The following is a 144,179-nucleotide window of genomic DNA, read 5'->3' as shown; positions in this document are numbered from 1 at the left end:
TGACAAAAACCCCCTCCTCCTTCACTGCCAACACAGGGACTCTCTCTCCCTCTTTTTTTTTTTTTTTCTCCATAATGTCTTTCCCTATCTTATTTTTCTCATTGGCACTTATTATCCGACATGCTATGTTATTCATCTAACACACTTTGTTATTCATTCAATCATTCTGTTTACTGTTAATATCTGCCCAACAGATAACAGTGCCCAGGAAGAGAAGGATCCTTGTCTAGTTTGTTTATCAATGTATCCTCAGCACCTACAGCAGTGTTGGCACATGGTAGACCATAAATATCTGTTGAATGAATGAATGTTAATAAAGAGTTTACATCGACATGGTAAATGGTATACGCTGGGCATTTCTATTCAACTTGTCCTTTCAGTAGAAAGTAATTTGCCCAGAAATGCCAACTTAGTGAAATCAAGTAAGGCTGTTGTACATACACTGCACTGAACAAACTAGAGGTGGAACCCGATCCAAGAGGGGCTCATGAGCCAGCTAAGGAGTGAAAGACAACTGATCTCTCTCTTATTCAATAACGGTAATGGTAAACAATTATGCCAAATTAAACTGGCTTCTTCTGGAGCTTCTTCTAGAAGCTACAGCAAGGATGAGCCAGATGATGAAGGAAAGAGAGAAGATTTACAGAAGGAAGGAGAGAGTCCATAAAGCAGTCGAGAGGGAGAGAGAAAAGCAGACCGGAGCTACCTCCCCCTCCAACAGTTCTCAGTTCCTAATCCAGGTCAGCGCTGCCATTCAAGAATACACAGCCTCCTGTGGTTTTTTTCGTTGGTTGGTTTATTTCCCTTAAGTGAACTAAAATAGTTTGTCTTTATAATCCAAAGATCTAAGGTAGCAACTGAAAACTGGTTAACTAGAGTAAGCAATATACAAATTATGCACTGAGGTAAATCACTATTATTTTTTTAACATGTTCACCAAAACAAGACTAAAAGGAAATGTTCATTATGTCATGTCACAAATGTTTTCTTCTGATAGTGGGATTAAATTATTAAATTATTAAATTATTTTTGTTTTATAATATATTTATATATTATATTAAATATTATTATTAAATATATTAAAATATATTATGAATTATATATTTATATAATATATTTAGATACCATTTATTTAATATTTAATATAATATTTATATTATATATTTATATATTTTATATATTATACATATTATATTATATATTTATTATATATTTATAATATATTTTAATATTTACCTTCCAAATTTGCTATAAACAGTATGCTAAGAGCAAACATTTTAGGTACTTAAATACCACTATTAGTAAATATTCAATATTTATATCATTTTTCCATTTATTCATCAAGAAAACTCAAATGAAGTACCTATTATTTGCCACCTATCTCTATGGAATAGTAAGTAGGATAATGTCATTGGTTAAGTTTCAAATGTTATTTTAAATCATTGGCCAGAATATCCCTGCAAATTAATATTATAGTTTAAAACTATTTGAATTCTAATAACACTTTCTTATGTGGAAATTAATTGCTTTTGAGAACGACAGCAATTCGTCGTAGAAAAGCCTTTTCTCAGCTACACTTTCAGGGATGATGCTCAGATTTTGATGTTTTTACCTGTGGAAGAAGATGAAGGTCAAAGTGTTAATTCCACTATCATTAATATTATGATTCTAATTATTATCATTATACGTTTTTATAGCACCTTTCATCTTAGAGATTTGCAGTAACTAACTGCTTTGTCTATGAGATGATTAACTCTTCACTGTGTCTGATGAAAATTTCTAGATGAAAAATAAAGTAGATCGTCATAATGGGGTTCAGATATCTCCCCATGAAGTAGAATGAAACTACTGTGGTTGGTTTCACCTTCTTTTAAATCTTATATAATTTGAGTTGAACAGAGACTAACTGAAAAGTCCTGAAATTATCTTCCCCAGAATGTGAGGAGTGACAGTATCTGATCCGGCGGTTCCAGCAAGCGCATCCAATTTTGAGAGGCCAGTTTGATAAAAGAATATTGGCACAACTCTCCAGATATCTGTTCCCCCAATTAACAATGTAATTTTCTGTTTTTTTTTTTTTTTTTTTTAATGGAGTCTGGGAAATTTGTCTTGGCAATACCAGTCTCTGCCTGGAACTTATACTTGTCACAGATGATGACTGCTCCAATTCCACAGCAGGTGTAGGTGATGGAAGGTGATGGAGAAAATGAGAATAATAATATATAAACTCCAGAGCCATACTACCCCTTCATGCCCTCTTGTAGCCAGGTTTCTACGTTACAGAAACCCATATTTTTGCAAGAAGACAGACCCCTGTCTAGACACCCTAATAGAAGTTAGCTACATGGGTTTGACTTTGCATGGCACAATGAATGGACATCTGAGGAAACAAAGAGATAATGGATCAAAAACAAACTGTTTCTATTGAGGAATTTTAGATTTGGGACAGACTTCAGCAATCCTGTTGCTCACTTCACTGTGGTGGATCACAGATGTGTTCAGATACTTGGCAAATTTTGAACTTAACATTTGTTTATCCGTGTGTGGTACAGGAAATATATGGATATATGTGCTGCACACTTACACGTGTAAAGAATTTAGGACGGCATATCCGCCCTACTCTTTTTCCCAACCAACTTATTTATAACCATGGGTAGGAATGAGTTCCTAGTGTGGAAGATATTTGAGAAATACCTCAAGAAAAAAAAAAATGAAAACAAGGGAAGGTCATTCCTGCAGGTGATACCTTAATATTAAATCCCAATTATCTGCTTTCTTGTTTCACCAATCAATAGTTCAGACATGTGCCTACCTCAAAGCTTACCAGCCATTTGAATTCTAGCCAAGAGTCTACTTTTCCATTCCCTCTTTTCCTAGTATTTATTGGAGGAATGATTGTATTTTGCACCTAGACTGATCTACGAGTACATGGCCAGCGGCCATTTTTGGTGACACAGGTTTTCTATTCTGTAGTAAGCCTTGAACAAAGCAACTGTTGCGAGGGCCCATTGCCAGAAACTCTGGCACCAATTTGCATGTACCCATCGGACACCAGCCACTGAGCCTACTTGTGGCTCTTCCAAGAAGGTCAAATACAGAGCCATCGATACCTGGCAAGACTGACAAAGAGACAGAGCTATCAAACAAGGACTCAGGAGAACTAGTCACAGAAAAGAGCTTATCTCTGCTCAACACATGCAGTATTTCTCTTGTAAAATATGCCTTTTGAGTGAAAAGTAACCATGTCCACTTGTTTAATTGATGGAGGGTCCATGTATTCAAACTTTATCTGGACAAACATAAAAAAAAAGGAAAATACATGGTCTGTATGTTTGTATGGCAACGAGGATGGGGGTAAATATGTCTAATATCAAACTGAACAAACTTTTAGAAGCTGGACAAAAGTAAATTGAGGAGGCACTTAATGACTTGCACAGAAATACTCAGAACAGTTTTATCCACAACAGCTAAGAAGTGGGAGCAGCCCAAATGCTCATCAAGAGGAGTATGGCATATTCATTCATACACGAATACACATTGTATGAATTACTTATTGATTCGTACATTGTATGAATGGTATATTCCTACAGCAGGATATATTTGGAGTCTATTAATACAGAATAAGACACTGTTCTGCAATTTAGGAAGTAGCAAACCATCAATGTAACAGCAACACAGATGAATCTCAAAAATTTTATTTTGAGAAAAAAAGTCAGAACCGAAGGAGTACAGACTGTATTTACACTGAGCTCCAAGAATAGGCAAAACTAAGGCAAGAAAATTGTGAGTAGTGATTTTACTTGGGGCACACAGCGGTGCCCCCTCATTCTACACATGACGAAAACCGAAGCTGCCAGAGCAGATTGGCAAGGTTATGAGAATAATTAGCAACAAAACTGAGATATAAATTCCCAGACATAGGCTGTCTCCTCTTGGCTCATATTTATTCAGTCAACACATGCTTATGCACCCTACCTTTTGTTCCAGGTGCTAGGCTAGGCATGAAAATCAAATGATAAAAATAAACTTGGTCTATGCCCTAAGTGGCAATAAAGCATAGAGGATAGGAATGCGTTTATTGCAAACCGAATATTTTGGATTCATAGTGCATAGAAGAAAACTTCTTAATAGAATATAGGTTGTTCATCTCACACTTCCAAGCTCTCATCCTTACCCTACCTGGGAAGAGAGGAATCTGCTAAGCAACAACGTCAGTCCTTGGGTCCCAATTTTCTCTAAGGAGGATACAGAGGCTGCAGCTCTGTTCTTAAATGCAGCCATGTGAAAGGATCCTGCCATTTTCTGCCACATTTCCAAATACTTCCTCTATTCCTCGAAGTAAAGGCCCCTCTCCTTTACTACTATACTAAAGCTATAGCTATTTTAGATCTACTTGCTTCCTTCACAATGTTGTGAATTCCTTAAAAGTACAATATTATTACATTCATCTCAATATCCACTGAGCATACACCCCCATAGGCCAATTGTCTGCCTAGCAGTCTGGACCCTTTCCATCATCCACTGCCCTATTCCTACTCCAGGGACTGTGGGTCTATCTAATATATAGGTTGTACGGCCCCATGTCACCTATGCTCTGGAAGGAAAATGGCTCCACCAAAGGCCTTTAAGCTCTAACGTAGGACATGTATATATCGATCTTGAATTAGAACAGAATCCCCAAACTTCGGATGTTTTCCCATGACCTCAGCATCATTCATTCTAGCTTATCATCAGCCCCACCTCATCCAACCAAAAGGTCCAGTCAAGCCTCGGGCTTTGAAATAAGGAGGCAGGGCACCCCAGGTGGCTTAGGGGTTAGTGCCTGCCTTCAGCCCAGGGCATGATCCTGGAGACCCGGGATTGAGCCCCACGTTGGGTTCCCTGTGTGGAGCCTGCTTCTCCCTCTGCCTGTGTCTCTGCCTCTCTCTCTCTCTCTCTGTCTCTCATGAATAAATAAATTAATTAAATTTAAAAAAATAAATAAAATAACATAAAAGTAAGGGCAGCCCGGGTGGCTCAGTGGTTTAGCACCTGCCTTCAGCCCAGGCCCTGATCCTGGAGACCTGGGATCAAGTCTCAGGTTGGACTCCCTGTGTGGAGTCTGCTTCTCCCTCTGCCTGTGTCTCTGCCTCTCTCTCTGTGTGTCTCTCATTTTAAATAAATCGAATTTTAAAAACAAACAAAAAAATGAAATGAGGTAACACGGGAAGGATAAAACTTTATCCGATTCAGCACATTGCCCTTGGCCTCCTGGAACCCCAAACCTGAACAAACAAGGAAGTGAGTACCTGTCAGGGCTAAATTCTAAAGTTCTCATGTGAAACAGCAAAATAAAAATGGAAGATAATTCTTAGAGCATAGAACTTGGAAGATAATTCTCATACAAGATGCCAAGCACTGAATACACAACGACAAAATACCCAATGGAGAAATAGACAACTCAAACTGGCTGCTATCAGAAAGACAAAGAAAAGCCTCATACTTATTTTTTTTTTTCTGTTCAACAATGTTGAATGTGTAAATATTAGTTCAGATAGAAAGAAGAGAAAGAGCGTATCTACCTACCTAGCACCACCAACTTCATTTGATGGGAAAGAATATCTGACAAGTTGACCCAAGCCCTGCCTGGCTAGAGACCCTCCTCCCATCTACATCCCCGCTTCTATGATTATTTAACCAAAACTTTGGATGCCACATAGACAACCTACATTGGAGCCTCAAGCATGATAAAAATAAATAAGGTTTTGGGACACGTGGGTGCCTCAGTGGTTGAGCGTCTGCCTTGGGCTCAGGGCGTGATCCCTGGGTCGGGGGATCGAGTCCCACATCGGGCTCCCTGCATGGAGCCTGCTTCTCCCTCTGCCTGTGTCTCTGCCTCTCTCACTGTGTCTCTCATGAATAAATAAATAAAATCTTTAAAAAAAATAAAAGCAAAAAATAAATAAGCTTTTAATATCTTCTTCTTATTTATTTTTTGTTTGTAATTTCTTCAAAAGCATATCATTGAGAGTCTATATGGGTTCCAGCATAACAGTTGAGACAAACTTTTAAACCAAAATGTATTATTGCTCTTTTGCCATGAGCACGTATTCAGTTTAAGAATATTTATTCAGGACCCAAGAAATAGCTCTAGGCTTTTCTTTTTTTCAAGTTCAGTCACGAGTTACAAAGAGCCTTCATTATGAAAATTTAATTGAGCCACGTGGTTTTGTGTCAATGCGCACTGTGAAATATTTTGCTTCTGCCGGTGGGAAAGATATTATTCTTAGTTAGGTTTGTAAAATCCTACAGCTTTAATTCTTCTCTACCATTCTGAAATAGATCTGGTTTCTGGCAAATTGAGTCAGTAAGTAGAATTTATTTTTTTTCCTTATAATTGCTTTATTTTCCTAAAAAAAAAATATGTGCAACATGAAAAATGAAGCAGGACCGGAATAAATGGCTGTCAACTCAACAAACCTTAAGTAAATTTTATGCCTGGTGCTGCCATTGGTATTCAATATCACTAGATATTTTACCTTGAATAATCACTGATGGACATTGATTTTGTCTTTGCTCTTCACAGCACAGCAAAATTAATGTGAAAGTCAGACTCAAATGAGTCCCAATGGTGTCCTCCGATCTCTGCTGAGAAGCACATTTCAAATACAGAAGAAATGGCAACCAGCTGAGACCCGGCGTATCTTGTATTGTAACAATTAATGGATATGAATAGCCCTCACGGGAGAGCTCGGGTTACCTTTATATCAACTTTGGAGGTGAGCGTCTGAAACAGTTCATCGAGGTTAATATGTAGTGGTTTTATGATTTGATTAATCCTCACCAATTAAAATGATGATGTTTCTCTTTTTTTTTTCACATTATAGTTTTGTAATTATTCTTTGGGGCATGTGGATAGAATAGTGAAATGCCAACAAGGGGGTAATAATTTCATAGGGGTTTAGAGTCAGGGAAAAAATGCTTTCCTGAATGTAGGGGTTTTTTGTTTTGTTTTGTTTTGTTTTAAGAGAAGAAGAGAAAGATAAGAGCGTAACATAGTAGTGTTAAGTGGGAAAGTAGCTATGAACATAGGGCGTAGAGTATAGGTCTCTACCCGTGATTCAAGGTGTGTGGTGATCTGTCGATGGTGCCGAACCCTCCACCCTCCCATTTGTCTGCCCCAGACTAATTCGGATTACGTGATAGAAGACTGAAGGAAACACAAGCAGCTGCCTTCGGTGAGCTTGGGTCTATAAAGATGGTGAATCCTCATAAATAGAGGATGCTTGTTCCTTGCTTTTACATCTCTCAGCACCTAACTCGGTTCACAGGGCAGAGAAGGTAAGCAGGTGCTTAGAAAATGTCGAAGTGTAACAAATAAAAGACCGCCTGATAGTCTCTTTGTGTAGCAGCTACACCTGGCGCTCCATTCCTCAATGCTTGGCTCTCACTGCTGAGCTTGTACTCACCGACCGCATTTTATGGCAAAAACAGTCAACTCTCTGCCTAAAGATTGTTCTCATTAGCCAAGCATTCGCAGCCCACGAAGGGCAAGCCCTTGGGGCGAGGTATTAAGCAGCACTAGAAACAGCCCTCCAGGAACAAGAGCAGGAGCTGGGGACACATCATCTTCAGATCTTGGGTAGAACAACCCAGGGATATTCCTCAATGTCTCCCAGAGTTCCTTAGTGGGATTGACTCCAGGGCTCACAGAAGTCATTGTCTGATTCATGCACCCTATATTTTCTGCCTTTCCTTCCCCATCTTGCTTTTGCCACACACACCCCCTTCTAGCACTTCTTTAAATCACTTTCCAGGTGCTCCATCTTGCCATAAGTCTACTTCTAGGGAAATTCAAATCAAGACACTTTGTTTGGCAACATTCCTCAGCATGTTAAAAAAAAAAATAGATGATAGCACATGGCATCCTTTGCCACAAAGTGTTTTAAAAGGCAATGCAAAGAGGCAGCTGTCAAGCTCAATTCCAGTAGCTGCAACTTAACACCTTTTCGTTACACTGACACGCTTCAAGCATGTATGTTAACTGCACAGCGTTTGTAGGTGTCGGCATTATACCTCGAGCACCTACTCTGATATTAAGGCAGTGATCACAGAAGCAAAAACATTCTACACAGTTAATCAGATCCCTTCGTGGACAAGAAAAAAAATCCAATCATTTCTCTTCAGTGCTTTTCTAGTTCAACGTTACCCTTGCAGCTGTCTGTGCAACATACACTGAAGAGAAGATTTGGCAATTATTTGGTATAATTTAATCAAAATAGACAGCAAATCAGATAATGCAAGGCAGAGTTACCTGGGGACTAGATTTCATCTGTGTTGATGATACAACTGCCAAATTACCATTTTAATCTCTCCTGAATCTTTACCTCCCTTAATGGAACCAGTTGTAATATCATTGGATTTTCGTTTTACCATTTTCACATTCAACAGTTTTGATCAATTGGATTGATTTTCTCGTTCTCAGTCTATCTCAACATTTTGAAATATTTTACGTCAAATATTAAGACTAGATTATCTCTATGTTCAAAGTGAGTGTTCCCCTTGATAACCAAGCACAGGAGATAGTAAAGAATCCTCAAAGCTATATACTGCTAATTAAATTTATTATCAATTATGTGACCTTGAACAAAGTTCTTGATCCCTCTAGGCCATTTATCATTTATATGATAAGAATAACAATGCCTAATTTTCAGGGACTTTATGAAAATTAACAATAACATATTTGATGCTGCTAGCACAATGCAAGTGCTCAGAGCTATCATTTTTGTTTTGGTATTGCTCAATTTTTTCCAGGCTAATTTCTTGTCCAATTGTATTAATTGCCTCTGAAATTGATTATGCTTCTTTGGAAAGCTCTGCATTTCATGTTTCCCACAATTCACATAGGACCAGTTTTAGCCAAGGCTTTCATATGCTTACAATTTCAATCAAGTCAACAAATAAAACTTTGCATGGACAGCTCATGAGCTAGAATTAGAAGTGCCTGTTTAGATAGTTTCCATGGAAAGGAAATACAATTTTAAGATAAGCCTAACAATGTAATTAAGTGTAATGTGTCCCTAAGCTAGGAAGAAAAGTAAATTTGAAATTATTACTTTGGAGTTAACGTTTTAGAATTTAGCCTGCTGAATTGCCAGCTATAACAAATAGCAATTACAGGATGGCAAAGATTAAATGAGATAACGTAATCAGATCACCTAGCACAGTAGTCGGCACAAAAGGTTAACAAAAGAAAAACGTGAAACTGCATTACCCTTCTTGCTATATCATGGTCCAAGATCATGTGGTTTGGGATATACTACTTTATCTTAATGTCAGACATCAGAGATGTTAAATATGTAACATTTCCTTATGCATTTAAGACCCAGAGACATCATTTATAATGAAGCAGAATTTTAAATGACTTCTTCACTTTTTTGCCCATAAACTGCACTTCCTTTCTGTCTTGAAACTAAACAGCTGGGAAATATTCCCAAACACTCATTTGCAGTGATTTAAATTTAAGATTTTTGGTTTTAGGAAGAATAAAATATGCCGGTCTTGGGCTTGTTTCTTCCTCTGAACTCAGATTGTTAGGATATGATGCATCCTATGGCACAGGGCCCAATTTGTAAAAATGATCCAGGTTTACAAAAAAAAGTTTATGTCTAGAAAGCATTCTTAAACTTTCCATTTGGGATCTGTATTCTCAAGAGGGATGTAATCCGACTAAGGTAAGAGATTCATTCTATCCTATGAAATATCCAAAAGATCATGATATTTTAGATGTATGCCACAACAATGCAATGCACACGCCAGGTGGATAGCCAGCACTTTCGTTAATATGCCTTTCATTTCATTTTAATTTTCAAGCTTTCTACCAAACAACCAATTAGAAAGTTAGTTCTATGTACAAAGAACCTTTTCTTTCTTTCTTTTTTAAAGTAAAACATATGCATCTTTCTTTGGATCTTTTCATGCACACTCTTGAACTGCTTCTGCAAAACAACAGAAAATTGGGTGCAGTGTGATGGCACCACTAAAGTCTCTTTAGTTTCTGTAAGCATACATTGCTCACGAAGCGAACCAATTAAATCAGGTAAGTTCTGCCGCAATTTTGTAAAGAGAGGTCTATAAGCTATGAAAAATTTTCACTATGTTGAGCCTGACAACTAACGAGGAAAAGCAGAGCTTGCATAAGAGTTTCCTGAATATCTATGTATTTGCATGGTTTGTTTAAAACTTTACCCACATGGTTATTTTTCAAAACATAATTTTCTCTTCTTCAGGCCTCCCCCTTTTCAGTTTTAGTGTAACTGGACATTTATGCATATTACAATAGTGATGCTGTCCTAATACACACTGTTGATAACAGTCGAGAACCTTTACATGGAGAACTTTTTATTTTCAGTAAGGCAGGCCCATTAAATAAATGAATGTGAAGGTCTGAGTCCTCCCCACCTTCAAATTAGCAGATATGTTAACTAAATTTGGATGGTAAGCCATTGAATAATTCATAAGAAAATAAATATGACATAAAAGATCATTGCAAATTTGTACTGTTTGCTTTCCTCTTAATTATAACTGAAGAAGAGAGCTGGCCCTGTGGGCTGCTAATTGGGGTGGAAATGGGAGTGGGGAGCTCATTTTCTGGAAGCATAATTCCCAGACTTGGTCAGCTTGAACTTCAACACTGGAAATAATCCCAACAATCATGATCCTAAAATGCTCCATCCTGGAACCGGGGTAACAGTCAGGACTCCTTTCCTATTACAGTAATAACCTATTGCCTGGCACAAACCAATAGGCACCAAAGCCAAGTTCTTTGCAAGAAAATGTATATTAGCTCTCACTGCTTGAATAATAATTAAATTTGGACAGTTAACTACACTAGATATGACAGTCTGTTAGGGAATGTTCCATTAGAGAACTAGAGTATTTGGATATATTACAGTCACAATGGATTTGAAAGCCCTTTCTATATGAAAAAGCAGAAACAATCTCAGAATTATCTTTGCAAAGACAGGCTTCATGGACATGCCTAAAGGTCCAAAGTGCCTGCAAATAAAATGGATTTTGTGATCCCAAATAATTGTATCAATGGTCCAACTTTTCAGAGAAAAATGTTTAGCAAACATGTACCTATCTATTGGATTGCCATGAAATTCCCTACAAATTATCACCATTCTAGGGATGAGGAAACTGAGACTCAAAATGCATCAGCACTTTAATCAAAGTCATAGGGTATGGCATATTGCATTTTCTAAAGATAGTCACAACAACGCCTCCATATGTTTTTCTACAATGAAACCTTGAGGTGGAGTGAGTCTATGTTTCCTCCTCTTTTTTTCTGAGAAATCTTTTACCAGCTCTACCCAACAGAGGATGACAGAAGTGATGCTATTGGACTTACAATGGTAGGTTCCATGCACCTTCTGACTTGCTCTCTTGCGACACTAACCTTGGGGATACAATGTAAGAGTTCCAACCTCGCCAGGACTGCCACACTGGAGAGGTCACACATAGGTGCTCCTTGGATATGCTGAGCTGAGCTTCCAGCCAGCAGCCAACATCCACTGTCAGTCATGCGAGTGCACCATCCAGAACATCCAGCCCAGCTGAGCCTTCAGATGACCATGGCCCCCAACAACATCCAACTGCAACTGCATGAGGGATCCCAGGTGAGAACCTCTCAGCCAGACCCTACTTAAATTTCTGATCCACAGAATCAAGAGCAAAATGAAATAGTGGTTTTAAGCCACTAAGGTTTGGGGCAATAATAACTGATACATGCATCATCAAGCTAGGCTTTGAAGCTGAATGTATCTGATCCAGGGGCACTATTTTTCCCAATTATATATTCTCAGGGGTATATAATTCCCATTATTTTTCATAATAAGGGTGTAGGGTTTCAGTGAAGAGAACATAGGGCTTTCAGATCTACCTTTAATGAATTGAGTGGTCAGATAGGTAGATTCAATAAAGACTGAGTTACAACAAAGATAAAAGAAAATATGAGGTAGGATGCTGACATTCATTAAGCCATTAAGCTAAACCAAAAGCATAAAAGTCTCTAAGGCACTGGAATCTAGCTCAGTTCTTGTGGTTTAGTGGTTAGTTAGGAGACAAAAAAAATGTACCAGAATAAAGGTCTCTATCTTATCCCCACCCTCAAAAACATCCTCTGTTCTATCTCTCAGAAATCAAATACAGCAACTATTAAGAGTTTAGCTTCAACACAACTCACAGAAGGGAAGGGACAGCTAATGGATGCAGAATTCCAGTGGAGGCAAGCATCTTTCATAAAGGTGAAGCGGAGCAATTGAATTTGTTCTTGTCAATCACCATCAAACAAGATATATTGAGTATCTGCGCAGTGCAAAGAATCCTGAGATAGAAAAAAAAAAAAAAAGGAACAGAACATAATTTCCATCCCCAGAGAGCTTCGGCAAGCTCCCTAGGGATAAGACAAGCATATGTGAAATGATGGCACAATTTACTTACTTTTTGCTTAAACACATGTAATACTTTCACAAAGGCCCTGAGGGCATTATGGAAACAAGAAGAGAAGAATTCTGATAAAAGAGAAGTAACCTAACATTTGAGGGTCTGAAGTGAAACTGTAAGATAATTCATATTTTTCTCATTTGGAAATAAAAGGATAGGATTAGAGGAGGTAGGTGATTTGCCCAAAGTCATCCAACAGAGTCAAGTTTATTTTTGGAGCCTGTTAATTTAGAAGCCTGCTTTCTGCTCATTGTGCAATGAAGGTGAAGGGTAGAGTACAAACAGAATGCTAGGCTCAGGACAGCTCTCAAAATGCGCAATTAAAGAGAATAATAAACAAACAAAAACATGCATCCGTGTTAGTCCATCTCCTTATTTCCTGCATCACTTGATTTGCTGCATTCTTTAGTTTTTTTCTTGCCTTTGTGTTGGGTTGAAACCAGAATCTCAGCAACTCGCCTCCTGATTCCTGGAAGCATTGTTATACATGCTACCCTTTTGGTCTCTAACTTGCCTCCAACACCCACGTATAACCAAATCAACTGCATTTTTGAAAACTTCTTGCAACTGTTTGTCTTAACTCCTTGATGACAGCCAAGCCCTCTATTTCATATTTGCATTTGTTTATGCTTCACAGCAGCTTCCCCCGTTAAATGGAGACATGCAGGCCTAAAATGGAGTCAGTGGTGCTAAACCCAGAGTCAACAAACCAAGACTGAATGCCGACCTGAACTGCGGTTTCTACCCCTAGGAATATTTTAACCAGTCAACATGGAATCACCTGGTCAGCACTAGTGAAGATATCCCACCCAAAAGACCCCCCTATTGCCCTTAGGAAGGGGATCTTGCCCAAAACAATGCATTCCTTGCTGATAATTTCCCTCTTTTTCATACTCTTTGGATCCCTTTCTGCAACTCGGAAGAGCTCATGAATCATTTAGTAAAACCAATTTGATCTTTTCTTTTTTTTTTAAGATTTTATTTATTTATTCATGAGAGACACAGAGAGAGAGAGAGGCAGAGACACAGGCAGAGGGAGAAGCAGGCTCCATGCAGGGAGCCTGATGTGGGACTCGATCCCAAGTCTCCAGGATCAGGCCCTGGGCTGAAGGCAGGTGCTAAGCCACTGAGCCACCCAGGCTGCCCGAAACCAATTTGATCTTCAAATTTACTCGGATAAATTATGTTTTTTAGCACTCCCCATTAGACTTGCTCATCTGGTTGTTAAGAAATCTAGACAATCATACAAAAAGAGTTCAAAGAAGAAACTGTACCTGGACCTGAGCTTGTTGGGGATGTTTTCCTTGACTAAGCCAGTTTTAAGCGTGACATATAAAATGATGGAGTGATAAATATGCAATAAATATGAAGACGCTGGTGCAAAGTAAAGGTATGGGATGGTGGGGAAAGGAAATTAAGTCATACTACAATAAAATTTATTTCTAGTTTTTTTAAAATAATGGAATAACTTACATTGGCAGGGAAGATGGGAAGAACATAATTTTGGAAATGGATTTAAATACAACTATTATAAAATGTGATGGCTTTGTCTTTCACTAAAATGTTATTTTTATCTAGAATTTGCCTAAAATAAAAATATAAGATAAACTTATATCAAGCACCTAATCCACCCCAGGCATTCTGCTGTGTATGTGTATGTGATTCACATTGATAAATATTAAGGTTTGCACAGAAATAAAAGATGGAGACTCCATTGTGGGCTAAATCCCATCTTTGCAGTTTGGAGGCTTTTTTCATCACAGGCAGATGATGTCACCAGTACAGATGAAGCAAGAAGACAATTGTGTATTGAAAACCTTTTCTCAGATGCAAATTGACGTCTGGGCATTTACCTTAATGGCCTCCTCAATTCTCACAGGGTAGTTAGTGTTTTCTGGAGAGGTTTTCTACCCTTTTAAAAATAACATTATTGGGATTTTATTTTAACTGTCTTTCAGAGGCACTGAAGAAAGAGCCTAGATGTTTATGGCTCTTTCGTTTTTTTAAAGCCAAGTACTCTCTAGCCATCTTGATTATAAGGGCTTTTTTCTTCTTTCAATTCTCTATTCAGTTACCCTTTGGTATCAAATTGATGACGGTCAACATTAGTTAAGCAAAAAGCTGTCCTATTTTCCCCCTTATTTGCCTTTTCAGCAAATCTCACTACCTGAAACTCATTTACATAGAATAAGAGCATAAAAGCATGGCTCTGGAACCAAACTGCCTGAGTTAAATTCTCAACTGTCACTCACTGCAACACAAAAGGATCTTGGACACAATGCCTGGTCTCTTTGTGCTTCGGTTTCTCTATTTGTAAAAACGGGGATAACAATATAATCTCCTTCATAATGAGGTGACTTTTTTGATTGGATATATTTGACATGCAGTTTTTCTTGGGTAAATTTGTAATATTGTGTATATGTAAGGTATATCTCCTGTTTCTTGATACATTTATATATTGTAATATGGTTATTCTTGTAATGATATTAAAAACACATACTTAAAGTACAATATTTTTGTCTATGTTCAATAAACTGTACTTTAAATATTTATGGCTATTTTAGTATTTGTTACAGGTTTGTGCTCTTAAACTCAATCTTATCCCCCATTCCTATCCCCTGACATTTTACTCCAGTGTTTTATTAATGTTTCTTTTTTTTTTTTTTAGATTCCATACATAAGTGGTATCATAAATGAAGTGATATCTATAAAGAGCTCTGGGAAATTCCTGGCAGGTGAGATAAGCCCTTTATACATGTTAGCTCCGGTAAGTACTGGATGTAAGATCCAAGAGGGCAGGAGTTTTTGTCTATATTGTTCACCATTGTATCTTGGGTAAACTACCTAGTGTCTCCTACATAATAGATGAATTATATGAATAAGTACATAATTTCATTCATTTATTTTATTTTCATAATAATAAGGGAGACACTGCTAGAATTTTATTATTCCAGACAAATATAAATACAAAATTTAACAAAAAGAAAACATTAAATCCTGCTGCTAACCAAAAAATTAGACTCAAACGTAATGAATTTTACCATAGAAGAGCCTCTAATCGATCAAAAGTGTGAACAAATAGTCCAGAGAATTTCAAGATGAGTTGCAATAATAGATGTTGAGTTGCAGGTATTTATTAAGCATTTACTATAAGCCAGGCATTTGACACATATAATCATTGTATTGCATGCTAGCATAGCCTTATGCTTATAAAATGGTGATTTTTATCCTGATTTTACAGATGAGGCCCTTGAAGCTCAGAAAAGCTAAATAACTTGCCGAGGTTACTAACTAGTAGCTGACATGTAATGGAGTCAGGTATAGAACCCGAGGATTTCAGACTCCAGAGAACATTTAAATACTACACTAAGTGCTAACATATTCATTTAATAATGCATTGAGAGTCTAAAATATGTCAGGCTCTATGTCGAGTATCCTGCACATGAAACTGTGCTAGAAGATGGGACGCCTGGGTGGCTCAGCGGTTGAGCACCTGCCTTCAGTTCAGGGTGTGACCCGGGATCCTGGTCCTGGGATCGAGTCCCACATGGGGCTCCCTGCGTGGAGCCTGCTTCTCCCTCTGCCTGTGTCTCTGCCTCTCTCTCTGTCTGTGTGTCTCTCATGAATAAATAAATAACATCTTTAAAACAAAAATTAAAGAAAATGTGTTAGAGGAAGAGTTGGAATAAAAAAAAAAAGAGTTGCAACAGGAAAGTTAAAGAGAAGATGAGTATCTGAGGTACTGACTAATATAAAGGGATACACGTGCTAAACAGCATGAGGAATATTGAGATTGTTCTGCAAAAGCTGGACTATCAAACCAGTGATTGGAGAGAAGGGGAGAAAGTCAGTCATAGGTCTGGTGAACAAACAAAAAGTGGTCCTGAGTGAATCCTGTGGTTTGTCTTTGGCTTATTCCTTACTCTCTGACTTGCTAGAGATGAAAGGAAGACACAACTCCACAACGACACTAGACTGCCCTGGAGCCTGAGCACACTGTGTCTTCCCCTGCATGTGCTGTGGTCCCTCACGGTGATGCATTGTTCTAGCTTGTTTACCTGTTGCTCTCTCCCACTGAATATCAACTCTTCCTGGACAAGGACCATGTCCCGGCTGATTTTAGTATCTCAGCTTCCTTAGTTAGCACAGTTTACATAGTAAACGTACAAAACTCAACTCAATGAAACAAAACTTGCTTATTACAAGTCTGGTGAACTCTAGAACGTGGGACCGATCAACCCAAGATGAGGGATATGGTCTGGGGTTGAGGTGGTGTCCTGGCAAAGGAAAGCAATCTTGAAAATCCTTCAACTGTTGAAAAAGCTCATGTGGGCACTGGACAACCAGACAAATGGGTCAAGGCAAATGGCAGCTGAGGGAAGAACATGTTTGTGAACTTTTAAGGATATTTTCCATGAAGTGATTGAGCATTCCTTATCTGAGCATCCACATATTGTACTCCTCTCAGAGTGTAGGCCAAGCAACATAAACTCTTTGATCTCATCAGATGGCAGAGGTATGACTCCCTTGTCACACTGTCTTCCAAGAAGCTCAAACTACAATTACAAGTCTTAGCCTCAGCTGCAATATCTATGTTTATCTTGAATTTCTGTCATATTGAATTTCTCTTATCTTTTATTCTCCAGTGTCCATTAGTTATTTATCTCTTTACTCTTTATTACTCTAGTGAGGAAAATGTATTTTTTTTATGTTTGTTTAAAATTAGCATCTCCCTCTATATATATTAGAAATATAATAAAATACTGTTGTTGGATGGGCACAGGTGCTATGAAAAAAGAAAACTCCCTAATTGTATCCAAGATCACATGAAAATTAATGCTTTTAGTTTTTGATCTATGTGGGAAAGTTTGACTTCTTTAACTCTATTAAAGCATGAAAGTACATACCACAACATAGATGAACTGTAAAAACATGCTAGGTAAAAGAAACCAAACACAAAAGGCCTTATATTGTATAATTCCATATATAAATTCCATATATGAATAATCTTAAGTAAGCAAATTCACAGAGACAGCAAACTGATGGTCCCCATGGGCTGGGGGTGGGAGAGAGAATGGGGAATGACTGCTTAATAGGTATTGCAGTTTCTTTTTTAGGAACATGAAAATTTTCTGAAAGTAGGTGGTAATGGCGGTTTTACAACATTGTAAATATTGTATTTACAATACAATATTTTTAATTGTATTTAAATTAAATTATTTAATTTAATTTATTATAATTCATTGGCTTTATTAAAAGCCAATGAATTATATACTTTACAGCGGTTAGAATCATGGATTTTATGTTATGTGAATTCTACCTCAATTTAAAAAAAAAACACAGAAAAAATCAAGATCTTTTGTCCACAAGAATATTTTTTTATCTTCAATTCCAAAGCTTCAGGATATTCATCTGAAATCAAACACACTCTGAAAGTTGACAACATTTACTCTTACAGAGATTGAGAAATTGAAAGACTGAATGGTTTGCTTCTAAAATAAGAAGTTAACCTCTTCCCAAAAAATAATCACAATAAAGAAACAAATCCTAAGCCACTTTTCCCCCCAAATCACTCCCAGCAGAGCTACCCAGTCATACAGTATGTCTTCACTTCCATAATAAAATCTTTTTTTTCATGTTCATAATAAAATCTTTAAAAGTGCTCTAGGAAAAATAATTTCAGATGGCACAACAATATTGAGTTATTATCAAACCCCTAAAAGAACCAATATTTATTTAAACAATATTTATTTATTTACAGCAAGTAAAAAAAGCAAAGAAATTTGTTACTTAAGATATTTTGGTTCTCTTTATCCTTCTTTAGTCATTAAATAGTTCAATCTTCCCCCTACTGCTAAATAAATCAAGCTCTTGCCAGTTTTCTCACACCCCACTGACGTTCTTCAATCCAACATATCATACAACACTTTACTTAGCAATGTCCTCCTCCTGCTCCAAGTATTCTTGTCCTCCTTCCCCATTTTCATGTAAGACAATGAAGTAAGACACCAAACAAAGGAAGAAAAAGTGAAGCTCACAGAAAAAAGAGAGACAAGAGGTAACATGAAGGAGATCGTGAAGCTAAGAGATTAGATCTTGCTGCCTAAGGAGGACTAGTCGCACAGCCTTGCTAGTTATGGTGATACAAGGGTCACCATTCCATAGCGGCATCACAACACGGGTTAAGGTGATAGGCTTGGGGTCAGACACCCCTGGGTATGATTCCAACTCTTTACAAGTGTAGTCAAGTTTTTATCTACTCTGAGCCTCAGTTAACTCATATGTAAAGTGGGATCAATAATACCTATTTCATGAAATCATGATGGGTAAATAAGGTTATGTTAGCACAACACAGAGTTCCTACTGTACTTTGAGTGCTACTGAGGTGCCTGGGTGGCTCAGTTGGTTAAGCATCTGCCTTCAGCTCAGGTCCTGATACCTGGGTCCTGGGATCCAGCCCTATGTTGGGCTCACTGCTCAGCAGGGAGTCTGCTTCTCCCTCTCCCTCTGCCCCTCCCCCTTGCTCATGTGCTCTCTCTCCCACTCCATCTCTTTCAATAAATAAATAAATAAATAATCTTTTAGAAAATAAATAAATAAACTTTAAGCATTACCAACAGGAAAATGAACATCTTATCACTACTATCAACCTTATGGCCTTCCTTATCTATAAACATGGTCCAAAGATATGTTAAATTGTTTGGTTTTATATTAATATATTTTTTTAGCATTCCAGCAAGTATGATGATGGCTTATTTTTCCCATTTATAAATTTTATTTCCCCATCCTAATTATTTATTATTTACTTATTTGAAGGACTTTTACATTTTTTCCCTGTTCATCTTGTATAGTATCCTTGACCCTTGACCCTTTTGGGACCTTCCAATATCCTACCCTTTGCTGTGAGTAGTCTATTTTCAGCTTCTCTTGGTTGCCACCCTGCAATTCCAAATCACTACTGAGACAAACACTAGTCAATTGAATAACTGAAGAGGACAGTCCTTCCACTTGCATTTGCCTTTTAGGAAAGACTAATAAGTTGATTCACAGTCTACAGCTCAGGGATGAATCTGGAGAGTCAGTTCCCGGCAGGCAGGGCATATGCCTTCTGTGTAACAGCTGTCTCTTTGTGCTGCAACTTCAAACACAGTATTGTGCTAAAACAGCAAGTAATGTAATAAAAAGTGGGACGATTCAGCTTCCCCTCTACATGCTGGGGCATGTGAATAGGAAAAATAAAGAAAAAAAAATCTGACGTTTCATTAGCGAAATGGAGGAACTGCCCAAAAAACAGCTGGGATAGAGAAAAGGGCTGGGAGATGATCTTTCCACATCTTCTTTGCTAAAGAGAAACCCCAGTTATTCTCTGGCTCACCTCTAATGTCTTGCCAGTAGCATCGGATTCACTGAAATGAAGGCAAAGAGATGCCGACATCTGTGCCCAGCATGAAAACCACCAAACTGAAGCAGATCTGATAGCCTGTCGCGTGGCATCAAGCCAGAGGAAGATATCAATGATGTACTTAATAAAATCCAAAAACAACTTGCAGGTATCAGAGTATTTAAGAGAAATAGAAGAAAGAGCATTTGGAAGCACCATGGACTCTACAGTATATTTCTTTTCTGAAAATATAAGAATCATAGGATTTCCATGAATGTGCTAGGTGAATGAATGCAGTAAAAGAGCCTATCATGATGCATAGTATCAGAGGAAATTCAAGGGAAAAAAATAGTATCTTTTAAGTAATCATAGTGCCATACTATTTCACATGTATCATTCAAATGATCTTCATGCTAACCTTTTGAATTAGGGAGAACTTTTTTAGTTGATAGAAACCAATTTCAAACTAGCTTACACAATGAAGAGAATTTATTAGCTAGTCTGGATTCATGAATATCACATACCTTGGAGGATACTCCTGTCAAACTTATATTATGTTGTCCTTGGACAGAACTCCTCCTCTTAGAAAGTGGAGTTGATTAAAAGAGAAGGAAAGTTTTGAGCTTTCTCTGTAGTCAATGCTCTCCATTTGTGAGCAAGCAATCACTATTTCTTCCATATGTCCTCAAGATTTCCTACCTCCACACTGCTAAACGAGTATCAAAGATCTTGCAGAGAGGGAAGGAGAGAAGAACAATGGAAGAGAAGAAAGAAGAAATGATGGAAATGCTATAGAAAAAGGGGGAGACTATCAATGGAATATGAAAATAAATTAATGTTCCAGTGTGTTCCATTTTCTCTCGAAACATAATAATAAATTAGGACCTCATTAATCAACAAGGATATGCTAAATATGTCCTGTCCAATATGGTCGTCACCAGCCACATGGAGTTACTTCCATTTAAATTAATTAAAATTAAACAAAGTTAAAAATCTGGTTCTTCGGTTGCATGAGCCACATTTCAAGGGCTCAACAGTCACACGTGGTTAGTGGCTACCATATTGGACAGCGTGAATATTAGAACATTTCCACCACTGCAGAAAGTTCTATTGGGCAGCACTGATCTATACAAAAGAGAAGCCAACGTAAGCTTTTTTAAGGCTTAATTTGGTGGACAAAATAATGAGAAACACAATTCATACTGGGAGAAACATAGAATTGAAAAACAAAAGAAGATAAACTTTCTGGTGGGGGCAGGACAGATCAGCCTATAGTGGGTAAATCTCAATCAGCCTATAGTGGGTAAATCTCAATCAGCCTATAGTGGGTAAATCTCAATCAAAGATAAGGTTTGAGCTGGGAAGTAAGAAAATGGGATCTGTAATATGGGGCCCAAGGACAAAATATAGAATGAGATTTCACCTCAAACTTGTGGATCAGAGATATGCTACTCAAGGGGAGGGATTTACATCTGACTAAAATAGGTAGTTTATTTTTTTTCTTTCAATGGAGCTGCAATAAAATATACTGTAAATTGGCTAACTGATCAGGTTGCTCCAGCAGTTTCATTTCTTAGGGTAAATGCCAGAGCTTGTAAGTTTTATTATGAATTAAATACAGAATAGTGCATTCTTTCTTAGCTTTCTTAGGTGAGAATTATACTCAAATGGTGATATTTAAGTAAACAGATCACAGATACAAATAGCCATGATCTTAAAATGGAAATGATAAAGTATTTCTTAAACCCTAGGTTTAGCATGAAGTGTGACACCAGATGTCACTAAGTGTACATAACCTGAAATTTTTGTAAATCTAAACCTCTGTAATCTGAGGCAGTTTGTTCTTTCTCTAACCTTCCAGATAGATTAGTACATTGACCCTGGTATCAAAAAGTCCTATGATTCTTGATATACCAACTGAAAATGAAGATGAAAGTCAATATTTTCTCTTTTTTTGCAAGTATGGAGTGACCTATAAATGAAAGTAGGGGATTTTCAACTTAAAAAAGATAAAAAACATATTTCCAATGTCCTTGATGGGTATTTTTTAAATGTCAATTTTTAAAAATATATTTATCATTTCTATAATAACATACTCATTATAACAGAAAATATAGAAAAAATGGAATAAAGATAGTCAAACATATTCGCACAACTTAAATACAATCCATATTGACATTTTTTTAATTTAATTTAATTTATTTATTTATTTGCTATATGTAGCTTAAAAAAAAGGTTTTTATCCTACATTTACATTTAGGATTATTTTTAAAGCTGCCAATATACAAACTTTGTTTATATAATTTTACATAAACATAATTTACTTAACCATTCTATTTATTTATTTTTTGACTTTTGGATCACCATAAATACAATGGTAACACATATTTTAGGAGATAAAATGCTGTACAACATCCAATGATTTTGGTGTTCAAACACTGACAGTAGTTAGATCCCCAAGGTTGAAGACCTGATTCTTTATTTCCTATCTGTGGGATACTGGACAGCTGCCAAAACTCTGTGCCTCAATGTCCTCATTTGTAATATTGAATTAATAGGGTTATTTTAAGAATTAAAAGATTCCAAAAAATAAAAAATAAAAAATAAATAATAATAAAATAAAATAAAAATAAAAATAAAAAAAGATTCCAGCACCAGGTAGCCCATTCTCTTCACAAACAAAATATCTGCATAGGGTAGATTCCCAGAACTGAAATTACTAGATCAAAGCTATAAAAGCTTTAAGTCTCTGGAGAATGTTCACCAAGTTTGCTTTTTAAAGATTCATGTCCAAGGTTCTGCCACCAGTTGTTTTTGGGCATGACTTTACATTATCCAGGCACCAGTCCTGTTTCCAATGGCTTTCTAACTTTTAGCAAGTAATCATGTAAACAACAGCCTTTTTCAGCCAAAATATAAAATAAACTAAAATTCCACACACACACACACACACACACACACACACACACACAAAATCAAAGCATCTTACTCTAAAACACCTGGAAGGAAATAATCTAGACATTTATTTTAAAATATTTACCACATCTTTCTCAGGAGACCTTTATTCCTTTATTTACATTCTCAGTGGGGAACACAATGTCCTACCAGCAAATGGAATATCACTGTTTATAAGTAAAAGCAACAGTATTCAAGGAATTTAGAAAGGATGAATGGAAATGATAAACATCCAAATGATAATAAGAGTTTCATCATTTTCCCTTTTTGCAGCTAAATAAAGCTTTACAGTAGATCCCAGTTGAGGGAATCTACTGGCAGATTTTGACTACCCAGATTTTCTATCGCATTTCCCAAGGTTAAATGTGTTGCCTTGAGGCAGCTGCTCGAAATGATAAAGGGGACACTGTAGGACAGTGGTGCTCTTTGTAATGTTAATAATCCTGATATCTGATGCAACTCTGGGGAAATCTGCCAGTTCTGGACTTGAAAATCTAACTCAGTTAAATGCACATTATTGCAAAAAAAATATAATAATAATAATAATACGATTTTTTTTAATTTGGCAGAAGCAGGAAGATAATTTGAGCATTCCTCATACTTAGATACTTTATTTCTGTCACTGAATTGAATTTGCAAAGGATAACATGTTGTGATATAAAATTAATGTGTTTTTTTCCTACAAAAGCAGATGGTATTTTATTTCAGAATTCACATATATTTATACGCTTATTGGATTCATTTTATGGTATAAACTAACCAGGATAGTGATCTTTTATCATACTTTTTACTCGTTTATTTATTTAAGATTTATGCCCCATCTGGCTTCAAAGGGGCATGAGAATTCTGTAGATGAAAGCATAGGTAAAATGAGACATAAACCTGTGGTAAGTTAATAAAAAAAAAAAAAAAAAACACAGAAGGAATGAACACATTCAGAACCAGAATTAATACAGGTACTGCTTTGGGTTAAAAAAAATATACATATCCTCTATATTTTCTAATTGCTAATTCAAAAAAAAAAAGAAAAAGAAAAAAACACAAATATTTTGACTCATCATATAAATCTCTACCCACTACCTTTTTTTTTTTTTTTTGATAGGAAATATCCAATAAATCTATCTAAAGAAGAAATGATTGGGATGAAGATATGGAGCATTACAGGAGCCAAGAACAAAGAAGGAAAAGAAAAGGGAAAAGATAGTAGAGGGGATGATTCTAGAAGGAAAGGAAAAGGGCCTTCATGGATATGACATGATCTTGGGTTGGTTCAAGGAAGGCAATAATGAATACAATGAGGTTACTATCACAGGACAAGGTTTGGCAAATAGCAATTGCTCAGTAAATGTTGAAAGCAAATGAAAGTAGGCACTTTCACATGTTCTTTTTTCTTTGGACTTCCTTTTGAAGACATCAAGTCAACCAAGAAATAACATACTTAATTGCAGTTTTATGAAAGGCATTTTCACATTATTCAATTCATTATCACCTTAACTCTCAGTAAATGTTGAGGACGAAAGGAGCAATATAGTTTGTATTCTGATGGTCTGACTTTTAGGAATCTGGAAAAAGCTGGAGAAATTGATATAAATTGGAAAAAGAAATAACAATATTGACCTTCTCATACATATATCCTCAGTCATCACTGTCTCCTAGCTATCAACTCCCCACTTGTGTGAATTTAGAGTTTAATTTTTATTTGCAAACTCTAGACATTATGGGTATGTTAGCTGAGCTTTCAGTAGTCAAATAAAATGACATCAGAATATTTCAAGCATAAATAGCTACTGAGGCAGAAAAAAAAGATGTCAAGACTAGAATACCTATTATCCAGCAAGAACAAAATTACAGGGCATATTTTAAAAAATAAGTCATAGCTGGTAGAAACCATAAATTTAACTTGGTTGCATTTATCCCTCTTCCAGAGATTACTGGACAGGGAGAATGATTGGCTGAAAGTCATAAAACAAGAAACGAGAAATGCTGGATTTACAATTGGGTTAGGCGTTATATCTGCCCGCAATCTTGACCTTTGTGATTTGCCTTTCTTCAATTCTAGAATTCTTTGGGGTCTAAAATAAGGGATCCAATGGATAAACACTGGGATCTGCAGCTAGGCAGTCTTCCCTTTCAGAGTATGACAGAGACAGAAACAGTTGCCTCTGAGGCACCTTATCATGATACTTGAAAGATGCCCCATAAATTTCTGCTCCTAATGTTCCAAGAATTCTCCCGGCTGTTGACCTTCCAGAGATAAAAATTTTAGCATTGTGGCACCCTATCTCTTTTCTATAAATTCCCTTTGGACTTCAGAGAGCCAGAGTTGCTTTTCCATCTTGCAAACAAAAAACATTAGATAAGCCTAAATTTGCCAATTCCTGATTATCTTTCTCACAAAATGCCAGGATACTGAACATGAGGTAGGTCAAGCAAATCCACTACAGTATTTTGATTGAATCTAAGGACTCCTTTCTTAGCTTCCACGTAGGGTTTGGGAAAGGAGCTTGTGTACAAGTGGCTTATCTGGGAGGTGATCTTGGGAAGCAGGAGCCAGGACTAGAAGAGAATAAAATAAAAGAGGGAAGGAAACCAAGGAAAAAAGTACCTTATCCAGTTGGCCATAACAGTCCCACTGGAACTTTAAAGACTATATAGAATTATTTCCTGGAGGCATGAAAGGAAAAGATAACCCATAACCCCGTTCCTCTCTTGTTGAGGGTTGCCTATGGGCATTTACTACTTTTTCTACAATTCCATGTCTTCCCAACAGACTCTTGCAGGTATCCTCTGCTAAGGGAAAGCAATGAGAGGAAATAATGGCTAAGGCAAGAACTAAAAAATAAAAGAAATTGATTAAGTGCAATGGCTGTAGGGTAGATAAATATAGCAAAATATTATAGATCTACATATTATCTTACTTAATACTGAGATGTATATTATTTCCATTTACTGATGAAATAATTCACATTCTGAAAAATTTAAATGATTCTCTCATAACCACAAGGTCAGTAACCAATGAAGCAATCACTTTATTATTAACTTTGGAAAGTCAATCTGTTTCCTCACTGGCTCTTGAAAAATACTTTAAATATCTTAAATATATACTCTCCACCTTTGCCTCTGATCTTATTGAAGGTATGTGTGTTATGTTTTTTCTCCAATATCTTCAGGGAGGTGTTTTGTTTTATCTAACATGGCTTATTTCACTGTATTAGCTGGGAAATAAGGGGGCAAATAATAATAAATGAAAAATATTAATTAAGCTTTTATTAGATCTAGGCAATGCTCTAGTTTAAGTTGTTTACATGCATTTGCTAATTTAATTTTCACTGCAACTCCATACCATAGCTCTATCATGATATTTATTTATTTTCTTTGAAAGGTTTGTTTTATTAAGACTTTTTTTATTAAATCACATAATAGGCATTTTGTGCAGTCTTATTCATTATTAGTTTATCATGATATTTACTTCATATATTAGAAAAAATGAGGCAGAGAGTAGTTAAGTGATCTGCCCAAGATTACCCAAGAAATCCCATTCTAAAGTGGTGCCTCGCCCACTGTCATACACGGCCTAATATCTTGCATGTGTCTGTGCCATTCAAAGCAATCTAATCATGAGAAGTTCAGTTAGAGACTGGGGGAAAGCTCGGGTATCTTCTGAGTTCGTTTGCAAAGTTATTTAATTTTTGACCTCTGCATGATTATTAATATTAAAAATTCATACTAGAAATAGAAAGTTTCAACACTATTTTTTTGATCTCTCGTTATGTGCTAAATGCTTTACGTAGTGACTTATTTCATCTTCTCTGTAGTCTTAGGAGGTAGGATTTAGGGGATGAAGACCGAGTCTCAGAGACATTCAATAACTTACCAAAGGTCACTCAGTTGCAATGATAGACATAATTAAATTAGCATTCTGGCTGAGACTTCAAAGCCCTGCTCTGTAATCTAAATGTGTAAGGATATTTATGGGAAGGATGGTTCTATTCAAACATCAAATGTGGAGTTGAACTCTATAAAGTACAATGGCTTACAATTTTTTTTTTTTTTGGTCTTTCCAATCATATCTAGTACTAGTACTTTTTAAATTTTTTTTAACAGTGACAGCTTTTGAGCAAAAGCTACCTATATATTAAATCATTATGTTGTATATCTACTAATACAATATCATATGTAAGTTATATATCAATTTTGTAAAAGCTACCTGTATAAATATCTGCATTGGTATTTAAATAATTTTATTTAATTTTAATAAATTGAAACACTACCTCCACTCTCTTAAAAGGTGTTTTAATTTGTTTCTTGGCCAATCTACATCAACAAGATCTTCCTAGTGGCTCACTGAAGCCTGAGGAAGGCAATTATCCAGGGACTAAGAAGAGAGTTTCTAGGAAAGACAGACAGAAATTCACTTGATACTGAAAAGAATAAGAGCTAAATGGAGTAGTGCTAAGGTGTGGGAGAGGATAACAAAATAGGAAGTTTGTGGAACCTTATATGAAAAATGGCCTTAGCAATATGTCATACATTCACTGTAAAAAATTAAATAAGATAAGCCACATACTTAGCTCAGCATATGCTTTATAAATTTTAAGTTTTCTAACCTTTCGTCATCACCACCACCAGTATTGTCATCATTATCATGATCACCATCCCCTTTATCATAATTAGGCCCCTGTCTACTTCCCAATATCTGCTCCATTGCCTTCAAATTTTCCATAGCCTTATATGCAACATCATTCCTATTATGAGCAGAAATTGATACAAATATCATGGACTTTGTAGATCTTAGTAAAATTGCATAGATTCTAATAAGGAAGTTATTATTTCTTATCAAAATGTTAAAAGGGAAAATTTACATAGTACTTGAATTGGCTGACACATAATAAATGTTCAATAAACAACTGCTTAACATGGACATAGTACTATAAGGTAATATGGAGTATACGTAAAGTAGAAAGTGGTAATATGGAGTATATGTAAAGTAGAAAGTCTATATCAAGCAGAAAATATGACACTTTGAGGAGACTTTAGTAAGGAGGCTATTTTAAAATGTGAGAATGAGAATATAGAACCCATGAAAGATATTACAGTGCCCTGGAGCTCTATTTCGACCCCTAGTACTGACTGGGTAAGAAGAGAAGAAGTTTTGTTAAAAAATGGACAGGACTGTGCAGAGAGCCATTGTGTGCCAGCTGAGAACATTGGTTGAAAGAGGGAATAAGCCTGCAGTGAGTCACGGAAAGGATCCAGGAGATTAAATATCTCAAACACTCTCTACTCTCCTTTCCATGGGTATAATCTATACAGGTCAGTGTCTTATGGCACAAAACAGAGAGGTAAAGGGTAGAAAGTGGATCTGAAAAGGCAAGCAGACAATGGTTCACCAAAGGTCTATTTAAATAATTAGCTTCTGGGGTGCCCAGGTGGCTCAGTCAGTTGAGCATCCCTTGATTTCAGCTCAGGTCATGATCTCACCATTGTGAGATCAAGCCCTGCAGCAAGCTCCACATTGAGCATGGAGTCTGCTTAAGGTTCTCTCTCACTCTCCCTTTCTCCCTCCCCTGCTCATACTCTCATAAATAAGTAAGTAAGTAAGTAAATAAATAAATAAATAAATAAGCAAGCAAGCAAGCTTCTGCACATATGTATAAAACATATAAACACATATATATACATACTCACCAGGGAATGAGGCATAAAGTTTTCTTCTATTACGTCAAATGTCATGATAACAGGTTTTCTTTAGCTTAACAGTCAAGTAAGAGTTCATTTATTTGTTTTTCTTGTTATTTCCTTAATGGCAAAGATTTATTCCCTTTTGTATCTCAGTTTTCACTGCCAGTCACTATATACTTAGGTCAGTGTAGTTACTCAATAAATTGGTTATTGTATGGACTTGAATCAAATATCTGTTGGAAGCCACCCTTCCCTTAAATGAGGAATCTCATATTGGACTTCAACTTTACATTGGAAAATAACCTTATTGAAAAAGTTAAAGGTTTTAATCAAAGTCACAGAACTGATGATCCATAATACTGGATCAAAGCCAGGGTCCCAATTTTTAATCCCGTTCTTTTCCAATATGCCATTCTTCTCTACATACAAATTCTCCTTCCTGTGAGCTTGGCAACTACATCCACTCAGGACCCAGGACAGTGCTCAGGATATAGAAATAGAGTTTTTTTTGTATGTGTGCTTTATTTTCCCTTTCATAGTCATACTCTCTGATCCTAGAACAGTCCTGGGAACCAGGTGGGCGCTCCATAATGATTTGCTGAAGAACTAAAAGAGTTGATTACTAGATAGAAAGAGAGAAAGGAAGAAAGAATAAATTTTGTTCTGAGAGAACAGCACATTAATTCTTCCTATTTATGAGTCTTTTCCCCTAGGTACTTTGTTGGGGTACCTTGCACATTTGTGCAAATCAAACACGTTACATCAGCAGCTGTGTGCCTGAGAACTAGGAATTGTTAGGGATATTCTCCATCAGCTGATTTCATGGATAGAAAACCAAAGGACAACCAAAGTAGAATTTTATGTAAAGAGAGCAGTCATTTTTCTATGTTCTCTTTCACAGCCATTAAAATGCTATTCCTTATTTAAATACCAAAAAAAAGTATTTTATGTGCAGAGCTCACTCTAGACTAATCTCTCAATCTATGGGTGGAATGACTGAAATCTGGCTTTTCTCTCAATGAAAAATTATTAACGGAAGAGCTTTCGAAATCATTTCCTTGTGAAATATAAATCTGTCTTGTTGAATAAAGCATTCTGACAGGCAGACCAGAAAGTATTAATACAAGGTAACAATCTATCTATACTACTGAACTTTATTTGACTGTGAGAAAAACAGTATAAAATTCTATTATGGCACATCAGGAAGGTCTGGCTTTACCCAGGCCTTTGTATTTCTTTTACAGAAATCCTCATAAATCATTTAAGATCATTGACCATATCTTATACCTCCCTTTCAGCCATAGTTCAGATGGAAGCTCTGTCGTACTCTAAATGGCTTTGCTTCTCAAATGTAAAACAGAATTTATGTTTACTATTCTTCTTCAGACGCCCACACTTTCCTTCTGCAAGATAAACCTTATAACTGCTTTAAATCATCCATTTTCTTCATGTGATTACGGACAGACTGGCAGATTTACAGGCCTAAGACCATCTGTGCCAAGAAAGAGGATGATTTTTTTTTCTTAATCAAAAAGATGGCATTGTTTTATTGTCACTTTTACAATCTTGCTTATCTTCACACAAGAATCCTCCATGTTTGACCTGTAGGTATTCACTTTGCTGACAGTCCTCTCTGCTCTCCTACTCTCCCATATGAAACCGATGAAATATAGCCAGCTTTATGCTAAAGCAGGGTTTCCCACCCTCAACACTATTGACATTTAGGTAATGAACAATTTGATAATTCTCTGTTGTGTGGGGGAACATCCTGTGCATTTTAGGGTGTCTAGCCATGTCCCTGGCTTTTACCCACTAGGTGCAGTAGAACACCCATCCCCTAGTTGTGAAAACAAAAATGCCAGATGTCATCTTGCAAAAAAGTCTCCCAGGAGACAAAATCACCCCTGGTTTGAGAACCACTATAAAAGTATTTCACACCTGTTTAGTAAATTGTGGGGAAAAAATTAAAAGTAAGATGTATCTACTAAGAGTCTAAAAGAACTCTTCACATCCATTCATACACCTATTCATTCATTTGCCAAATTCTTTCTTTCATTGACTCTTTCTTTCCTGGACACTTGGGGGCTACAGAGATGTCATCCCCAAGAAAATACCATTCTCTTGGAGAATGGGTTTTACAGTTATTTGAAGGCTATAAATATGCAGACAGCTCTGGAAAGGACTTGGTTGGCAGGTCCAGGAGAGAATAAAACTGAATAAATGTGAAGCCTGACTTAAAACTCACGAGCTCTGGCAATAGCAGTCATAGCACTCTCACACACCGAGATTCTACTTTGTGTATTGGAGTCAGAAGAAGACATAATACAAGGTGCTAATGCTCCTTAATATACGTAATGCTTCATGTGCTCCATCTCCTAAGAAAACACTACGTTTTAGTAAACATTTAAGAGACAAACTTCAAAATATTTCTTAAGAAACTTGGAGTGAATTATGCAATGAATATAAAACAAAACTTGGATTACAGATTTTTTTCATTTGTTTGATACTTGTCTAGAATTTGAAGTTTTTTTTTTTACAATGAGTGTGCATTTCTTTTATAATTAGAAAAAAATCAATAAACTTTATAAATGAAAATTCAACAAAAATTCTGGCTTCTATACGTTTGAAGTTAAGCTCAGTGCAGTGAACACCTTACAGTGATTTTTAGTCTCAGAGGGGATTATTTATGGGCAACCACTGAGTACCCCTAGAGAGCAAGGAAATAAAGTTGACACGACGGCATTTTCCAAATTGCTTCTGAACGTACAAAACAGCAGCAGGCCTTTGAAGGCCAGGCTGCCCAGGGAACAATGGTCCATGTAACAAAGTCATCTCTCTCCAGTCCTCCTCACTTCTCCCCCCAAGTGATTTCTGCTATGGCAGCTAAAGCTCCAACACCCCCACACCCAGGGCTCTGGAAGGTCACATTTGCATTGGCTAGAAGGACGGTCCAGGTGGTGCTGCTCGTGGATACTGTCTGCTATTGCTCGTTTGCTTAATTACAGATTCTTCCCTTGCCAGCCTTTCCTTCCTGATCACCTCCTGCTGTGTGTTGTTTGGACATTTAGCTGGAGATAGGAGGAAAGGAAGCATAAAGCTGGGGATCGAGCTATGAATCTGTGAGAAAGACAATCTGCAAGTTGCATGCAGGTACAAATGGGGGAAAAATCCACTTGATGAGAAAGGATTCCCTTGAGGACAAGAATAAAATCTTTGCCGAGGTCGTTGGAAACACTGGCTTGAATGCCAGGCACACCTGGTTTCAATCCCTGCTCTTTCAGTTATTAGCAACGGGAACTCTGTTAAGCTCCTCGAATCTACTTTTCTTCTCCTGAAAAATAGACTTAATAATACCTGTCACAGTCTGAAAATTAAATAACTACTATAAGCTGTCTTTACTTTTACGAGTCACTCGTAAATTCATTGAAGTAGTTGGGTACAGAGTACGTATCAGAAACTACTACATACTAAGACATAGTCAAAAAAGGAAACACAGTCAGCCTCTCTGCTCAGAGAGCATCTTGTCTAATTAGGAATCCACATATCCAGGAAACAGACACGTAAGTAAGTATATGATTCTAACGGTGATGTATTCCACAAGGCAGAAGTTTGCGGGGCCAGTGGAGGGTCTGGAAGGCTTTGTTGAGGATTATCAATATACAAGATAGAGAATTTACCAGATAAAGGAAAGAAAAGTATTCGATATTGGCCGGACAGTATGGAAAAGTATCTTACGATATTATGGAATCTAGGAGGCTCAAATAACAACTCCTTTGTACACTCTGTACATGACACAGTACTTAGCACATAGAGGCCAATAAATATATATTGAACGAATAAATAAGATTTCTAAGAAGTATTTTGTGAATGTTGACTCAGTTGCTAGAAGTACAATTGTTGTCAAATCATTTACTACTCTAAGCCTTAGTTTCCTTCTTTGTTGGACCACGATTCATATAAATACACTATCTCTAGATTATTTTTAGGATCACATGAAAGAGTGAACAGGAAAGGACCCGCTTGGTAAAGTACTGCACAAACTTCACTTAAATCTCCCACGAATTAGGATTTTTGTCCAGAAATATCACTAGATGGCAACCCCCTTGAACCAGGAGCCAAATCTACTTTGTTTATCCCTGTATTCGTGGCATCAGTCAGGGTATCTGGACTGAAGCAGATACTCACTAAATATCTGTTACTAAAATATCCATTGGTAATAATTACGGTTTTATTTTTCAATATGTCTACAACTATGTGTACACATATATCACTTTATTATTAGGATCCTACATTGCTTCTGTCTAAGGCATCAAAACCAAGATGGCAATAGCATATCAAACCAACTATAGGGATCCCTGGGTGGCGCAGCGGTTTGGCGCCTGCCTTTGGCCCAGGGCGCGATCCTGGAGACCCAGGATCGAGTCCCACGTCGGGCTCCCGGTGCATGGAGCCTGCTTCTCCGGTGCATGGAGCCTGCTTCTCCCTCTGCCTGTGTCTCTGCCTCTCTCTCTCTCTCTCTGTGACTATCATAAAAAAAAAAAAAAAAAAAAAAAAAAAAAAAACAACCAACTATGATTCCATGATCTCTCTCTTGTGCTTCTTGCACTATTCACCAAGTCTGTGCCTATTAACCAGCCTGGATAGGCCCTGAAATATTTCTAAGGAGAAGCAACAAGCAACCTGGGGCAATGAGGTAATGTCTCTTCCCGCTACTCCCTACCCCCAACAAAAGCAAACTTGCAGGGAGCCTGGGCTGGGCTCCCTGCTCAGCAGAGAGCCAGGTTCTCTCTCTCCCTCTGCCACTATTCCTACTAGTGCTCTCTCATTCTCTCTTTCTACCAAATAAATAAATAAAATCTTTTTAAAAAATGCAAACTGGCTTCCACTTACTATGAAAGTGGTAAATCCCATAATCTAGAGTATCTGTCCTATAATGCACTCCTTGGAATTGGCAAGAGGGGAACCAACACAAACAAACATAAAGCTCTGGTTACTGCTTTTACTGTGAGTAATAACATCCTTTGTCTCTGAGCCAGGAGTCTCATGTCTTCACCCGGTATCCATAATACAGTAGCAGACTAACCTGTTGCCTTGTAAGTGGAGTAAAATCACAAACTTTTCACCTTCTGGACATCGAATAATAATTTTGGCATTAAGAACTGATATATCTGGGTCTACCTTTCCATTTAACTTTTTTGAGCTCTAGTTTTATCTGCTGAGCCTAAGATTGGGACCCCAACCACAAGTATTGAGCCGGAATTATATTCTTTCACTTGCAACCAAATAGGTCTAACTACAGCATTGTAGTAATAACAAAACCATACAAAATAAAATAGCCATAAACTTATTTGAAATATGCGGAGGAATTTCTAGAGTCTTAGAAATAGTTAAATAATCAGGTTATAAGAAAATCACAAATAGTTCTGGGTATCTCAGACATGGGAACTCATGGCCATCTCTAGGGTAATTCTTTTTTTTTTTTTTTTTTTTTTTTTTTATTGGTGTTCAATTTACTAACATACAGAATAACACCCAGTGCCCGTCACCCATTCACTCCCACCCCCCGCCCTCCTCCCCTTCTACCACCCCTAGTTCGTTTCCCAGAGTTAGCAGTCTTTACGTTCTGTCTCCCTTTCTGATATTTCCCACACATTTCTTCTCCCTTCCCTTATTTTCTCTAGGGTAATTCTTAATGACACAACTCCAATTACCTTCTATTTTTATGTTCAAGATTCAAATGCTTAGAAGAGAAATATTGATTATTTGAGCTTGGGCCAAGTATTTTCCTTGTGGCCAACATAGTTTGAAAGAGAACGAAGAGAGAAAGGCATCTTACTAAATATTTGGACTGACTAGAGTAGCAAATACCCAATGAAAAAAGCAAAAACCACAGATATGCTTCAAATATCACTCAGACATATGTCAATGCTCAGTACATGTTGTGTTTTTATCTTATTTTTTAATATTGCTGTTGTCACCATTATTAATAATAAAAATCATGTTACAAAGCTGTCAGTTACTGATGACATAAGCTCATTAAAAAAAAATGTCTTCTACTGTTAGAAAATTCATTCTCTACAGAGAAGGTCATAGATGCAAATTTAAGAAATACCAAAATTTTTTCAATGTTAAGTTTACACTGGTCTGGCAACCAGTGGGTGTGAAAGCCTAAACTAGCAAATTGTCTTTAAGTTGATAAGAAAATGAATTCTATAACTGTTGATGTCAATTCTAGGGGTGCCTGAGTGGCTCAGTTGCTTGAGCATCTGACTCTTTATCTTGGCTCAGGTTTTTTTTTTTTTTTTTCAAGGATTTTATTTATTTCTTCATGAGAGACACAGAGAGAGGCATAGACACAGGCAGAGGGAGAAGCAGCCTCCACGGAGAAAGCCCAATGTGGGACTCGATCCTGGGACCCCGGGGTCATGCCCTGTTGGCTCAAGTTTGGATCTCAGGATCATGAGTTCAAACCCCTTGCCTGGCTCCATACTTGGTATCAAACTTAAAAAAAAAAAAAAAAAAGAGTAAACAAATAAATAAATAAATAGATAATAAATAGGAGTGTAGATTCTAGCTGTTTTGAATCTTAGCCTACTCCCTTCCTAATTATTTGATTCTGGGAAATTAAATTAAACTCTCCACATTTCAGTTTTCTCACATTTAATTCATAGAGTTAATTGAAGCAGACAATCCACTTAAAGCATTAACACAGTCCCTGACACTTAGAAAATGCTCAATAAATGTTAACTATAGCTATTATTCAGTGAGCTATAGAAGTCCATGTCTTCACTCTTTCACCTGTCGGCCCGCTCCATATAAATAATAAGTAGATCTGCAAACTCAAGTATGGCCCCTATTGGACATGTTTATAAATGAAAGTAAACAAACAACTGTGACAACTCTGTACATAGATGATAAAGACTTAATCTGACAACATATTTTTCTGATGGAAAATAAAAGACCCAATAAGATTTTTAAATTTACCTGTACAGAAAAAAGTACACTTAAAGAGAGAGTTAATTATTTGGCAATAAAATATTCCTCTTTTACTGTGATATCTGTGAGCAATTTAACCACACTTTTTGATCTTGTGTGATCTACATTTTAACCATTCAACTGTCTTAATTTAGCCATTTGTCTCCTTTGTCTTAGAAGTTGTTTTATTTTTTTGCACTGAACCAAGCTTTCAAAAATTACTGTAAATATTAGTTTTATATAACCACTTTTAAGGAAAAAAAAAGCCCCTTCAGCTCCATTTAACTCTAAAAGGTACAGAAAACACGATATTTTACTCTTTGCATGGTCAGTCTATAGTTGTATAAATTGGACCCCTGAACAACTGAGCTTGCATTCACTAAACACTTTGTCAAAGTAGGACCCAGGAATTATAAAATGTGTTTGCTTCTTGATCTGTGGCATCTTTCCCCCACTTAATCTATGCCTTTTAAAAAATGTGTTAAGTATCTAACTAGGGATTTACCAAAATGTTAGTTACGTAATAACTGTTGATCTCAACTGTTATTGATGACTCCTGAAGAAAAGGGAAAAATCATCATATTTGAATTTCTCACAACTGGGCTCATGCTTTGGAAATATTGACTCTTACTGGACCTTGATCCAGACAAATCTAGGCCCAAAGTCTATTGTTGCCATTTACTCCCTGCCAAACATCACACTTCAGGAAACTGTTCAGCTCTAGTTCATAGGGATCCTGGTCTTTTATATTATTGAGTCTGTGGGAAATATCATAAAATAATTTTTCTGAGTTCGTGTTTGTGATCCCAGTTGTATCAGAGTAGTCCTCTCTCTCAGAAATGACTTTATTTTTACCAATCCCCTTAGCTTTTGTCTTCTTCAACCTTGACACCTATAACCAAAAACTAGGTTTCCATAACAAATTCCTGTCCTGCTTTTCCTCCTGCCTCTTTAATCTTTCTTTGGCCCACCTGCATCTCTTATTTTTCCTCTTACCCCATGCATGAAGAGGCCAATAACACAACTGAATCCTTAGCTATATACATCTTCATTCCTAGAAATAACTTCAAAAAATTCTTATCCCACCAATCAGTACCAGGCATCCTTATTCTTGGAACAATTATACAAGTTAGTTCTAATACTTGTCCCTTACATACTGCTTTTGTTCCTAGCCTTAAAAAATAAACACCTTAAAACCAGATTTGTCTGACTCTAATGACCATACTCTTTCAGGTACACACTGCTTCTTTATTATACCTTTTCCTTGGAGAAGGAAAGTGCACTGGTAGGATTCTTCTGTATCACTCCCATGGGATGAAATTCTTAGTGAATACCACTTTGAGGTAAGAATTTCTATCTTCAGTTACCAGATTGTCTCCTGAAGTAATTGAAACCTTTAAGCCTTAGAGAGAACTTGGTGCCATTAATTAGAGCAATTTCAGTTGGGGCAACAATACTGTTTTCGAAGTGGGAGGGTTAGTTTAGCCTATATAAAATATAGAAATACATATTTATTTAAATATATATATTGTAAAGGATTTGTGTCTGAATGATGCTGCTCCCGAAACTGAGTACATTTAATATATAGTAAGGGAGCCTAACCATTTCTTCCTGATCCTTCCAAAAAAAACCAAAATAATATTCTGTGAGCTTCAGAAGGGAAAGCCCAATGACCCGGTGTCTCTCTGGAGAATCCTAAGACAGAAGAGCCTGAACTTGGTCCATGCTACTGCTGATTCGACAGTTTCTTGCTGGCCACTATTCGAACGGATGAGAAAGTAGCCATTAAATTCCTTCACCTTGTATCTTATTGGGATCTGGAGAATAAAAGTAAAGCTTACTTCTACTTACTTCTACTTTTGCCTCTGAGATCATCAGAAAACTGATTCCTATTCAGAATAGTCCAGAAGAGGAAGTACATGGACAGACAAGAGACCACATGCCTCTTATTAACTTCACTGTCACTTGATGAAGGCATCTGAAGGCATCAGTGTCCAGCAGTCATGTGAAAGTCAAGGGAGATAGTCCTTTCATACAGAGGCACAGTGATGGAGTACAGTGGCATTCCAAAGAAAGACAAGTGAAGAAACATTTGAAATAGAATTGCTTGTGTTTAAATCCTGCCTATACCATATTTACCAGTTATGGGGCCTTCCACAAATGATTTTAACATTTTGAATTCCAATTGGCTCATTTGCACGATGGAGATAATACTTACATTAGACAACTGTTGATAGAACTAAAGATGATATACACAAATAGTGTGGCATTAAATCAATATCCAGTCAATTATGATTGCCTTTTTTATGTTTCCTACCAACTCCATCTCCTCCAATAATACATTTAAAAGCCAAACATTAATGATATAAAAATCAAATAATCAAGAAAGGTAAGTTATTTTCTGATTAAAAATAGAGAAGAGTATAATCCAAGAAGCTGAGAAAATATTTTTTAATCTTGTATTAAAAAATATTCTGAGGTCAAGTTAATACCTATGTAGTTAGAGTATTCTTATTGGTTGACAATATCTACATAACCAAAGGAGGAGATAGTAACTAGTTACACATTATGCAGTTACAGTCTCTGAATTAACATGTTTCAGAAATATATGCAGCATAATATACCAAAAACATAAAATGGGAGAGGAGTGTAAAAATGTAGAGCTTTCATATGCATTTGAAGTCATCAGCTTAAAGTAGACTGTTATAAGATGTATTATGTAAGCCTCATGGTAAACAAAAATCAAAAACCTATAGTATATACAAACTGATAAAGAGAAGTAAATAAAAGTATGCCATTATAGAAAAAAATCATCAAATCACAAAGAAAGAGAGCAAGAGAAGAAGAAAGGAACAAAGCAATTATAAAGTGGCCAGGAAACAATTAACAAAATGGCAATAATAAGTCCATATCTATTGATAATTACTTTAAATGTAAATGGACTAAACTTTCCAATCAAAGTACCTAGAGTGGCTGAATAGATTTTATAGACCCAACTACATGCTACCTACAAGAGACTTATTTCAGATTTTTTAAAAAGATTTTATTTATTTATTCATGAGAGACACACAGAGAGAGGTGGAGACATAGGCAGAGGGAGAAGCAGACTCCCTGCAAAGACCCTGATGTGGGACCCAGTCCCAGGACTCCGGGATCATGCCCTGAGCAGACGGCAAATGCTCAAGCTGAGTCACCCAGGAGTCCCTAGACTTACTTCAGATTTAAGGACACAAATAGGAAGTGAAAAGATGGGAAAAGGTATCATATGCAAATGGAAACAAAAAAAGGGCAAGGAAAGCTATATTTATATCCCATAAAATAAACTTTAAGCCAAAAACTGTTACAAGAGACAAAGGACAAAGAAGGTCATCATATAATAATAAAGAGGTCATTCATCAAGAAGATATAATAGTTCTAAATATTTTTGCACCCAATATAGGAACACCTAAATATATGAAGCAAGATTAACAGATATGAAGGGAGAAATAGACAGCAATACAACTATAAGGGGGGCTTGAATACCCTACTTTCAACAATGGATAATCATCCAGACAGAAAATCAATAAGAACTTAAGTGACATGTTAGACTAGATGAACCTAAAAGACACATACGGAACATTCTATTCAACTGCAGCAGGATATACATATTTTTTTCTGAAGTACATGGAAAATTTTTCAGGATGGATCATATATGTCAGGATACAAAACAAGTCTTAGAAGTTTAAGAACACTGAAATCATATCAAGAATCTTTTTCTCACTTTTTCTACTAATGATATGAAACTAGAAATTAATTATAAGACTAAAACTTCAAAGTTCAAAGTACATGAAAATCAACACAATCTTGAACAATCAATAGATCAAAGGGGAAATCAAAAGTGAAATCAAAAAGTATCTTGAGACTAAAAAAATAGAAACATAAAGTATCAACACTTATAAGAACAGTAAAGCAATTCTAAGGAGGAAATTGAGGACCACATTAACAAAACAGAAAAAGCTCAAATAAACAACCTAGCTTTACATCTAAAGAACAAACTCAGTGCAAAGTTAGTAGAAGAAAGCAGTAAATGAAATAAAGACTAAAAGGCAATAGAAAAGATCAAATGAAACTAAAATTTGGTTCTTTGAAAAGATAAACAAAATTCACAAACCTTTAGCTAGACTCACAAAGAAAAAGAGAGAAGAGTCAAATAAATAAAATAAGAGGAGATGTTACAACTGATACCACAGAAATACAGAGGATAAGAGACTACAATGAACAAATACAGACCAGTAAATTGGACAACCTAGAAAAACATGGTTAAATTTCAAGAGTCATACAACCTTCTAATACTGGATCACGAAGAAAAAGAAATCTGAAAAAAAAAAAAACAAACAAACAATCTCTAGTAGGGAGATTGAATGAGTAACCAAAAGCCTCTCAACAAACAAAATTCCAGGATCAGACAGCATTCCTGGTAAATCCTACCAAACATTCAAAGGAGAATTAATACAGGTCCTTCTCAAACTCTTCCAAAAAAAAAACAAAAAAGAAAAGAAAAGAAAGGAAGATTTCTAAATGTATTTTTAAGGCCAGGATTATCCTCATATCAAAGCCAGACAAGGACACTACAAGAGAAGAAAATTACAGGCCAATACTCCTGATGAATATAGATTAAAATATCCTTAACAAAATACTTGTAAACCAAATTCAACAGAACAGTAAAAGCATCATATGTCAAGACCAAGTGGAATTATTTCTGAAACAAAAGTATATTTAACATTGCAAATCAACAAACAGGCTACATAGCATTAGCATGATGAGGATAAAAAAATATATGATGATCTCAATAGATATAGTATAAGTGTTTGACAAAATTCAACATCCTTTCATGCTAACAACTTTCAATGAACTATGTATAGATGAAATGTACCTCAACATAATAAAAACCATTTATAAGAAGCCCACAGCTAACATCATACTCAATGGTGTAAAGCTAAAAGCTCTTCCTCTAAGATCAGAATAAAACAAGTGTCCACTCATCACTTTTAATTAACATAATACTAAAATTAGGCAAGAAAAATTAAAAAAAAGGCACCCAAATCAGAAAGAAGGAATAAAACTGTCACTAATTTCAGATTACATGATGTGTATATAGAAAACTCTAAAGATGCCACCAAAAAACTCTTAGAACTAATCAACAAATTCAGTTAAGTTTCAGGGTACAAAATCAGAACACAAAAGTCTGTTGCATTTCTGTGTACCAGTAACAAACTATCAAAAGAGACATTAAGAAAATAATCCCACTTACAATTGCATCAATAAAAATAAAATTCCTAGGAATAAATTTAACCAAGGAACTGAAAAATCTATAGAAAGGAAACTGTAAGACATTGATGAAAAAAATTTAAGAAGAGATACAAATAAATGGAAAGATATTCCATGCTCATGGACTGGAGGAATTAATATTGTTAAATGTGCATACCACCCAAAGCAACCTACAAATTCAATGCAATCTCTATAAAAATTCCAAAGACATTTTTCACAAAATAGAACAATTCTAAAATTTGACAGACAACCCTGACCTGCCAAAGCAATGTTAAGAACGAAGAACAGAGATGGAGGCACCGTGCTTCCTGATTGCTTTCTGATTTCAAAGTATATTACAAAGCTACAGTAATCAAAATAGTCTGGTATTGGCATAGAATACAATCAATAGAACAGAATAGAGTCCAGAAATAAACACATGCATCTATGGTCAATTAATTTAAAACAAAGGAGTAAAGAATATACAATGGGGAAATTGTGGTCTCTTCAATAAAATGGTGCTCAAAAAATGGATAGTCACTCGCAAAATAATGAAACTGGACCATTATCTTATACAATACACAAGAGTCAACTCAAAATGGATTAAAGACTTGAATATAATACATGAAACCATAAAACTCCTAGAAAACACATGGGTAAGCTCTTTGGCACTGCCCTTAGCTATGATTTTAACTTGACACAAAAACAACAAAAGTAAAAGAAAACAAGTGAGACTATATCAAACTAAAAAGCTTTTGCACATCAAAGGAAATCATCAACAAAATGAAAAGGCAACCTATACGATGGAGAAAATTTTTGCAAGTCACATATCTGATAAGGAGTTAATATTCAAAATATACCTGAAACTCCTACAACTCCGTAACAAGAAAAACAAATAATCTGATTTAAAAATGGGCAAAGGATCTCAATAGACAGCCAAAGAAGACATAAAAATGACTCAACACCACTAATATCAGAGAAGTGCAAATCTAAACCACAACTGAGATCACCTCATACCTGTTGTGATGACTATCATCAAAATCACAAGAGATAACAAACACTGGCGAGAATGTAGAGAAAAGGGAACCTTTGCGTACTGTTGGTGGAAATGTAAACTGGTGCAGCCACTGTGGAAAACAGTCTGGAGGTTCCTCAAGAGATTAAAAATAGAAATACCACAGGATCCAGCAATCCCACTTCTGGGAATACACCTAAAGGAAAACAAAATGACTACCTCAAAGAGATACTCCAATGTTCATTGCAGTATTATTCATGATAGCCAAGGCATGGAAACAACCTAAATGTGTATCAACAGGTGAATGGATAAAGAAAATGTGAGGTCACACACCCACACCCACACACACCCCCCCCCCACACACACACAGAGGAATACTATTCAGCCTTGAAAAAGAAAGGAAATTGTGCCATTTGCAACAACACGGATGAACCTGGAGGGCATCATACCAAGTGACGTAAGCCAAACAGAGAGAAACAAATATTGTATGGTATCATTTATATATAGAATTTTTTTTTTTTTAAGTAGAACTCACAGAAAGTAGAACGGTAGCTACCAGGGGATGGAGGAAATAGGAAGAGGCTGATGGGGTATAAACATCCAATTATAAAATGAATAAGGTCTGAGGAGCATGGGTGGCTCAGGGAGTTAAGTATCTGAATCTTGATCTCAGCTCAGGTGTTCATCTCAGGGTCATGAGTTCAAGCCCTGCATTGAAAAAAGGGAAAAAAGAGGGATGTTTGGGTGACTCAGTGGTTGAGCATCTGCCTTCCACTCAGGTTGTGATCCCGGGGTCCTGGGATCGAGTCCCACATCAGACTCCTGCAGGGAGCCTGCTTCTCGCTCTGCCTATGTCTCTGCCCCTCCCTCTGTGTCTCTCGTGAATGAATAAGTGAAAAAAAAGAAAAAAGAAAGAAAAAAGAAAATGAATAAAAATGAATAAGTCTAAAATCTAATGTATATAACATGGTAATAATGCTTTGTTGTATAATTGAAATTTGCTAAAAAAAATAGAACTTAACTGTTCTCACCAAAAAAAAAAAGGGGGGAGGTATAAATAAATATAGGAAGTAAGGAATGTGTTAATTCCTTACTTGACATCAGGAATACTGATAGCGGGAATCCTCTAATGTGTTTATTCGTTACTTGATATCAGGATACTTGATAGCAGGAATCCTCTCACAATCTATGTGTATATCAAATAATCAGACTGTAAACTTTATAAATCATAATATGTCAGTCATACCTCATTATAGCTGGGAAAAAAATAAGATAAGAGGAGTAGTGATACCCCTGTCATCAAGAGGTCTATGTCCCCTACTCTGAATCTGGGTGGGGCTGTGCTTTCCAACATCAATTTTCTAAAACAAACTGGATGTCCTATAATTCAATTAAATTTTAACTACCTAGGGTTAGCACAGACTCCACGGGTTGAGGGGATCAGAGCTATGAGACTGTCCCCCTTCACGCTACGGCCACAAGTCCTGAGGGTTGCCACACTTTACCAGATGGACTTGGTGCAAATTCAGAAGTTCCCCTGAACCTCCGCAGGATCAATAATTTAGGACTAGGACAACTCACAGAACTCAGAGAGTGCTATAATGGACGTCACCGTTTTATTATAAAGGATACAACGTACAGCCAGTTGAACAGGCACGTGAAGCAAGGGTCCCACACCCGAGAGTTTCTGTCCCCGTGAAGTCAGAGTACATCACCCTCCTGGTAGCTCAATTTTTCATCAACCAGAAAGCTCACCAGCCCCTCTACCCTCCCCAGAGGTCAGGGGGTAAGACCGAAGATTCCCTTTAACTATATGGTTGGCTTTTCTACCGACCGGCCCCCACGCTGAAGCCAGCTAGAGGCCCCACTGTAATTCACCTCATTGCATAAATTCAGATATGGCTGAGGGGAGTGATTATGGATAACAAAGGACACCCTGATCATTCAGAAGGTCCCAAGGATTTTTGAAGCTGTGCCAGGAACCAGGGATAGAGATCGGATATGTTCTTTATTATACCTCAGCCTGTGATTGCTTCAACAAACAGGAGCTGCCTGAAGTTATTCTGTGGGATTCACAGGGCTTCCACCTTGTGCAGCGAGATACTCGGGCTCAGAGCCCTGAACCGTGCTGTAAGAAGCCCAACCCCATGCGGTCACCGTGCTGCAAACCAACCAAACCAGGCAGGCGCTCTGGTGACTGTCCTAGCTTCCGAGTCAGGCCAATGTAGATGAGCCTTTAGATCACTCTAGTCCCCAGGCCTAGAGCCACTTCAGCCTTTTTTTTTTTAATAAATTTATTTTTTATTGGTGTTCAATTTGCCAACACACAGAATAACACCCAGTGCTCATCCCATCAAGTGCCCCCCTCAGTGCCCGTCACCCAGTCACCCCCACCCCCCGCCCACCTCCCCTTCCACCACCCCTAGTTCATTTCCCAGAGTCAGGAGTCTTCCATGTTCTGTCTCCCTTTCTGATATTTCCCACTCATTTTTCTCCTTTCCCCTTTATTCCCTTCCACTAGTTTTTATATTCCCCAAATGAATGAGACCCTATAATGTTTGTCCTTCTCCAACTGACTTATTTCACTCAACATCATACCCTCCAGTTCCATCCACGTTGAAGCAAATGGTGGGTATTTGTCATTTCTAATGGCTGAGGAATATTCCATTGTATACATAAACCACATCTTCTTTATCCATTCATCTTTCGATGGACACCGAGGTTCCTTGCACAGTTTGGCTACTGTGGACATTGCTGCTAGAAACATCGGGGTGCAGGTGTCCCGGCGTTTCCCTGCATCTGTATCTTTGGGGTAAATCCCCAGCAGTGCAATTGCTGGGTCATAGGGCAGGTCTATTTTTAACTCTTTGAGGAACCTCCACACAGTTTCCCAGAGTGGCTGCACCAGTTCACATTCCCACCAACAGTGTAAGAGGGTTCCCCTTTCTCCACATCCTCTCCAACATTGTGGTTTCCTGTCCTGTTAATTTTCCCCATTCTCACTGGTGTGAGGTGGGATCTCATTGTGGTTTTGCTTTGTATTTCCCCGATGGCAAGCGATGTGAGCATGTTCCCATGTGCTTGTTGGCCATGCCTATGTCTTCCTTCAAGATAAGAAGCTTTTGCACTTCAGCCTTAATTAAGTCTTCCCAACTGAATCCCCAGATGATATGGATCAGAGAAAAGCCATCCTTGCTGGGCCTTATCTGCATTTCTGGCCCATAGAATGTGGAAAAAAAGATACTCTACGTTGCTAAATTACAAGATAACTTGCTGCTGGGACAAGTCAAAGCAAGTACGGCTGGAGAAGTAGACAGGGATCACGTCATGAAGTGTGAAAAGTGTTGGGCTCAATTCAATAGAAAACCAGTCTTTAGAGTGGGGAGGGATGCATCGTAGATTCCTTTTCCAGATAACTCATTCTGGCTGCTATAAGAAGGCTACACTTAAAGCAAGCAAGAGTAGAGAAGGGAGGAAGATGTTGACATTTATTAGGACACTAATGATAGAAATAAAGAAAAGAAGACAGAAATAAATAAATAAATAAAAATAAATAAATGAATGAATGAATGAATGAATGAATAAATAAATAAATAAATAAATAAATAAATAAATGTAAATGGAGAAAAAAAAAACAGCGGACTTAATGGAAAGCCAAATATAGAATTGGAGAACAGGAGGGAAAAGGAAGAATTAATGATACCCCCATGTTTCTGAAATGAATGGCCAGGAAGGTGCTAGAGCTCTTAGTAGACCTAGAAATAAAGACACTAGCAGTGGCTAAGGAAAAGACAATAACCATCAAGTTTTTAATGTATTAAATTGAAATTTCTTTGGATTCTAGGTGGGTATAGCCAGAAAACTCCTCACAAGCCCAAAGTTTGAGAAAGAAGGTAGATGGCTGGTGTATAATTGAGAATCAACAGTCTCTACAGTTAATGAGAATAGATTAGATCATATAAAGAAATGATACAAAATAAGTAAAGTGGAGAGTCCAAGATAAATCCCCACAGAACTCCAGTGTTTAAGACTTTAAGCAGGGGGACGTCTGGGTGGCTCAGGGGTTTAGCACCTGCCTTTGGCCCAGGGCGTGACCCCAGGGTCCCGGGATCGAGTCCTACGTCGGGCTCCCTGCATGGAGCCTGCTTCTCCCTCTGCTGTGTCTCTGCCTCTCTTTCTCTGTCTCTTTCTTTCTGTCTCTCATGAATAAATAAATACAATATTTAATAATAATAAAAAAAAGACTTTAAGCAACTTGAATCCATGAATCAGAACTTTTTTCATACTCAAGACCTGAGGGCCCTTACTTGGGGTTCAGGGGGCTCATCTGCATGATGGGCCTGAAATTCTGCAACTTCTGGGAAAGGCACACAGGCTGAGATGGGTAACTAGCATTAATTTGTGGTTTTTTTTTTTTTTTTTTTTTTTCTAAATCCCACTCAGAGAAGCAAGGGGACTGCCATTCACACCAGTCTGCAGGGGAAGCCAGACCCTTGTCGCTCAGCATCAGTACAACTAATGGGTAAACTGCCTCTCTGCACAGAGGACCTCTCTGCTATTGTTCTGACCCTGCACCATTACGCAGAGTGGAGAGCAATTGAAAGAAGCTTTTATTACTCCTGGAATTGAAATCCAGAAGCCAGGATTGTTTGGGAGCTAAAAGCAATTTATTCTTAAGCTTTCATTTTTATAAAGTTGAGATGATTCTCACATCCTGTCCCCCCGCTCCTCCTGCACTTTCCATCTGCAAGCTCCAGGGCAGGTATGTCACATTTGGGGAGTCGGTTCAACTCCAGACGGTTCTGAGGTTTTCTGCAAGGCCTACACATTTGCAGAACCCCAAGTTTTGTCTTTAGAGAAACAGCAAGCGGTGTATTTTCAGATGTGAAAGAATTTCCTCCATAGTCAAGCACAGAAAACCATGTAAGTATCATGCATACAACCGGCAATTTTAGTAAGAACTTACGTGTCCCTTCAAAGTGCTATGGGGCGTGTGTGTGGGCACACGCGCGTGAGGAAGAAAGAGAGGGGTGAGGTCAAGGATTTCAAGGAGGGAGGGACCGTTTTACCTTCCGGGAAGCATTTGACAATGTCTGGAGAAGCTTTCGGTTGTCCCAGCTTGTAGGTGTTTCTGGGATCCAGTGGCTAGAGGCCGGGGAGGCTGCGCAGCACCCCGCAGTGCACAGGACAGCCCCCACAGCAGGGAATTTTGCAGCCCAAAATGTCAATAGTCACTAGATTGAGAAAACTTGAGAAAGAAGAGAAATTAAGCAGTTTTTCCAGTGTTGTTGTTGTTCTTTTTCTTCAGAAACATCACATCTCGGGGATAGGGGGATGTTCCAGGTATCTTGGAGGCTCATGTGCCATAAAATCCGATGTGAGGAAGGCAAGATTGGTTTGGGCATTATAATTCTATTAGACAGACTTGCTTGGACAAAAGAGAACACATGGACCATAACTGCATGATAAGGCTGCAGAAACGTCACCCTTGTGCTGCGCCCAAAATCAGATATAACCCCCCAAGCTAGCAACAGAAGGAGACTGGCTGCCTGGACAGACAATGAGACAGAAAATATGCTTGATGTTCCGTTTGGATAGAGGCGCCTGCTAGCTGCAGCTCAGAGCCGGTCTTGGAGATTTAGGAACCAGAAGGGAAAATGGCCTTTGACCTCCAGGGGATGCCGGGAGACAGACGCCTGAAGAGCCCGGGGAAGAATTTCTGACCCCAGAACGGGCTTCTTGCATGTGTCAAATGGTGTTTCTTTTTGTGTGAAAATTTGCTGTTTCCTATTAAAATATGAGAAAACATCCAAATTCTCATGCAGCCTCCCCGAGGCTCCAGCTCCTCTGGCTGGCCGCGCTCCCTGCAGGAATCCCTAATTCCCAGACCCTCCCACTGCCCGTTACTCAAGGATTCGCTCTTCTGGGAGATGGCACGGGGCTGCCCCTTGTCTCATGGCGCACTGGGCGCCTCGGTCTGAGCAGAGACTTCCAGGAAGTTACGTGTAAAAACAGGCGCTTGAGGAACAGACGAGACGAGCTTGAGCATGAGTAGCTGAAAGACCATTTGAAGAAAATGGCCTTGAGCTTCTTACTAACCCTGCTGGTGACACAGCGGCAGACACAGGACATACAGCGTGGAGGGAAGGGCGCTAGGAATTTAGATAGAGACAGTTTTCCCAGAAAAGTAAATTCTAGAGTCTGTACATTCAGTCCCTACTCTTCCTGACCTTGACAATAAAGAGGGTGGAATGTGTTTAATTGCAGCAGATGCAGAGAGATGACTCACGAATGTAGAGCCTCTTAAAAGAAAAGTTCTTATGCTCAAGTACACTTAAAACCCAAAGGGCCGCAGTGTGTCCCACCATGCGTCCACCCACCCTGCCACTTAGCAACGACCCCAGCCCAAAGTAAAGTCCAGATCTTCCAGGGACCGTGGAAGGAAATGGATGCACTGCTCTGAAACACGCTGCGTGGAATTTCATGGAGGCAGAGACTTCAAACATGAACTATGGTATTAGGTGTTATGTCCACATGATGACGCTAACTTTTTCAATAGTGAAGCCACTAAAAATACAGAAAATAGTTTTCTTTTAGTCCACGGAGCCACCGGTTCAGTATGAACATCTAAGTACGAAAGCTGGAAGAGCCTCCACCCTCAGGTGTTGCAGAGCCGGAGGAATAAAGGAAACGCCACAGTAGGCCAAGACAGATGTTGGAAGCAATATGCTTGGCCGCGACTCCCGATGTCAGCACCTACTAGCTACGAAAAGTTGGCGAACTAATTGCATTCTTCCGAGTCAACAGTTCTCTTACTTATAGTGACTGTTACCATCCGCCTTATTTATGGGTATTAGGTAGGTAATGCAGATAAAACGTGTGACATGATGATCGCCTTTGCTTTGTTACTAAATTCCCGTTCCATCGTTTCCTAGGAAAGTTGCGTATTGCATCTATGGATCCCTCTTAACTCTATCCGGTCACTTGCTGCCTACTGTCTCTGCTCATTTCCTAAACTGAACCCTTCTTTGCACACTCTCAAGCCAGTAAGAGAAAAGCCGCTTCATTGGACAGATTCCCGGATATGACTACTGCCCTCTAAGACATCGAAGTAAGGCCATCCCAGCCAAGGTCTCATCGACTGTGATAAATCTGCTATGACAATTGCAAAGGCCCCCGACCTTTTCAGAGCACTTTCGATCCTTCATCCAAATGCCCTTCTATGTGTCAGGTTTCTCCAGAAAAACAAAACCAACAGGATGTGTATATACAGAGATTTGTTTTAAGGCATTTTCTCACATGATTATAAAAGCTAGCAAGTTCAAAATCTACAGGGGAGGCAGGCTGGAGACTCAGGAAATAGCTATTACTGCAGGCCAAGTCTGAAGGCCTGTCTATGGCAAAATTCCCTCTTGCTCAGAGGTCAGCCTTTTACCTATTCAGGCCCTCAACTGATTGCATGAGGCCCACCCACAGTATGGAAGGCAGTAAAGTCCGTCAATTAAAATGTAAATCCATTCAAAAGCATCCTCACAGAAAAATCTAAAATAACATTTGATGAAATATCTTGATACCATGGACCAGCCAGGTAACACAAAAATTAACCATCACAACCCTCTCTGAATCCTCTCAAATTCCATACAGATTTTCATTTGCTTCCAGTTCTATTTGTCCAGGTTTTGGCAGAGACCTTTCAGTGCTGTGATGCCGGTCCCTAATTCTCAGGTTAGCATAATGTCCACAGTCGTTTCAAGAACTACGATCATGGAAGATATTTGAAAATCATATATCCAATAAGAAGTTGATATCCAAAATATATAAAGAACTTATGCAACTCAACACTGAAAAAACAAATAATCCAATTTAACAGCACGCAGAGGAAAAATAGACATTTTTCCAAATAAGATATATAGATGGCCAACAGACACATAAAAAGATGCTTAACATCACTAATCATCAGGGAAGTACAAGTAAAACCACAACGGGATATCACTTTACACTTGTCAGAATGGCTAAAATCAGAAACTTAAGAAACAGCAAATGTTGCCAAAGATATGGAGAAAAAGGAACTCTCATGCACTGTTGCACTGTTGGTGGGAATTTAAATTGGTGCAGCCACTGTGGAAAAAAGTATGGAAACTCCTCAAAAAAATCTAAAAATAGAATTACCCTGTGATCCAGTAATTCCTACTGAGGGTTAACCCAAAGAAAAAAATACTAATTGAAAAAGACGTCTGCACTTCTGTTTATTACAGCATTATTGACAATAGCCAAGATATGGAAACGATCCAAGTGACCATCGGTAGATGAATGGATAAAGACGATGTGGCGCACACACACACACACACGGGAATATTATACAACCATGAAAAAGAATGAGATCTCACCATTTGCAACAACATGGATGGACCTAGAGGGTTTAACGCTAAATGAAATAAGTCCATCAGAGAAAGACAAATACCATATGATTTCACTCACATATGAAATTTAAGAAACAAAACAAATGAGCAAAGGGGAAAAAGAGACAAATGAGGAAACAGACTCTTAATTATAGAGAACAAACTGATGGTTATTAGAAAGGATGGGGTGGGGGGTGGGTTAAATCAGTGACGGGGATTAAGAAGTGCACGTGTCATGATGAGCACGGGGTGATGTGAGGAACTCCTGAATCACTGCGTTGTATACTGGAAACTAATATAACACTGTTATACCTGTTAACACTGTTATACCTGTTATACCTCACAGGAATGAAAAACAAAACAATTAAAAACAAGAAACAAAACACATGAACAAACAAGAAAAGAGACAAATGAAAGCACACTCTTAAATACGGAGGACAAACGGGTAGTTGCCAAAGGGGAGGTGGGTGGGTGAAATAAAGGGGATTAAGAGTACACTTACCTGGATGAACACTAAGAAATGTACAGAATTGTTGAATCATTACACTGTACACCTGAAACTAACATTTTGGTAATTATACTTGAATAAGTATAATAATTGAATAAAAATGAATTTTTTAAAAAAGACCTGTAATCACAAAATCATAAACCTTCTACATTTTAGACCGTCCCATAGTACACAGCCATGTCTTCTTCAGACAGTAGTAGAGATCACAAATATTTATTGAAGACATATCAAATTCTAGGCTTTTACCAATCTTAAATATGGCGACAACAAAAAATAGCCCCCTGCTCACACAAAACTTACTTGCTTACATCATACGTTTAGAAATGAGATGTATGAAGCGAAGATGATCCCTTTCACTGCATTTATCACAAGCTGACATCAACAAGGCACTGTGGTCAAGTTTAGATGCGATCATCTGGGAAGGCCTGCCTGAGGATACCATTCGAGCTCAAACTGAAGGATCAAAAAGAGGGGGGCAGGACAAGAGCTGAGAGCCCCTCCAGGCAAGGGAACAGGAAGGGAAAATGGATCTTGAGAATCCAGAACAGCATGCGTAGAGTACAGAAGGTGAAGGGGCAGCTGGAGGGGAAGGGCCGGGATCCCATGGGGTCTGGTAGGCCACAGAAGAATTTGCTCTGAATTTAAAAGGCCCCAAAGAGACATAGAGGCATTTAATGGGAGAATGTGCAACAGACCAACCCTTATTTTTAAGCCTATTCTTTGGGCTTCTTTAGGGAAAATATGAGAAAGTGACGTACAGTAACTGTCCCTAATTTTATCTACCAATTGTCTACAAGATTGGGCCTTCTCATTTATATTTATCCCAATTGGGAGAGTCGGAAGATTTAGGTAAGTGCTTCCACCATCTTACTTGTCTTGATGGCTTAATTTCTGCCCAAATCCTGTTAGCCCAATAATAGAGGCTTAGTCACAGTTTTGAATAATCCCTGATGCTTGTTGGTTTCCACCTTAATCCAGTCTCACCATTATTTCAAGCAACCAGGGGCTGGTATACTTTATTATAGTTAGGAATAGGTTTTGAAAGGGATATAGACAACGAAGACATTACAGTTCTTCAGAATCCCTTTATTAAAATATATGTATACGCTTAATTAAAATATTTAATGAATGTGCACCATGTGTCAGGCAATGTGCTGGTCATTAGGGTTTAGAGTAATGGATACGATGGGCTGTCCCTGCTTGAATAAAAATAAATGACTTAATGAATGAATCTCAGAATATTCAAGTCAAAGATCATACTAACTAATAGAATTTTTCCCCAAAATAAGAATGTGTCTTCATATGGAAATGGGGATGGTAGGATTGTTGTAAAGATCAAATGCTTTAAATTGTCACAGTGAATAGTACATAGCTAAACACATTTTAAAAAGCCATATTTATAGAGCCCTTGACATGAAAAATGGAAGCGCTTAGAATTACAGCACTACTGTGATTTCCTGCCTATATTCAAAGCTTGTTTGAGCTGTGGATGTCAATGGATTTTAGGAAAGGATTTATATGTGATCCGCTATGGATGAGCAATTTCTCAGCAGATTACCTAAACCAGTTGGGTGCATCCTTCAGTTATACTGAACTCTTGTGTATTAATACATGCTTTGTCTGGGGCCCCTGGGTGGCTCAGTGGTTGAGCGTCTGCCTTCGGCCCAGGGCGTGATCCCTGGGTCCTGGGATCGAGTCCCGCATCGGGCTCCCTGCAAAAAGCCTGCTTGTCCTGCTGCCTGTGTCTCTGTGTCTCTCATGAATAAACAAATAAAATCTTTTTTAAAAAATACATGTTTTATCTATCAAAGGGGCCACCAGCTAGACTCTAGAAACAAAATTAGCTTTAAAAAGCTAATTTTTTTTATTGGTGTTCAATTGGCCAACATATAGAATAACACCCAGTGCTCATCCCGTCAAGTGCCCATCTCAGGGACCATAACCCAGTCAACTGAACACCAGTAAAAAAATAAATTTATAAAATGCAAAAAATAAAAATAGAAATAGAAATACCATATGATCCAGTAATTCCACTACTGGATATTCATCCAAAGGAAACAAAACACTAACTCAAAAACCACCGGGGTGGCTCATTTAGTTGAATGACCAGCTCGTGGTTTTGGCTCAGGGATGATCTCAGTACTGTGGGATCAAGCCCCATCCTGGGATCCCTGATCAGCATGGAATCTGCCTGAGATTCCCTCTCCCTCTCTCTCTGCTCCTTTCCCCACTTGTGTGCACATGCACGCTCTCTGTCTCTAAAATTAATTAATTAATTAATTATTTTAAAGAAGCTAATTTTTTTGTATACAAAAATGAGATAGAAATCTGAATCTTATTGATAGCAGAACAATATCTAGGGACCTACAGAGAGACAGCACTGCTTTCTTCCAGATAGGACAGACATGAGGTATTATAAGTATTAGTAGTAACAATCACATCATTTGTATTGTAAAAAAAAATGTGAACTTTATGAACAAATCCCGCTTACTGAACGTACTAATGATAATGCAATGGCATCTGCTGACACTTACTATGTGTCTGTCCTGAGTACTCTGTATCTGAGTTACCCTCTAGCCAATCCAAAGAAGTGATCTGTTATCTCACACATAGTAAAGTCAGGGCTTGGGGAGGTCACGCGAGTTACTGGTGGACTTGAGACATAAGCCACGGCGCGCTGAGTCCAGGGCTGTGCTTGTGCTGCGCACACTGTCTCAGTACGGAGGTGTGATGTGCCCACCCCCGGGTGCGGTTTCACACCCCCTCTCTGGAAGGGCAAAGGCTGCTCAGCAGCTCTCATGCTGGAGACGAGCAGCCTGCAGATGCCAGGCGCAGGGGCGCTTGAACCAAGCCCACTGGTGGTAAAGAGGAGCCTTTTGTAGCAGCAGGCACGGGCTGCCTGGCGTTTGCCAGAGGTGTAGTGGCATCACCCTGCCTGAGAAAGCCACGTTCTCTGTGAAATCTGTGGTTCTGCACACTCCTGTTGTCCTGCATTACTTCCGAGCATGCTAGATTTCAGAGCATTCTCTAAGAGGAAGGGGGAAAAGCAAGCTCAGTAAATCGCAGTATTTTTACTGCCTTTGCCAAATTTGACATCTTTCAAAGTAACTGTGAGAAGCACGCGCAATCTCTGCCAACTGCATGATTTAGCAGCTATAAAATCCCTCTGAATCAAACCCATTTTGAAATAAAAAGGAACCTGCTTGAGAATTTCATCACACTGCTGGATACCTACTCAAAGATCAATCACCTCTCTTCATTCTGTATTCCTGGTATATTTTTAAGTTTAATCTTTTTTTCAGCTTACCCATTTAGTTAAGGGTAGAATTTTAAAAGACTAAAGATCGAGCAAGGAGGAGGAGGACATGAGATCTGAACAAAGAGTTTCTTTGTAATCTGCACAATAGAATTGAAAAAGATGGTCTATTTTCTTTTCAGCTCTTCCCCCAATGGTGCAGTACCTAGAGTCTCAAAACTTGAGTGTCCTTTCCCCTAAGGAAAATAGTATCTCTCTGCAGGCTGTCTAGTAGGATGAAACAGCTGTGTTTCCTACTCCACAGGGAATTTCTTTAGATGAAAGTCTGTTTTTTAGGCTGACTATGATTGGGTGAGGAGAAGACTAAACACGTTGCTTATGGTTTGGCCTCCAATGACAACCGGAAAAAACGTGCTCATAAAATGTATTACAAAAGGAATTAAATTAACTATCTTAAAACTGAAATATACATTGTAAAGAAAACACTCGTATAGAGAACTATAGAGGTGTGAATATCACCAACCCTCAAAAGAATAAAAATAAAATTGTTTGAATTTGGTTTTCTATAAAGGTTTGGTGTGTAAAGAGCAGGAAAGAAATCTTGGCTTACACTTTGAGTCTTCATGCAAATATTTCAATTATGACATATGTACAGATACTTCGCTTCTGTAGATGCATACACACTGTATGTTTAAAGGTGACAGCAACAGAGGAACACTTTTTCACAGTAAATATTCTTTTTCACAATAAGGATGTTTATAAAGGACTAGTACGTGTTGTTCTATAAAACTACTAAGAAAATTCTAAATTCTCCTTCAAGGGAAAAAGTATATGTTAGTATTACCACCTAGCCTCTATCTTCCTCTCTCTCTCGGAACAAGTCCCCCCAAAAATCACACCGAAAAGCCATTCATTAACTATAAATGATTATGAGACCATATTTTTCTTGTTTGGACAACCAATAACATTTTATTAACAGACCAAATTGATTTCAACAGTGACCAACGTCAGGGTGCATCCACTCACATGGAATTGGTGTGGAGCTCATAGGTTTGCAATTGTGTCTGTGCAAGACAGGATTTTTGAATTAGTGTGTGTTCACTTTGCATAAGCCATCAAGTTACCAAACTGCAATTTATATCTTGAATGCAAAGTGCATTAAATTATTTTATCGCGTGGCATCTACAACTTTCTTGTAAAATACACCATAAACTCTGCAGTGTGTGTGTGTGAGAGAGAGAGAGAGAGAGAGAGAGAGAGAGAGATAAGTTGGGCCACAGGAAAATTTAGAACTGGAAATGATAACCTACCACCAAAACATAAATAAAATGTGAGTTATTAGGACAATCACATAATTTATTATCTAAAATGGATAATCGTGGGAGGCCATAAGCTAGGACATATGGCCACACTAGCAAAATATTCTCTTCCTAACCAGAGCATGAAATAACAGCGGCGTAAGGGCAGGGTGGGGTGGGGGCAGCTGTTACTTTATGCTCTTAGGAAGGGGCTAGGCTTACATTTTAATCTAAGCAAAAAAAATAAATAAATAAAAAATAAAACAAAATTTAATCTAAGCTCTGATAGGTATTAGTTGTGTGCATGTGTTTCTATGCATCTCCATTTCTGCGTTTGTAAAGTAACAGGGAGTACGTCTAATTTTGATTTAGGGTTTTTTAATGCAAAAATGTATATATCAAGGCATAAAATATCAAACAACAAAATCATGGTGTCACTATTTTCCCTATTTTATGCATGAAACAATGTATTAAGTGAAGTTAAGTGGTTTGCTCATTGTCATTCGGCAAGTAAGTGGTAGAGCTGAAATAAGAACGCTCGCAGTTGGTTTCAGTATTCATACTCTCACACATTGTGATATCCTGAGGATGATTATACCAACCTTTTAGAGTTTTTGTTAGGGCTAAATGAGATACTGGATGCCAGACACTTATCACAATGCCCCAAAACACAGTAGAATTTAAAAGTTACTAATAATGGAATTTTTAAAAATAGCTGTAGGGCCGCCTGGGTGGCTCGGTCAGTGAAGCATCCAACTCTTGGTGTCAGATCAGGTCATGATCTCAGGGTCCTGGAATCAAGCCCCATGAGGGGCTCTGCCCTCAGCAGGGAATCTGCTTGAAGATTCTCTCTCTCTCTCCCTGCCCCCCACTGCTCCTCCTCCTGCTCTGTCTTTCTCTTTCTATCTCTCAAATAAATAAATAAATCTTTCTGAAAATAGCTGTAAATATTTTTTTTGAGGTCACCCATATGGGACCACTTTAGAAGTGAGAGCCCTTTGATGATTCTGTACCTAAGTCTCTCACTTGATTAGAAACCTCTACTAACGTGATCTATAGTGAATAATAGCTTGTAAATCAGAGAGTGAGAATTAGGGAACAGTGCATTCATTTTATACTCCTTATAATCTGGGACTACAGCCATTATTGATTTTTTTTTTTTTATTCAAGGCACTCAATAATTTTCGTATAAGGAGTATTTCTTCTCAAGAAGTAGGAAGAATCAACCCGGTTGAAAAGCATTTGATAAAATTCAACATGCATTCATAGTAAATAACTATCAGCAAACTAGGAATGGCAGAAACTTCCTTAAACCTGATAAAGGGCATTTAAAAAAAATCTGTCAACTAACATGATACATCATAGTGAAAGGCTGAATGCTTTCCTCCAGCGTGAACAAGAAAAGTTCACTCGTGCCACTGCTATTCCACATTATATTGAAGGTCCTAGCCAATAAAATTAGTTTTTTTAATTGAACAAATATATAAAAGGTGTCTATATTGAAAATTAAGAATTAAAATTATCTCTATTTTCCATTTTAAAATTATAAAATTATCTACATAGAAAATCCTAGGGAGTATACCTCAAAAAGCCACTAGAGCTAATAAGTGAGTTTAGAAAAGTTACAAGATGCAAGCTCAATGAAATGAAAATCATACATATTTTCTCACATAGCAATGAACAATTGGAAAGTGAAATTTTAAAGCTGCCATTTTTTCTCTCTTAGTATGTAGAAAGCTAGAAAGAGTATCACTTTCATCCAACTGTAAAGAAAAGCCAGATAATCAATAAGACTATAACATTTCTCAAAACCTCAGCAAGCAAGTAGCCTGGAATCCAAGGAAAGACAGACAATTCCTGAGGAGAAATACAGACACTACACTGCTTTACCTAAATCAGAGCACTGGACAAAAGACAAAGCCACCATAGAAGTAGGTCAAAATACTTTGGTTAAAATTTTTAACAAACTGCTAAAGCTCAGCTGTGGCCAGTGTGAGAGAAGAGAATCTGTGGGAGCTATAGACACAAGAGGAGTCTACACCCATTTCTAGGCATGGGGTGCTTCTAATGAGTTGAAATTTATATGTTGAAGTCATAATCTCTAGTACCTCAGAATGTGACCTTATTTGAAGATAGGGTCTTTACAGAGATCATCAAGTTTACTTGAGGTCATTAGGTGAATTCTAATCCAATATGGCCGTATTCTCACAAAACGGAGGAATTTGGACAGAGATATACATACAAGGAAAATGATGTGAAGGGACATAGAGAGAAGATGGCTATCTACAAGTCAGGTAGAGGCCCGAAACATACCTTTCTCTCACAGCCATCACAAAGAGCCAGCCCTGTTGACGTCTTGATTTTGGACTTCTGGCCTGCAAGACAATAAATTTTTGTTGTTTAAGGTCCTTTGTTGTGGCAGGCGTAGTGAATTAATACAGTGCTCATGAGAAAAATGGGGTGGAGTGGGAAACTATGAGACAGCCTCCTTCAGTGGTGTTGGCCGGGGCAGAGTGGGGGTGGGTTGGGCCAGGAATAGCTTTTCTCTTCCAGTGACTGTAGGATGGGCACAAAGCCACAGCTGGATCCTTCTCTCCTATCTCCCCCACAGAGAAAAAAATCATAAGCAGCCAGGGCATAGGTAAAGAGTCATTGAGGCAAATGGAAGGAAGCAAAAAATAATCCTCAGACTCTGGAAAAGGGACAATAATCCATCTTGGATCCAGACCATTAGAGGTACCCTAATGCTACCCACGGCGTAAAGGCTGGATCACAGAAATATCGCTCTTCTCAAGATCAAGAGATAGGGCATGCCTACAACCGAGGCCTTAGCAGCACAAGACAGGATGACCCCATGCCACTTATCGTCACCCAGTCATTAACTAGGAACGTGTGACTGTAGTCTAACTCAGGGGAAGAGTTACAAGAGTGAGGGGAAAAGCCTCATTTCTTGGTGTTCATATTGATAAGAAATATATAAATCTGAGGGTAGAACAGAACCATTGAAAGAATATTCCAACTTCTAACCCTACTCTAAGGGTTAGAAGGAATTTCCAAAGGAATTGGAAACCAGTGATCAACTGGGAGGAACCATAGCAATAATAAAAACAACAAAACACAAACCCAACTCACCTCTTGAGTGAATTAAGTGAACTCCACACAGTAACAGTCTAGCAGAAAAAGAGCTCCCTATTTCTACACATAAACCTTAATCTCTGCTATTCTACATAGGGTGTCCATCATTCAACCAAAAGCTGAGACATATATACAAGAAAAAACCCACTGTCAAGACACAAAACAATCAACCAAATTTAGACTCACGATAGTGGGCCCTCAGACAAGAAATTTAAGATTTCTTCAGAAATTCCTTCAGACAAGGGATGAAAAGTAACTTCATCATATATTAAAATATATTTTAAAGATTTTATTTATTTGAGAGAGACTGGCAGACAGGGGAGAGAAAGAAGCAGGCTCCTCACTGAGCAGGGAGTCTGATGTGGGGCTTGAGCTCAGGACCTTGGGATCATGACCCAAGCCAAAGGCAGACGCCTAAATGAGCCACCCAGGTGCCCCTTAGATGGTATATTTAAATAAAAACCAAAGTAACATAAATAAATAATGACTTTGATGAGTTCATCTACACAAATGAGGAAAGAATCAGTGAACTTGAAGTTAGGTCATAGAAACTGTCCAAATTGGAATGCAAAGTAAAAAGAGTTAAAAAATAAATAAAAAGGAATATCCTAGATCTTTAAGGCAATAACAAAGGATCCAGTATACATGTAACTGGACTTCCCAATAAAAAAAAGAGAGATAAAATAGGGCAGAAGAAACATTTGAAAAGATAATGGCATAGACATTCCAGAAATAATTATGTGAAATCAAAGACCAAAGAAACTCAGAGAACACCGAACAGGATTTTAAAATAAATTTTAAAAATAAATAAATAAGTGCCACATGCTGGAAACCAAACATATCAAGAAAATATTGAAGGCAAGTATAGGAAAATAGACATTACATAAAAGGAACAAAGATATTCATTATAAAAGAACTTATCAAAAGCTATATAGGCTAGAACATTTTTTTTAAGATTTTATTTTGTTTATTCATGAGAGACACAGAGAGAGAAAAAGAGAGAGGCAGAGACACAGGCAGAGGGAGAAGCAGGCTCCCTGCAGGGAGCCCGATGCAGGACTCGACCCCGGGACTCCAGGATCAGGTCCTGGGCTGAAGGCAGGCGCTAAACCCCTGAGCCACTGGGACTGCCCATCTAAGGAACATTTTTTAAGGTGCTAAAAGTAAAAGAAAATTCTCAACTCTGCACTCTGCTTTTAGGGAAAACCATATTTTAAATATGAAGAAACTAAAACAACAATGAGATACCACAGCATGTATATTAAAATGACTAAAATCCAAACACTGACATATGAAATGCTGGTCAGGATGCAGCACAACAGAAGCTGATTTCTTGTAGTCCTGAATGCAAAATAGTACAGCCGCTTAGGAGGGTAGTTTGGCAGTTTTTTACAAAGCTAATCAATTGTCTGACCATAAGATCCAGCAGTCGAACTCATTGATATTGACCCAAAGGAACTGAAAACATGTCCACACATAAACCTAGACACTACGTTTATCATTGCTTTGTTCATAATTCCAAAATGTAGGAAGCAACCAAGATGACTTTCAATAGGTAAATGTATCAACTGGTAAACACAAAATTTGTCAGAGACCTAATGTAAACCCTAAAACTACAACATTTCTAGAATGAAATAGAAAATACTTATGATCTTGGGGTTAGGCAAAGATATCTTAGACAATACCAAATTCATGTTGTAATTCACTGACCTATTTAAGAAATTAATAAATTATGAAAATAGATAAATCTAAATTATAGAGTTCTCTGTAAAAGACACAGTTAAGAGAATGAACTGGCAAGTTACAGACCAAGATAAAATATTTGCAGAAAATACATCTGGAAAAATACTTGCATCCAGAATACATATCCAGGATATATAAAGAAATCTCAAACATCAAGAAAGCAAACAACACAACAGAAACATTGCAGAAGAGATGAATAGACGCTTCACCAAGGAAGATATAAGATGGCAAATAAATCTCTGAATGATGCCTGACATTATTAGTTATTATGAGAATGCAAATTAAAAACATAATGAGTTGTCTCACACCTGCCAGAATGGCTTTTATCAAAAAGACAAGAAATATCAGCTGTTGATAAGAATGTGGAGAAAAGAGAACCCTCATGCATTGTTGGGGGAAATGTAAATAGGTGTAGCCACCCTGGAAAACAGTGCAGAGGTTCTTCAAAAAGTAATAAATAGAACCTTCAGAGATGCCAGCAACTCTACTTCTGGGTATTCATTCAAAGGAGATGAAAACACTAAGTCAAAGAGAGACCTACGTCTCCGTGTTCACCGCAGCATTATTTACAACAGCCATGGCAGGAAACTGAATGAATGAAGGAAGGAAAAGGGAGAGGTAAATAAATATATATTTAAAAAATATATATTTAACCACAAAAACGAAAGAAATCTTGCCATTTGCCACAGTATGGATGAATTTTCAGAGCATTACGTTAGGTGAGATAATCCATAGAGAAACACACTCTATGATCTCACTTATATAGAGAATCTCAGAAACAAATAAAACATAAAATCAGAGACACAGAGAACAGACTAATGGCTGCCAAAGGTGGGAGGTAGGGGATGGAAGAAATGGGTAAAGGTGGTTAAAAGGCGTAAACTTCCAGTTACAAAATGAGGAGGTCTGGGAAGGGAACGTGCAGCATGGAAACTTAACTTAGTGATACTGTACCGCATATTTTTGAATTGCTAAGAGAGTAGGTCTTAAAAGTTCTCATCTCAAGAAAACAAATTTGTAACTCTCTATGGCAATGGATGTTAACAACTTACTGTGATAATCATTTTGCAATATATACGCACACGGCATCATTATGTTGTATACCTGAAACTAATATATGTCAATTATATCACAATAAAACACGAAACAAAAAACATAATGAGATAGAATACCCAGTGCTGCCAGATATGCACTTGGAACTCTCACAAATTTCTAACGGAAATGCACAATGTTACAGCCACTTTGGAGAAGTTTGTCAATCTAATAAATTAGGCACACATATTCGATATGACTGTGTAGTCCCATTCTTATGTATTTTCATTTCATGAGAAATGAAAACTTAGGGGCATCTGGCTGCCTCAGTCGGGGGAGCATATGACTCTTTATCTCGAGGTTATAAGTTCAAGAACCCCACAATGGATATAGAGATTACTTAAAAATAAATTCTTAAGAAAAAGAAAACTTAAGTTCTCACAATATATTAGACATAGATGTTTAGTATATTTTTTATCCATAATCACCTATCCTAGATACAACTGAAATACCTACTGATGAATGGATAACCAACCGTGGCGCATCCACACAGTGGAATGTCGCTCATCAATAAAATGGATGAACTACGGATTCACACATCTTGGGTAAATCCTTTTTTAAAAATTTTTTAAAACTTGAATTACAGTGTAGTTAACATACAGTGTTATATTAGTTTCAGATGGACAATATAGTGATTCAACAATTCCATGTGCTCATTATAATAGACTTACTCTTAATCCCCTTCACCTTTTACACCCATTCGCCCATCCATCTCCTCTCTAGTAATCATCTGTTCTCTATAGTTAAAAGTCTGTTTTTTGGTTTGTCTCTCTTTTTTTTTCCTTTGTTTTTTTTTTTGTTATTGTTGTTGTTTTGTGTTTGTTTTTTTTGTTTGTTTGTTTTGTTTTTTTGTTTTTTTGATTCCACATATGAGTGAAATCATATGGTATTTGTCTTTGTCTGACTGGTCTATTTCACTTATTATACTCTCTAGCTCCATCCATGTTGCAAATTGCAAGATTTCATTCTTTTTTATGGCTGAATAGTATTCCATTGTGTGGTAGGTGTGTATGTGTCTGTGTGTGTGTACACACCACATCTTCTTTATCCATTCATCTATCTATGGACACTTGGGCTGCTTCCATAGTTTGACTTTGCAAATAATGCTGTAATAAATGTAGGGGTGTGTCCCTTCAAATTAATAGTTTCATATTGAGTAAATATCCAGTAGTGTGATTAGTGGATCAAAGGGTAGTTCTGTTTTTAATTTTTTGAGGAACTTGCCATCATCAATAAATCTTAAATGCATTTCTTAAGTGAAAGACCCAAAGTTCATGAGGGAAATTTGGAGGATGACAAAGCTGTTCCTTAATTGTAAAAGTAATTGTAGGACTACACATTTTGTCAAAATTCAGAACTCTAAACTAAAATAAGAATTTTACTTTTAAATCTTCTCTATCTAAGTCCCTATCTAGTTAAATTACTGATTTTTCTCTCAGATTCCATCAAATCAAAGCATTTGCATCCTCTACTTGTACTTTTATAGAACTGTAATTAAACATCTGAGAATGATGGATACCACTTGAAGTATTGTGCAAATAGAGAATTGTTAGAAAATTTGTTGGTTCATTCTCTCAAAAAAAAAATCGAAGAAAATCTATTAAAATGATTGATTAACACAGCAATCATGTGACCAAGGAGCCAATAAGTTAATTGAAGTTCATTCATTCTACTAGCTCATCTGATGAGGAAGAAGTTGACTAAATTGAACATAGTCAAAGATTTTTGTATCCAATTTGCCTTCTAAATAAATTTTACATCTATGTATATAGACTTTTTTCATATCCTTATAGAAGATTTAATAACTTGGAAAATGTACCAAAATAACACTTAGGAAGACATTTTAACAAAACTCCCCAATCAGACTTTTTAAATCTTATGAGTGTGATTTAGGATGCTAGCAGTAGATAAAATTATTTTCCATCACCCATTTAGAATATTTGATTACTAATTTACATAGGCAAGGCATCAGAATATAATGAATGTATAAGTCACCTTTGAGAGAGAACCTTTTCAAAATTGAAAGTGAGTACCTTGTTGCCTTCAACCCAAGAATACTAATGATTCAAATACATTCTGTCCTATTGGGTGAAAGCACCCTAAAGCACTAATATGCCCAGATGTAGATATAGCAATCTTTTATTATTTGATTATGAAGTACCACTTTTACCCTTCAACCTGAGTGATTTGATGACAAGATGGTTAAGACCATCTTTGGGGTGTTGACGCCTCAAAGGAACTATTCTGATTTATGACCTTTTCACACAAAATCACGATTGTCTTGTTTAAAGGGGTTCTAGGTTGCAGCCCGTTTGAGTACAGAAAAATAATTTAAAAGTTTACCACAAATAATTCAAAATTTCCATCAAAGTTTGGATTCACAGTTTCTTCCTGTATCTTTCTCTCCTGGCGGCCAGTTGCCTCGCTCTTACACAGTATGTTCTCAGACTACAAAGTGAGAGCGGTAGTTTAGGTCCCGGGATGCTCAGCTTCTAATCCCACTTAGCATGCTCAGCAGACTCCTGTTGCCAAATACAGCCCTTTTTTCTAAGATATCAATCTCTAGCAAATAAAATTGTGGTATTTTAATGAGAAATTTATTAAATGTCATCACTCTATATCTTATGTGTAGGATTGACCAATAGATCGAAACAAACATTTGAATACTTGAGTTATATTAGATTTTGCTAAGAATAAATATCTTTATATTGATGGCTCGATTTTGGTGTGGACTATTAACCAACTAAAACAGGCTTTAAAAAGGAGTTCCAGACCTACATCCTCTGAAGTGTGTGATCTTGAATATGCAGCTCAGGCAAAAATGCCTGGAGAGAAGTGCCAGCTATTTTGGAGCCATGAAACAGGTAATTTGAGTTGATTTTTCTTAAGATCATTGTAGTTTGAGTAGTAGGTGGATATTCTTGCTTACTACAGTTGCGTGGTTTAATTTGGTTCTGCTTTCCCTTTATCTTTTATGAAGTGTTTAGGAAGTCTCATATTATCTCATTTTTGCTCTACAAACCAAGGGATCTTGTCTCATCAGCACTGTGCCTTAAGGGTTGGGCCAGGGTAGCAGGTAATATCCCCCGGTAACTAGTGTGGTGACATCTCCCATCTTTCCCATCTGCCTTCCCCACTCTGAATATTTTTTTTTTCCTGCCAGCACTCCAGGTATTAGTAAAATTAAGGGAGACAAGTTTTCCTTTTCAGAACATCAAACTGAAAAACTTTATTCTAAAATTATTAATTAGTAATTATAAAGAGCTATAGAAAAATGATTTTTGAGAAAACAAAGTAAGATAAAAACAAAATAGTATTTGGTGTGGCAAGTATTCACAAGACCCACAGATGCTTTATGTTACTTGTTACTCTGACCTTGTGTTAATTTAACAAACATTGGCCCATTCCTCCTATGAGCTCAGCCCTAGATCTCAACCTTTTTCCCTCTGCAAGGCAGTTTTACAGTTTAGAATGTATTTATCATTACTACTGGCCCATGTGAATTGGTGACCATTAAAAGGAATATTCTTTTTTTAAATCAAGACAACTTCCCACAGTTGAATAGATAAACTTTAGGGGTCTTTTGGTTTGTTTAATTGTTCTGGGCTTTTTCAGCATTTTTGTTTTCTCTGGATGCACGTACTTTTGCAAGTGGGATATATGAGCCATGTAATTATCATTCCTATTGAGTTTTCTTGGGTCTATAAATAGGAAACTTGCTATCCTTCTCATATTATTCCTCAGTGGGGGAATTCTCTTAGTCTAACACTAGCCCAGAGAAGAACAGTGTATTTCTGAAGGCCTCTCAACTTTTTGGCAGTTTTTTTTCTTTTTTTTAAGAGCTTCACACATACATACCATTCTATAATCCCAAAAGAGCAGAAAAGAGAAAGAAGCTGCTTTATAGGACACATGCTCTCCTGCCAGGGGTAGACTTAAGATCACATTGCTTCTTTCCTCTGATCGACTACTGATGGATGTGCATGAGCTGTTTCTGGCTACTGCACTATATTTTCTCCACAACACAACCGGGTATTTGACACAGTCCAGGCAGGCCTCATGTTACTAATGGGCCTTCACAACAACAAGAGGCCACATGTCTGTACGACATGATATCTCAGCTGGAATTTAACTTCTATTATTTCTATCTTGTTTTGTGACCTTTGGCAAGTCTCTTAACCTTTCTGAGAATCTCTTAACATTTCTTCAGTCCCACGGTTTGAAAAGTGTGGATAACAATAGACATGGTTCTTGCCTTTCTGAGGTAGCATGAGGATTAATTAGCTATATTTGTTAAGAGCTATATAAATGCTAAGTATTATGATTATTCTTTGCTCATGTTAGCATTACAAAATGTCAGTGTGTTGAGTGGGAGAAGATGGGGTTATAGGGCCCTGATGGAGTATGTCTCTCCTAAAAGTTCCCCTCTCCGGTGAAATTACTAGAACTATGTTTAGTTGCCTTGATTAATGGTCTCATGATCACCAGGAGACAGCAATTAGCTCATTTAAAGTGATACATACAACTATGACTCACAGTTTTATACAGACCATAAAACTCAGAGAGGGACCCCTCCAGATAATCGGCAAATCGGTGAGTTATAGTGGGGTATGATTACTCTGTGGGGTCCATAGCTGGCCACTTGGAGATAAGTGTGCTCTCTACAGGACCAAGACAATATCAATTCTCCCAAAGAGAACTGGATTATTATTCTACTAACTAACTGCTTATGTTCAAGGAGTCACCTTGGCTGGTGGCTCTAGGCGCATTAATCACTCATAATGTAACTCTCTTCCTTAAGCCTGAGTGCTGAGCAATGAGCAGATTGTTTTAAACAAACAAATACATAAATAAATACAAAAAGGCAAAGGGGCTTTTGAACCAATAATCCTACAAGGATGCATACCAATAATTGATACTGATAGGTCTTCCATTTCCTCTATGACTCCATATAGTCTTTACTACCTGGATACTTGGAAGTCTGAATAGAGCCAGTGTCTTGCATATATATTTCCAAGGTAGTGAATTCTTAGTTTAAAGGAAAATATTTTATTGTTTCTATTTGGATCAAAGTAATTATTTAATAGATATCACAGGGCCTGCATACAGATTCTAGTGTTAATACACTTCTTTAGAATATGTGTTATATTACTGGCATCCCACCACAAATGGTTTCCCAACCTTGGTAGACTGCTGGAAGCCATGGATATTTTTATTTAATTTATTTGCACTCAATACTCGAGAGTTGAGAATATCAACCTCTCATTCCTTTTTGATAAGTAAATAGTGCTCTCACTACTACCATGACCACCAAAAGAGCAGAAGAAATCTGCAAGGAGGCTTATACAGAGAAGGCAGGTTAAGAAACCTTGTGCATACTCTCATCCATGTTTTCACATACAGGGTCAGTTCCCCATCACATTGAGGAAATTGAGGCAGATTATTAGACATCTTCAACTGTTCATGTGAGAATTATTTAAATGACCATTCAAAGCTGGATGATAGGTAAAAACGAATTTCTGTGGAGACTAAACTCTGATGCTGCGTTATATTCCATAACACTTTTACCCTGACATCAAAATTGTATTACTTTTTATGTAATAGACATTGACTTGTATAAAACCCCAGAGCAATAGCCATTGGTTGGCAGACAGTGGCAGGGAATGCTTTAATAGATGCACATTAACAAGAATCTAGTGTGAGTCTAGCAAGAAAGATGAATCTGCCCCAGACAGAAGGGTAATAGCATTAGCTAAAATTTCACATAACTATTTAGAAGTCAATGACTTACTCTAAGTTTGGACAAATGTTTCTCATACATGCACTTAAATGTCTCCTCCCTCAAAAAAAAAAAAAAAAAAAAAGGTGTTTGTCTCCTTTTCTCCTAGACTGCCAGCTTATTATAAGAGCATTTTGTACAGGTGAGTACAGAAGTACATCAATCGAAATACAATTGTGTCATCATTTCAAGCTCAATAGACACAAAATATGTCTCTTACTTGGCAATTCCCACATTGTTGTCAGGAAATAGACACAAATCAACTGTAAAGGTTATATTTATTCATATCTAAGAAAGGTTTTCTTGTCAATAACTGGGTATAGATTTTTCCCTACTGATTTAAACAAAAGGAAGATCCACAATGTTTTGGTAATTTATTCTTGTCTTCATTTATATCTCTACAGAAGTAGAGTTAATATTATATGATGCCAATATATTTTGAGCAGAGTAATACTCTCAGTGCAGCAATGACCTTTTCCCCTGTAATTAGTTCCAACTGAAATTAGATTCAGTAAAAGCATCGCTCCAATTAGAGCTAAATCAAAACAAAACTCAGGGCTTGATTTCATACAGCAAAATTGTTGAGGAAAAAAAAGGTGGAGGAAGAGGGGATCTTCTTCAAATTTAGTTCAGCAGATTGAACCAGATGGTAAATCCTTTGAACTCTAGAGAAAATGTGCATTTATTTCCAAACAGGCCTATGTTAATATTTTCCATGATTCATAGGGATTTTGTAGTCTCACCTGGATTGACCAGTTTTCCCAAACTCTGCAAACAGCAAATCAAAACTTCACAGTTCTGATCGAGGAAAAAGAACTCTTCCAGCTTCCTTTGGGGATAACATCATAAAACAGAGAGCCAAGATTATGAGGATTACTGAAAAACATTTACTGCTTGTCTCATCCTAAATAACTCTACACAATCTCCAAACATACAAGTCTATGCCATGAGAGAATGTCTTTTTAAGTTGAGTGTTCCTAACTGTAAAAAAAAACATGCAAACAAGCAAGTCAATAAACAAAAAGGGGAGCAAAACCAAGTCCTAATTCATGAGACATATTATAAATGTGAGTTACATTTCTTCCCTTTTCCTTATCAAACTGGTGCTGAGGCACAAAACATCAAAATCCATGGCCTCGCCAGAAGAGAGGCTTCACAACATACAGTAGTGGGAACATTAGGCTTCAGAAAACAAGGTCGGGACTAAATCATTAGATTTAGCTCCAAAGTCTAGGTTAAGAAGTTGTGGTGGCCACAAGGATATGCCTCACAGACTACGGGAAGAGACAGCTATTCCAGATGTGAATTTGCCTTTCATTCACAGAAATATATTCTAACTGCTGTCTGAGTACTTGCAGAATTCCTGGTCGACAAGCATGAAGTTCCACACAGCACAGCATTCAACCAGGGGACCTACTCTACAGCAAAAGAGGTGTAGGAGTGGGCCCATGACTATGAGATTTACTAGTCACATCACAGACGACACCAGTTAGCTTCACAGACCATTGGAACTGCTTCAAAAGGCACAGGTACAATGGCAGCTTGGAAGAAACACTAAAAAAATAGGGTTTCATCCTTCGGGACATAACATACTTATTAAATCAGAGATCAGTGGGCAGCCCAGGTGGCTCAGCAGTTTAGTGCTGCCTTCAGCCCGCAGGTGTGGTCCTGGGGGCCTGAGTCCCATGTCAGACTCCCTGCATGGAATGGAGCCTGCTTCTCCCTCTGTCTGTGTCTGTGCCCTCCCCTTTTCTCTGTGTCTCTCATGAATAAATAGATAAAATCTTTTAAAAAAATCAGAGATCACTATATGATGCTATCTTCCCAACAGGGAAAATACATGGGTAAGTGGGAGCAGAAGTGTCCCCACTTACCATCTCTCCCAATTGAGCCACAGGGGACTTCGTGCTTTCTGTCCTCATAATTCTAGGCTATGAAAAATTGGAGATATTGGACCCAAGATTCATGAGCAGACATCATCATGGTTCTTCTATTGAGCTACCAGATACAGCTGCCTCCAGGGTCCTTTAGACTACTTGTGTCCAGGGGCCAGCAGATGAAAAGAAGAGTCACTGTACTGGTGGGAGTAATGTGCCCTGATCAGCAGGAAAACCTAAGGCTGCTTTTATCCAATAGGGGCCAGGAGAAATATATACATTGAACCGAGGCTCAACCAGGTACGTCCTGGCGCCCTCATATCACAGAATAACTATGAGCACACACATGTAACGGTGCCTCACTGAGGGAGGTGTGATTATCCAATGTTCAGATCATTCAGGTATGAAGTTTTGGTCACACTACCAGATGAGCTACCCAGATCTGCTCATCTGGTGAGCAGTGAGGTGAGAGCTCAGAGTGAAAAGAATTTAGACTGGATATTGGAGGAGGAGAGAGAATATACCAGAAGCAGCTCCAAGGTCAACTGTATTTGTAGCCATAGTTCACCCCTGTAGCCTCCTCTTTATGAAATTCCCCTCAAGAAGAAAGACCCCAGAAACCATGGAGGAGCTGTTTGCTGAATCTGTGTGAAAAGCAGAGGTGTGAGGCACAAGGATGGACAGTGGTAACTAGGAGAATGTTCTGTGTAGACCTCCTATTCCAAGATCTTCTATTACCCTCTCCGAAGGGGGGAGAAACTCCAAGGACCTCAGTTTAGAGGTTGCTAGACCTCCATCTAGAAATCTGCCATTGCCCTGGCTCAGTGCTCACTTCCAGTCTCTGTTTTTCACAATATAAATTGTCAAAGAACATGACTGATTCAACTTGGATTGAGTGTCTAAATCTAGTCCAGTTGTCTTTTCCCAACGAGGAAGGGTTACCTAACACCAAATGGCTGTCGGTTTCAGCGCAAGAGAAGTCTCCCACTGCACAGACCCCATCTGCTAAGAAATCAAAAGCAAAAGTCCAAATTGATATGACAAATATACCCTCTATGATTCCTCTGATGTAAAAGAATCCACTTTCTTCAGAAGCAGCTTTTCCATCTGGGGATGGTTCTAAATATTCTCTCTGTCCCTGGGTATTTTTGGAACTGCATGAGGCCACTGCCTCTTAAGGTAACACAGATGATATCTGCTGCCTCTCAGAATTTCAATAAGTGACCAGAAATCTGTAATCTTTTGAGCTTCTGGAAATTTCATCATTTGATACGATTTCAACCACTTTTTCTCTCCATTCACTCCATGCCCCCGGCTCGCAACTGCAAATGAGGAAAATAGCTTAAAGATTTGTGTTAGTCTCCAATATCTGTTTAGGTTACTCACTTGCAAGTGCTCCAGTGTCAACAGATATTTTGAACAGAGCAAATCTTCGTTTTACTTAAGTCAATGAGGGTTGAGAGTATTTGTCATTTTTTCTGCCCACATTTCCATTTTGTTTTCTAAACCTCAACCTCTCCAGAATGCAATGGTTTATGAGGATCCTGCATCTAAAAGAGTTTTTGATGTTCAAAGCTTTTTATCTTCTGTTTTACAAATGAAATACATCTTCCTACATTGCAAAACACCACTTACAGTGAATCCCTTTGGGAAAGACATTAATGTACCATTTCAGCTTTATCAATAATGGAACTCCATAGGCAGAGACCCAACACAGAGACATCCTTCTCTCTGGCTACTTGAAGAGTATATTCTAAGAAATTCCTTGGAATTGGCCTGCAAAAACTGATAAGAACAGCAAAAAACAACAACAACAACAACAACAAAAACAAACTGATAAGAACAACAACAACAAAAAGCCTAAGTATTGTTGGTGAAAAACTAAGATGTAGGCAAAAGAAAGGGAGGCTTATGGGATTCCTCTGGGGTCTCTAAGGACATTAACTTAGCTGACATTTACAAGGTGTCCAAGAAATGGGATTTTCCCCATTATTTCCAAGTGAGAAACTAAGGCTTAGAAAGGTTAAGCAAATTGCCATAATGGTCACACAGTTCACATATTAAGGAGATGGGACTCAAAAGCACATCTCCCTATAATCAAAGCACATATTTTTCAAAAATATAGCAGTATCTGTTCTCTAGTCCTACATCAACATTAGTCTTCCTCCTCCCTTGTCATTAAATATAAGAAGAAATTTTAAAAGGCAAATTTGACAAGACTTCACAGTAAGTGGTCAGTTGCTGTGCCCTAATAGCATTGCCTGTGGGGGCAATACAAACAAAAAACAAGGGAATAAAAAATTACAGTTTAGGGGTGCCTGGATGACTCAGTCCGTTAAGCAACCGACTTCTGATTTTGGCTCAGGTCATGATCTCAGTGTTGTGAGATTGAGACTCACGCTCGGTGGGGAGTCGACTTGGTATTTCGTCTCTCTCTCCCTCTACTCATCCCCTCCTCTCAAAAAGAAGAGAAAAGAAAATTATAGTTTAAAAGCTAACGAGTATAAAATGTCAGTGGAAATCAAAATTATCTGATGTCCTACCCTTATCCCTATCCCCATGTGTGCTAAAATAAAGTTTATGTCCGAGTGGCAAGGAGAAGTAGAGTTTACTGAACTACATTATGTGCTCTGTGTTTCAGATGCTCTGTCTTGTTTTATCCTAACAGTCCTCTCCTTGAGAGAATACAGTTCTCATTTTACAAATGAATAAACTGAAACCCAAAGAAAGTTTAACAGAATTATTCAGGCTACAGAAAACTTAATAGTGGCTTGGGCAAGCAAAGCATTGTTTCTCAGGTAATAGGAAGTCTGCAGTGGGTAGCAGAGGTTAGAACAAAGGGTCAACACTGTCAAAGTCAGGGTCTCAGGCTCCTTCTGCCTCCCTGACGTGCCATCCCCAGCCTGTGGGTTTTATCCTTATTCTTTCAATGTGGCTGCTGGACATCTGGACATTGTAAACACATTCCAGCTGGGAAGATAAAGAGCAAAGGATGAACACAAAAGGGCCATGCCAGCCAAATCTGTCCCATTTTATTAAAATGACAATAGATTTTCTGGAATCCCCATCCAAAACTTTATCTTCTTCTTCAGAACTCTATCACATAACCACCTATCTCTGCAAGGGAAGCCAGTACATTGAGTATCCTAAACTCAAGTTAGTAAAATCAGTGTTAGTAAAGAGTTAATATTTGCAAAGTGCTTAGAATAAGATCGGACATATAGTAAATGTTATGTATTTAATAAATGAAGAAATGAAGGAATTAAGTAATGATAAGATGAAGGAAGGAGACTGGATACCAAGTAGGCAAATAGAATAATTTAACACGGAGATAAATGACTTGTCTAAATGGCCCGGCTAATGAATGGTAGTGATGTGATTCCATCCCGACGTTTTTGGATTTCAAAGGACCTTTTCAATATTTTCTTTCCCTGTTATTACTTAATAACATCCCCCAACCCACACACAGTTTTAAAATTCCAATGTGACTATGCCCGTGAATGTCATGTGATTTTCATGAGTGCTGCTTCAAATATTAGCATTAAAAGTGAAGAACTCTGTTATGAGAAAATAGGCAGGCCAGTCGAACCAATTTCATTCTCTAATGGGCTCCTTAACTTTTCATATCCCAGGATGGAAAAAGATTTAAAGTAGCACGGCATTCACGGAAGCCCAACCTTGGCTTAAATTTAAGAATCTCAGACCTTTCTTGTATTCCTACCACTTACTTAACCTAATGCCACTGATAAACTGTAGGTGAAACACAGGACTTCCCCAATAAATATTGACAAATGAGCACTTAACTGTAATGTGGGAGCTGCCTTTTATTAGCTAGTTTTCCAGCATTTCTGGTTTTTTTAGCCCTTGCGATGGTGAGTAATCTTAGTGTGTTAGTGTGTCCAACTATTGACAGTACATCCATATATCAACACAGTGGGTAACCTCCTTTGCTTGACCTTAGAAATCCTTAAATGTCACATATCATCCTCCAAATACAGACAGGTCAGGTTGACTTGAGTTTATCCTAGATGACAGAAGGGAGACTCAAAGATCAGCCCTTATAAAAATTCATTACTGATGAATATTGATATTTTACTGGAAAATTAATCAGTATTATTAAACACCAAGAGATTAATGCTGGCTTGTTTTACGGAAGACAGAATCAACCACTACAAAGAGCTATTAAAACAGCTGATATAAAATGTTTACATATAATACGTATAGAATGTGAAAATGACTGACTTTTCTTTCCAAAGGTCAATCAAGGATAGAAAGCAAATGGAAAAGCCAAGAATGAAGGGTTCAGTGGTATAAGAGATTGTCTGTGGTCCTCCTCAACAGTCCTGTCACTCCCAGAGCTCATATTGACTTTAAGTGAAGTACCTCTTTACTACTCAAATAAAGGGAATTTGGCCTCTGCTTTAGCTGATATCCACGGTGGATTCACTACATATGCACTGGCTAGGTGGACCTTAAAAACCCAATCAAATAATGAAATCCCATCCCTTCCCAAAAAGAAATTACTGTTTTCTTTTCATGTGGATTATGACTTGTTTAAACCCCAATGACTATTCAGTTTCTGCTCACAGAAGACAAATATTTGCTAATTAAGGGTAAGAACAGATAGAACCAAAAGGTCAATCTGCTTATTCCTTGTTAGAAATTACACAAGGAATTTTTTTACAAGACATTTAGAAATTCTTGTCTTCCATGCATACTGACACCATTACTGTAATTTAACCTGCCTTCCTTTGTGAGATTATTACTTAGTGTGAATCCCAGAATGAGAACCAAGAATGATTTCTGCTCTAGACACTCTTGAACTATTTCACCCAGAATACTGTGTAATCTCCAGTTCACCTTCTGAAACTGGACTCCCTGTGTTTGAATATGGGTTCTACTACTTACTTCCAGTACGGTCAGGAACATTATTCTTATAATGGATTTAGAGTACATTCACATGTAATATTTTTCCTCAGTCACTCTATCCTTTCAAAAGGTTAATAAACTACTTAGCTATATGAATACGGTCTTAGAACCCCAACATGTCTTAATGCAAAACCCATTCTCCAGCACTCAGTGACTCACCATCTGATTAATAGATTAATTCCTTTCCTTTGTTTCTGGAATAGAGTGATATAGTAAAAGGAATGTAGACCTATCATCTGAGTGGGAAGCATCATATATTCCAAGATGAAAGGTAAGATCTTTAGGGAATGTCAGAGCCCCCTGCTCATAAGCTTCAGTACATAAATGGATATGTATCAAGGTGCCTCTCATTTGCTTTAGTAAAACCTCCCTTTGAGAGACATTAATTAAAATATTTAAGGATCACAGCTGAGTCCACAATTTGAGTAGAAGCCAGATATTGAAAAAAGGTCTCTCTTTCACTGTGTTATTTATTGTTGATAGAAATATTCCAGCTGCTACTCAGAATGCTAAAACAACACTTCAAAGATGTCATGCATTTAATCTCCTCCTGTCCCACGAGGACCAGAGAAATGAGTCATGATGTAAAATGGTTCTCCTGCAGACATTCTGATGCTACAACGGTGGAATGAAAAGAAAGAGGCATTCTGGTCTCAAGCAATAAACCCAAAGTACAAAAGGTCTCTAAGAATACAGTGACAGGCTGGTCCAAAATCCAAATTATTGTGCCAACAGGCCAACAGCTGTGACCTTTCTAAACATCACTATGTCAGATGCATCAATAAATTTTGATGAATAATTTCACTTCCAGGATTATCTTCTAATAAAATGATCATAGTCAACATATCTCTCAAATCTCTATTCTACTCACACTCAAATCTCTCTTTTAAATTTCACATAAAAACTGCCTGTTCTTCAAGAATATCACAGATTTTAAACATATCCCTCCTGAGCCTCCTGGGTACCTCAGTCGGTGAGGCTCTGACTCTTGGTTTTGGCTTAGGTCCTTATCTCATAGTCTTGGGATGAAGCCCCATGTTGGGCTCTGTGCTTGGCATGGAGGCTGTTTCAGGTTCTCTTTCCCTCCTCCTTCCTCCCTCCTCACTCTCTCTCTCTTTCAAATAAATAAAATCTTTAAAAAAAAAAAAGTATCCTCCCTATGCTGGCCTCTGTAAACGCATAGCATCATAACCTCCCCCCATGAACTCCATCCTCGACTGCTTCTTCTTCCTTACTTGCTAAATAAAACCATCATGTCTTGTCACTATTAATTAAAAGGAAAAAAAAGCATCCTTTATCTCCATCCTAATTCCCAGTCTCCTACTATCTTAGGTCCAACTATCATCATCGATGCTTTGCATTAAGGGAATCATTTCCTAACTAGCCTTCTTGTCTACTTTGCTCCCACCAATGCAATCTGCACAAAGTCACCAGTAATCGTTCACAATGCCTTTGTAATTATGTTGTCCCCTCAACCCCCCTGGCTAAAATAGTTTAAAATTTTCCACTGCCATCAGGATAAAGAATACATTCCTTAAAATTTTGTAAAAGTCTTTTCTTGATCTAGCCTCAACCTGTCTTCTCAAGAAATCCATTACCCCTCACACTCAAGGTTTTAGATATACTGAAGTACTTGTAGTTTTTCTAAGTTGTCAGATTTTTTTTTTCTTGCTCATAGGTATTGGAACTTGCTGTTGACTACAGTTAGAACAGTGGCTCCTTCCTCAATATTTTCATTTATCTGGTAAATTCTTATTCACGTCTGAGGTCTGAGTCTAAAGACTGCCTCTTCCAAGTTTTCTCTGACTTCCAGGGCTCCAGGGCAGCACAATTGGTTAAGCATCTGACTCTTGATTTCAGCTAAGACCCTGATATTAGGTTCTTGAGATCAAGCCCCTCCTCAGGCTCTGTGCTGAGGAGTTTGCTAAACACTTTCTCTGCCACTTCCCTCCACATGCTCTTTCTCTTTTTAAAATAAATAAATATTTTTTTAAAAGAAGTATTCTTTGACTTCCAGTTTTCTCCAGTATATATCGCATGCCCCGAGCACTTTTCACACAATAATGCAATTGCCTTTTTTCCCCCTATTCCTCTGTAGACTTCTGTGTTTCCAAGATTATTCAATTCAGCAACCACATTTGATGAATTTTCAATGCGTAAAACAGGGTCTTGCACAAAATAAGTACTCAATGAAGAATTTTAAATAAATACCAAGATATTCATCGAGGTTTGATTACAAAAACAAAGAACTGGTAACTATGCAAAATGCCAAAACATAGAAGTGAGTAAACAAACTTGGGCACATCTCAAAGGTAAAAAAAAAAAAAAAAAAAAAGCGTTTTTCCTTTTCAAAATAAAAAAGTCTTTGAAATTTTTCATAGAAGGGGCCATAGAAATGATAAAATACTAAGTGAAAATCAAACAAAATATGCATTACCAATATGATGTTAATCAAATAGATATATGATAGATGGATAGATAGATGATAGATAGATAGATGATAGATAGATAGATAGATAGATAGATGATAGATCGATATAGATGATAGACTTGAAAATATACAAATTTGATGACAGCGTTTATATTTGGTATATGTATAATTTTTATTTGCTTACTATGCTTTGAAGTATACTTCTGATTTCTTGTGATGAATCAAGTAAAAAATAATAGAAGAACAAAAGGGCTGCAGTGAATTCTGACTCCACCTGGGCCAGTGTCCACAACCAGAGAAGTCACATTTGCAAATGGGGAGCATCGCAGCTGGATTCTCAGAACAGAGCTAATGCTGAGAGTTCGATGGGTGGCATATACTGGGTCTGATACCAGTATCAAAGGCAGGAATGAAAACCAGGGAGCCAAGAGAAGTCCAGAAGGTAGAACTCAATGAATGGCCAGGAGAAATTTTCTCCCAGTATCATAAATTGCACCAATAACGATCTAGTCTGTATCTGGGTGGGCCAGCAATGATCTAAATTGATCTAAACAGATCAATTTCTGGGAGTGGAAAGAAATCTGAGCGGCTAATTAAAACCTGAGGTAGTCTTACATTGCCTAGATTAGATATGTATGGTCAGAATTAGAGTAATTATTTTTAGGGCAAGAGGGTAAATATAAGATACTCAGACCGATTTCAATAAAACTCACACTGGACCCCACTAGCTAATGGAAATTAATTCCTCCATATATCTTCTTCAAAATGTGCACAATGCCTAGACAGGGGTTAGCAGTAGGTGAAGGAATCATTTTATATTTTAGAAGGGTGGGGAAGCCAAAGGCAGAAGTGGGGGGGGCAATTTTATTACTATTCTTTGATAAAGACAATGTTCCAGCATTCTTTAGTAATTTTCAAAATGGAACTAAATAATAAATGTTCTCTTCAAAAAGAACAATTACCTAGTTAAATTAAAGAATGTTTTCCTCATGAGGATTGCAATTAAAAATAGAGGGCAAGAGAAACTTGCCTTAGCATTTGCCATCACCCCAGGGTTTGTTGATCAACTTTATGCTTCATTTATGTCTCCATAAATCATACTGTGGAATTAAAAGTGTGTGGCTGACATGAATATTGCCCACTTTGCAAGGGAAAGACAAAGAGCAAGAAAAACTTTATGCCAAAGCGTGAGGCTATCACACAAAAATTCTTTCCAATTATTATCTCTGCTTCCCCACAAAAGCGAGATTACTCTCTTGGTGGATTTCATAGAATTGAGGCTTTGAAATGGAGATGCCAAGCTGTAAATTACATTTCTGAATCAATTATGCCTCTATCAGAAAGGCTATAAATAACATGCAGAATTACCAGATGTGTAATTTTTTGTTACACTTGAACATTTGGTGCGTTTAGAATGTCTAAGTGAGGGACTTGGGTTAATCTGTGAATTTCACGGATTCATCTGACAAGACAGCAGAAAAATGTGGGTGAGAATTATGATGACCTTGCTTCAAGGAGACTTACCAGAACAAGGTCGACTCAGGAATCTGCCTGCATTTTTCTTAAAAGAGACTTAGACGGGATATGGTCATGGAGCCCTTTGGTGTTCACTGGCTGAATTCTCAAAAGAGTTGGAGCAAAGGACACATTTGGTTTCGGATGGGTTACTTGAGCAACACATAATTCGGTGATGAGTCCTTCCTTTGACAGCTTTACGTGGATTTTATTTTGTCACCCTCTTGAGAAGTCTAAGCAAGAGACTGTTGGCCGGCTGCGTTCTTATGACCAGACTCAGCATCTGAAACTGAAACATCGAACAGTGGGTCCACATGAGGACTAGAGTTTATCAAGTAGCCTCAGCCAGTGACCTTCCCAGGAATCTCACTTACTCCTTGGTCTGTTGCGTCATAGCATTTTGTTCCCTATGGCAAGTCAAGCTTTTATTACTCTTACGTGTAGGTGGTCATTTGTGTTATGAAATTTAAAAGCTGTCATGTAATAGGACTAAAGGAAAAATATTCCTCTCCATTTAGGAGAATGTAATACCCACGTTTCCCTGAAAGATGCTCAGGTCATGTAGGAGCTTCCTTGTTACTGCAGTAGAGGAAATCTGGCTCCCTCTGTGGAGTGAGGCAAATACTATGCAACCAAATAAATTTTTATTGGTTATGGCTAGAGTTAACTACCACGTCTTAAAGCTAGCAAAAGGAATAAGTCTGTGTGTGTGTGCGTGTGTGTGTGTGTGTGTTTCTTAGCACAGCATAATTAAATGAAGAAAGTGTACAAAATCAGCTGGAGCCTGACAGATAAAATATATCTCAGATCATAATGTTGAAACTACCACACTAAGATTCCAATCCAACTCAGTTTTCTTATCCATACAATGGATATAATGACATCTAAACTCCAGCATTAGTTTTTAAATTAAGCTGGATATGCTTACAAAATACTTTGCATAATTCTCTGTCATAGAGGAAGTGGTTCTCACTATCACTTAGAGATCTTTTTCTTCTTCTTTTTCTTCTTCTTCTTCTTCTTCTTCTTCTTCTTCTTCTTCTTCTTCTTCTTCTTCTTCTTCTTCTCCTTCTTCTTCTCTTTCTTCTTCTTCTCCTTCTCCTTCTCCTTCTCCTCCTTCTCCTCCTCCTCCTCCTTCTTCTTTTCCTCCTCCTCCTCCTCCTCCTCCTCCTCCTCCTCCTCCTCCTCCTCCTCCTCCTCCTCCTTCTTCTTCTTCTTCTTCTTCTTCTTCTTCTTCTTCTTCTTCTTCTTCTTCTTCTTCTTCTCCTTCTTTAATTCAACATGCCTCTCCCCACATTTATCTTCTACCTACAATCATCTGCTCCCAGGGAGAAGTGCTGCATGGCACTTAAGAGCTTAAACTCAGTCTGGGTTCCGATCCTAGTTCAGACACTCAACAGCTTCTTGAGCTTTGGCTCAATATATAACCTACCTCTGCCTCTGTTTTCTCATCTGTTAAATTGCGATAACAATAGTAACCACCTCACAGAGATGATACTTTCCTTACCCAGTGAGTGTTTGTTTGCAAGAATAACTGAGATAAAGCAGGAAAAGCATACATAACACTGCCTGCCACATAACAGCACACAGTAAGTGCTGCTTATAATACAAATACTTTTAACATCTGTTAAACCCATTCTTCCTCCACTATTTTGTAGGCTTCAAACTTCCATTTGCATGTAAACTCTATGTGAGAAATGTGTTTACTTCTTCTGGTTAAAATGATCCTCACCAGCTTTTGAGTAAGAGGATACAGAGTGGACTGGTGAGTGGACTTCAGAAGAATATTGGCAGATGTCAAAGCTAATGCACTTACTGAATGAAAAATCAGCCTCAGCTATCATAATGGGATGCACCCAAACCACATAAGGTATGATTATGAAGGCTAGTAGCAAATCCTCCACAAAAGGAAGCAAGAGGAAGAAGGAGATGAAGAGCACCACAGTCACGTGCATGTGTGTAATTATTCTAGAGGGATGTTCTTTAAGTAGCTGGAGTTCACACTTGAAAAAGGCCTCTTTGATCCTGATTTCCAATAATTAGAAAAATTAGCAGCCATGCATTTTTAGAAAGCTACTAAGTATCTGCTTGTGAAGCCCTGAAAGCATTGTGTTTTTTGTTCCGATGGAGCAATGCATCCAAATGCAATGGACATCTCTTCAACAAGTATGAAAGGATCTGTGGCTTTGGCTTTGCAATATCCAAAAGTATAAACCATCTGAATTATTTTTTTTTAAATACTGGAGGAGACATTGTCACATCAGAACTCGTTCACGCACTTGCCCTCATAATGGATCTGTGAAGATGTGTTGAGACTCAACGTTTCAACCAAATCCCAAAGATCCTGCAATATTCTGATGAACACTTTGCATATGGTTACCCTCAGAATAAAGGATACTTTCCCCCATTTAAGGATAATAATAGAGTAATATCAAGCCTCCACACTGAAGTATAATTGTCACATCGCCTCACATTATACCGATAATTTGCACATTAAATATTCTTATTTGTTTAAAACATGCTGTTTTGCTCCTATCTGAACAACAGCTTTTTGGGAACAGAAGGAGAAAATTAAAATCTTAGAGTTTACTCTCTAAAGCATATAGTCATTAAATTCAAGTCACAGGAGGAAAACTGATAGGGTCAAATCTTCTCTTATGTCAACAGCTAAATGTGAGTAAATAAAAAGGAAAATTGAAGGATTCTACTAGTAAAACATATGATACACGTTTAGTATAATTCACACAAATTTAAAGCAAAAGTAGGATAGCACAAGAAAACTAAGTAAATTTGTAATTTAATGCTAAGTGAAATATGGATAAATTGACTATGAAGACAAAAAACAGTTATTCTCACAATGAGAACATATTTCAAGATATGGCCTGGGGAGCATGGATAACTCATGCTAGTCTATACTTTCTGAGTTCGTTTTGCCAAAGGAACAAACTCTTTGCTCTTATTTCTTTTGTAGGATAAATAGTCCTAAATTGATTATAAGCAGAAAATGAAAGGATTGAGACTTCACTGCTAAACTTATGTGCACCTATTTTAAAAATTTATTTTAAAAGATGGAGGGTTTTGGTAGTATGTGAGGATTTTTTGGATAAATGAAAAAAAATTCCATTGCTGAAAAATCTCTGACCAATTAAGGATATTGCATTAAAAAGTTATTTTGATAGTTGACTTTATTCTTAGCACAGTTTCATGCGAGATGGTATATAGAGAGAAAATGGACACATAAATTTGAACATAGGAGCCAGTGACGAAAACATTGCATTTACCCTGGATCAAACTTTGATGAGGACAGAAGTGAGGCAGCCGATGCTGTGGCTCAGGCAGTGTTAGTGGAGAGCTCATTTCCATGGGTTTTCAGATGAATAGATGTTTCTGACAATGGCTTTCTCAATGTAAAAAAAAGAATATTAATTTCCTATATTCTCATTTAGATATGATAATACCTTGTTTGTAACAGTATACCCAATATGTTTTCCCCTAAAATGTAGCTAGATGACAAAACTCCAAATTCTGGCTGGCTGATTTATTCTGAAAAGCCCATATTATATAGTTCAAATTCAAAGAATTAAAACTAGGCTAGTAGCAAGCTACTGGGGTTTTTTTAGAGATTTTATTTCTTTACTTATTTGAGAGAAAGAGAGAGAAAGAAAGAGTACAAGCAGAGGGAGGAGCAGAGGGGAAGGGAGAGAGAGAGAGAATCTCTAGCAGACTTGAGAGCCTAACTCAGGGCTTAATCTCACAACTCAGGGTTGTGAGATTGAGCCCTAAGTGACCTGAGGCAAAATCAAGAGTTGGTCACTTAACCAGCTGAGCCACCCCGGCCCCCCTACAGTTTTTTTCTAATACTTTTATAAGGCACTTTTTTCCTAATCAGCTTTATAAGGCACTTTCACAAATGCCACACTGTAGACTATTTAATATGCACTTGTTCATATATCACATTTCTTGTAGCAAGATCCTTGTGAGATGGGTAAGCTTCTAAATTAGCTCTAGGCTCCTGTGGTCTCAATCCCCTTCCACACATTTCAAAGAAGGATGCTGATCTGGATTGGACAAACTCCAGAATAACATAACACGTCAAGATCGAGAGACTAGGGATGTCAAAGGAGTGAAAAGACCCAGCATACTCACTGAATACATTCTCCTTCTCCGTGTGGCTATTGGAAATGGACCACTGGAGTATTGAGAGGGACCAAGGATATGTAGCCAGGGCCACCATCATGCTGGCTTAGGGTTTGAACTGTCTTCTTTTCCTCAGCCAGGTATGCTCATACTTGGATGGCAAGACAGGAGGGATGTTTTTTGGCCATACCAAGGTGCAGCAGGGTAATGGTCTAGGTAAGAAAGGCCCAAATTTATGGATAGAACCAAACCTGGTAATGTTGTCTTCCTACAGCTTACCTGTACCACCAGGAGGAAGAACCTCTGGAGAAGCCATATTGCCAGTGATTTCTACCACTGTGAGTTTATGCCCAGACAATTATCTGTCTCTGTGAAGACAAAATTCCTAGGGCATTTCCTAGAATTCCTCTTCTGAATGACAAACAGGTTTGTGTTACATTCTTTATCTTCTTTACATTTTATTCACCTCATATTTTGATAGATGGCATTAGAGATTTAAAGCAAGGTTACTACCATTCTGTTCAAGATAAGATTATGTGGACAACGAAAGAGTACACACTTACTTGTATAAAATCATAAAGCACAGACTTCCTCGTCCTTTCTTCATGTGGCTAAATTAGCCACACAAATCAGTTTTCTAAGCATTCAGAGACACCACTCATAATTTCACAGATTTTATGCACACTGTTGGCATAGGAAGGAAAATGTCAAAGATCTTCTACTGAAATAATTTGGGCAAATGACAGAATGCCAACTCATGGCAATAATTCAGACAGGAAATAGATTCAAGTAAACAAACATTTAACAACTTACACAGTGACCAATTGATAATTTTATTCAGCAGCTGATAGAAAATTCTGGATTTGTGAAGGGCTTATTATTCCTTGACAAGCAACTGTTCACTACAGTCCATTTAAATATTTGGAAAGGTTAATTGGGCATATTATCCTCTTAAAGACACAAGTAATTTCTAGTTTTCACTCAAATAAAGAAAATCAGTGCATCCTTTATTCATTTTATTGTTCTTTTCTTTGTTGTTATATTTTGGCAAAGTACTGGGGGATAACTTATTTACGTCAATTAGACCTAAGTTCAATTCCACATGAGCTACTTATTAAATGTTTAATCCCCTTTATCCACATCCTCTGCAACATTTGTGGTTTCCTGCCTTGTTAATTTTCCCCATTCTCACTGGTGTGAGGTGGGATCTCATTGTGGTTTTGATTTGTATTTCCCTGATGGCAAGTGATGCAGAGCATTTTCTCATGTGCATATTGGCCATGTCTATGTCTTCCTCTGTGAGATTTCTGTTCATGTCTTCTGCCCATTTCATGATTGGGTTGTTTGTTTCTTTGCTGTTGAGTTTAAGAAGTTCTTTAAGATCTTGGAAACTAGCCCTTGATCTGGTAGGTCATTTGCAAATATCTTCTCCCATTCTGTAGGTTGTCTTTTAGTTTTGTTGACTGTATCCTTTACTGTGCAAAAGCTTCTTATCTTGATGAAGTCCCAATAGTTCATTTTTGCTTTTGTTTCTTTTGCCTTCATGGATGTATCTTGCAAGAAGTTACTGTGGCTGAGATCAAAAAGGGTGTTGCCTGTGTTCTCCTCTAGGATTTTGATGGAATCTTGTCTCACATTTAGATCTTTCATCCATTTTGAGTTTATCTTTGTGTATGGTGCAAGATAGTGGTCTAGTTTCATTCTTCTGCATGTGGATGTCCAATGTTCCCAGCACCATTTATTGAAGAGACTGTCTTTCTTCCAGTGGATAGTCTTTCCTCCTTTATTGAATATTAGTTGACCATAAAGTTGAGGGTCCACTTCTGGGTTCTCTATTCTGTTCCATTGATCTATGTGTCTGTTTTTGTGCCGGGACCACACTGTCTTGATGACCACAGCTTTGTAGCACAACCTGAAATCTGGCATTGTGATGCCCCCAGCTATGGTTTTCTTTTTTAAAATTCCCCTGGCTCTTCAGGGTCTTTTCTGATTCCACACAAATCTTAAAATAATTTGTTCTAACTCTCTGAAGAAAGTCCATGGTATTTTGATAGGGATTGCATTAAATGTGTAAATTGCCCTGGGTAACATTGACATTTTCACAATATTAATTCTGCCAATCCATGAGCATGGAATATTTTTCCATCTCTTTGTGTCTTCCTCAATTTCTTTCAGAAGTGTTCGATCCTGAAAAAAAAATAAAATAAAATAAAATAAATAAATGTTTGATCCTGAACAAACTGCTTGATTTCTCAAGTTTCCCCATCTATACAATGATGATTCTTACAAATGCTACTTACAAGTAAGTCTGTCAAGAGAAATCAATGAGCAAATATTCATAAAGGTACTCAACAAATACTGGGTCCTCTGTACTTAAGGCATTGTACAGGCATGAAAGAGCTACAAAGATATTTAGGGAACACTTACCACCTTTAAATAAATGAATTTAGTAAGAGGTTATATTTATTTCTTAAGATTCTATTTATTTGAGAGAGAGTGCACATGAGTATGGGGAGGGTGAGAAGGAGAGAATCTCAAGCAGACTCTACACTGAGCATGGATCCCAACATGGGGTTCACCCTCATGACCCTGTGATGATGACCTGAGCTTAAATCAAGAGTCAGGCACTTAGCTGATGGAGCCACCCAGGCATCCCAAAGATTATGTTTAAATAACTAATTTTTATTATTTTCAAATAACATTATTGGGACCATAGTGTGAAGATTGAATTAGGTTGCTCTTCAACCATGTGTGCCCCTTCAGTCATCAGATTCTTCTTTGCCCCACTCATACCCTAGAACAGAGACCATGTTTCTTGACTGACAAACCCATACCACCTTTGGCAATATTCAGCAACCTCATGCATATTCCCTTGAGTGTGTGTTCTCTGTTATTAGGAAACATGGAAATTAAAAGGAACTAAACAGTAATATTTGTGAGAGTAGAGACTATACTTTTGCTAAGTATTTTATTACCAGGAAATTATAAGTATGCAGTCAATTTTGTTTGCATGAATAAATGTCTGCTTTGTTCCTAACACACCCTTAGAAGAAGTTGACTATGTGTCTTGTTGGTCAATCCTCCAAACTACCTTGATAGTGAAATACAAACACTGTTTTACATGGAGAAAATCAAGGTTCAGAGTTGTTTATTGATTTTCCAATATCTTATATATACTAAAAGACTGGGTTGGTATTTATGTCAGATCTATATAACTCCAAGGTTCCTGTGCTATCATCTACTTTAGCATCCTCTCTCCCTGCATGAGGTTATTCATCACAAGACTTTTAAAAAGTATTGATAAATGCATTAGTTAAAAACCTTTATGACTTCTTTCCCAGAAAATAGTAGATGGATTGAGCATCCCCACTTAAGAGATGAAGTAATTATAATAATAACTAACATCCATAATAATAATCATCGATATTTTCCATTTTGTTGTAGTTCCTTAAAATTCTTAATTACTTTACACATATGATTTTTAAATGTTAAGTGACTTGCCCAGTGTCACACGACTTTAAGTGATAGGGCCAGATTTCTCTGTGATTTGAAGCCCCTTCACGAAATCATTCCTTATCCCCTAAAACATGCCAGCAATGTACCTTGCCTGGACATTGCTTGAGAGTCTTCTTACAAATGCAGAAGGGACATTCTCTTCTTTGCCCTTTGTTCCATTCCACTCAAACAGCCCAGTGACATGAGCAGGAAGGCCTCCTTCCATGAGCTGGTAACAAGCAGGTCCAGAAGTAGGTGGATACTGGTAAGGTTTACCTCCTCAACATCTGATTGCACCACCTGCTTCACCAGCAGGTCCATCCTATAATACTCTCTCTTTTGATAACAACAAACATGTCAAAGGAACCATAAGACATTATTTCTGGAAAATGCTTAGAAAACATCTCGAATCTGATCTAGCCACTTTGCAGATGAAGAATCTGAGATGCTGGAACTGATTTTCTCAAGGAAAAGTCAAGATTAATGAGAAAGTCAAGATTAAGAATGTTTCTTTCCTTCCTCCTTCCTTGCTTTTCTTCTGCAACAATTCACTCCTTGTCTGTCATTTGATAATGACAGTGTAGGACTCAAAAGATGCAGATTGTTTTCCTATATATCTCTATGTGTATATCTGTGTTGTGTGTTTTGCACATGTGTGTGCATGCATGTGTGCATTTTTCAAATAGGATTCTTGCCACTGAAGATATAAGCTTCATCTTCCATGAATTCACTGTCTATTATTAGAGAAACAAAATATGCAGTTATACATGTCATGATAGCGATATTGTCAAAATTGAATACCAGTTATACATGTCATGATAGCGATATTGTCAAAATTGAATACCCCTCCTTTGAGAGCCAAATCAGCTTGTTGGTGCCTTCTGTTTCTTAATCTAAACCTTGTTTCTTCCCTCCAGATTGATTTTTATCGCCTTGTCCATTGCAGGCCTCCCAGGAGACCAGAGTGGGTGATATTGTAACCCACAGTGGACCTCAGGGACCAGACCCTGTAGCCAGGACTATGACACTTTCCTTCCATTAACCCTGACTGAGTACTATAAAGATGGAACATTTTGGTTTACAATTCCCTAAACACCTCTTGAGTTCAGTTTGCCTCAAGTAGGACCATACATCAGAATTACATTTTCCCTAGCTTCAGTGCCTTATAGTATGGTTGGTTCCAGGAAATTTAGGTTTCAAGCACCAAACCCTGTTCTTAAAAGTCACTCTTTCAAATATTCAAAATATTCTATTTGTTTGTTTTTTTAAAACTCAGTGGAGGAGATTAAACAGAAATGGCTTCTCATTGAAGAAGCTAGTATAGAAGCTGGATTATAATTAGTACAACCGGTAAGTACAGAACTTCCGTTTGCAGGAAGGCTAATTGCCTACATCATCCAATATTTATAGCCAATTTGGGCCACTGGTATCCATTTTTGCATGTAGTGAATGGTTTAGGGAAGGGGGTTATTTAAAATTTTAACCAATATGTTCTTTCCTCAAAATAACAAACCTATAATACTGTAAAGTGTACAGGGATAAACTTTGGAAAGAGCAGATATACATCAGATTATATATATATATATATATTATATATATAGTATATATACCAGATATATTATTTATATATGTATATATATTTATATATTATATATTTATGTACATATGTATATATGTATATATGTATATATATATATCTATAGGTAGAGAGATAGATCAGATATATTATAGATATATGAGATCCCCAGACCCTGGGATCATGACCTGAGCCAAAGGCTGATGCTCAACCGCTGAGCCTCCCAGATGCCCCTCATTACTGACATTTTTAGTCACACACTAGCTCTGTTTTCCTAAATAATCAACATACTAAAGACTTTTGTTACATCTAATAATAGTCACTTAGACCCAGGAATAGTCTTCTGGTTTAAATCATTAAAAAATCTTCATGTCTGAGAGAAAGAGAAACAAAAAATATGTTGGTTGGCATTTCTAATTCTAATCTGTCTTTGCCATGTACTAATCTTTCCATCACACTCTGGAGCAAGAACAAATTATTGCTGAAGTGGGTAAATATCTTGGAAGAGTTGTGTTAGGTAATACAGCAAAAACACCCTCAATAAATATTTCTTCTGAATCATTTGTACCCCACATATTTTCTAATGACCGCCATGTCCCATTCACCATTCAACTTCTGAGAATGCCATGGGGGAGTAGACTTATCCTCTCTCATGAAGTAATTCAAGCCTCTCTTTTGAGCCGTGCAAACAGATAATTAAATGCCATTGCCAGAACAATTCTTTCTTTCTCTCTCCTCCATCCATCCAAGATGCCAAAAGGAAAGCCTAAGGGGAAGAAAGTAGCCTCAGCCCCTGCTGTTGTGAAGAAGCAGGAAGCCAAGAAGTAGTTTGGGAAAAGATCCAAGAATTCTGGTACCAAACAGAACATCTAGCCCAAAAAGGACTTGACCTGCCTTGTCAAATGGCCCTGCTATAACTGGCTGCAGCTGCAAAGGGCTATTCTCTATGGATGTCTAAAAATGCATGATTAACCCATCATTAACCAGTTCACCTAGACCTTGGACCACCAAATAGCTACTCAACGGGTTAAGCTGGCCCACAAATATAGACTAAAGACAAAGCAAGAGAAGAAGCAGAGATTGTGGGCCCTGGCTGAGAAGAAAGCTCCTGGCAAAGTGGAAGTCCCCACTAAGAGCCCCCCTGTCCTCCCAGCTGGGGTTATTACTGCCACCACATTGGTGAAAAACAAGAAGGCTCAGCTGGTAGTGACTGCACATGATGTGGATTCCACTGAGCTGGTCGTCTTCCTGCTGGCCCTGCGTTGTAAGAAGTAGGCTCCCTACTGCCTTATCAAGGGGAAGGCCAGGGTGGGGCTTCTGCTCCACTGGATGACTTGCACCACTGTCGTCTTCTCACAGATTAACTAGGAAGGCAAAGGAGCTCTGGCTAAGCTGGTGGAAGCTATCAGGACCAATTACAGTGACAGCTATTTTAAGATCCACCGTCACTGGAGAGGCAACCTTCTGCTTCCAAAGTCAGTGGCTAACACCGCCAAGTTGGAAAAGGCAAAAGCTAAAGAACTGGCCACCAAACTAAGCTAAGTGTATGCTGTTGAATTTTCTGTACATAAAAGTAATAAAAAGTTATCTTTCCAAAAAAAAAAAAATCCCATTGCCAGAATAATAGTATAGATGCAAACAAACTAATACAACGTCATAGAAGAAAAACAAATGACTGTTCAGAGGGGAGTCAGGAAAGGTAATAGGAGGCAACAGTTGAGAACTGAAGAGGAGCATTTTAGGTGCATGTGTGGAGAACAAAAAGAGGCAGATAGGAAGCGAGGAGGCTGGAGAATCCTAGTGGGATTAATCACAAGTTGTCTAATCACGAGTGAAAAGGAGAGCAGAGTGGAAGGATGCAACTAAAGCTACTCCTGTTCCTACACACTGGTATACATGCAGCTCTTCAGACCAAAAACAAATATTCTTAAAAATTAAGCTGTTACTGCTTTTGGTAAAGATGACTGGACTCTTCCAAACTGGAAAAGATTCCCGGTTTTTCCTGCTCTCCATTAGAACTCATCCTTCTGCAGCTCCTCTCTCCCCAAAGAAGCCCCCAACAGTAGTTCTTATGCGGAAGGCCGAATGATGAGACGTTCCTCAAGCCGCACCTACCAGCCAACTGTTGCAAGCATCATTGACTGAGGAGATTCGCCTCATTTGCATCACTAAGTCAGTGCAGAAAGACAGTGGTAAATAGCAGCGGAAACAAAGAAATAGATCATTTAAATAAAAGAAAGGCACTGCCACCACCGTCTATCTGTGTCTCCTCCACTGAAATTCACCCTGGAGGGACCAATATAAACTAATATGAAAATATGCTCCCGTTGTATAAAGGAAATCCAATGAAATGGAATTCTAATTCTGCGTTTCTGACAGTCTAACAGGAAAACGAGAGATGCATGCAGCTGCAGTACTTCCAGTTTTTGCTGTACGCCACACTCAAATTCTGGAGATAAGAAGACAAGCCATAGTCATTGCTCTCAAGGATATAACGATTCTTTAAAGGACACAGATAGGTAATTGCAATGCAAGTTGGTCAAGTGTACAAAGAATGATACACAAAATGTCATGGGAGGATCCAAGAGGAAAGAATTATCCTATCCTTAAAGCTGGTTGATATTATGTAGGGAAGGGAGGATAATTAACTATGAAAACTTAAGAGGCTACATTTAAGCCAGAAGGTTAATAAACAGAAATGTTGATAAGGGTTGCAGATGATGTGGAAGATGGAGTGGCCTGTCAGGAAGGGGGGATAATGTACAAAATCTCAAGCATATGAAATAATAGGATCACAGCAATTATTTCTATAACGAGAAGAAAAAGAGATATCAGGGAGACTGGTGGGAAGCAATTAAGTGATGGGAGCAGGGATAGGAGTTTAAGCTAAAAATATTGCAGGGAGCCAGTTTGTAAGGCCTGCTTGCTATATGCCGAGAAAGTTGCATCATATCAGATGCTTGAAATGATCAGATTTGCTTTCCAAGAAAACAAAGTAGGTAGAAGGTGAAACAAAGGGATTTTAGTTAAGAAGATTTAAGAGAAAGTTATTTAATAATTTGGAGTGGCAGATGCTGTAACCCAAATCAGTGTTTATATTGACTGGGATAATTTTTAGAATTCAGTCAAAAAAGCAACAGCCAAAGAATATTTAATAACAATAAAGTGCTAGGCTTTTCTCCCAGCCCAAAATACCTTTTTTTTTTTTTTTTTTTTTTTTTTTTTTTACGAAAAAGCAATAAGGAGCTCCACAGAGATCTTGCTCTCAGAAATCCCAAGAATCCCAATATGGTCTCAAGGTTTTGATTAGTGCTTAACAAAGAGCAGGTGTTTGATAACCACCACAAAGCCGCCTCAGTTAAAATCAAGGCAAATTCTTTTTTTTTTTCTTTTTTTTAGGATTCATTTATTTATTCATGAGAGAGAGAGAGGCAGAGGGAGAAGCAGACTCTTTGCAGGATCCCGAGGTGGGACTCGATTCTGGATTCCAGGATCAAGCCCTGAGCCGAAGGCAGCCACCCAACCGCTGAGCCATCCATCCAGGCGCCCCAAAACCAAGGGGGATCCTGCAGGGCTCCTCAGAGTTAACCTGTTCTTGAACTCTAGGTCAACTAGCCATTGGATGAGGACCACCCACCAGCTAAAGGAAGTTCTCAGAGAGTCAGCTCTACAGTGTCGTCAGCAGCCAAGCAGCCCTGCCTCTGGGGAGTGAATGTCTTGTACTTAACGGGGGCGGGGGGACAAGTTTCCATTGCACACTGCGGTTTTCTAACACCTTCTAATTTATAAAGGAGAAAGCAAAGGATTGGCTTAAACTGAGGGCAGGCAGGAGGCATCAGGAATCAAAACTGCAGTTCTCCTGGTGTAGGTCCCAGGGTAATAGCAAGCACTTGTAAAGCACCCGGTCTACAGCCCTATGCTGACCATACTCCACTTACACGCTTGCCCCACTCTCCCTGGGCACTAGTGCCCTAACCGAGAAATGGGACAGAACAGCAGTGCTCAGCTCACAGCTTTCCTGAGAATAAGATAATGTATTTCATGGGTGTGTGGTGCATAGTAAGCAACCACTGGATAACGAAATGGTATTATCTTGGAAACCCTGAGACTACAAGAGTGATTTTCCTCATTTCTTTCCTGGGTGGTCCCCAACGAATTATGTTGGGGAAGTAAACTTTCCACGTCTCAATTTTCGGAAGTTCAAAGTCTCCTTCTGTTAGGAGCCCTGATTTTCTTCTAAAAGGTCAACTGTCTTCTAGAGGATGAACATGAAGTAAATATAAATTAATGGCTTCAGAGAAAAGGTTCATTCCCCTAACAAGCGTGGCTCTCCCGTGCAAGCATGTCACCGGAGTGGAAAGACAGGAGCACCTGACAGACCTGCGAGTTTAAAGAAGTTGCTTGTACTCCCAGAATCTAAGTTGCTTTACTGATAGTAGGACCCTCTTCAAAAGGTTGAATTGAAGAGTATGTGAAGGAGTATCCACATGTGAAGGGCCAAGCAAACTGGCGGGGAACACGAGCTCCTTAAGGGCTTCAAATTCCAGATAATCACTCCCTTTTTTGTTCTTGGTCGTGGTTAGTTTCCAAGAGAACAGGTCCTAGTTCTAGTGCTTAATTATTCTTCTCACTGAGCTGTGTGGGATTAGACCTCCAGCGATTCAAAATCAAACAAACAAAATAGCCTGAAACCTCTTTACCTTATTAGAAAAAGGAAGTGTTTTTTTTTTTTTAACTCAACAGAAAGGGACATGAAAATTGTATACTTTCTATGAAAGTCGTGATAATATGTGTATTACCTATAGTTGGAATAATGCACCCAATCATGGGTTTCGCCAAGTCGTCAACGTCTCTGAACCCTAACCGTGCACCCGGCTATGTAACTGTACTAATATTAGGACAGCATATGAGGGCAGGGATTATAACATTAAACAATTTGCATTCTTAATCTAGCTCTGGGGATCCCAGGTGGCTCAGCGGTTTAGCACCTGCCTTCGGCCCAGGGCCTGATCCTGGAGACACGGGATCGAGTCTCACATCGGGCTCCCTGCATGGAGCCTGCTTCTCCCTCTGCCTGTGTCTCTGCTTCTCTCTCTCTCTCTCTCTCAATCTGTGTCTCATGAATAAATAAATAAAATCTTTCCAAAAACAAAAAACAAAACCTAGCTCTGCCACGTTACTACCTATGTGATGAATGAAGTTCCCTTAAGCCTCAGTTACCTTTTTTTGCAAAGTGAGCATGAATAGTAGCATCTAATTCATAAGACTGGGTGATGAGTGAACAAGATAATGCATGTAAAGTTGCTTTGTGCCGTACCTAGGACTTAATGACTCTTACCACTGTAAGCAGCCATCATTTTTAAATGCCATATCAGTTAGGGCTGCTATAACAAAATACCACAAATCGGGTGGCTTGAGCAACAAAAAAGTATTTTCTCACAGTTCTGGAGGCTAGAAGTCTAAGATTAAGGTGTCAGCAGGTTTGGTTTCTCCCGAAGATTCCCTCCTTGGTTGGTAGACAGGGGCCTCCTCCTTTGTCTTCACACAGTCTTTCCTGTGTGTGTATACCCCTGGCGTCTCTTCCTCTTCTTATTCGGACACCAGTCATATCAAATTAGGGCCCCAATGTAATGGCCTTATTTTGACTTAATCATACCTTTAAAACCTTATCTTCAAATACTGTGACATTCTAAGGTTCTAGAGGTCGAGGCATCAATACGTGAATTTTGGAGGGGACAAAATTCAGCCCTTAACAACAACCTACTATTTGTTATCTACTACATGTCAGGCATGATGCCAGAAACCACGTTCTTCTGGCCTTGCACCAAGAGTGTTTGCTGTACTTCATAAATCCTTTCACTCTTTAAGTCAGCTTACTTACTCTTATGGTTTTATCAAAATAGAAAGGGTTTCTTCCTAATTATTCTATACACATAACATATCTACATTATAAATACTCGGACATTATAAAAATGTATAAAGATAAAAGGAAACCTACCAATAACCTCACCTAAAGCTATAACCACTGTTTCCAATTTTGCATATGTCCAGAATTTTTTCTTTTACACAAATTTGTTATTTTCCAGCACTAATATTATACTCTTTGTCCGTATTTTTTACTTAAGATATTTTAGACAACGCTTTCCATGTCAAGAAATAAAAATCTGTATCACAACGTTAACATCATGTATTTCATTGTAACTGTTTTCTTTTTTTTTTAATTTTTTTTTTATGATAGTCACACAGAGAGAGAGAGAGAGAGAGAGAGAGAGGCAGAGACACAGGCAGAGGGAGAAGCAGGCTCCTTGCAGGGAGCCCGACATGGGATTCGATCCAGGGTCTCCCGGATCGTGCCCTGGGCCAAAGGCAGGCGCCAAACCGCTGCGCCACCCAGGGATCCCCATGGTAACTGTTTTCCAACATTAACTTGTTTAAAACCTTTTTGCTGGGCAGCCCGGGTGGCTCAGCGGTTTAGCACTGCCTTCAGCCCAGGGCATGATCCTGGGGTCCTGGGATCGAGTCCGGCATCCGGCTCCCTGCATGGAGCCTGCTTCTCCCCCTGCCTGTGCCTCTGCCTCTGTGTGTGTGTGTGTGTGTCATGAATAAATAAATAAAATCTGTAAAAAAAAAATATTTTTGCTATTATAAAACAAAGTTCAGTGAGCATCTTACTTAAAACATCTTTGTCCTGATCACTTCTTTCATATACTTTCTTACATAAAAGCTTAAAAAATCCTTAGATTTGTTTATACATATTTCCAGATTGCACTCTAGAAAGATGTTCCAATTATACTCCTAAGTGCTAACAGGTTAATATAATTGCCAGGAAACATGCTGATTTTGCATCAACCCTTTTCTACCCCCTGCCTCCCCCAACCATAACCATCATTTTGAGAAGCCATATAATATTAATCGAACCAATATAATATGGCCCTTTCTGCTCAGAGTGAAAAGGCTCAAACAGATGATACAATTTGCAAGTAACACATGGAAACATATATCCAAGTGCTAAATTGCATGTAGTACAGATGCTAAGCACCCTGGGAGACTCAACTTGTTTCTTTCTGCTTTTAGTCCCCAGTCAGGGTTGAAATGAAATAGATCCACGAGCTGCAATGTGTCTAATGCATTGTACTAAGGGAACACTTCATCTTCTGACTCAACTTTGGAGAGATTGAAGCAAAAATAGGGATCAACCACCTCTCTACTTTCACCTGGCTCTGTGATTATCCTGACCCACTAAATGCCTGCTGCACTGGTTTTCTTTAAGATTCTCTAGTATCAAGCTCATTGCTAAACAAAAGGCTCTCTACTTCCTCTCTCTCACCCAAGTGTTCTTCTGCTATGTCATCTCTCGATAGTTTCTTCTCACTCTTCAGACATTGGTGCCATTCATCTCACTCAGGACATCCTCAAAACAGCCTTCATTGGTGGCCTAATTAAAGGCACCTTCAATTAACTCCATTGACCTTCTTTATAGTACATACCATAGGCAAGAATTACCTGGCTTATTTTGTACTTGTTTCACTTTAGCCTCTACACGCTAAAATATAAGGTCAACGAGGACAGTAATCTTGACTACATTATCTATAGAACTGTGTATTCCTATTATATATAGCATTTCTTAAACTTCAAGACACATTTTTTCACATTTAAATATCAAGATGTGTTTTATACTTAATGTCATTCAGACAGCAATTGAGATATAATTGGCATTGCTTACACATGGTCAAACTTGGTGATAGCTGCTCATACCGTCATCTCTTCATTGGAATTTGCATACTGTTGAAACTGCATGTGTAGAGTTTAACTGCCATGTAAAATATCTTAGAAAATATAATATTACAATTCAGCCTTTTACTGAAAGACTGAATACACAGAAAGTCATAGAAATAGAGTACCAGTAACAGAACATACATTTGACATTAGTCAAACAAATAATAGTAGCAAAAGAAAGGATCACATTTTCATATTTTCCTTCAAAACAAAAAGAAGTGCATTATGGAGCTTATGAAATAAAAAGATATTCAAGTAGAATAAGATGTGTTACACTTTATTACTAAGATATATGCAAAAGCTCGGTCTATTATCTGCCAAATAGAAGATTTACAAATCACAAACATTTATACATCCAAAAAATGGAGCTTCACAATACATGAAGCAGAGAGAACTTCAAGTAAAAGTAGACAAATCCGAAATTATGATCAAATATAATTTATAGAAAAAGGAGAAAGAGTATAAGAAAAGACATGGAAGATGGGAAAACCACAAACCTGACTTAATTGACTTTTAGAACATTCCTCCCAACAAAAGCATTGTATATAGTCTTCAAGTGCACAATGGAATATTTACAAATACAGAGCATAATCTGAATCATAAAAAATCCAGGTCATACACCATTAGCTTATACTACAAGCACACAAAAAAAATTCAAAATGGATTAAGGGCCTAAATGTAAGACCTGAAACTATAGAAATCCTGGATGAGAGCATAGGCGGTAATTTCTCCAACATTAGATGTGGCAATTTTTTTCTAGATATGTCTCCTGAGACAAGAGAAACAAAAGCAAAACTAAATTATTGGGACTTAATCAAAATAAAAAGCTTCTACACAGCAAAGGAAACAATCAACAAAATGAAAAGACACCTTACTGAATTGGAGAAGATATCTGTAATTGATATCCCTGATCAAGGATTAGTATACAAAATATATAAAGAACTAATACAACTCAACACTCAAAAAGCAAATCTAATTTAAAAATGGGCAGAAGACATGAAAAGATACTTTTCCAGAAAAGAAACATAGTCAACAGACACATTAAAGGATAATCAACACTGCTGATCATCAAAGAAATGAAAGTCAAAACCACAATGAGATATTACCTCACAGCTGTCAAAATGGTTAAAATAAAAAAACACAAGAAACAAAAAATGTTGGAGAGGATGTGGAGAAAGGGGAATCCTCAAAAAAAAATAAAAATAAAAATAAAAATAAAAATAAAAAAAAAAAAAAGAAAGGGGAATCCTCATACACTGTTGATGGGAATCCAAACTGGTGCAGCTTCTGTGAAAAACAGTATGAAAATTCCTCAAAAAGTTAAAAATGGATCTACTCTACAATCCAGTAATTGCACTACTGGATACTTAACCAAAAAATACAAAACACTAATCCAAAGGGATACATGCACCCCTAGGCTTATAGCAGCATTTTTTTTTACAATAGTCAGTCAAATTATGGAAGAAGACCACATATCCATCAATACATGAATGGATAAAGAAGATATACATAATGTAATATTATTCAGCCGTAATAAAGATTGGAATCTTCCCATTTGCAACAATATGGAAGGAGTTAGATAGTATAATGCTAAGTGAAATAAGCCAGTCAGAGAAAGACAAATACCATCCAATTTAATTTATATGTGAAATTTAATAAACAAAACAAATGAGCAAAAGGGGGAAAAAATAAGAGAAACTAAGGCACAGACCCTTAATAAAAGAGAACAAATTGATGGTTACCAGAGGGGAGGCAGGTGGAGGGATGGGTGAAATATTAAAAATAAATTTAAGATAACAATTAAAAAATAAGGATATAGTGGATACAAAAATATCAAGTCATAAAAGTATTTTCTTTGAATACAATGAAATTAAGATAGAAAACAATAACAGAAATATCTCCAGAAATCCCAAAATATTTGGAATGAGATAAAACTCTTACAAATAATTCATAAGTCAAAGAAGAAATTAACAGAGAGATTAGAAAGCTTTTCAACTGAATGAAAGTGAAAACACAACACTTTTGAATAATATCACTGAATACCTATATTTAAGAAAATGAAGAGAAATGAAGAAGAAGGCAAGGAAGAGGAAGAGGAGAAAAATCCCAAACCAATAACCTCAGCATTCATCTTGAAAAATGAAAAAAAGGACAAACTAAACCCAAAATTAAGAAAAGAAAGGAGATTTTAAAATGAAATTCAGTGAAATAAAAAGAACAGAGAAAACCAACAAAACCAAATCTGGTTGTTTGGGCAAACCAGAAATATTGATGAATCTCTACCAAGATTTTTTAGAGAGAGACAGAGAGGAAGCAAGTTACCAATATCAGGTATAAAAGAAGTGAAATTATTTATAGATTCTAAAGATAAGCAAATATTATGAAAAATTTTGCACCAAAAAAAAACAATTTAGATGAAATAGACACATTCTTTGAAATGCATTAAGTACTAAGGCTCACTCAAGAAGTAACCTAAATAACTTATATCTATTACATTAATTGTAATTGGAGTTAAAAGCTCCCCCACAAACAAAAGTCTGTGCCCAAATAGTTTCACTGGTAAAATCTACCAGATACTTAACAGAGAAGTAATAACAACTCTACATAAACTACTGTAGAAATTTAAAAATTAAAGAGTACTTTCCAATCTATTTTTATATGACCAGCATTATCCTAATACAAAAATCAGACAAAGATATTACAAGAAAAGAAAATTATAAGTCAATAACTCTCATGATCATGAATACAAAAGTTCTAATCTTTTAGCAAAACAATTCCAACATTGTACAAAAATGATAATACATCATGACCAAGTTGAGTTTAATCTTAAAAATGCACTATTGGTAAAAAAAAAAAAAAAGGCACTATTGGTTCAACATTCAAAAGTCAATATAATTCCCCATATTAATGATTTTTTTAAAAAACTATTTGATAATCTCAGTAGATACAGAAAATACATTTGACAAAATTTAATGTTAATTCTTGATTTAAAAAAAATTTGCAACAAACTACAAATACAGGAGAACTTTCTCAAACAAATAAAGACTTCTACATAAAGCTTATAGCTACTATCAAAAATAATGGTAAAAGCCCAAATATTTTCCTACTCAGAACAGGAACAAAGATGCCCATTCGCACCAGTTCTGTTCAGCATTGTGCTGGAGACTGGCCAGGGCAATAAGACAAGGAAAAGTAATAAAGGTCCCCCAGTTTGGAAAAAAAGAAGAAAAAATGTTTTTGTTCACAGATGACATGATTATCTATGCCAAAAAAAAAACCCATGATGGAATGTGCAATAAAGCAAGTAGAACTAGTAAGTGAATTTAAAAGGTTGCAGGATATAAGATCGACATACAAAATCAACTATATTTCCATTTACCAGCAACAAACAGGTAGAAGTTGAAATTTTTCAATATGTTATTTATAATAGCAACAAATATATGAAATTATTAGGAAAAAACCTGATAAAATATATGCAAGACCTGAGCACAGAAAATTATAAAATGTTGAAACTGAAGAAGACCTAAGTAAATAAAGAGATAAACCATATTTATGAAACAGAAGACAGAAGTTCTCCCCAAACTGATCTATAAATTCAATAAAACACAATCAAAACCAAGTAGAAATTTTTTGTAGAAATTGACAAACTGATCCTCATACTCAGAGGTAAACACAAAGGACCTAGGATATCCAAAATAACTTTGAAAGTTGAGAACTAATGTAATTATAAAGCTACAGTAATCAAAAAGAGTGAGTTGTTGCCATAAAAATGAATAATTAAGTCCACATAACAGAATAAAGAGTCCAGAAATTAGATCCAGACATACGTGAACAACTGATTTTCAACAACAGTATAAAGACAATTCAGTGGAAAAGAAAAATATTTTAAACATATGGTGATGGAGAGGTACCTGAGTGACCTAGTCAGATGGGCATCCAACTCTTGATTTTGGCTCAGATTATGATCTCAGTGTCATGAGATTGAGCCCTGAGTTGGGCTCCACAATGGGCATGGAACCTGCTTAAGATTCTCGCTCTCTCTCTCCCTCTCCTTCTTCTCTCCTCCCCGTTCACTCACTTGTGTGAGCATTCTCTCTGTCCTCTCTCTCAAAATTAAAATAAACACTAGGGATGGAATAATTGGATATCCATATGCAAAAATAATAATAATGTTGATACATACCATATACCAAAATTTACCCAAAATCAATCACAGACTTAATATAAACTGAAAATTATAAACTTCCAGGAGAAAATATAACAGAAAACTTTTGTGACTTGCATTAGGGAAAATTTTCTTAGATACGACATTAAAATAAAAGTCAATTAAAAAACAAATTGATAAATTGAACTTTATATTAGTATCATCCAGAGAAGCAGAATAAATATCTTATATGTCTTATATGTCTATATCTATATCTATCATCTATCCATCTATCTATATATATATATATATATACATATATATATATATATAGAGAGAGAGAGAGAGATTTATTGTAAGAAATTGGCTCATGCAATTATGGAAGCTAAAAAGTGTCAAGATCTATAGTCAGCAAAGCTGGAGACCCAGTCAATATGTGATTCTAGTCTGAATTCAAAGGCCTAAGAACCAGGAGAGATGAAGGTATAATTCCATCTGATAACAACAAGCTTGAGACTAAAGAAGAGCTAATGTTGCCATTTGAGTCCAAAATCAGGAAAGATCAATGTCCTAGGCTCAAAGCAGTCAAGTAGGAGGAGTTCCCTCTTCCTCACAGGAGGTCACATCAGGGATAATAGCACAATCTGCTTTCCTCAGTATACCGATTCAACTGTTAATCTCATCCAAAAACATCCTCACAGACACACCTAGAATATTGGTCCAAGTATCTCGGAACCCCATGCCCCACTCAAGATAACACATAAAATTAATTACCACAGACTTCAAGATCAATCAAATTCAAGATTACTCCTCCTTAGAAGACTTAATGAAAAGACAAGAAAAGACTGGGAGAAAACATTTGCAAAGCACATCTTGATCAAGGGCTTGTATTCAGAGTATATTAAAAACTCTCAAAACAATAAGAAACCAAATAACCCAGTTTTTTAAATGAACAAAAAAGATTTGAACAGAAACTTCAAAGGGAATAGATGAATGGCAAATAGGCATATGAAACAATGTTCAACATCACTAGTCATTAAGAAAATGCAAATTAAAATCACAACTAGATAACACTATGCATCTATTTAAATGGTTAAAAAAAAATGTAATTACCATACCAAGTGTTGGCAGGAATGTGGAGGAACTGGGATGCTATAAACTGCTAATGGGAAAGTGACATGAGGCATCACTATGGAAACAATTGGGAATTTTCTTTAAAAGTTACATATGCGGGGATCCCTGGGTGGCTCAGCGGTTTAGCACCTGCCTTTGGCCCAGGGCACGACCCTGGGGTCCCGGGATCAAGTCCCACGTCGGGCTTCTGGCATGGAGCCTGCTTCTCCCTCCTTCTGTGTCTCTGCCTCTCTCTCTCTCTCTCTCTCTCTCTCTCTCTCTCTGTGTCTATCATCAATCAATCTTTAAAAAAAAGTTACATATGCATTTACCATATGATCCAACCCTTCCTCTTGTATTTACCTAACAGTATATGTTCATTCAAAGACTTGTGCACAAATATTCATAAAAGATATAATTTTAATAACTAAGACCTGGAAACAACCCAGAAGTTCATCAATGGGTAAATGGATAAATTAGTATATCATACAATGGAATACTACCTAGCAAGAGAAAGAAATGACTTAACTAATATACACTACAAACATGGATGCATCTCAAAACAATTAAGCTGAATGACAGAAGCCAGAGCATGAGGATGTGGAGAAAAAGGAGCTGTTGTGCACTGTTGGTGGGAATGCAAACAGGTGCAGCCACTGTGGAAAACAGTGTGGAGGTTTCTCAAAAAGGTTAAAAATAGAACGACCCTAGGGTGCCTGGGTGGCTCAGCCAGTTAAGTGTCTGACTCTTGACCTTAGCTCAGGTTTTGATAGCTCAGGTCATGCGTTCAAGCCCCACATTGGGCTTCCATGCTGGGCAAGGAAACTACTTAAAAAAAAAAGAATTACCCTAAGATCTAGTAATTCCACTACTGAGTAGTTACCTAAAGAATATGAAAACATTGATTGGAAAAGTTACCTGCATGCCTATGTTTATTGCAGCATTATCTACAATAGACAAATTATGGAAGCAGCCTAAGTGTCCACTGATAGATAAATGGGTAAAGATGTGGTGTATGTACACGTAATGGAATATTGCTCAGCCATAAAGAGAGAGTGAAATCTTGCCAATTGCAACAATATGGATGTATCTAGAGGGTATAATGCTGAATGAAATAAGCCATTCGGAGAAAGACACATACCGCATGATTTCACTCATATGTAGAATCGAAGAAATAAAACGAGTGAACCAAGGGAACAAAAAAATGGACTATGGAGAACAAACTGATGGTTACCAGAGGGAAGGTGGGTGGGTGGGAAGATGGGTGAAATAGTTGAAGGGGATAGTGATAGCAAGCAAATCAATGGCTGCCTAAGAACATGGTAGGAGTAAGGGATACTTTTGTGCAGCTGGGGAGACAGGGATTGCCAAGGGGCTTGTGGAAATTTTGGGGGTGATGGCTTTGTTCACCATCTTGATTGTGGTGATGATTTCATGGGTGTAACATACATTAAAATGTATTATATACTTTAGATGTGCGCAGTTTACTGTATGTTATTTATACCTCCATAAAGCCACTAAAAAGCACGCATCTCTAATGTGACAACTTAAAAAGAGCAAGAACAGATTAGTTCCCATATCATATATAAAAACATGTTATAAGAAGAAAAATATGACAATAAAACACTTACTTATAGAGGTGCAAAGAGTATCTTACATGAAATATTCTATGACACGGCCCTGTGGTATAAATCTTTCTTTGAAATTAAACACCTGGTTCACAGGTTAACAAAAGAGAGTTCTTATTTTCTGAATTTTTAAAATATATATTTTTTAAAGTTATAAGATTAAAATCACAGTGAATATAAATATATTTAATTGATTCTTTAAAAAGTAAAAAAATGTGAAATGATATATAAAGCTACCAAAAATGCTAGAGAATTTTTTCAGATAACTAAGAAAACATATAATCATATATAATTTTTAAAGTATGAATGTGTAAAATATATAAATTTTTTTAAAGATTTTATTTATTTATTCATGATAGAGAGAGAGAGAGAGAGGCAGAGACAGGACGAGGGAGAAGCAGGCTCCATGCCGGGAGCCGGACACGGGACTTGATCCCCGGACTCCAGGATCACACCCTGGGCCAAAGGCAGGTGCTAAACTGATGAGCCACCCAGGGATCCCCAAAATACATAAATTTTAAAAAGCGGAAATATAATAATATATAAATCCATATCCCAGGGCAACTACTCTGTTTAAAAACAAACCAAAAAGACAGATATCAAATGTATTTTGCAAATACCTGAAATCATAATCACTATACAGTTTCGTATTATGATTTTTTCTTAATATTGTATCAAAACATTTCTTCAATTACAACAGAAACTCTACTATCTGACTGTTTGGTTTTAGATGGTTTTAGTAAATCCAAAGTGTGTGGTTATTGTTCTATGACTTCTTTAAAGCTTTGACTGCTCTTAATAAATAACATGCATTGGGAAAAGAGGCATGATCTTATTTCCACACTTTGTATGCCCCTCACCATTCAATAGGACTAGAAAAAGTTTCCAGTATTTTCTCTGCAATTTTAAGTCTTTTTGGGGTTTAGTATAAATAGTTGTAGGTCAACAACTCAACAACTTTCTATAAAATACAAAATAGAATATGTCCAAAATGCTATATTTTTCAGGACTATTAAGTTTCAATGTTATTAAGCTCAAACTTGAACTAGCCCTGCAGGGTGAACTGCGAGAAACACACTCATAAATTCTCTGTGAATTCAGTAGCATTCCGTTGGACAGTCTGCATACTTCTTCAATATTCCCAAGAGGCTCGTTTCTGCTTTGGATTCTTCCCCTAATATACATACACTTATTTATAAATTTTGTAATATGAAAATCTATCTATACATAAGAAATACAAGGAAAAAAAGATCTTCCTAAATATGAAACAAAAATGAAAGGAGTCATATTTTAAGAATAGTTATTTAAGGTATTATTAGAATAAGTAACCTCATTATTGTCATTAAAAACATAGCACTATGGTTCAAAGGACTGGCTCATAGGTCAACTTATTTCGAAATCGTGTTTTAGCAAAGCTAAACTAGCTAAACTCCCACAACACAGAAATAAAAATGAAAGGGAAAAAAAAAAAACATCAGCTTGCTAGAGAAGTCATAATACTCATTTATCAAACACATAGGGTTTGCTTCATGTTGTGGATGCATCGTTTTTAAATATCGTACTAAGGATGATGATTTCATACAAGCTTTAGTTAATATCTCAATTCTCAATTCCAATTCCAGAATGTGCTATGTTAATAATCATGTCTGTAATGTATATATCAAGTAGTTTCCTAGAATTTTTTTTTTATTTTTTCAGTCTTCTTGTTTGACTCGACCACAGTCGTTTGCAGCCTCACTGTGCCTGCCAACAGCACTGTAGGGGAGTAAACAAAGTGCGGCTCTGTCGTTCTCCAGTGTTTGCTTTTCTGCTTGCCTTATTGATAGAATTTGAAATTCATGATTCTTTGCAGTAATCATTTTTAACAATTTTATTGAAATATAATTGACATACAATAAATTGCACATATTTAAAGCATACAATTTGATTAGTTTCAACATATGCATATTCTCAGGAAGCCATCACCACATTGTCTTGGTTGTGCTGCTCTATATTAAGTCTTAAAAACCAGATAGGATATTCTTTATTCTTTATCAAATAAGTCATGGCTGTTCTAAGTCCTTTGCATTTCTGTATGAATTTTAGAGTCAGTTTGTCTATTTCCACACACACATCAAGACAACTGGAGATTTTGACTGGGATTGCGCTGGATCCGTAGGTCAATTAGGGGACAATTTATATCTTAAGAATTTTGAGTCTTCTTTACCAAATATCTATAGTCCTATTAAGTATTGAGAGAGATTATTAAAATCTGTGACTAATATTGTGGAGTTGTCTATTTATTAGTTGCAGGTCTGTCAATTTTAGTTCATGTCTTTGAAGATCTGTTATTAGGTGCATAAACATTAGAATCCTTATGTCCTCTTGATAACTTGATCCCTTTAGCATTATGAATCATCTTTTTTCCTGGTAAGAGTCTTCTCTCTGAAACTATTTTGTCTGATTTTAAAAGTCGCTCCAGATTTCTTTTGATCAGTGTTAGCAGGGTATTTGCTTCCACTACTTTACTTTTAACCCATTACATTAAAGTGCATTTCTCGTAGGCAGCATAAACAATGTTCTGTGTTTTTAACCAATCTAAAAATCTCTACTTTTTACTTGAGGTATTTAGACTATTTATATCTAAGGCAATTATTCATATAATTAGGTTTCTGTCTTAATTGTTTTCTATTAGTCCTATCTTTCATATTCCTTTTTTCCTTTTTTCTGCTTTCAATTATATAAATTAAATATTTTTATGAATCCAATTTATTTCCTTTGTGGGTTTATGAGCCAAAATTCTTGTTATTTTAGTGGGCTTGTGGATTTTAGTGGGCTTTTTTTTCACTAATCTAAATGTATGTATTCACCTTTAATTTATCACAGTCTACCATTAAGTGATATTATATCACTACAAATATAGAACAACATCCTTGTATCAGTATGCTTTCTATTCTCTGCTTTCCCCCTTTATGCTGCTATTGTCATATTTGTTGTTTTTATATATGTTTTAAAGCCACACTATGTTGGTATTTTTTTTTTTTTTTTTTGGACAGACAGGGATCGCTTACAGATATTTGAAGACAAGAAATAAGTAAAATTAAATAAAGAAAGTTCTATTTTTGCCCAGAGAGTTACATTTCCAGTGCTCTTCAAAGTCTTCCTATGACTCACTGATGCTCTATGCATTTTTTATTCTCTTTTGTCTCTTTGCTTTTTTCAGCTTCTACTGTTAGGTCTTTTCATGTTTACTAACCTTTTCCTCTACAATGTCTAATCTGCTGTTAATCCCGTTCAGGGTATTCTTCATCTCATACATTGTGCTTTTCATACCCAGAATTTCTATTTGGATCTATTTTAGATCTCCTATGTGTCTAACTAACTTTTAGGATATATGTAGAATACAGGGACGCCTGGGTGGCTCAGTGGTTGGGCGCCTGCCTTCAGCTCAGGTCATGACCCCAGGATCCAGGATTGAGTCCCACGTTGGGCTCCCTGCGTGGAGCCTGCTTCTCCCTCTGCCTATGTCTCTGCCTCTCACTCTCTGTGGGTCTCTCATGAATAAATATATAATTCCTTAAAAAAAGGATCTATAGAATACAATTATAAGAAATGTGTTAGTGTCCTTGCCTATAATTCTAATATATGTCAGTTCTGAGTTAGTTTTAATTTTTTCCTCATTATGAATTATATTTTCCTGCTTCTTTGCATGCCTCCTAAGTTTGCACTGGATGCCAGGCATTTAGAATTTACCTTGCTGGGTACATGATTTTTTGTATTTCCATATTCTTGAGCTTGGTTCTAAAATGCACCTAGGTTACTCCAAATAGTTTGATCTTTTTGAATTTTTCAATTGATATTCATTAGGTAGCACTGAAGTATGCTCAGTCCAGGGATAATTACTCCCTACCACTGAAGTCAGGGCCATCTCTGCATTCTACCAAATGTAGGGTATGGTAGGTCCTATCAGTGCTCCAAGACAGGCAAGAGAGCACTAGCCCTTTGGACAGCCTGTGGAAATTTTGAAAAATTTAAATTTGCAGTCCCATTCATTCCCTACCCAGGCAGAAGCTGGGACCTGGGGTTTTTCACCTGCCTGCTTGGTGTGGAGACTGAAGGAGGAGCTATGGTAACGCTTGCATGCTCATTCACACCACCATCTTTGTTCTCGCTGATCCTGAGGTGCCTAGATAATACGCCAGGCCCCAACAGTGTGCCAAGACAGGTAAGACGAAGCCAGTGTCTTGATCAGCCTCCAGAAAAGTTGGAGCATTAGATTCGCAGTCCAGTTCTTTTCCCTCTCCACGGAGGTGCTAGGAGTTGGCGGTTTCTTCGGGTTGTATGATGTGGTTAAGGGGGTGTGTCTCGATTTTTCCCATCCACTTCAACGTGGCTGGTTTTGCACTCTCCTGGAGTCTTGCAACTAGTTTCTGGATTTCTCACTAAGGAAATTTGTCCATATATTGTTGTTGAATCAATGTGTTCAAGAAAGAAAGGAGGGTCAAGGGCTTCCAATTCCACTATCTGGCTAGTCACTCTAGGGAGTGTCTTCTCTGAAATGATAATGTGGATCTTTTTGTGTGATGTCAGCAAATGCACAGAAAGCACTATGAACTGAGCTAAATGCTATAAAGTAATACAGTACTTTTCACTTAGAGCATTTAACCAAGGAAATTGACTGACAATATGAAAAGGAAGCATTTGCTTGAGAAAATTAATAGAGGATGAGTAGAGAAAAAAAGTCTGCAAGAAAAGGAAGTGTTTCCATAAATTACCTATAACAGGAAGAAGTGTGGAGCATCAGAACCTAAAGCATGTGTCAGGCAGGAAGGTAGCCGGGGTCAGATCATGCACAGTTTGAAAACCTTGATAAGTATTTTAGACTTTCTTCTGAGAGCAATCAGAAACCACTAAATGATTTTTATCAGAGAACAACACAACCAAATTTGTGTTTTGAAAAGACTAGACTTTTTGTTCCTTCCAGAAAATCAAAAGGAAAGGAAGAAGCTGCACGGAAAAAATCTAGTAATCCTTGACGTAAATAGTATATTGGAAGGGAGAGGAAAGAATACACCAAGTACCAGCCCACAGAACACATGGGGTAGGAATGTACTACCCTCCTCGCCATGGCAGCACGGCCAATACCGGGCAGTACTGTATGTGATCAAAAGTGCCCCACATTGTGGAGTACTACACATTTGGGTACAATTCCTTGCCACTTCTCAATTGTGAAATTCTAGACAAGTCAATCCCTATTTTACAGATGAAGAAACTAAAGCTGAAAGAGGTTAGTCATACATACTTCACACAGATGTAGCATGATAGGTACAAATCCTTTCTGTGTACTGCCAGCCCCATAATAAGTGCAAAAAACCCTTTAGTTCTTAGGGGTAGTGGTGTTGTGAAACTAAACCAGTTCAAAAAGATTAAGTGATATCTGCTCCAGGTCACACAGATGATAGCTATAAAATTGTTTCTAAAAAAATTGCCTCTTCTGGGGCACCTGCGTGGCTCACTGGTTGAGCATCTGCCTTTGGCTCAGGTCATGATCCCAGGGTCTTGGGATCCAGTCCTGCATCAGGCTCCCCGTAGGGAGCATGTTCTCCCTCTGCCCATGTCTCTGCCTCTCTCTGTGTATCTCTCATGAATAAACAAATAAAATCTTTTTTAAAAATTACCTTTTCAGCTCACACAGGTTATTTAGATAAAAAAAAATTAATTATACCAAATTATATCAACACACAAAGAAAATTCACACTCTGGCAAAAACATCTCAAAAATTTCATTTAAAAGAACATTATTTTATAAAACGAGATTTTAAATGATTGTGTTCTATTTCTGGACTTTCCAGCAAAAACAGAAAAATTATTTTAAACATAAATGTTAACATCTGTGGTACTATATGGCCATAAAAGTCTGGATCAAAGCTTATAGTGAGAAACAGATTGTAGTCTACAATATTGTAAAATGAAAATATCTGCAGTTGTGTTTCACTATGACCATTTTGCTTTCATTCTTTCATATAAGTCAATAAGAGCTATCTTGTTATTCAGAATCATCTATATTTGCAAACTCAAATAGGGACACCTACATAAACTCCTTTTGAAAAAGCACATGTGTGTTCATTGACCCATTAAGTCAATGCACATTACAATTTATCCTACAAATATGCTGACCCCCATCACATTGGCTTTCAAAAGAAGTTTTTAAGGAGTAGCAGCTTCAGGCAGTGATCCTCTTCACTGTTTGTCTAGTTCATCCTTATATAGTGTGTCTATTTCCTTGGAGATACTCCGGAAATTGAATACTATGGAAAAAATGTTTACAATTAAAATGATTGTCTTCTCTGCTCAAAATCCCAGTAGATGTACCTTTTAGGGACAATATCTTTGAGTGTGCTTGCATTTGGATTTTTTTTTTTTAAGTTTTTTAGTCATTTACATTTCCTAAGCTTGAACCAATGTAATAACAAAACCAAATGACATCTAAAGAATCCCCTCTCACTTGAGTGTGTAAGGACCAAATTCTATGAGGATGAACAGATCCAGATAGAACCCTGTTACCACTTCAGTTCATTTTGCTGCCTCTTTAGACAAATCACATGAAGCTGAAAAATCACCCTGTTTGTAATCAACAGCTCAGCCCTAATATCATCACAGTTTGCTCTGAAAATGTTGCCTGAGCACTTGAAAAATCATCTTAAAATATATTTTTCAAGTGGCAAGCATAATTGGTGTAACATGAATTAGTCCGACTAATATTCAGACTGATGATATTTTGATCTTGTGCAGACACTTACCATGCTCTTACCTGTACTGCAAATATGGGAAAAGCTGATTAGTGATTATGGGAGATCTAACTTTCCATGCTGACACTGACCCTTGAATTTTTCTTTTAGTTCGAAAAACTGATCTTTGAGCCAGAGTTTGGTAAAATGGGATTACTCTTTGGATTAGATGTTATCTAAGGAAGCTTTCAGTTGACGTTTTATGAATTTATGCTCAGGTCATGTGGAAAGGGACACATCCCTACAGTGAAGGTAATATAGGTATTTGCAAAGACAAATCTCACAGGTGTTTTGTATGCCTAGCAAAGGAGATACCAGTATATTAACGTAGATATATTCTACAAGATAGAATTTAAAGTGGACAGGTAATTGTTTTTTTTTTCCTTTTGATGTTTATTTCCTCCAGTTTACAATCCTGAATTAAACATGCTGCTCAATTGTTCCATGCAAACGCTTCTCTTGTTTTACTCTGTTTTTATTTTCCATCACCAGTGCCCACTTCCCTTCTCCTCACTACACTTAACTTTGTACATAACTTTGTAAAACATACAATATTATTTTATGGGGTTTTTTCCAGCTTACATAAATGATACTCAACTTATAATTCAAAATTATGCATCTAAAATCAATCCAATTTTTATTATATGTACCCAGTACATTGCTTGTGATGTTTACTTATTTTACGAGAAAGAGACACATAGTTTACCTCAAATTTTTCATTACCACAAATATTATACAAACAAACCGAAATCTAAAGATCAACAATGGAACATTTGGGTGGCTCAGTGGTTGAGCATCTGCCTTTGGCTCAGGACAAGATTCCCAGGATCAAGTCCCATATCGGGCTTGCAACAGGGAGCCTGCTTCTCCCTCTGCCTATGTCTCTGCCTCTCTCCGTGTCTCTCATGAATAAATAAATAAAATCTTAAAATAAAAGATCAACAAAAGAACCATGTTAGCAGGGAGACTCTCCCTTAAAGAAGGAAAGGTACAATAATCTTGAGCATATCCCCTTTATAGACTCTCATGACAGTTTTTTTTTTTTTTTTAAGATCTATTTATTTTGAGAGAGAGCATGCAAGGTGGGAGTGGGCAGAGGGAGAGAGAAAAAAGGAGAGAATCTCAAGCAGACTCCCCCTGAGTGCCAAGCCGCATGTGAGGCTTGCTCTCTCAACCCTAGATCATGACTAAAACAGAAACCAAGAGTCACAACTCAAATGACTGAGCCACCCAGGCACTCCAACATTTTTTTTTTAAGATTTATTTATCTTAGAGAAAGAGTGAGAGTGGGGTGGGGAGGGGTCGGTGGAGGGCAGAGGGGGACAGAGGAGGAGGGAGAGAGTGAATCTCAATCAGAATCCCCACTGAGCACAGGGATCCCCACTTGATCCTACAATCCTAATATCATGACCTAAGCCAAAGCCAAGAGTCAGACGTCTAACCAACTGAACCACCCGGGCACTCCTATGTTACACTTGTAATAGGGTAGAAAACCAGAAGTGGAGATTGTTAGTCTACAGATATGTTATTTCTAATTTCATTACTGTCAAACTCTCCAAAACGGCTGTATCATTTTTTTTAATATCTCTGCCAGTAATACAAGGCTTCCATTTGGCCATATTTTTCATCAAATTTGGCAAATCCTGACTTTCTGTTGTTTTTTTCAATGTCATGGGTGAAATCACACCTCAGTTTTAATTTGCCTTTTCCTCATTATAGTAAGCTTGAATGTCTTTTCTCATACTTATTTGGCACTGTAATAGGATAAGCTAGGCCATGTTGAATTCTCAATGACATAATTCAATAAGCTCTTATCTCTTATGCTGGTCCAGGCTCCAAAACAACCCTCCACCTAGTGGTTGCTATGGGCAGCTTCTGTCTCATGACTGAGCCACTATGAGGCGGGAGAGAGGACAGGAAAGGCGCAACAGTCTTTACCGTCTTGACCCAGACATGACATATGTCACTCAGAGCCCATCAGCCAGAACAAGCTACTTAACTCCACGGAAGCCTAAGGAATGGGGAGCACTGCATGAATATTTTGTGAGTACTGTCTGTCACGGTGCTCTACCTTTCCAAGAAGTCTATATGCTTTGGCTTGCTACAATATATTTTATGTCTTCATAATAAAAAAAAAAAAAAAAAGAAAGAAAAAGAAAAAAAACATGTAAGCAATGATGAAGGAATCAATTTTCTGTGTCACTGCCAGATATAATCATGTCATTCCTCTGTTCACAAGCTTTCAATGGCTCCCCACTGCCTAACAGGCTAAACTTCTTGGCCTACTTTTCTCTCTAGTAATAGCAGATCAAATTTAGAATGACTTTTCAATCCCATAAATTTTTGATCAGTTTTTATTCAATCTTTGCGTAAATTGGAGGATGGCGATGGTCCCTTAAGAATTGGTATAGAACTGAATGAAATTTAATAAGGCTCCTGACAGTTATGTGATGGTGATTTGTACAGCTTTCATTTTGTAACCTTAAGCAATATTGACCTCGGGGAAGAATGGATAGAATGAGAGACAAAAAGGATGAATATGTTCTTCGTCTTTGTTCTAGTCTTCCTACTTGATAACAGCCCCAAAGGAAGTCTAAATTAATTTCCGAATTAAACTTACACCAATTTCTTTTGAGAAAGCTGACTCATTGTCAAGAAATTTCTTATACAGTATGCAAGGAAAGATGACAGGTAAATGGATTTTACGATGAGCACATTGACAGGTAATATAAAGGTATTGATAGAAACCAACAAACAAAAAATAAGTGTCACAGGTTGAATCTCAAAAGGACAGCCTAGGGAATTTGGGAGGTCCCTTTCACATAGCCAGTTTTACTTTGAACCCCAAGAGATGGCCCTGATTTTCTCAAGCAGAAAGAACACATTTTGAAACTAGGCTCTTCAATTATTTCAGTCGAGCACAAAATACAAATAGCTTTTAGGGTGAGCCAAAGTATCTAGAAGTTTGTAGGCCTGCTTTAGAAAAAAAAAAAAAAAGAAGATTACCTCTGTTAGATTTTGTGAAATGTCATTTCAATTATTTTTGCACAATAGCATTGCAGAAACAACATTTCCTCTGATTAGCTTGACACGTGGTAATTTGGATAGAGTTTAACTTTATTTATCTTTGACTAGAACAAATTGTCTCTCTGCCCTTGTTTATACAAAATGCTGTTATTTTTGCTCCTTTCATTTGTATAATCTGTGGCTTGGTTTCATCTTAAATGCTTATAATTGTACATTGAGGTAGGCTTTTAACTGCATTAAACTCACAGCTAAGAAAGCAAAACGGTGTGCAGAGGAGAGGTGGGGGATGGATTCAGTACAAACATGGGATGTGTTACACAAAACCCAAGGATAATTTTTTTTAAATAATTCCAGCAGAACAATGAAGTAGCAAAGTTTCCAACTTTAGAAAAAAAAAAAAGGAAAATTAAAGAGAAAATATTTCTAATGCAATTTTGCTCCAATTCTACTTTACACTGAAGAATACTTCCTGACTCTCAAACTTATTTCTGTACGTTTATATCAGGGAGACTCCCAACACTCTGGCCTCACTCTCATAGGGAAAGTTCACATGTGAAGTTAAAAGTCCCCGTTAAATAACATTGGTGTATTAAAGGATGTTCGGAAATGACAATTAGCCTTGAGAATGTATAAACACATACACTATTGTGAATATAAATGTGAATTTTATTCCCTTAATTATGCTACATTTAATTGGACCACACTGGAGTAGATCATAGAATCAGGCAAAACCCAGAGTTTAAAAGCCATTTCAGAGGCTACTTCAACTCACAAAGCTTGCTTGTTTTCCCTCTCCAACACACTTTATTTTAATTCTGTTGGCTTATATTAAAATCTATTCACTGTCGATCTGGCCTTTGTATGCGGTATCTAGATGGATCATCTATGTAAAGTCTCAGGACTGAACAGAGAAAATGAAAGAGGAAAAGGAACTGACTGAGGACCTACAACCGGTCACTCTTTTAAACCATTTATATGTATTAACTCTCAAAATCCTCACAATTATCAAAATCTACACCTATTTAATTTAATAGCCTTAATGTTTATTGCTTATTTTTGGCTTTTATGTTTTTGTCTTTTTTATATAAATTTAACGATGTTCCTCATAGAAACCATGGAAAGATATTCAGAAGAAACTACAAATCATCCATAATCTATGATATTGTCACTATTGAGCTGCTATTCATTTTCCATGTGGAAGTCTTTGTTTTTAATGTAATTGGAATCACACGGGTTATACAGTTTCTTGCCCTTCAATTTTCACTGAAATCATATCATCAACATTTTCCTATATTATTATAAGTTCTCCATCTGTGATTTTGAAGGGCCCATTATGTTTCATCATTCAGATGCACCATAATTAGTCTAACCTCTCTGGTATTGGGTGGGGGGCATTTAATTTGCTTAGAATCTTACTTTCTATGAAACCAGAATGCAGCTACAATAATAATACTGTGAATTGCTGTGGCCACAGCCTCCCTTTTGAGGTTATTGCTGCAGCCCAATTGAAATCTAAAGGTCGGCACAAAAAGTACACTAGTATAGGATGAAGGGGAGGGGATAGTTCGGAAAGATAATTGAGTGCCAGCAGGATACACAGTGCTCTGCTCTCTTCTGTATTCTATTATTCCAGCCAAAATTTAAAAGGGTTAGGTTCAAAACATTTAGGTATTTATGCGCTGGGCTCCAAATCTTCCTGAAACCTAGTCAAATTTGTGCACACCTCACTGACTCCTAATATAAATTCATTTTTTTTGATAATTTTTTTGGGGGGTTGGCTTTTTTTACAACTAGCAACCGGAAGAGAACTAATACATATTTATTAGTGAACAAGCAAGTCTAGTGTCTACAACAAAGGTAATAACAGACTCACACTACCCTGAACATATCGCATTGGAACTAAGGGTAGGTAGATCATTTAAACCAGATATTGAAAAAGTGGGGTCCTTCCACCCAAGACAAGAGACAAGGATGTGGAAGTTGCAAAATCAGTTCCTATAAGGAATGGTAAAAGTAAATGGGAAGAGTTACACAGTGAGAGTTATCTACAAATATTGAAATATTGTCTTGTGTAAGAGGAAATAGATTTGTTCTATGTCATTACAAAGAACTTAGACAATGAAATATAATTTTATTTAATATGAAGAAGAGCATTCCAAAAGAGTGGAATAAAAAAGAGATCAGGGTGCCTCCAGAAGTAGTAGGTTTTCCATCACTAGAATACGTAGTTTTATATTTAGTAATCATTTGATGAATATGTGAAGAAGGAAAGTCAAGATATTGGTTTTTTAAAAAAAGAAAGAAAGAAAAAAGGGTGAGAAAGCTCTATTGTGTGACATTCCAATTGAGTTCCAAACTTTTGTTTGCTTTCTTATTATATAATAAGCTATTATAACAAGAAGATACCTTTTTTAAAGTTTGAAGATTTGTCTATTTGGTTAGTTTTTGCTTTTTCACAATGAATGCTGCTGTTTCTTTGTTTTTTTCAGAATGAATAGTTTTTCTTTGAGGGGCCAGGACAAAAGCTTGGTAGGAATGTTACCAACTCCTGTGCCACCAAGATTATTTTTCCAAAAAAAAAAAAGAATGAGAAAGTGTCATGGAGACTTATCACAAATTATGGCTTAGAGGGAAGGAAGTCAATATCCAGGGACATAGTGTCAAGTCTGAGGGTGAGAGGAGACAAGAAATGCAAGAACAAATAACAATATCTGGAAATTGTGAGAAAGAATCAGAAAGCAATGGAGAAAATGGGACAAGGCAAGTGGATCAGAAATACCACTGAGCAAGTGTTATCTTCCATGGTGCTTTATGCTAGGCATGGGTCTTAAAGGAAGAGTAAATGGCCCAAGTAAAAGGGAAAAAAAAAAAGTTAACATGTTTATGGAGAACATACTATGGTAGTATTTTCTCTCTCAGGCATTGACATAAAAGTGCAAGAATCAATTTTAAGAATTTTGATACAACTGTGGATATAGGAAGTATGATAGAGGTTCAAAATCCTCAGAAAACAACAACAACAACAACACTGAAGCTCTTAAAATTTCAGTGCAAGTACAAACTCACAGAAATAAAAACCTAGATGAGGAAAAACAATCACACTGCAGTATTTACCTCTTGAGCTCTCAACAAGAGAATCTGTTGCTAGAGGGCCTATCATGCGTGCTTCAGTCAACTTGAACCCAGAGACCCAGAGACAAGGGGCATGAGCTTTGCAATGATACAGGCACGAGGCCAAATCCCAGCTTCGCTTTCACCATGTTACCTTGTGCAAGATGGCATAACTTCTGCAGGCGTCAACTTTCTCATTTGTAAATTGAGAGTTGTCCTGGAGGTTAAGGAGAAAATATGTTTAATGAGTGTAGCGCAGTTCTCAGGACATTGTAAGTTGCAGTACAAGTGTAGCTTCGGTCCTGAGTTCTTTAAAGGTCTGGTGCATGCATCTGCTCATTAATTAAAAGCTTACTGGCTGTCAAAGCTTGGCCTGATCTTTTCAGCCACTACCATTACAGAGGCTAGAGATCTTCACAAAATGCAAGCCAAAGGTGAAGTCAGTGATGGCATCCGAATAGAAGGAGGATGCCTGGGATGCCTGGGATACCTGGGTGGCTCAGCAGTTGGGCGTCTGCCTTCAGCTCAGGGCGTGACCCCTGGGTCCTGGGATCTAGTCCTGTGTTGGGCTCCCAGCATGGAGCCTGCTTCTCCCTCGGCCTGTGTCTCTGCCTCTCTCTCTGTGTCTCTCATGAATAAATAAATAAAATATTAAAAAAAAAAAAAAGGAGTATGGCAGGTTAGGATCTGAACTTCTCTGAGGATCTGAACTGAACTTTCTGAGGAGAAAAACCAGAATGGTCTTTGTTGAAAACAGACCTCTATATGTCACAATGATTGGATATTTGAGTATGATATTGTCCAAGGATTCATTAGTCTAAACCAAGAACCCTATAGAATTTGGGCTTCTCTGGACCACGTAGTTCCCTTCTAAACCTGCTGCCTACAAGGGAGTTAAATAGCAGCCAAAATTATTTAATTCATATCATTTATTTTGATAAAATGTTGTATAACTCAGCTTCCCAGGGTTACTTAATTTACAGCTTTTAGCTTGACAGCATACCAAATATATAGCAGAACTTGGCACCTGACTAAGGAAACTGTGCACACGTTGGGTCAATTTTCAAAAAAGTGTTTTCAAATTGCAATGACTCCAAGGTGCGCTTCGTGACTTATAAATGATGGCAATAGATTCATAAACAGAAACTTGGGAGGAGAGAAAGATAGAAAAAGTGGAATGAGATTAGAGAGAAAATTATTGATCAAGGATATACAAGAGACACTTCAGCAAGAGAAAGAGGTGTACCACAAAAATCCCAGCCCCTCAACAGCATATAACCTCTAAATTACTAGAAAAATAGCAATAGAGTTTTTCAATATCTAATTCAATGGCAATGAAATTTTTCAATATCTAATTCAATTTCCATGTGACAGATAAAATTAGAAGTTCCAAAAAATAAAATGACCTACCACTTTCTATCTCTCTTTTTTGAAGGTTTTATTTATTTATTTATTTATTTATTACTTATTTATTTATTTATTTATGAGAGAGAGGGAATAAGTGAGTGTGGGGCAGAGCAAAGGGAGAGGGACAAGCAGACTCCACACTGAACACAGAGCCCAACACAGAGCTGGATCCCAGGACCCTGAGATCATGACCTGAGCAGAAATCAAGAGTTGGATGATTAACCAACTGAGCAACCTAGGAGCCCCTCATCGCTTTCTAAAGTCTACATCAATCTTCTCACACAATCAGCTATGGAACTATGGTTTCCTCACTTCTGTGCAATTTCCATGTTCCATTTTTGAAGTGACGACTTCATCATGAAGCCCACACCTTAGAAATACAACCTTCAGAAAAAAATACAAGATAAATACATAAAGGCAGTAGGAAGTAGAGCCTAATGGTAAAAGGATTAACAGCAGCAACAAAACAGCCAAGATCTGATTTCTCTTTTAACATTACTCATTGTATGGCCTTGAATGATTTGCAAGGATTTGCTTATCTTTCCCCGAATGCTGCTGTGGTTTTGTTTTTTCTGGATTTGTGAATTTACTGGCAGAACGTTAGTGAGATATAAATAAACCAATATGCCCAGTTATTGTTGCAATAGTATTATATTAAAAAAAAACAGATGTGAAATAGTTAGCATAGTCCCTGGCACATAGAGGGTATTTTGTAAAGGGTCTTATTACAAAAGCCAGAGTTTCGAGTACATCTTTCTAATCAAACTGCTCCATCTGATAGACCCACTTTATTCTAACATAAACACTGAAAACCTTAACTGGACAAAAAGGTAGAACCTGATTATGTTCACTGACTATAATGGGCATCACAAATACAATATATCCATTTTCATACAGAGATGAGGCACTGAAGCTCACTGAATCAAAATGTTCCATGTTAGGTAAAGATTTGGTTTGATTTTTTAAACGTATATAAAAACAAAGATTTGAGAAATCATCGGCGGAAAACGCAGGAAAGTGCTGGGTAGATCATGACCTGTTGGCAGAAATCTTAGTTAATGCTTGCTGATGACCATGCAGAAAACTGAAGGTCATGAATTTTCCAGACTCCTTCTGAGATTCATAGCTAAACTACTTTTTTTTTCCACGTCAAATAAGACAATAGAAGTTGAAAGTTCAAGTAAAAAGAACCTCTGTCAATCAATACTTGGAGGAAGTGATTAAACAAGACCATTGCAATTTTAGCGAATCTAGACCCTAAATCAGAATCAAGTGCATAGCAAGGAAGCAGAGGTCTCTGTTCTTGTTGGTGATTTTTTCCTTTGGTCCAAACTTATAAGAACAAAAGGAAGTGGAAGTAAAACGCTTCCATTTTTTGAGTTCTATTTCTACTGCTCATTTGGAGGAAGATCCTGAAGGAGCTACGTTAACTCACTCTCCAGAGTGGCCCATGGGACTATCATGGGTAGAAATAACTACAAAAGCCTACACACTGGATAGAGGTTTAGAAAAACTGCTCTCAACCGACATGGAACTTCTCGTTTTATTATTTGGAGGCGATAAGTAAGAGAGGAAAAAGGTGTGTACAACCTTTCATAGTCCCTTAATATTCCATATTTTCAGGAGTCAAGAAGAGAAGCAGGGAGCAATAAATTTTGCCGATGGCTTTGTTTTGAATGACATCACAGAATGGCTTTTGAATTCCCTCAACCTTCTATTTGTCCTGGCCACCAGGCCAAAGATCCAGGCTCTAACCCTCCCACCTGAGTCCCCTCTGGCTTACCTTCTCAGAACATCCATTTTGAAAGACTAGTGACGGAATTTAAAACAAACAAAAATAAAAAGCCTCACCCCTTGCTCTCTCGAAACTTGTTATTTAAAGTAAGATTCTTGGAATTCCTTGATAGCATGCTAGAAATGCAGATCCTCCAGCCCCACTTCAGCTGCAGTGAATCGGAATCTGCATTTTAACAAGATCCTCAAGCGATCCCATGCACGTGAAAAGCTGAATAGCCCTTTTCTAGATATTTCCATCATTGAGAAAAATACAACAAAGTCTCCCACCTGTTCCTTTATTATGTCCAAACAGAACACTGGCAGCCCAAATTATGAAATGATTATTTGTTAATTGTGCATGCATTAGGTAAGCCCAGCAAGCATTTTGATTCAAATGTATCCAGAATGACTCTGCTCATCAGTAGGAGCACAATCTGTGAATTTACACCTGGCTCACATAAACCACAGCTATTCATCATTTGTGGGTCTCTCCACTTAGGAAAGGGACCTGCAAATGAGAGGCTGTGCGTCCGGGACAATAATGGTTTGATGGTCTGTTAACGCCTATATTCTGAATTCTAGACCGACCTTACGAATAACAAGCCTATTTTTACTGTACTCAAGCTGGTGCCAGCAACCTTCATTCTTATTAACACTAGCATTTCACTTCTTAACACATCTATCTTATGTTGCACAGAACATGTCTAGGATTTGCCCATGAGCTTCAACCATGCACATATAAATAGGTGTCTGTAAGAGAAAGGCACTCTGGAAAAAATTCCCATGCTTACCAAATAGAAAAGTCAATACTCAAACATTCCTAAATTCATTTCTTGAATGGTAAACATTTCTTTCTTTTTTTTCTTCTTCTTCTCAGCTTTATTTGAATAGTAAATATTTCTTGAATGGTTTTTAATGTGCCATACTGGTAACAAGATACGTGCAGGCTTACAAATTAACCTTGAGGAGATAGGATAAGTTAACAGATCATCATGATGCTCAGTTATATGCACTAACTAGGGTAAGTTTAGTGCGATGTAAGTACAGAAGAGATTCCCTAATAAAATCCTCAGAGATTGGAGCATATTCCCTAGAGAATACGACATTTAGGTCAATGTGGACAAATAGCAGCTGTCTGATTAACATAAAAGAGGAAAGGAAAGAATTTACCAGACCGGGGATGGGGGGAAGGAGTAAAACACCTCAAAAGATTAGAATTGAGGTGTCAGCAGGCTGTGTTTCCTTCGGGAGGCTCTAGGGGAGAGTTTGTTTTCAGGTTCACCGCTTGTTGGCTGAATTCAGTTCCATTCAGTTGTGGAACTGAGGTGTCATTTTTTTGATGGCTGTCAACTGGAGGCCACCCTTAGATCCTACAGGCCTTTCTCTAGTCCTTGCATGTGGTCGCCTACATGTCAGAACCAGCAAAGTTAAGAGAAATCCTACTCACAACTGCCCAACTCTCCGCCTGCTCTTCTACAGCATCTCTCTGACTGGCTCTCCTGCCTTCCTCTACTATTTACCTTGAAGTGCTTGTGTACTTACTGATACTTCATGATAATCATTCTGTTTCAAGGTCAGCTGATTAGTAATCTTAATTCTACTTATAGAACCGCTCCTCAGAGGATAGGCATCTTAGGGGATAGCTACAGGATCCTGCCTACCATCATGTTTAAAAGGACTCATTCAGGGAAGAAGGTATTAACAAATGACATATCAGGAAAAGGGCTAGTACCAAAATCTATAAAGAACTTTTCCAACTCAACACCCCAAAAAACAAATAATCCAGTCAAGAAATGGGCAGAAGACATGAACAGACATTTCTCCAAAGAAGACATACAAACAGCCAACAGACACATGAAAAAAATGATCAACATCACTCGGCATCAAGGAAATACCAATCGAAACCACAATGAGATTCCAGCTCATGCCAGTCAGAATGGCTGAAATTAATAACTCAGGAAACAACAAATGTTGATGAGGATGTGGAAAAAGGGCAATACTTTTGCACTGTTGGTGGGAATACAAACTGGTGCAACCACTCTGAAACACAATAATAGAAGTTTCTTGAAAAGTTAAAAATAGAACTACCCCATGACCCAGCAATTGAACTACTAGGTATTTATCCAAAGGATATAAGCATAGTGATTCAAGGGAGCACCTGCACCCCAATGTTTATAGCAGCAATGTCCACAATAGCCAAAATATAGAAAGAGCCTAGACATCCATCAACAGATGAACAAATAAAGAATATATATATATATATATGTATATATATATATTCATCAACAGATGAATAAAGAAGATATATATGTGTATATATATATATATATATATATATATATATATATATATATAACGGAATATTATTCAGCCATCAAAAGAAAGAAATCTTGCCATTTGCAATGATGTGGGTGGAATTAGAGGGTATTACTAAGCAAAATAAGCCAGTCAGAGAAAGACAAATACCATATGATTTAACTCATGTGGAATTTAAGAAAAAAACAGATGAACACAGGGGAAGGGAAGGAAAAATAAAATAAGATAAAAATCAAGAGGGAAGCAAATCATAAGAGACTCTTAACTATAGGAAACAAACTGAGGGGTTCTGGGGGGAGATTGGGGAGGTAGGATAATTGGGTGATGGACAGAAGAAGGGTACTTTTTGTGATGAGCACCAGGTGTTATATGCAAGTGATAAATCACTAAATTCTACCCCTGAAACTAATAATACAGTATTTATTAAGAGCAGATTCCTGGCATGATGAAAGCTGTGCTGTCTATCTAGTGGTTGGTCAGGCTGGTGGGTCTGAATATCCTTGAAAATCCTGGATTCTAGCAGCATTAATGAGATCACATCACATTTTGCCCCAGAGTTCCCTCCTAAGTATCCCCAGAACCCTATCTCAGTCCTTTTGCCACACTAGAGCTTCAAGGGATCTAACCACCAGCTATAAAAATGCAAAATACTAAGCAAATCACCAAACAAAAAAGGTGGGCAGCTAATTTTCTGAGAACCTAATATGATACAGTTAGACAGTATGCTCTCGTTTCTGGATCAGAGAGGTGACTGATCTGAGGGTGGGGCTCTGGTTTCCTTTCTGATACATCGGGAGCTCACCCAAACAGAAGGAGTCTGGGTGCTGAGAAAAGAAGAAAACCCAATGTGTGCACTCAGTTTTGTTATTAACTGGAATGATGCTTTCAAGACAGCGTTGCTTTAAGAACCACCCATTTAATTTCTTAGACTTTGAAAACCTTCTGGTAGAGTAATTGCCTGACACAGAACACCTAGGAGGCGAATTGAAATAAAAAGCCTTTTACTGAGTGGCAAAAAAGAAAGTATTAAATGCTTGATTAGAAGTTCTGTATCACTAATACTGAATGCAAAAACAAACAAACAAAAACAAACAAACAAACAAAAGCCAGGTGACTCCTATCTTACATTATGTCTTCTCTGTCATTAGAAAACATGCAAATTCTCACTCTGGGATACACTGGGCATCCCAAAGTGGCTTTGAAATTCCATTTCCTTGCTGAAAACAAAAAAAAAGTAATTGATTCATGTGTTCTGTTGAGTATTTTCTCACTGACATCACTTCCTTAAAACACTCCTTTATGATGTTTCAGCTTATTCCTGGGTTCTGTCCTTTCCACTATTAAAACCTTAGGTAACCCTCTGAGCTTCAGATTTCCCAACTATGATATGGAAATGCAAACATTCATTTCTTGGATATTTAAAATAAATAAAACACAGACAATTATCTGGCAAAGAGTAGATGCTCAAACATTAAATCTCTTATCCCTGTTCTCCTGTCTCTTTATATTCTAGTTAACCTCTGGCTTGTGCTTGCAAGAGCATCACAAGCAGATTATAAATTCTCTAAAAGCAAGAACTGTACTGATGAGAACCCATGAAAAGATTCTTTGGCCTTTAGGAGCTCTAGGCCCAGGAGTGCAAAGGTGACTTGGATTAACCCAACTGCCCTCTCTGTGTTGCAATTTCTACAGGTTTAAGAGGTTCTTTAAGCATATAGATTGCTTACCTCTAAAATGTTAGGTCAACACCTATTTTTCACTTCTTTAAAGACCCTGTTGAGCAGAAAGTAGGCATTCAATTACTGCTTGCTGACTACTAGCTGAATGAATATCTTCAAAATGATAGACTTAGTGGCAATAGATGCTTGGGTAGTGATGAGACTAGATTCAAGGCAAATTATTAATTTTAACCAAATGTTTCTAAGAGAATTTGGAAACAAAATATTTCCCTTTGAGAGTTAGAAGACAATAAATGGTGGCCAATGGGCAATCTTCTCTTAAAGTAGATTTGGATATGGCCCTGTAACCCTGGCTTCTTTCTGCTCTCAGTGATGTTATTAATTTATTTTGCACTTTGGAGTTGGATTGCTACTCATCATGGGGAATCACTATGAGGACACAATGGAGAATTCCTGAAGGTTATGAAATCATACAAAGTTCTTATAGATCATGATCTCACATAAACCACCTCAGAAGTTTATGTGCTTCTGTACTAGCACACCTGGTACATTTTCTTGGTTGTTTTGTTTTTAAATTATTATTGAGTTTTAATGTACATAAAATACATGCTATTTTAAGTGTATATTTTGTCAAGTGTGTTTTGACAAAATATCCATCTTCATGAGTACCATCCCATCACCCCAGAGTTCCCAGTATACCTTTCTACTCAACTATCTTCCCAAAGACAACTATTTCTCCAAGATCTATCGCATTAGCTTAGTTTTGTCTGCTCCAGAAACTCATATACAGAATAACACAATAGGCAATGTTCATGTCTACCTTCTTTTGCTCAACAGAATGTTTTGAGATTTATCTATGCCTTGTACATCAGAAGTTCATTCCTTTTTATTGCTATTGTTCTGTTGTATAAAAACACCACATTTTGTATGTCCATTCATTTGTTCATGGACATTTGAACCGTTTCCAGTTTTAGGCTTTTGTGAATAAAGCTATGGTGAAAATCTGTGCCCATTGTGGACATATTTTGTATTTCTCATTGGTAAATAGATAGAAATAAAATTGCTGGATCAATGGGTTGGATATATCTCCCAATGCATTTTTTTCTTTTATTCCTGAAGGTAAAGCTCACAAAACATTTTTTCTTCTTCTGGCCTCCATCCTATTATGGGAAATTTCATTATTAATCTCCAAAAATACACAATGTGGATTTAGCACTCACTCACTTGTGCTGGGATTGGGGATAAGTTTTCTGCATGCATTATCTCATTTAATCTTTTTTTAATATTTTTTTAAATTGTTCATTTGAATGAGAGAGAGAGAGAGAGAATGCAGTCAGGGGGTAAGGTTAGATGGAGAGGGAGAAGCAGACTCCCCACTGAGCAGGGAGCCCTAGATGGGGCTTAATCCCAAGACCCCAGTATCATGACCTGAGCCAAAAACAGATGCTTAATGGACTGAGCCACCTAGGTGCTCCCACACTTAATCTTTTTTTTTTTAATAAATTCCCACATTTAATCTTAACAGAAACTTACAATTATCATCATTTGCAAAAGCCCTAGAAGATACTAAGGGAAGCCATTGTTAAATTTATGTAAGAGTTAGGACCCAATAGAAAGTAACCCCAGAACCTGCATTCTTACCCATTTTACTATATTACCTCTTTGCACAAACTTTTATCTTCTCAGAAGACAAACTACTCAGTCTTTGAGGCAAAACAGTGAGTGCCCTCCTAAGTGGAAAGGCTTCATCTCCTAGACTCCAAATGTAAGATGCCAAGGAACCTGACTGATGAAGAGTTATTCATTCCCCCAACTATTATGATTACCAAGTGAGAATGTGTTAATAGCTCTCAGGAGGATACCCTACTAACCAGATCCCTCTAACAAGAGTGTAATTTGCAATTAAATGATCTTGACTGTAAATCCTCTATACCCAAGAACATCATCTCCATGGATTAAATTAGTACTAGTTCACAATCTTTAGAATAAAACAAAATCATCTGAAGAACTGGTTAAAATACATATTTCTGGTTCCCACTATTAGAATTTCTAATTCAATAAGTCTGGGATAGGCTTGAGATTTTGCATTTTTAACAAGTGCCCAAGTAATGTTGATGGTGCTGGTCTTCAGGCCACATTTTAGGTAGCAGTAGGACAGACTATCTACATTGTTGTAATATTCTCTGGTGAGAAACTGTGTTTTAGTTGGAGAAGATGATGAAGAAGGTTATCCAGCCAATTACCAGTAGGCCTGGAGCTAGAAGGTAATCCTTGGAGTCTTGAGTTTATATCACTGGCACTCAATGCTGGAATTTCAAGAACCAGTTAAATTGCAAAATTAAATGAGAATGATATTGATCTGCCTCAGCATTTTGAGATGGATAGATAGATGATTATGAAAATTGGCAGGTAGGTACATAGGTTGGTAGGTAGATAGAGATGATATAATTTCAGAATATGTACCTTTCAAATGAAGCAAAAATCATTTTGAGGAAAAAGTCACTACCTTGCTCTTACTTTTATGGTCTCACCACAAAAGATGGAAACTTTCAAGAAGATTCAGTGTTCTATGGAGCCAAACATTATTCCTTTCTGAGACACTTTTTCAGTGATCATATAGACCAAGCTCTACACAGACACTTCATCTCACTTCCAAATTATTTAATTTCTTTACCAAAGCAAAAGTTTGGCAAATTATTTAATTTAACCTCATTCTTCTTTGTCATTAGAACAAATCTAAGTGTCTCAGCTGACAAACACCACTTTAGAAACACCCTGATCCTGATAAATGGTTTCTTTAAATGTCTTAAAAGTATTATTAGCATAGATGGTTGTTTGATTCTGAACTCCCACTCTCCTGAGAGCCATGAGGGTGGGAACCACAATCCAGATTGGGAGGGAATTATGCCCTCAGGCAGAGTGTGAGATTAGTATGCAGAACCCATACTTGTGACTGTGACCATGAATTTTTAAAGTCCTTTTCCTATTTTTTCTATTTTTCCATTTTCAGGTTCCCAAAGGAGAGCTCAATTATTCACTGTTACAAAAATGGCCATTGATTATCTTAAAAATCCAGGTGAGAAAAAAAAGCAACAATACTAACTGCTCAGCTGGTTAAATAGTCAGCTTTTAATTAATAGATATAATTGTTTTTCACACCTTACTAAATAACATGAAAAACAGAAAAGAAACAGTTTTATCGGTGGTTTTTAATCGTTTCTATAAGTCTCAGTCATAAAGTAATTACTCAAACAAATGAAGGAAGACAGCATAATCCATAGCTGCACTAAATATCTATTGAAAGAATTATGTCTCATTTTAAGATAAAGTACATAAATGATATACAATTCAAGTAAAGTACCTTTTTTATGCACTTTACCACTTCATGAAAAACAAATCGCAAATAATTCTATTTAATGATTAGGTGGTATATACAAAATAATGCACCATTACTATTTCTAATATCTCTAGCATTAGGATGGATTACAGTGCTCGCTTCGGCAGCACATATACAAAAATTGGAATGATACAGAGAAGATTAGCATGGGCCCTGCCCAAGGATGACACGCAAATTCGTGAAGCGTTCCATATTTTTGATATACGTTGGCAAATCGAACTCCAATAAAAAAATATATACAAAAGAAGGATGGATTACATTTGTTATATTCATAATATTGTTATTAAATATAAGTATAGCTCATTTTATAAAGCACTTTTTCAGTGCAAAACACTTTTTTGCAGCATGACTGAAGTTAATCCACACCACCTTAGTGTTAGAGTCTCTTCATTTCTTTATTAAGAAACTGAGAACAAAACAGTTTAAAGACCTGTTAATCATCTAGTAACTAGAAGACCTGCCTAGGAATTAAGTTCCTGTCTGCATGACTCCAAAACCCAGACTTCTAGTCCCTCCCACACTACCCCCAGCTGAGGTTCAAAGACAACACCCTAAGGGGCACCTAGGTGGCTCAGTCTGTCTTCAGCTCTGGTGATGATCCCAGGTTCCTGGGATTGAGCCCTCCCCGACTGCACTCCCTGAAGGGGACTGCCTCTCCCTCTCCCCCTCCCCCTTATTTACTCATGCTGGCGCTCTCACTCGCTCTCTCTTTCTTTCTCTCTCTCTCTTTCAGGTAAGTAAATAATTAAAAAAAAAAAATAACACACTTGATATGATTCAATGCTCAATGAGATGACAGATGTTCCTCAATATGTTCTAGCCCGAAGTGGAATGTTGGTGTAGAAGAGGATTTCATTCCATGATCCTTACCCTCGGTCTCTGGTTCTCCTTTTTTAGGCATCAACCCACAAGACCTGAGGCCCATTCTGAAATGTCTCATTGACCAGTGTTCCTGCTTCTATATCCTAATTCCTTTTCCTCTACTTTGCTAGTGGAGAAAAGCCTTAATATTGCTTTGTCTGTTACTATTAAAGTACCATTAAAATACCACTCAGCTTCTTATTTTCTCAATAGTCTAGCAAGACAGATTAGCCAGACAGCTCATCTAATTACCCCAGGACAAGAAAGGGCATGCATGAAATGGAGGAAACCCAAGAGTTCTACCTCATGTAAACATTTTTCTTAATATTCCTAAAATGAGTCCCTATTCCTTCACCTCTTCCCTTTCACAATAAGTGGAATTGTTAAATAAGTGTTTCACAATAAGTGACAGTGTTCTAATTATTTCATCCATAAAGGTCACTCTGATATTATGGAAAGAAGATGGCCTCTGGAATCAGACTTACTTGGGTTTTATTTTGTTTTAAGATTGATTGATTGATGATTGATTGATTTAGAGAGTGCACATGTGTGAGCAGGGGGAGGGAGAGAGAGTCTCAAGCAGATTTCATGCTGAATGTGTGGCCCTATATGCAGGGCTTCATCTTACCACCATGAGATCATGACCTGAGCTAAAATCAAGAGTTGGACACTTAACTGGCTCAGCCACCTAGGCACCACTAGACCTGGGCTATAAAACCGGTTTTATATTTGAACAATTTTGACCACACCATTAACTCCTTGGAGTCTCAAATTTCATGTGTGCAAACCTCTACAAAGAGACATTTTGAGGATCAAGGGGACAATTATGTATAAGAACCTGGTACATCAAATAATTAACATTTGCTTATTACATTCCCTCTCCCTCTTCTGGGGATGTAATAATAAAAAAAAAACAAAACACATGCTTACCATCTGTAATATCTCAAAATACAATAAAGGAGAGAGAGACCTAGAGGCAAATCAGTAAAAAAACAAACAAACAAAAAACAATCCTAAATAGGCCAACAACTCATCTGCCTCTGTTTCTTTCCTTTATTCCTTTCCATGCACAAATCAGTAATCCATACATTCAAAAAACTATTAGACAAGAGTTCCAGAAAGTGGAGGAAATAAGTGCAAGGTCCCAGAGTCAGAAATATCTGAGAAATTCAAAGATTAGGAGAGAAATTAATATAGCTGCAATGTAGTGAACCTGGGGAGTGGAATGAAATGGCATGACAACCAGGCAAGCGCTAGACTATGGGAAGTCTGATACAGTCCCTTCTCTCACATTGAACTAGTCATTTCCTTAGAACAAGATGGCTTTACATTTTACAGAACTACATGATATGAATTTTCCTTTATTTCTGGATGATTCTGTTGAATTTCATCTTTAGGGGACATTTTGAAGGCTCGGGATGGATCATTCATCCTCTGTTCTCAAGCATTACACATGATGCTATGCCTCCTGGTAAAGTCCCTGGGGGAATAAATTTAAGTAATCCATTTTGGATTTCTGACCTCCAGAATCTAAGATAATAAATTTGTGTTGTTTTAAGCTAACAAGTTTGTAGTAATTTGTCACAACATCCATAGGAAATTATACTACAGATGATAATAATTCCTTCCACTTGCCAATCATTTGGCACCACTTTCATATACATTTGTGTTTTTGTACCCTTCCTCTGAGTTCAGCAAAACTTTTATGATTTCCATTTTTCAGCCAAGGAAACCTAGCTTTAGAGAATGAACAGATGTGTCCACAGGCCGACAATGAGTTAGGGCTATACAGCATATCTGAGTCCTACCCAAACACCTCTTCACTATAGCACACACACTCTGTAATAACAGGTCCCATGTTACCAATCCTTGTATCAAGACTTCCTTTTATTGCCTAGTTAACCACTCAAGTTATGAAATGGTAGGAATGGACATCCTGGTCCTACTATTCTGGAAGTTAGTCTTTGCAGGCATGTCATGATTTATAGGTTTTAAGGATATGCTTTCACAACCTTTGGTATGGACTGAATGCTTATGGCCTCAAAATGTATAGGCTGAAGCCCTAACTCCCAATATGATGGTATTAGAAGGTGGAGTCTTTGGGAGATAATCAGATTTAGATGAAGTCATCATGGTCTGGGCCTCATGATGGGATTAGGGTCCTTAACAGAAGAGGAAGTGACACCAGAGCTCAACTTTCTTTGATTGGAGACAACTGCTCCAAGAGATGGAGGTGTTCTTCACGGCATCACTGGCATCACTTCGTCCTCAGTAGACAGAGGGCAACTGATTGATCACCACACAACTGACGCTGGGGCAACACTTTACATGACACTTTCAAGATAGAACAAACACAAGCTTGGGTGTTTTATATAGTTCATTTCATCTACTCTTCACTACCATCCAGTGAGGCACATGCTCCACGAGTGCTAGAATGATTGATCAAGCAATCAACTGATTGATTTTACTATTTTCATTACTTTAAGACACATGACTTTTTGAAAACATCAAATTCTTAGCTGCCTTTGTATATCCGTGGCTTACTCATCAGTATTAGCCATTTTTGTGAGTTCGTTATCTTACCTGCTTCAGCCTTTATAGTTAAGAGTCCGGGGAATGGCAGGGATACCTCACAGTTACATTTTTACATAAGAATGGATCTGATTTCTGACATCAGTGAACAAACCCATTTGTCTATTCCTGCATTTCAGTACTAGAAATCCATCATAGTTATCTGCCAGCTGTTGGTTCACCCCACTCATGACTTCTTATTGAAAAATGCTTTCTAACTTCCAGCAAAGTCCTCACTACATTTGTAGTTTGCAGGTATCTAAAAAGCTTGAATTTTTAATGAATTCCTAATGTACTCACTCAAGCAAACAAGAAAATTATAACCATGGAACATTACATTTCAGACATTAATCATAATTACTTAATAATACCAAACAAGGAGATTTTATTACCAACTGAGACTTCTTATTTAACATCAGAATCAGAATAATTGTCACATTTGCACATATTCTAAATGATACCACGTATTTCCGAATGCCTACATTAAACAGTTTAGTCATAAAGAGATATTTTGTCAGCTAATTTAATTTAATTGCATGGCATAATCATTTCACCTATTTCCCTAAAAACAGATATTTTAATAAGAGAACTGCAAGGAGGTTATAAAAATCTCACTTTCTCAATTGCTGGGAAAGGTCTGTGCTGAAAGTTACCAGACAATCACCGGTTCGAGGTGTTTCCATAGTTCTTCAATACATTTGTTACATACCATTAGTCACCAGGTGAAGCCCTTCACTAACAGCAATACCCTCCAGCAGTGGCCCCAGAGGATTTAACACTGATTGATGGCGGGTCACCTGGAATTGGTTGCCAGAATTTCCAATTTTCTGTTGGGAAATTGCTTATTTCTCCAAGTCTATTCCCATTTTTACAAGTGGACAGAAGCTGAGATTATACATTATTATGTGTCTAAATATAAAATTGTGATGGATGGTGTCACACATTTAAAGAGAGTTAAGCATTTAATTTAAGATTTTAAAAGTTTAAAGAAGTTTAAAATGTATTTTCAATCTTTCTTGGGAATTCATAGGCTGATCCATATTGGGAGAAATAGAGAGATTGCCTGAGGATTGCCACTTACATGGAGAATTATTTTCATAAAATTACCCTTTTAGATTCTCAAAGCAGTAGCGCCATAACTTTCTTGTAAATATATCTGAGGGCCCCAGGCTCAACAAAGGACCGAAGGGATGAATAGGTTCTTTTCACGGGGAAGGGGGCGGGGTGGGGGGGACTATACTAACTGTGACAAAGAAGAGAGGAAAGCAAACAAAACTCAAAAGCCACATTAGAAACAGAAGGCAAAGTTTGTTATTTACATTAAATTGTTATTGTTTGGACAAATATATTAGGTGTCCATCTTATTTTTATTTTTAAAGTAAACTCTACGCCCAATGTGGGGCTTGAGTTCACAACCCAGGGATCACGAGTCCCATGATCTACTGACAGAGCCAGTCAGGTACCCCTTAACCGTCAATTTTAAAAGAGTGTGATTTTAGGATGCTAAAATACTCTAGAACACCGTAATAGTACTCTGCACATATTTTTGCACGCAGGAATTCTATTGAATTCTTGAATAAAGCATTAAATACCTGGCTACCTATATAAAGATATTAGAGGCAACAGGTAACAGTCCAATGACAAGTTTGAAATTTAGTCAATATGGGTCACTCTGGAGAAACAACCCGGCAAAACCCTCAAAATCCTTAATGCTCAACATTATTATTTAATCTATCTGGGGACTAAAAGTGCCTTTATGACTTTAGATTCTTTTATACAACAAATACTTGTAAAACATATAGAGAGGCAAAAAAACAAAATTTTAAAATATTACAAAACATTCAAAGATTAAACTACCCAGAATAAAAAAAAAAAAAAAGGTTAAACTGAATTCTCTCCAGTCAGAAATAATTACCATTAACATTTTTGTCCTTTTTTCATACATACACAAAAGTACACAAGTATGTATGTATATGGGGAAAGAAAGAAACACAATAATACTAAACAGTAAAAAGCCTGTTTTGCAAACTATATACTTTTTCTTTTACTATTATGAACAACCTACCACATAAAAAAAAAAACTACATATATTTCTAACAATGCCATTTTAAAGGCTGCAGAGAATTTCATTACATAGTCATCTAATGCATTTGGTCAATACTCTACTGAGGCTTCTTTCATTTTTGTTATTTATTCATTCGACAAATATTTATGGAATATGTGTTCATTGCTCAATATTTACTTCATCCCATATTGGGAATGCAAAGCCTCTGTTCTCATAGAGTTTACATTTTGGGGACTGAGAGATAAAGACAAACAAGAAGTGCAATGCACACAACTAAGTATGCCAGTTGGTGTTTAATTCCTACAATAAAAATGTAGGATCATAATAAAGCAAGAGAAGAAGAAAGAGGGTGGCAAGAAGTAAGGGATGATCTTCCCCGCGGTTATTTCTCCTTCACAGCACCCGCTTCATTTCCATCATAATTCTTACAACTAGCTGTGATGCCGTTGTTCATTAATCTCTTATTTCCTGGTTCAGGGGCTCCCCCCACCCCTGGAATATAAGCTCCAGGTGCCAGGTTTCTGCTGCTCACTTCAGTGCCCAGTGCAGGGCCTGCTATATAAGGGACACTCAGTAAATATGAGGATAAAAACACAACCAAGGAATGCATGAACAGGGGGATGAATGCAGGGGGGAGACTGTGATTATAGACATCCCACAAGGAACTGGTTTCCAAACATGACCTGCAGCTTGTAACTCGAATAACATTCCACAGAAAGGAGCGTGCCCTGAAGAGCTGCCCCCCGCCTGCCCTAGTTACCAGTATTCAAGTGCACACTCCATATACTAACCTGAATGATACAAAATATGCGATGACACACTTTTAATCTTTATGCAAAGCATCATATAGGATATATTTAAAAGCACCTTCTTTCAAAACGTCGCAATTCATCAATCTAATCGGGGCAGCTGTGCATCAAGCCTGGTGGCAACGTGTTTGGTTCCTTTACCCACCTCCTTGGTGTGCTGCCATCCACTTGCTAACTACACAGTCCTCAATATCATATCGATACCAGGAATCTGACACTAGTAAGAAGTGGACGTTCTCTTTTTCTTTAGCAATTATGTCCAAGAACTACTGGTATTGTAATTAGCCACAATTATGATTCGATTTTATTCAACGTACTCACTGTCATTTGAAATTATATTTTTCATTTACTTTGTCTCACTTTCCAATACCACATCAGGTCCATGAGAGCAGAAATCTTGTCACAATTATTCTCCTTATATCCCTCACCCTATCCTATCCTCAGTGCAAATAGTACTGGACTCAAAGCTGGTATTTGATTTTTTTTTTTTTTAATGAAAGAACGAACGATTGAATGAATGAACAAGTGAACTCTGTCTTAGTGTTCCATATGGATTCCATGTGCAAGGTATCTTTCCATTCTTGTGTATTTCATCAACTTCAGCTGTATGGGGGTTGCCCAGCTGTACAGGGGTTACCCATCTACACGGCAAAAGGTAAAATCCTAGCTTCCATCAACAGTCTCTAGTCCTATAATAAATCCAAATTACATGATGTTAAAATTGTGTCCCATGTGCCTCATGTGCAAACTCAGTGCAGCAGATGCTGCCATAGCTCTGGCACCATCTGCAGCTCCTTATATGCCAAGGACTACTTCCTGTGTCTCTCTGTTTTTAGAATATGGTAACATGACAGTGGGTAGGAATTAATACCCTAGAAGCAACTCTCAGCCAATGAGGGGTAGAAGTGGGTGGATAAAATACCCAGCTTCCTCATTATTCAGTGGAACAATTCTGAGGCGTATTCTATATGGATATCCAGTAGGTTTTGAGTCCTGGTTCCCACAGCAGACATCACTAATTAACAGAATTTTATTTGGTCTTCCTCTCTTCCCTTTTTTTAAAAAGATTTATTTATTTATTTATTTATTTATTTATTTATTTGAGAGGATTGGGACAAAAGGGGAGAGAGATTGAAGCCCAAGCAGACTCCAAGCTGAGCACAGAGCCGGATGACGGGCTCCATCTCAGGACTCTGAGATTATGACCTGAGCTGAAACCAAGAATTGGGCCCTCGACCAACGGAGCCATCCAGGTGCCCCTCCTCCCTTCTCCATTCCCTCAATCATTTGCCTGGGATTGAACCCAAATTCCTGTCTTTGGGTCTCCCTTTAGAATAATGCAAGGTTAGACTTTGGAAAATAATTGAGTATCTGTCACATAAAGCTTTTGAAAAGATTCATTGAGTTAATACAAATAAGGAGTGCCTGGGATGTAGTCTGTAGTCCATAAGTGTTATCTACTAGTTATTATCAATAATTATTTGTTGGGGATCCCTGGGTGGCGCAGCGGTTTAGCGCCTGCCTTTGGCCCAGGGCGCGATCCTGGAGACCTGGGATCAAATCCCACGTCCCGCTCCCGGTGCATGGAGCCTGCTTCTCCCTCTGCCTATGTGTCTGCCTCTCTCTCTCTCTCTGTGTGTGACTATCATAAATAAAAAAAATAAAAAATAAAAAAAAAGTTTAAAAAAAATAAGTATTTGTTTCTCCTCAAACCCCCTTAATTCCTCCTAATTTTGCTTCTCTATTTAGGTCCACACTTTCTTCTTGATAGTTGTCTCGATCCCTAAATAATTTCTGAGATTTCTAGGCTAAGTTCAACTCCTTTGAACTGTTGGTAGTTAGTTGCCTTTACATTCGTCCTTCTCTGGAATGAACCAAACTGGGCCATCCCCAACAGCTTCAGAGGTAGGAAAGTGAAATTGGACAGATCAAATTAAAAAGATTTACAGGGATCCCTGGGTGGCGCAGCGGTTTGGCGCCTGCCTTTGGCCCAGGGTGCGATCCTGGAGACCTGGGATCGAATCCCACATCGGGCATCCCGGTGCATGGAGCCTGCTTATCCTTCTGCCTATGTCTCTGCCTCTCTCTCTCTCTATCATAAATAAGTGAAAGTTGAAAAAAAAAAAAAACTAAAAAGATTTACATTTAAAAAAAGTCTTACTGCTAAAAAATAGCTGAAAAGACTTATATTTTCCAGCTGGGCCTTTTTTCTCTGGGGGAAAAAAAAAAAAAAAAGATTGCTAAAGCAATTCCTAGGTGGGCATTTCAGGACTCTTATAGTAGATCCAATTGACCAAGTGTTCATGCTGCTGGGAAGATCAAACTCCTTTTTACTGGTATCAGGGCTCTAAATTTCTTGAATTAATTCTCAGCTAGGATTCATTCTAGAACAATTCCAGAAAGTCTGACTTTACAAAACAGATGGGTCAATTCCCTTAATGTATTATGAGCATTGACTTCACTATATTAGTATGTAGTCAGGTAGTCACCTTCTTGCTATTCATCTTTATCCTCTCTCCTAACCACCAAAGGCTATGAAACATTACGAGTATGCAATAAATACATCTTGATATACATCTTGATAAGTTGGTATTAAAGTTATAAAACAGTGAATTCTGTTTTGCATGTAGATATCTCTGAAACAACCAGATGGTCTCTATTTAGACTAGCTGACCCCAAATGTAGATACTAAATCCCTTTCTGAAGGGTTGCTCTGACATAATTGTGCTGTGTAAAATGAGGATGACTTCATTTTTTCAATTACTTTAAGTTGTGGCAAAATATACATGACATAAAATTTACCATCTTAACTATTTTTATTTATATATTTCAGTAGTGCTAATTAATCACATTCACACTGTTACACAACCAATATCCAAAATTCTTTTCATCTTGTAAAACACTGCACCCATTCTTAAACAACTCATTTCCCCTTCTCCTGAGACCCTGGCACCTACCCTTCTATTTCTATCTCTATGATTTTGACCAACTATTCTAAGTTTCTCATATAAGTGGAATCATACAGCATTTGTCTTTGTCTCTTAACATAATGTCCTCAAGGTTCATTCATGTTGTAGCATGTGTCAGATTTCCTCTCCTTTTTAAGGCTGAATAATACTCCATTGTATGTAAACACATTTTGTTTACCCAGTCGTCTGTCAGTGGACACTTAGGATGCTTCTAACTTTTCATGATTATGAATATTATGAACATTGGTGTCCAAATACCTCCTTGAGACCTTGTTTTCAATTATTAGGTTTAATAGAAGTGGAGCTGCTGAATCATATAGTAATTATGTTTTTAATCATTTGAGGAATTGCCATACTGTTTCCCATAACACTGGTGCCATTTTACATTTTTACCAACAGCACACGTGGGTTCCAATCCTCCACACGGTGATCCTTTTTTAAAAGTTTCTGAATGTTACCACATCTTGGACTCCACTTCTTTTCTTTCTTATTAACTGTAAGGATCCTACTTTTATGCTCTTATTTACCTTTGAACAATTTTAAAAAACTAATATTCACTAAGTGCCTACTTCTGACCCTTCTGATTTTTTAAATGAGTAAAGTACTAGCCCCCAATCTCTAGAATCTTTATGACTAGTCTGATACATGTAAAGATACTTGAAAATTACAATGTGATATGAAATTGTCATCATAGCTATATGTAAAAAAAAATACCTTACAAACTTGTACAAAGTGATTACCTTTGTTAGAAGAATCTCAGTGTTGGAATTTCAAGAGAAGACAGCATCATGTTTGAATACAGACTGCTGAGGAGTTTCAAGTTGAAAAAATAGTGTAGGGGAAAGTGCATTACAAACTAGCAATAACATATACTCAAATATATAATATACTATGATTAAGTCAGTCCCAAAGACCATTAAATATCACATAAAATTCTCTTTTTTTTTGTTTGCATCAACAATGCATGTATTAAAATTTCATTCGTGGAAATATAAAATGGAACAGAGAAAGTGTCTACCCATCAGGAACTAGTCATCTTTTCCAAAACAAGACCAATCCAGACGCAGTCATACAAAGCTTAACCACTGAGATTCAGTTAGTCATCTGGGATTGTGACAGGGGCAGAAAGTAGCCATCCCATAGTGAATCTGAGATGGAGTGTTTCAAGTGTTTAAAAAGTCTAATGAACCATACATCCATTAATTTGGTCATGTCATAGAACCATTGTTACCCTAATTAAGGGCCCATTGGTATGAGGCACCATGACAGACACTTCTGAAAAAGAGTCCTCATATTTGCATGATTAAAATCAAAGTCATAGAAAACTGATGCAGACAGATTCCAAGGACATCTGAATGCAAAGTTCCATCCAATTATAAGCCCATAAAAAGGTATATTTTATATATTTATATATACATATATTATATGTAAATATATATATTATGTGTAGACATAGATATCTTTTGAAACTATTATATCCTAAGAAAGAATCCATATTGTAGAATAGAGGAGAAATATGTGTCATTGGCAGGTATGTATATTAATAGAGTGGATCAGTGGACCTTTGGGGGAAAGTCATTACCTCTTGCATTTATCAGGAAAGTTCACTCAAGGATGTTTTGGAAAAGTTCAATTTTTAAAGATAATCATCTCCTTTCTACACTTTTCCCATAAAGAGCTAACCATTAAGGTAGTAAATCATAGATCACAGTTAGTTAGCATAACCTAGATAGCAGAAAAAAGGTATTTTTTATATGTAAAAAGTAAGAAATTTACTACCAAGATAATGTTATCAGGTGCCTGATCATTTCTACCTGTGGAAATAAAGTCTGATACACAAACCTATCCGTAATATTTGGGTTCATATGAGCTAACCTTATTTTCTCTGTCCCCAGAGCCAACATGTGTGTAATTATTAGATATATATATAATTTTTTTTATCAAAGGCATTGGTGCACATCAGTGAGAACTTTCAACCACCTTGAAAATGACTTTTAGAATATTTCATTAGCAGACTGTCTTTCAGAGCCTGAGTTGACATTCATGTTTCTTCATACTAGTCTTTCATCCATAAAACCCTTTGTTCTACTGAACAGTTTCCAGACAATGTAGGCAAAAAAAAAAAGGAAAGAAAGAAAAAAAAAAAAAAAAAGAAAGCATCCATTTCAGTATTTGATCAGTCTTATTCAAATCTCATTTATTAATAATCCTTTGAGATCTTTCTAAGAATTTTATTTCCTTTCTTTCAGTACTATATTATTTCCTAAAAAACTCCCAAATTTAATGAAATAGAAACTTGATATTTCATAGGAAGTAGACACAATTCATGGTTAAATTTTATCCATTTCTATCACTTTCAATAAAGTTTATGGGAAAATAACTGCTGTGCTGAGCTCAAAGATTTGTTTTTAATTACAGAAGGTTGAATTTTTAGCAAATTTTTGGGAAAAACACCCAATTACTTAAACAGCATTTTATACACACCAAAATACATGTTCAAAATGAAATGATCTAAATAGTCAAGTAGATATTTTTCAGTATTTTAACAAAAAGAAAATGTTAAATGAATATTGTGAGGAACATGAGGATTTGTTTATAACATATCGTATCAATTGGGTTTGTTTTAGAACCACAAAGACAGGACTATCTACAACATAGAAACCCACTGTGTCTAGTCTCTGCAAATGCAAAAATCATGTTGGCCTCTTCAACTCTTCCAATATTTATGTGCAGATGTGTGTCATTTTAGCTGATATACTCTGGAACCTTAAAAATAAAGCTGTTACTAAACAGGTAAAATTGTTATGTATACTGGCATCACATTGTGTGAAATATGTACATTTCAGAAGCAGAAAATCCTGCTTTTGCTGCCTATTAATCCTGCCACAGTAATTTAAACAACCATTGGGAAAGTTTGCTCTTAAAAGTTAAACACAAACCATTAAAATCAGAGAAACCCCAAGCTCAATTTGATTTATTATCTCTTAAACATTATGCTTCTGCCTGTTGGATAAAGGGTCCCAGCAGCCAGGCTGAAATTTGTGAGGTTCTTTTTCTTAATAAAGATACTGATTTTGCCTTTTGTTCCAGACCCTGGAATATCCTAGTTTCATTATGTTTTAATATTTTGTTGTACAAGCTAATTTCCTTTTATGGTAGTTCATGACATAATGTTTTGTGAATGAAATAATAAGTAGAAATAGAATTTGGTTTCAAACCATGTAACTTAGACGTGGGAATTGTCAAAAAGAGTTGGAAGAAGCAAGATTCTCTTTACACTCTTCTTTCAAAAAATATTACTGAAAACTTCTAAATATGTCCAAATATTTCATTTTTAAACTTTTAATTTCAATTCCAGTTAACATACAGTTACATTAGTTTCAGATACACAATATAGTAATTTAACAGTTCCATCATCGCCCTGTGCTAACCATGACAAGGGCCCTCTTGAAGCCTCATCATCTGTCCAACCCATCCCCTCCACCCACCGCCCTTCCAGTAACCATCAGATTGTTCTCTGTAGGTAAAAGTATACTTGGCTTGTCTCTCTCTATTTTTCCCTTTGATTGTTTGTTTCTTAAATTCCGCATATGAGGGCAGCCCGGGTGGCTCAGCGGTTTAGCACCACCTTCAGCCCAGGGCATGACCCCGGGGTCCTGGGATTGAGTCCCATGTCAGGCTTCCTGCATGGAGCCTGCTTCTCCCTCTGTCTCTGCCTCTCTCTCTCTCTCTCTCTGTCTCTGTCTCTCATGAATAAATAAATAAAATCTTTTTTAAAAAATTCCACATATGAAAAAAAAATTCCACATATGAGTGAAATTATATGGTATTTGTCTTTACCTGCCTGACTTATTTCACTTAACAATATACATGTCATTATAAATGGCAAGATTTTATTCTCTTTTATGGCTGAATAATATTCCATTACTTACACACCACATCTTCCTTAATCACTCATCAGCTGATGGACACTTGGACTACTTCCGCTTCTTGGCTACTGTTAAGTACTGCTGCTATAAACAAAGGGGTGCATGTATACCTTTGAATTGGTGATTTTGGACTCTTTGGTAAATACTCAGTAGTGTAATTGCTGGACTGTTCTAATTTTAACTTTTTGAGGAACCTCCATACTGTTTTTCACTGTGGCTGCATCAGTCTACATTCCCACCAAGAGTGCATGAGTGTTCCTTTTTGCATGTTGTTCAGTTTCCCTACACCATTTAAGAGATACTCTTTTTCCCATTAGATATTCTTTTCTGCTTTGTCAAATATTAATTGAGCATATAATTATGGATTCATTTCTGTATTTTCTATTCTGTCCTGTTGATCTATTTTTGTGCCAATACCCATACTGTTTCGATTACTACAGCTTTGAGATATAACTTCAAGTCTGGAGTTGTGATACCTCCGGCTTTACTTTTCTTTTTCAAGATTGCTTTGGCTATTCAGGGTCCTTTGTGGTTCCATACAAATTTTAGGGTTGTTTGCTCTAGTTCCGTGAAAAATGCTTTGGTATTTTGATAGTGATTGCATTAAATGTGTAGGTTGCTTTGGGGAGGATAGACATTTTAACAATATTTGTCCTTCTAATCCATGAGCATGGAATGTCTTTCCATTTCTTTGTGTCATCAGTGAAAATTTTACTTCTTCCTTACCCATTTAGATTCATTTTATTCCTTTTTATTGGCTGATTGCTGTGGCTAGGACTTCCAAAGCTATGTTGAATAAAAGTGGTAAAAGTGGACATCCTTCTCTTGTTACTGACCTTAAGGGAAAGGCTCTCAGTTTTTCCCCATTAAGGATAATGTTAGCTGTGAGTTTTTCGTAGATGGCCTTTATCACATTGTCCCCCTAAACCTACTTTGCTGAGAGATTTTTATTGTGAATGGATGTTGTACTTTGTCAAATGCCTTTTCTGCATTTGTTGAAATAATCATATGGTTCTTATCCTTTCTTTTATTGATGTGATGTAACACATTGATTAATTTATGACTATTGAACCACCCTTGCAATCCAGGAATAAATCCCACTTGATCATGATGAACATTTTTTTTAATGTATTGTTGGATTCGATCTGCTAGTATTTTATTGAGAATTTTTACATCTGTGTTCATCAGGGATATTGGCCTGTAGTTCTCCTTTTCAGTAGCATCTTTACTCGGTTTGGGTATCAGGGTAATGCTGGCCCCATAGAATGAATCTTGAAGTTTTCCTTCCTTTTCTATATTTTGGAACAGTTTAAGAAGAGGTATCAGCTCTTCCTTAAATGTTTAAATAGAATTTGTCTGTGAAGTCATCTGGCCCTGGACTTTTGTTTATTGGGAATTTTTTTATTACTGATTCCATTTCTTTGCTGATTATCATTTTGCTCAAATTTTCTATTTCCTCCTTTCAGTTTTGGTAATTTATATACTTCTAGGAATTTAACCATTTCTTCCAGGTTGTCCAATTTGTTGGCATCTGGGTTTTCATAATACTCTCTTATTGTTTGCATTTCTGTAGTTGGTTTCAAACTACTTCTTAAACAAGAGAACCAGATGGTCATAGAGCACTTTTGTAATGCCTTTCTGTAGCCAGTTAGATAGGAAATATTTTTCAGTCAATCTTAGAACTGAGACACTGTAATATCAGATTGAAGATCGAAATGGAACCAGTTAAATAGGAGAAAAATCACCAATAAAGCCTTTCTGAAGAAGCTTCATGAAGAGAAATAGCTTAGCAATGAAATTAAATTCACAGGAAAGATGTTCCAGCCTTCGTGCAAAGTTGAGATGACTTTTCAAACAAGAGTCAAACTCTCTCCTGATAAGATGGGTTAAAACTCATATAAGGAAACTACTCCTTTAAGGTGCAAAAGGGATGGTAAAAGTGAGATGTAGAGTATATATATACTGAAGAGGGATGAAGGCTATAAATGGCTTTTTTAGCTCTCCTAAATATAACCAAATTGTGTTCATATGTCAGATTATGCTTTTTGGAGTGTTTCTATGGGTCTTGAACATTTGAACATTTCGGTGTTCAGAAAATTTCACTGAGCATCTTCTATATTTCAAACACTGAGCTAGGCACTGAGGTTATAATGACATATAGAGTGGAATCCCCACTCTGCAGGGAGGGAGACAGTGTATGCAGAGCTTATGTGCACATATATCTTCTTACAGACTGGTCCTAATGAATGCCTCTTTGTAATGATCTGGATTTTATCCAGGAAATTTGGAGACAGACCATGGGAAACTGAGGCACTATTTTGAGTCAATAACTTTGTATTTCTCAGCATATAATCATGAATAAAGCTCTGCCACCTTAACTCATATCTGCCATACCTTACTCAAAATTAATTTTTCAGTCACCCACCCCCAACTGTCTCTTGACAGTGGGTCCTCCTCTTCAATTCTGTTCCATCCCAAATTTATTCTTCAGAGTCTACGTCCTGGCCCAGTGTAGCCCTGAAAGTTATTTCACCAGAGTCCCCAGTTATCTCCTGTGACCAATTCCAATAGATATTTCTCTGTCTGTGCTGTGTACATTTCGTTTGCCCCTTTGGGATCCACTCCCATCTCTCCTCCAATTTGCTCCACACCAGAGGCTGATCTGTATGGGCTACTTCACAGACTTCCTTGCTTCTGATTGGGCTTGGCCAGTGGAGAGCACGTGCAAAAGAGTGAAGGGAAGGATCAAGACGGTGTCAGGGTAATTCCCTCCAATCTCCCTGAGAAGCCCCTCAAACAAAGTTCAGAGCTCTCTCATGCCAGGTTCTGGTAACTGCTCCCTCTCTTCTTGCCCCTTTAGGCTGAGGAGCAGTTATAGCCCCACTCTTACTAGCCCTGGTGAGAGGCCCTGTCACATGGAGTTTCCCCCACACCTTGGTAAACAGCCCCTTTATTAAGTGCTCCTCCAATTAACCCATTTGAGAGCTCAATCTGTTTCCTCCTGGCAACCTAACAAACTGCAGTCCTTATCTTAACTTGCCTGTTCTCCAACATTTGATAACCAATGTCCACTTCCTTCTTATCTCTGACTCTACCTTCTTCATCTCCTTAATGAGTCTGTCTTAGTGTGGTCAAGGAAGAGTGACTATATTAATCTTCAACAGCTCTTCCCCATAAACATATAGTCTAAGTAAAAACAATGTGCTTTGAAGGAAACGTAGCTTCAAAACAAGTTCCCTATGCAGTGTCCTTACACATACACACACACACACACACACACACACACACACACATCCCAAATTCACTTTATGCCCCTGAGCACCTCCAAAATAAATTCTAGATTCACTCAGTGGCTTCTCTTCCTCTGCTTAGCCCTTAAATACTGTTACTTTCCACATGTACATTTTACATTTTTTATGCTTTTCTTTTCTTTTAATATTTTATTTACTTATTTGAGAGAGAGAGAGTGTACGAGCAGAGGAAGGGGCAGAGGAAGAAGTAGGCTCCCCGCTGAGCAGGGAGCCCAATGTGGGGCTCCATTCCAGGACCCTGAGATCATGAACTGAGTTGAAGGCAGATGCTTAACCAACTGAGTCACCCAGGTGCTCCTATTTTAAACATTCTTTCTATGAAACTTCAAGTCCATGGGTTTGATTTCCTTACAAATGTTGAACACCTACCACTTTATCAGTCCTCTCCTCTGACCTCTTGTCCCAACAATCCTTCTGAGTACTGAGCAGTTCCTTTAGGAGGAAAATCTCAAACTCAACAAATTCATACCAGAATTACTAAGAGCCCTCCAAGACTTACCCATTCCCTGTCCCAGTGAATGGCACTGATATCAGCTCAGAATCCCAAGACAGAAATCTGTGAGCTGTCCTTGATGCCTCTTACTCCATTGCCCTTCATTCATAAATCATCCAGGCAAGACCATTGGTTCTATCTGCTTACATCTTAAACCTACCCTTCTCTTTAACTCAACCTCACAGCCTCCTAACAATACCACCTGAATCAAATCTCACATTTTTATAATCCATCTTCTATACCAATTCTCTCCGATGTTTTTTTTTTAATCTTATCCTGTTACTCTCATTTTGTAACCTTCAATGACTATATTAAATTCAGAAAAATATATTTGAACTTTCCAAAAAAAACATGCAAGACCCCTATCTACAGTTTTTAGGCTCATAGCTTCACAAAACACACAGGTGTCATAAAATCTAGTCATTTACAATTAATGTTATATGATCATATACACCTGTACACGAGTCCTATTTCCAAACTCTCCATTCTATTACAGTGTTCTATTTGTCTATCTTTATGCCAATAACTATCTTTATTGTAGCTTTACAAAAGTCTTGCTGCTACCAACACACATACCCCATAGTTTGGGTGCTTAGTGCTGCATATTTCCTCCAAAGTATTGCTTGGCTGGCATGTCACAAGTTTTGGATGTTGTATTTTGCTTTTCATTCAGTTCAAAATACTTTCTAATATTCCTTTTGATTTCTTCTTTGATCCGTGAGTAAAAGTGTGTACTTGAGTTTCCAAGTATTTGAGGGCTTTCCAGGTATCTTTTTGTCACTGGTTGGTAATTTAATTCCTACATAGTCAAAGAACATAAGTTGTATGTTCTCAATCTATTGGATTAGTTCTATGGTCCAGAATATGGTCTATCCTGATAAATGTTCCACAACTTAAAAAAAAAAAAAAATCCTGTTATTAGGAGGAGTATTGTATAAATGTCAATAAGATCAAGGTGGTTCATTAGTACAATGAGTAAGTCTTCCATATCCTTATTGATTTTTAGTGTTCCTTTTTAGGAACTCCCCATTATTGAGGGGAGATTTAAAGTACCCAACTATAATTGTGAATTTGTTTAGTTCCCCTTGCCGTTCTACCAGTTTTTATCTCAATATTTTGAAACTCTTATTAGATGATTGAACATTTATATTCTTAAATCCTCCTAATGAATTGACCCCTTTATCATTATGAAATGGCTTTCATTTACTCTGGTAATATCCTTTGCTTTGAATCCTACTTTATCTGATATTAATATAGGCAAGTATTTTAGTGTTAGTATCATATATCTTTTTCTATGGTTTTATTTTAAATCTATTTCTGCCCTTGTAAATTTTGTTTCCTATAGGCAGCACATAGTGAGATAATGCTTCGCTATTCAATCTGGTAATCTCTTTTAGTTTTTTTTTTTTTATTATTTTAGTAGTTGCTTGGAGTTCATTATATATTTTATTTATGCAAATATATAAATACGGAAATGTAAATATACATTTGTTATACTGTATCATATATATAGGACATTTTATCACTCCATATGAAGAATTAAAACCTCAAATATTATAATTCTATTTCTCTCTACTCAGCCCTTTATCATATATTTCATTTTTACATGTATTACAAATTGCACAATGCACTGTTTTGTTTTAAAAATTAATAATCTTGTAAAGCAATTTTAAAAATAATGAAATAGGAACACCTGGGAGGCTCAGTGTCTGAGTATCTGCCTTTGGTTCAGGGTGTGATTCCAGGGTCCTGGGATCAAGTCCCACATCAGGCTCCCCATAGGGAGCCTGCTTCTCCCTTTGCCTATATTTCTGCCTCTCTCTGTGTCTCTCATGAATAAATAAAATCTTAAAAAAAAGAAATAATCTTGCATATTTATCAATGTAGTTACCATTTCCAATGCTTTTATTCCTTTATGTAGATTCATGTTTCCATCTAATACAATTTGCTTTCTCCCTGAAGGACTTCCTTTAACACTTCTTATAATATAGGTCTGCCAGAAATTAATAATTTCAGCTTCCGTATTTCTGAAAGCCTTTACCTTCAGTTTTGAAAGATATTTTACTGGGCCTAAATTTTAA

General features: G+C 37.3%; 3 long non-coding RNA genes, 1 other non-coding gene and 1 pseudogene across 5 annotated transcripts; 3 read left to right on the top strand and 2 right to left on the bottom strand.

The window, feature by feature from the left end:
* Positions 1–14,731: 14,731 nt before the first annotated feature.
* LOC140624383 (uncharacterized) lies at positions 14,732–26,920 on the top strand. The gene is made up of 3 exons (XR_012023861.1): positions 14,732–14,839; positions 15,155–15,253; positions 23,925–26,920. It is a non-coding gene; the product is annotated as an uncharacterized lncRNA (long non-coding RNA).
* Positions 26,921–57,554: 30,634 nt separating this feature from the next.
* Positions 57,555–81,263, bottom strand: LOC140624382 (uncharacterized). Its single transcript, XR_012023860.1, has 3 exons — positions 81,024–81,263; positions 77,752–78,031; positions 57,555–57,616 (listed from the first exon to the last, which is right to left on the bottom strand). It is a non-coding gene; the product is annotated as an uncharacterized lncRNA (long non-coding RNA).
* A 631-nt stretch (positions 81,264–81,894) lies between these two features.
* LOC140624375 (uncharacterized) lies at positions 81,895–122,092 on the bottom strand. 2 transcript variants are annotated; one of them, XR_012023859.1, is made up of 4 exons: positions 121,742–122,092; positions 114,670–114,732; positions 82,443–84,066; positions 81,895–82,091 (listed from the first exon to the last, which is right to left on the bottom strand). It is a non-coding gene; the product is annotated as an uncharacterized lncRNA (long non-coding RNA). The 2 variants fall into 2 exon arrangements; XR_012023857.1 differs by lacking the exon at positions 114,670–114,732 and having other exon boundaries at positions 81,896–82,091.
* On the top strand, positions 87,701–88,492 carry LOC140626145 (large ribosomal subunit protein eL8-like; annotated as a pseudogene).
* Positions 122,093–125,181: 3,089 nt separating the features above from the next.
* On the top strand, positions 125,182–125,288 carry LOC140631348 (U6 spliceosomal RNA). Its single transcript, XR_012028974.1, has one exon. It is a non-coding gene; the product is annotated as a U6 spliceosomal RNA (small nuclear RNA).
* Positions 125,289–144,179: the final 18,891 nt, after the last annotated feature.

The sequence above is a fragment of the Canis lupus genome, chromosome 3, assembly GCF_048164855.1.
Source record: "Canis lupus baileyi chromosome 3, mCanLup2.hap1, whole genome shotgun sequence".
NCBI lineage: Eukaryota > Metazoa > Chordata > Mammalia > Carnivora > Canidae > Canis > Canis lupus.
This window is presented reverse-complemented; position numbering and strand designations above follow the sequence as displayed.